The 142,707-nt window shown below is 47.6% G+C and overlaps 3 protein-coding genes and 1 pseudogene across 5 annotated transcripts; 2 read left to right on the forward strand and 2 right to left on the reverse strand.

The window, feature by feature from the left end:
• Positions 1-802: 802 nt before the first annotated feature.
• Tmem50b (transmembrane protein 50B) lies at positions 803-37,157 on the forward strand. Of its 3 annotated transcripts, XM_038346640.1 has the most exons (8): positions 803-932; positions 17,475-17,590; positions 19,515-19,663; positions 22,866-22,978; positions 24,405-24,472; positions 30,851-30,943; positions 32,657-32,714; positions 35,469-37,157. In XM_038346640.1, exons 3-8 carry the CDS (start codon positions 19,556-19,558, stop codon positions 35,512-35,514), a joined length of 486 nt encoding a protein of 161 aa, XP_038202568.1. In that variant the 5' UTR covers positions 803-932; positions 17,475-17,590; positions 19,515-19,555; the 3' UTR covers positions 35,515-37,157. The 3 variants fall into 3 exon arrangements, with proteins under 3 accessions (XP_038202568.1, XP_038202567.1, XP_038202569.1); XM_038346639.1 differs by lacking the exon at positions 17,475-17,590; XM_038346641.1 differs by lacking the exon at positions 17,475-17,590 and having other exon boundaries at positions 19,515-19,654.
• A 7,892-nt stretch (positions 37,158-45,049) lies between these two features.
• Ifngr2 (interferon gamma receptor 2) lies at positions 45,050-68,302 on the reverse strand. Its single transcript, XM_038346246.1, has 7 exons — positions 68,154-68,302; positions 60,136-60,268; positions 53,875-54,068; positions 50,370-50,512; positions 48,725-48,887; positions 47,225-47,379; positions 45,050-45,748 (listed from the first exon to the last, which is right to left on the reverse strand). The coding sequence occupies exons 1-7, from the start codon at positions 68,221-68,223 to the stop codon at positions 45,614-45,616; spliced, it is 993 nt and encodes a 330-aa protein (XP_038202174.1). The 5' UTR covers positions 68,224-68,302; the 3' UTR covers positions 45,050-45,613.
• A 6,739-nt stretch (positions 68,303-75,041) lies between these two features.
• On the forward strand, positions 75,042-75,185 carry LOC119825859 (annotated as a pseudogene).
• Positions 75,186-100,977: 25,792 nt separating this feature from the next.
• Ifnar1 (interferon alpha and beta receptor subunit 1) lies at positions 100,978-128,568 on the reverse strand. Its single transcript, XM_038346349.1, has 11 exons — positions 128,406-128,568; positions 121,823-121,946; positions 113,783-113,961; positions 112,006-112,160; positions 111,770-111,911; positions 110,957-111,071; positions 108,593-108,792; positions 108,209-108,357; positions 105,530-105,677; positions 104,365-104,504; positions 100,978-102,748 (listed from the first exon to the last, which is right to left on the reverse strand). The coding sequence occupies exons 1-11, from the start codon at positions 128,476-128,478 to the stop codon at positions 102,530-102,532; spliced, it is 1,644 nt and encodes a 547-aa protein (XP_038202277.1). The 5' UTR covers positions 128,479-128,568; the 3' UTR covers positions 100,978-102,529.
• Between the last annotated feature and the right edge of the window lie 14,139 nt (positions 128,569-142,707).

Genomic DNA, 142,707 nt, shown 5'->3' on the forward strand with positions numbered 1-142,707 from the left:
AAGCATCTAAATTCCAGATTACATACAAGAACCACGGGAGTAACACAATCCAGGATAATATTTGTGACGATAATATGACAAAAAATCTTTTGCTTTATTCTCTCTAGGTAAACCGTGTTTGCATCCAATTTAGTAATAACTTGGACTTCGTATCTTTCCTCAACTTTATTTGATTAAATTCTGTAGGAAATGTGGCCTTTGAAGTCATATTGAAAACCCAGAAGCAGTATCTTTAAGAGATCAGTAGAGATTTGCTCCTAAAAAAGCCAAAAATATGGTTGGATGGATGGGAAAAGAATCATCAGGCTGAAATAGCAGTTTGGCTTTATTTCGCGGGTACCGACGGGAACCAGTACCGGCTGGACGTGTAACTTCGTCTCTTCAGGTTTGGGTTTCTGAATATCTTGAAGCACGTGCTCGACTCTCGGCAGCTGGTGAACAATGCTCACCCGCCGATATGCAAAGTGATCTTGCAGAATAGGCTTGGGTTCCCCACAAAAGTGTTCTCGCCAACTCTGAGGTGCTTGTGTTGACACCGCCAGAAACCGCAGCCAGCGAGGTCCAGACTTCAGCTCCTGGACAACAAGCAGAGTACCGCGCCAGCCCCGCCCTCAAGAATCAAGCCCCGCCCCTGCCTCTCCAGTGTCACTCTGATTGGTCGCGGCGATGAGCACGGCTCTCGCCCCGCCCCGCCTACGAGGCCCCCGCCCCGCCTCCCGGCGTTATGGCCCGCCCACGCAGGCCACTTGCTGCAAGCCCATTGGTCGCTGCGGTGCGCACGGCGCCTCGCTCCCGCCCCACCGGCGCCTTGGCCTCGCGCCCGCCGCCGGCTGCCGGGCTGAGGTTGAGCGGGCCGCAGCTGCCCCGGCCGACGCGCACCCTCGACGTCCCTGCGCCCGCCTGGGTACGGTGTGGACGTCGCAGGTAGCCGGGTGAGTGAAGCTGGCAGGTCTCGGGCTTCCGCCATCCGCCGATCGAGCTTGGGGCGCCGGCCCAGCACCGCCTGAGGTGTTGTGGCGCCGCCCGAGTCGGTGCGGAGGAGCGCGCGGGCGACCCGCCGGGCCCGGCCTGCGCCCGCGTCCGCTCGGCCGCCCGTGGCTCTGACGCGGCCGAGACAGGCCGCTCCTCCGCGCATCTCTTCCGGAGGCTGGGAGGTTAGGTTGCTATCTCGTTCTCTGGAGCGTCCCAGGGCGACCGGTAAGGATGCACGACCTGCGGGGCGCCGCCGCCGCAGCCGCCTCGGCCCCACGAGGGTCTGGGGACGAGCGACCCTCCCGTTTGCTCGAAGCCATAGCTGGGAACTGTCCGTGCTGTCTTGACTTTCCCGTCCGCCCTCCGCCCCTGTAAGCGCAAGGATGAGAGGGAAGTCTTTGGGAATTCATCCTGAGTGGCGAGTGGCCTTTGCAGGGAAGTAGCGCGGATGGTAGTCTCGGTGGCGGTGGTTGTTGTGGGCTAGGCCGGTTGGGGTTTTCAGTCGGTGAGTTGGTTTCCGAGTTCGCCACTGGAAGGGACTTCAGCCCGAAAGGCAGATACTTGACCTTTCCAGCAGTAGCGGCGGAGGGGCGGGCTCGCGTCCACAGTGCTGCCGCGATGGGAGGAGGGGGCGTGAGAACTCGAGCCTCTCTCGGGAGTCGATTTGCTCAGTCTCAAAATCAGCCTCCTTTTCCCTCGCTCGCAAACTCTTCACCCTGCTGGGACCACAAGTCTCATTTCTAGATAATTCCAGAGGCGCCTATTCCTTAGCTTGCCAGTCTTTCTCATCATCCTCGCTCCTTAGGTTTCCAACGAGCAGAGCCAAGCGATTTTACACTTTAACCGAGCGTAGTGTAGAAGGACTTCCTGCTCCTGAATGGAAACCCAGAGGTTAATCTGCATAGTGATGCTGCAAGAAAAGCCGGTTGAATTAGAACGGGGTGAGAATGTAGTTTTTCTTCTTCAGGAGACACGCCCTTTTGACCTCCCTTTCTTCCCGTGTCAGCTGGCAGCCTTCAAAGCTGTGTTTTGTTGGTTTTCGTTTTCTAAATTCACTTCTGGGGTCCAGAGGTAAAGAATTAATCTTGTATAATCCTTATTTGCCTTTTAGCGTAATAAAACTAAAATGATGAGTAAACACAATTTCAACAATACAGAAGGATATCAGATAGAGCATTCAGACAAAACAGAAATGAAAACAGAAAAAGTGAAACCCTCAAAATTCTCAGACCTTCACTCTCCACTCTTTATGCCCCCAGTTGTACTCCTAAGGAGGCCGTCATAGCAGAATGTTTTTTGGCAAGAGATGATGAAGACACATTTAATCTTTAAAAAGTTGGGGGGGGGGCGGCGGATGCACGGAGGACCGGAGAGATGGCTTAGAGGTTGAGAGTGCTGCTTTCTGCTCTCTGAAAGGAATATGCATCAGACTCACAACCCAGCTGCCAAACTCCAGGGAATCCAGTGCTTCTGGCCGCTGTGGGCCTCTCCACTCACATGCATGTGCGCTCCTCACATACATGAGGTCTACATAGCCTTACTATTGGAGAATGTAGACCTTCCTGGCTTGCGGTTATTTACATTGTTTTATAATCTTAAATTCAAACTTGGCCTTAAGGAAAGGACACTTTCAGGAAGAGGTGAACCGACAGAATGGCTTCAGCTTGCCTGGCTTCCATGAGGGCCCTTTGTGAGGGCATTATGGCTACACCATGCAGGAGAGAGCCCTGATAATCAGAGTTCAATCAGGGACTCCTGGGACTCTGTACCTAGGACTGGAAGAACAGCAGATACGGTCATTTCTGCCTCTGCATTCACCCAGAGCCTCTCTGCAATTGCCAGGGCCGTCAAAGTCAAACCTCTCTGGGAGGCAAGTGCCTGGGACATGGACCTCAGGGCTTGCAGGAGAAACACCATCAGCATATGCTCATGATGAAGCCAGCCCTGCCAAGTGGCGGCAGGAATCTGGGCCAGGTTCCAGGCAGCTCAGGTTGAAGGCTGCCAGAGCAGCTGGGACATTGTGCTGCTTCCATTTGGCCTGGTATCCTCTGCATCAGGGACATAGCTGGCTTTCTTAGCTTTCCTGTGCTCGTCTCTCCTGTATCCTGTGTTCTTTTTGAGTGGTTTACCTTCCCTAGTGGGGCTCCAAGTCTGGGAGGGTTTTGATGAGAAGTTAGAGTTTGGGATCTCTTGCAAGTTGGATGCTTTGGGTCTGTCCTCGTGCTTAATTGATACTTTAACTAACAGAATTTTGACTGAAGTCATTTTCCTTTGGAGTTTTGAAGTTATTGCTCCATCCTGACCTGCTCCTGGTGCCACTGTTGAGCATTGCTCGGTCCTTCTGCCAGATTTCCTCTGTCAGCAGAGAAGCTTCACCTTGTGAGTGCTGGAGTGCAGGTCTGATTTCATCCGTGAGCTTGAGTCTTAGAACCCTTTAAACACAAACAGTAGAGGAGCTGGAGAATGTGCTCTGCTTCTCTGTAGCCTCCTGTCACTGTGTGAACTTTCACTTGTGGTTTTCCTAACAGCTCTCCCCTCACATACGCTGCTCTTGTGTGCAGTTTCTCATGCTGTAGCCCAGGCTGGCCAGGAACTCATTATGTAGCCTAGGTTTTCATGAACCCACAGCTGTCCTACCTGATTCTCCCCAGCACCGACAGTATAAGGAGGACTACTGTTGCCTGGCTGGCCTTTTGTTTATTTTATTTTATTTTCCCTAGATCATGCTTTGTAACCCAGGTTAATCTAAAACTTGCTCTAAAGTTCAGTCTATACTTAAGTTACAGCTTTCCTGCCAAAGTCTTCTCGATGCTAAGGATTCAGATGGATATTTTACTTTCTTTAGAACTTTTTAAAGTTTATTTTTTATTTTCTGTGTGTTGGTGTTTTGCCTGCCCTTACATGTGTATCACATGTGTGCCTGGTGGCTGGGAAGACAAGAGGGCCTTCCCATCTCCCAGACCAGAACTGTAGTTACAGACAGTTGTGAGCGGCCATGTGGGTGCTGGGAGTCATACCAAGATCCTCTGTGTGACAGCGGATGCCCTTCACCCCTGAGCCATCTCCTCAGCTCCTATCTTATTTTCTTGACTCTTTATTTCTCAGTTTTTCTATTTGGAGATTGTGTAGCCTAGGCTGTCCTCAAACTTCTGTCCTGCCTGGGCCTCTGAAGTACTGAGATTAGAAGTTGGTGCTTTTTTTTTTTTTTTTTTTTTTTTTTGTTCTTCGAGACAGGGTTTCTCTGTGGTTTTGGGGCCTGTCCTAGAACTGGCTCTTATAGACCAGGATGGCCTCGAACTCACAGAGATTCCCCCTGCCTTCCGAGTGCTGGGATTAAAGGTGTGCTCCACCACCGCCTGGCTAAATTTGTGCTCTTAATTCATTTTTTCAAACCATATTTATTTGTGTGTGTGTGTGTGTGTGTGTGTGCGTGTGCCACAATTCATGTGTGGAGGTCAGAGGACAACTTGGGGGAGAAATTTCATTCCACCACAGGGGGTCCAGAGAATTGAACTCAGGCTGTCAAGCTTGGGTGCAGCAGCAGGCGCCTTTGGACAGCTGAGCTGTCCCCATGGTCACAAAGTCTCCACTGTGATGCTTTAAATCCTAAGACTGTTTTCTAGTCTTGGTGTTCGTTAGCATAGCATTCCTTCTTAACACTTATTTATGTATTTGTGTGTGTGTGTGTGTGTGTGTGAGAGAGAGAGAGAGAGAGAGAGAGAGAGAGAGAGAGAGAGAGAGAGAGAGAGAGCACATTTGTGCTTATATCCAGAGGACATAACAGGAGGAGTAGTTTTCTCCGAGTGTGGAGATCAGCTCAGGTGCCAGGTGCTCACATGTCTGGAATGGTGCCAGAGCCATCTCCCTGATCCTATGATAGCATCCTTTTCTTGTTTTCTAGGGTTGGAGTATTTTTTTCTTCTCCGTGTCCGTGTGGTTTGTTGTGCCAAGCTGCTTTTTCAATCCTTTCTTGATGTCTTTCATGTTCAAAGGTTCTTCATGCACATAGTACTCTTTGAGTCTGCTTAGCATTTTTAGGGGACTAGGGTGCTCCGAGGGTGTGGACGGGACCTTTGAACCACTCGTTGCTGGAGGCCATTAGTTACTGCCAATCTGCTTTGGAGCTTCTACGCTTTCAGTGGTTTTAGCTCCTATTGTGTCCTTCCTAGCAATGGAGTTGTTGCTCATTGCTTTGGTTTTTGAGACAGAGTCTTACTGTGTAGCCCAGGCTGGCTTGGAACTCACAGAGGTCCGCCTGCCTCTGCCTCCCAAGTGCTGAGATTGAAGGTGTGTGCCCCCACCATCACCCTTTTACTGTAGTGTTAGCGAGGTTGCAGGATCACCCAGGAGTACTCATAGTTGCGCTCAACCCCAGAGTCGTGGTGCTTAGTCAGGAGCGGCACACCCTCAGAGCAGCGTGTGTCTGTGAGACCTGTTGTCTGAGTGCTAACAGGAGCACTCTGCCGTGATTATTTCATTTCTCATTTTTCTTTGTGTGTGTGTGTGTTGTATGTTTGTGTTCATAAGGAAGCCAGAGGTAGACCCTGGATTTTACTCTTAAATTGCTCTTCTCTTTATTTTTTGAGACATGATCTCTCATTGAATTGGAGCTTGCCAGCTGGCTAGACTATCTGGTCGGTCAGCCCAGGGGATCCACTTGTGTGGTTTGAATGAGAACGGCACCATCGGCTCATATATTTGAATGCTTGTGCTGCAGTTGGTGGAACTGTTTGGGAAGGATTAGGAGGTGTGGCCTTGTTGGGGGAGGTATGTCACTGGATGGTGGGCTTTGAGGTTTCAGAAGCACACACCATCCCCAGCTAGCTCTCTGCCTCATGCTTGTGGGTCAGATGTAAGCCCTCAGCTTCTGCTCCAGTGTCATGCCGGCCGGCTTGCTATCACGCTTCCACCACGATGAGCACGGACTCTAGCCCTCTGCAGCTGTGAGTCCCCAGATTAAATGCTTTTAAACATAAATTGCCTTGGTCATGTGTCTCTTCACAACAGTAGAGAAGTGACTGTCCCTGCTCTCCCTAGCACTAAGAGTTACAGGCCGGCTGTCCCCAGGTTTTCCACCAGGTCCTCATGCTTGTGCAGCAGGCACTGTCCCCATGGAGACACCTTGTTATGGGGTCTGCTTGAACCCAACACAAACACCAAGTCAATGCAGAAAAGACATGCCTGTTGTAATCAAGCCGCCACCTATCCACAGGTGCAGAGCAGACTCGGGAGTTGAACTGCGCCCCCCCCCCCCCAAGCCAGAATGCTACAGAGCTTTAAGCACAAAACTCACTAATATCTGTGCCAGGTTACAGGTACATTTTCCACCAGTCAGGATTCGGGGTTAGGGGACTCTCCTAGAAACATCTCTTTGTGGTATGCGTCCCCTGTCCCCCTTGTTTTACTCAGCTATGGCAGGGTGGCTTGCCCACACTCATGTCAGTCACCCAGGAAGGTCTTGGAACTTAACTTTGTTTGGCCCTTATTCAAAATGGAAGTTTTACTCAAAATGGCTTCAGTTTGGTCCCCTCTTACAACCTCTCCAGTCTTGACTTTTTTGGGGACATGTCACCATTACCCCAACTCATTTACCAGAAGACTGTAGCTTATGGAGGCCTAAAACTCAAACAGTTCCTGGCACATAGCTAGTCCAGGAAGATGCGAGTAAGTACCTGAACCTGTCCAGGTAGGCGCCCTAGTGACCCCAGGTCAGTGCACATGCCAGCTAGTGCTGGAAGATGCTCCTTGACACTCAGTGTCCATTTCCTTCGAGCCCTTTAGAGATGCTTTTACTATTGCTCTTTCTTAGTTTGTCCTAATGCCTCAGTTGTCTTAGTGCTACCCCAGCAGAGTTCCCCTCGGCCTGTGCAAGCTGACAGCAGTGGCCCTGTAGGCTGGGCAATTCCAGAGGATGTCCACTTAGATTCCTAAGCCGGGGTCCTGGTGGGAAAGGATGCTACAGCTGGATTGGCTCGTGGGTTGGAGCAGTCATTTGCATTCATGTGGCAGTTCCTGGTGGTGTGTTTTCTATTTTCTTTTTATTTTTTTTCTTTTTATTTTTTTTGGTTTTTCGAGACAGGGTTTCCCTGTAGTTTCTAGAGCCTGTCCTGGAACTAGCTCTTGTAGACCAGGCTGGCCTCGAACTCAGAGATCCGCCTGCCTCTGCCTCCCGAGTGCTGGGATTAAAGGTGTGCGCCACCACCGCCCGGCTTCTAGTTTTTTTTAAACAAACAGAAAGGTCCTGGGAATGGAGATGGCTCAGTGGTTCGGAGCACAGGCTTCTCTCCCAGTGGACCTGGGTTTGATTCCCAGCACCTACATGGTAGCTCACAATTGTCTGTAACTCCAGTTCCAGGATCTGATGCCTTCTGACTTTCTAGGGCACTAGGCACTGCAAACAAACACCCATATACATAAAATAAAATACGTTTTGCAAAAAATTAAAATTTATCTTTTTTAAAAAATACAGAAAAGTTTAAAGAACAATAGAGTCAACACTTAGTATTTGCCACATTTGATTTATTATCATTTGTGTTATTATTACTTTTTTTTTCTTTTTTGAGTAAGAGACTCTTATTATCTTGTAGCTCAGACTTTCCTTGATCTCACCATACAGCTCAGGGTGGCCTGACCTGCAGTGGTCCTCCTTCCTCGCCCTTCCAGAGTCTAGGATGGTAACGTGAGTGACCGCACCCAACTGTTTTGTTAGTATTACTAATAATTTTTAAAGCTTTAGTTTATTTTTATTTTATTTTTTTTAAATTTTTTTATTTTTTGAGACAGGGTTTCTCTGCAGCTTTAGAGCCTGTCCTGGAACTAGCTCTCGTAGACCAGGCTGGTCTCGAACTCACAGAGATCCGCCTGCCTCTGCCTCCCGAGTGCTGGGATTAAAGGCGTGTGCCACCACCGCCCAGCTGCTTTAGTTTATTTTTAATTATGTGTATGTGCATAGTTATGCATATGTGTGAGTGAAGGGAACTGTGGAATCCAGAAGAGGCCACTGCATCTCCTGGAGCTGGAGTTACAACAGGATGTTGTAGGTGCTGGGAACTGAGCTCGGGTTCACTGCAAGAGCAATATATGCTCTTACCCACTAAGCCATCTCTCAAGCCCCCATTAGTTGTTATTATTTTGCTAAATTATAATATGCTGCCAGCATTGACGTTTGACCTGCAAACACACCAGCTTGCATGTTTTAGGGCTGCTGCACCCCAGGCCCGTGGTGTGGTAATAGTAGTCCTGATGACCTCTGATCTTTTCTTCCATTATCTCAAAGCATGTAACACCTGGCTTCTGCAGAGTGCACTGGCCCACACCAGTCTCCTTTGTCAGAAGGGCATATGCTCAGGCCTCCGTTCTGTCCTATGCAAGCATCCCCCCCCCCCCCCCCCCGATATGAGCAGGCTCAGAAAATATCCCACATTTTTAAGTTCTGCTTCTCTTTTGGTTAACGGTTCCACATTTAAGTCATGCCTGTCTTCTTACATTGTAGAAGGACTCATGAGTGGACAAGGTGCACATTTCCAACCCTGCTGTGCAGTTACCTTGGCCAGCATGTAGTTGTAGTACCAACTACTTGGGACACTGCAGCAGGAGGACAGCTTGAGCCCAGGAGTTCCTGGGAGCCCGGATAATACAACAGACTCTGTCTCAAACAAAACAACAGTGCTGGGCAGTGCCCTTTAATCCCAGTACTTGGGAGGCAGAGATAGGTGGATCTCTGGAAGTTTGAGGCCAGCCTGGTCTACAGAGTGAGTTCTAGAACAGCCTATTCCACAGAGAGACCCTGTCTTGGAAAAACAAAACAAAACAAACAAAAAGACCAACACCTAGAAAATGTCCTTTGCCAACTTTGAATTTTGACACATTACAAGTTCTGTCTTCTACAAAACACTAAAACATAAACCCAAAATTATGTTCTTTGGTCCTTTAAAACGATTATCACTTTTCTACACAGGTCTCATGACATCTTCATCCTGCTTGGAACAGGGAGAGACACACAGATGTCCCATTCAGGTTCTTGGTTAAATGGAAACCTAAGGCCAGTTTATCATGGTGGACTATGCCAGAGAGGCAGGGCGGGGCAGACTTTGCCCTGTTCTCAGCATCTAGGAAGAGATGGTGGAAAGATTGAATTTCTACAGGACACAGCAGTGAGTGCCTGTGAGCTGTGCCCCCAGGGGTGAGGCCATGGGTGCTCCTAGCTCTCTAGACTCCCTTCCCATCTCTTTCTATCCTCTCTCCTTCTCTCCCCTCATTCTGTGGCCCTGGCTGGCCTGGAAATTTCCTTATAAACCAGGCTGGCTTCAAGGAGATCGCCTTCTTCCTCCCAAGTGCTGGCATTAAAGGTGTGTGCCACCACATCCAGCTTGCAGGAGACTCCTTTTTGCTTCCGTCCTGCCTGTTCCCTCTCAATTCCTGCCTGAGAGGTCAGTGGTTTGTCCCTTATAATTTTTTTTTTTTTGCCAACAGTCTCTTCACAATTGGAGCTCTGTCTTCCCTTCTCTTTATCCTGAGCTCTCCAGAGTCAGACACAATGGTCTGTGCTTCCTCTTTTTGTCTTGTTTTTAGCTCTGTCTTCCCTTCTCTTTATCCTGAGCTCTCCAGAGTCAGACACAATGGTCTGTGCTTCCTCTTTTTGTCTTGTTTTTAGCGTGCACCAGTCGTTTTCACCCACTCCCCATGGCCATTGCAAATATGCACCCGCATTTTTAGCTGTTACAGCCTCTCTCCATGGCCATTGCAAAGGTGCACCTGCATTTTTAACCATTACAGCCTCTCCCCATGACCATTGCAAAGGTGCACCCACATTTTTAGCTGTTACAGCCTCTCTCCATGGCCATTGCAAAGGTGCACCTGCATTTTTAACCATTACAGCCTCTCCCCATGACCATTGCAAAGGTGTGCCCACATTTTTAGCTGTTACAACATCTCCCCATGGCCATTGCAAAGGTGCACCCGCATTTTTAACTGTTATAGCATCCCCCCATGGCCATTGCAAAGGTGCGCCCACATTTTTAACTGTTACAGGAGCTCCCCTTCTTCCAGTTTTCTCTCAATCAACTTGGGCTTCTGGAACACAATATCATAAATTAAGTATCTTATAAACAAAAATACATTTTTCACAGTGCTGGAGGTTGGGAAGACCAAGTTCAGAGTGCTGGCAGATTTGGTGGCCGGTGACATCACCAGAATCCTAAGCTGGAGACCTGACCCTAGGGGTTCCTGGTGTGGGAGGTCCTTCTGTCTGTCTATGTGTTGCTTTTATTGGTTAATGAATAAAAGGAACTGCTTTGGGCCTATAGCAGAGCTATAGTGGAACAGAGCTAGGTGGTGAAAACTAAACAGAATGCTTGGAGGAAGAAGCCAGAGTCAGAGAGAAGCCATGGATCCGCCACGGGAGCTAGACGTGCTGAAACTTTGCTGGTAAGCCATGAACTCGTTCGTGGTGATACACAGATTAATGGAGATGGGTTAGTTTAGGATATGAGCTTAGCCAGAAATATGCTTAAGCTATTGGCCATCAGTATTGCAAATAATATGGTTTTCTGAGTGGTTATTTTGTGTCTGGGCAGCCGGACTAACAAGTAACCCTTTCCCCAACAGGTTCCAGTGGACCAGACTGAGCCAATTGCCCCAGTCAAACAGGAGACAAATGTTGGTGACTCTAGGAAAGAAATTCATCCCAAAGCTTCCCCACTGGGAAGGCAGAACTAAGGCTACTGTAAGGTGGTAACACCTTGCATAGGGAGGGGACAACGGCAGGACTGCAGGATCTCTGCATGCTTGCTGGTCCTGTTCAGATTGTAATCTAGTGTTCATTCTCCCAGCGCTGGTTCCACAGTCTCACCTGTGCCAAGGAGATTGCTGTCTTTGGAGAGATTGTTTCCATTTCCTTGGGGGATGTTTATCTTATAAACCTGTCTGGAATTTAAGGTAACTGAGAAAAGAATGGGCTACAGTGCACACAATGGCACAAACCTGAAATGCCAGCTCTGTGGCCGTGGAGGCAGGTAGAGTTCAGTTTGGCAGAAGCCTGGCCTATATAGCAGGTTCCAAGCATGCCACTTTGTGACTCTGTCTTACAGGACAAGATGAGAAAGGAGTGATCAGATGGAATTTGTTAGGCCCGTGATTGAGTTCTGCCCAGGAGGGCTGGCTGGCTCAATGAGCACATTTTGCCTTGACGCTGTGGGAAGGGTAATGGATCTCTACCAGGCTTCTTTAATCAGGTTGCTAATGCCATTTATGAGGGTCCCATCATCATGACCTAATCTAATCCATAGCCATCTGTTCCAAAACCTATCAACTTGACTGGGAATTAGGGTTTTAACATTTGAATTTTGGGGTACACAAACATTAGCAGTGGATCTCCTAAAAATAAGCAGTTTTCTTTATAGTTCTGCCTCTCTCACAGGCAAGGGATAGGTATGTGATGCCCGGGATGTGGGACCTGTGTTTGGGTTTCTCTCACTGGCCCAGGGTGCCTGTAAAACGTTATTTGAAACAGTTTCCAGTAAAGCTTTTGGTGTTTAACTCGGCGTGTTAATAGCAGTGCTGACCTAAAATGAAGGACGAGGTCCTTTGAAGCATCTGCCCTCCGGGGCCCTTGAAGACTGTCGTGTGACTACAGTCTGGCGGTTCTTGGAGCCTCTGGGGGCCCTGGAGGTGATTCCGTACAGTGACCACCAAACTTCACTGATCACGAAGGAGGGACATTTTCTAATCTGGAGAGTTTCCAAGCGTGTTTCTTTCTGACTTTCTGACTCTAAAGGGTGGGTTCCAGTGATGCCTTCACCTTCCCACCAAACTCCTCAGCACAGGAGTTTATGCCAGTGAGTCACTGTTGGCTCTCCAGCACTCTGGCTAGGTTCTCCAGGACACAGCCTCAGGGGACAAGACTTACTTGGCTCACAGTGCTGCCTGTTGCAATAGGCTCTGTCACCTTCAGGGACGAGGACGAGGAAGAAATGCAATGGCGAGGATCAAAGCTGCTCATCCCATGGTGGCCGGACTCCAGGGCAGAGCAGAAAGGGGCCAGGAGCAAGATGCCCCCTTCTGCTCTCTGATGCCTTTCATGGGCCTTGTTTCTTAGTTCCTCCCCTTCCCAACAGTGCATCAGACTAGGAGGGCTTTGGGACGGGCTGCTATAGCAGCTGTGGAGCATAAAAGGGAAGCCAGTGCTTGGCAGACGCAGAGGCTGGATCTGCAGGGGAAGAGGGGCTGTTCGGTAGGGTCTGTTCTTAGCCAAATGAGAAGGCAACTCAGTCTTTTCAGCAGGAGGAAAAACACCAGATTTGCATTATTTTGTATAAAATCCTCCCATCTGCAGTATATAGTACATACTGGTGAGGGCGGGGGTGATGTGGCTGGGTCTGCCAGGAGGCTGTCATGATGAGGCAGGGGAGGGCACACCACCAGCGCTTAGGTCAGGGTGGAGGGAGAGGGGACCAGCCGACTCAGAGTGTGGCAGGGGAGTGCACACCAGCACTCGGGTCAGGGTGGAGGGAAGTGGCAAGGTGACCTGGGTGACCCTGGGATCTGGCTTTTAAAACTGCCTGGGTGATGAGTCATTCATTTAGGGACTTTCAGAACCTGTGACTGTATGGGATCAGCTTGGGAAGACTCAGGTCAGACGTGTTGATGCCAAGGCGGCTTTGTAGACTGAGCCCCAGGAAGGTAGCTCTGTGAGTCTGGGACCAGATGTTTGCGTTTGTAAATCACTCATTGAGAAGCAGAAGAGAAGATTTATCAAACAATCTGCACTGAATACTCATTGTTAACAGGGAATCACAAAGCTATGGACTTGAATTCGCTTTAAAAATTCGTACCCTCTAGCTTTTACTCTATTTTTAGATTTAATCTTTCCCCCAAGCTAGAAGTACTTACCAGGTTTTCTTTTTCTTTTTTTTTATTTATTTATTTATTTATTTATTTATTATATATACAATATTCTGTCTGTGTGTATGCCTGAAGGCCAGAAGAGAGCACCAGACCTCATTGCAGATGGTTGTGAGCCACCATGTGGTTGCTGGGAATTGAACTCAGGACCTTTGGAAGAGCAGCCAGTGCTCTTAAACCTCTGAGCCATCTCTCCAGCTCCAGGTTTTCTTTTTCTTATATGTGACTTAGAGTCCAGAGGGTAAGAAAGTGTTCCCTGGTATTAAATATGTAAAATGTTTTCCCCCAAATACTTAGCTCTCTGAGTAACTCATGTTGCCAGATTTTACGGCCTGTAACACGTCCACACAGTGAGTACCTAGAAGCCAGACTTACGGCTACCTCGAAAGCTGATCTCCTTACCCCTTTGTCGCTACCCAGTGTGCTGGCCACGCCATTGCAGCCCTCACTGGACTGCCTCCTTTCCCAGGGACCTGCAGTGTCCTCTAAGCTGGGCCCACCCTGCATCTCTTGTTCTTGTTGTCTTCCATGGCAAGCAGATAACCCTCTCCCCATGGTATCTGAACTGAGGACCCCTGCAAAGGTCTCCATCGTGTGTGTCACAGTGGACAGCAGCGTAGTGTCATTGTCCCCTGCACAGGCTGTGGAACCAGACATGATCTTCAGGGAGAAGCCTGGTTTTCCTCCTTATGTGACCTTGAACTGTTCTCTAGAAGTTTAATGTTCTTCAGTAATGTGAGTGGTGTAGGAGGGTCTTCTTTCTATGTGTTGCTTTCATTGGTTGAATAAAGAAGCTGCCTTGGCCTTTTATAGGGCAGCACTTAGGTGGGCGGAGTAGACAGAACAGGATGCTGGTAGGAAGAGAGCAGAGGCAGGGAGAGACGCCGTGGAGCCAGCCGCCAGGTCAGACATGCTGAATCTTTTCCGGTAAGCCACGAGCTCGTGGTTCTACACAGATCATTAGAAATGGGTTGAATCGGGCTGGAGAGATAGCTCAGTGGTTAAGAGCATTGCCTGCTCTTCCAAAGGTTCTGAGTTCAATTCCCAGCAACCACATGGTGGTTCACAACCATCTGAAATGAGATATGATGCCCTCTTCTGGCCTGCAGGCAGACACACAGACAGAATATTGTATACATAATAAATAAACAAACAAACAAACAAACAAATATTTTTTAAAAAAGAAATGGGTTGAGTCAAGATGTGAGAGTTAGCCAATAAGAGGCCAGAGCTAATGAGCCAGGCAGCAATTCAATTAATACAGATCTCTGTGTGATTATTTCGGGCATAAGCTAGCTGGGCAGCCAGGAGCTGGGCAGTATGAAAAGCAGCCCGCACCCTCAACACGTGAGCATACATAGTGTGTGTGTAAGACTGATTGTAATAGTAAAGAATTCTTGCCGGGCAGTGGTGGTGCACAGCTTTAATCCCAGGACTTGGGAGGCAGAGGCTCCAAAGCTACACAAGAGGAACCCTGTCTCAAAAAACCAGAGGGGGGGGGAGAGGGGAGAGAGAGGGAAGATGGGAGACAGAGAGGGGAGAGGGGAGAGGGAGAGAGAGAGAGAGGAGAGGGGGAGGGGAGAGAGAGAGAGAGAGAGAGAGAGAGAGAGAGAGAGAGAGAGAGAGAGAGAGAGAGAGAGAGAGGAGAAATCTCACAGAAACCAGGCATGCCTCATGGCAGAATCCTGGCATCAAGTTCCAGTCCAGTCTGGACTACATGTGGGTTCTGGATCAGCCTGAGTTCACAGTTAAACCTTGTATCAAAGATTTAAAATCAAAACAAAAAGAATTAGAGTTTGTGAGTACTGAGCGGAATCGGTTATAATGAGTGTCTGTAAGCAGCCTGTGCCGAGTAGCCAGCACTGCTGGTGGCCACAGCGACAGGAAAGGCACAGGTTCTACTTCTCTGTCACTTGAGTCAGTTTGCGCTGCTCTGGCTCTACTCTAGTTCAAGACCCTAATCCTTCATGGTGCTTGTATTCTTGTCGGTGTTAACCGGTTCCTTATATTTTTTTTCTGTGTACATCACTGAAGATTGAACCCAGGTCCTCACAGATCTCGCAGTGCTTGACAACTGCTCTGTATTGAGCTCCGTTCCCAGCTCTGTAACGGAGTTTAAAGATATGTGACCCATGCCCCCCCTCCCCCGTGTGTGTGTGTGTGTGTGTGTGTTTATGGCAGAGGTCCATGTTGGTGTCTTCCTCTGTCACTTCTACTGTAGTGTTCTGAGGGGGTCTCTCACTGAACCTGGAGCGCTGGGATCCACTTGTCTCCCCTCCAAGTGTTAGGATTACAGACAGTCTTAGGGTTTCTGTTGCTGTGAAGAGACACCATGACCATGGCAGCTCTTATAAGAAGAACATTTAATTGGGGTGGCTTAGGTTTTCAGAGGTTTAGTCCATTATCATTAGGCAGGGACACGGCAGCTTGCAGGCAGATATGGTGCTGGAGAAGGAGCTGAGAGTTCTTCATCTTGATCCACAGGTAACAGGAAGTGAACTGAGACACTAGGCGGGGCTTGAGCATATACAAGCCCTCAATGCCCGCATCTACAGACACACTTCCTCTAACAAGGCCACACCTACTCCAAGAAAATCTCACCTCCTAACAGTGTCACTCCCTTTGAGCATATGGGGCGAATTACATTCAAAGTAGCACACAGACTCTACCTGTCACAACTGACTCTCACACCTGTGTGACAGGTACTTTACTGACTGCCCCGCCTCCCTAGCCCCAGAGGTTTTAATGACACAAGCTATAATTAGCCATGTGTTGATGGCACCTGTAATCCCAGCACTTGGGAGGTAGAGGTGGAGGGATTGGGCTTCCAAGGCCAGCCTCTGCTGTATAGTGAATGTGAGCTTGGATTGGGCTGCACGAAACTGTCTCAAACAACAATAACAAAAAGAGAATTAAGCATTTAGAAGGGCTAATTGAGTCTACCCTGGCAGTGGGCACTCTAATGATGGAGGTCAAATCTTACTGAGCATCCCCTCCCCTCTTTGCCTCCTCCCCCCCAGGAGCCCTTTTGTAAATATCTAGAGAATGCTCCAGAGGAGGAGTTGTGTGCTAGTCCACACCATTGTGTGAACACACCTGCTGTGGATGGTGGTAACCCAGGGAAGACAGCAAATGGGAGAAGACCCATCTGTCACATGACCAGTCAGCCTCCTTTCTAGACTGTTTCCACCTGCTCATCCTGCAGCTAGTGGCATTCACATTTACTCTCAGTTTTTCCTGTCAGCAGCCCCAGGTTTGATCAGTGGTCTCTCACTCGGCACTCAGCCAGGACACCTGATAGCATTCTTGCCTGTTGCTAATACAGTGTGGCTCAGTATCCATTTTATCCTCTTCCCTTTGACATATGCAAATACTTTGTTTATGTTCCTCTTCAGCTCCTCCTGCAGCTGACAGCCACTACCAGGAGTTACCTCCTTGCTTGCAAACCTCTTGTGGTTTCCTGTTGCTTAGAGCAAAGACCTGCAGGGTAATCTCTGGGCTGCACTGGCTGTTCCTCTGGGGTTTTGTTTTAAGGTTTATTTGGTGGTAGGAGATGGTTTAGAGGTTAGGAGTACTCACTACTCATACAGAAGACCTGGGTTCAGTTCCCAGCACCCACAATAGCCGCTCACAACCACCTGTAACTCCAGCTCCAGGGATCTGATGTTCCCTTCCTACCTCTGCGGCTCCTTCCTGCATGTGCACTCGGGCACATACACATGCAGAAAATACTATTTAAAAATTGTAAAGGTTTGTTTATTTTTATCTTCTGTATGTGAGCACTTGTGTGTATGAATGTATACCACATGTGTGCACGATGCCTGAGGCCGGAGAGGACGTTAGAGCCCTAGAACTGGAGTTCTGGGTACGAGGGTCGGCAATAGAGGCATCATGAAGGTCGAACGTCCCAGTTAGAGCATTAGCTCTCGTTGTGACACTGTCCCTCCCATGCTCACCATGCTTCTGGCATCTTGGTATTTTGAGCCCTTTTCTCCCGAGAGATCTTCAGTTGGTTTCCCCCTTAGAGCCAGCAAAACCCCAGATCTTTATTGAGGTCCTTACTAGTCCTTATGGGAGGGAGCTCTTAGCTGCCTTCCTCCATTGTGACTCCAAACCCCTTGCCCCAATTCATTACTTGCTGAATGCCTTTGGTACCAGTGAACTCTTTATTGTTGAGACCCAAGGGTTGTTTGGATATACTTTCTCTTATTTTTGCTATACTCTTTTTGCCCGTCCTTAATCTCATTAATTCTTCTATCCTATGCCATCCCTGGACACAGGAGGGTCACAAATCAGGGTGTGGACATAGGTGTGGATTTTCTGCTTCTAGGCCGACTTCCAGCAGGTCGTATGGGGTGAGCTTTCGAGGGCAGTGAAGGTCCCCATGTAACCTTCAGGTGCTGTTCCACAATGATGATGACCTTCCTGACGCCCGGCTTTTCACTGGTTAATCTTCAATCTTTTGCTAACAGTCTGATAACATGTCTGCAGAATATCTTGCTCACAGGTGCCAGTATTGCTCTTTGTTGTATGAGGTAGCTGAGATATCGGCTGGCCGGTCACCTTGGTCACACTGTGAGACTAGGTTTGTTCCTTGTTAGGATGTGCCTGGAAATCCCTCCGACTTGGTGGACTGAGCCGCACCCTGTTTCCCATGCAGGGACAGCAGTTAGACTCCTCTCCAGTCTCCAGCTGACCTGACATCTCTAACCAGCAAGTAAGGTTGAGTCGCTTCAGATTCTTGCTACTTTTGAAAAGCATTATCCAGTGTTTTAAAACAAAGCCTTTTCTTGTCCTTTTTGGAAGCTCTGATGTTCTGAGCCTCCTGCTGGGCAGTCTTTGTTTTTATTATAGTATGCTGTGGTGCACTGCTCTCACATGTATTTATTGTAGTATAATGTGCACTGCTCTCACATGTATTTATTGTAGTATATTGTGCACTGCTCTCACATGTATTTATTATAGTATACTGTGCACTGCTCTCACATGTATTTATTATAGTATACTGTGCACTGCTCTCACATGTATTTATTATAGTGTACTGTGCACTGCTCTACATGTATTTATTATAGTATACTGTGCACTGCTCTCACATGTATTTATTATAGTATACTGTGCACTGCTCTCACATGTATTTATTATAGTATACTGTGCACTGCTCTCACATGTATTATAGTATACTGTGCACTGCTCTCACATGTATTTATTATAATGTGCACTGCTCTCACAATGTATTTGTTTGTTTACTTTGGTTGCTGTTTTGAGACGTCACACTCTGTCCCCGACTGTCCTGTAATTCACAGTGATCTGGCTGCCCCGGCTGCTGGGTACTGGGGTCAAGGGTGTGCGCTCCTGCGGGCTCGTGTGCCACACTTCTAACAATCTTCATTCACTCCGTTCTCTCCCTCACTACTGTTGCTGCCTTATAGATCAACCTCGAAGGCTTGGTTCTGTGCTAAGGACTTTGGAAAGGGCCCCGCTGAGACATTGTTTCTCTGCTGGGTATACTGGGCACCTTCCCCGGGAAGGCTCACAGCGTGGCTGACACTAAGTCCAGGACATTAGTCTCCTGTTTTACATACACGTCTGCTGCTTGAGGCTCTCGGCAGGGACTCAGCTGGAACTGTGTCTCCTCACAGCCCGGAAGCTTTGGGGATTTTCCATGCTCGTTTTGTAGTTCTCCTTCTGTTATGGTTGATTATCTATCTGTATTGTGTCAAATTCAAGAGGGGAGAAATTATAGTATAGTTTCCATTATTTTGGTCCTGACCGTTGACTCAAATTTAAGGGTAGGACACACATTCTTCTCTGAATGAAAGACTTGTCAAAGGATTTGCAGACAGCCTTTTTGTTTTTGCTTCACCTTATGGTGCTTGTGGTGAAAATATGGTCCCCTGCTTTCCTATTCTCTCCTGCTGGGTGCTGCTCCAACACCTGTGGGTGCGAAAATCATTAATGACCATTTAAAGAATGGTAGCGCCCCCTGGTGTCCAAGTGCAGCTACACACCTCAATAGGTTTTGTGGTTTTGTTTTGTTTTTGTTTCCAAGACAGGGTTTCTCTGTGTAGCTCTGTCTTGGAACTCGCTCTGTGGCTCAGGCTGTCCTGGAACTCACAGAGATCCGCCTGCCTCTGCCTCTCAAGTGCTTGGATTAAACGTGTGTGCCACCACTGCCAGGCCAATAGGTACTTCTTGAAGTGTGTTTTTTCATAACTGTAGGAGATAAGAACTTAAGTCATTTAGGATTACAACTCTAATAAAGGAATAAGATACTTTATTTAGTTAGTTATTTGAGACAAAGTCTACAACTTGCTGTGTAGACTAAGCTGGCCTAGCACTCACAGAGAGCTGCCTGCTCTGGGACCTACGGTGCACCAGCACACCTGCTGATGTTTATTCTCAGATGCATTTCCTCGGGCTGGAGAGGCGCTCAGTGATGAAGGCCTTGCTCTTCCGAAGGACCCCATGTCAGGTGGCAGACCTCCGTAATTCCAGCTCCAGAGGACCCTACCTCCTCTTCTGGCACCTGTGGGCACCCCACCTCCCTCAACACACACACACACACACACACACACACAAAAGTAAATCGTTTTTAGAAAGCGTTTCTTGAATTTGATTTATTTTTCTGTCTTGTCCTTTAGGAAACGTTATTTAATGAGAAGTTGGTGCTTGCGGAGTGAGCATGGCGGGCTTCCTAGACAACTTCCGCTGGCCAGAGTGTGAGTGTGCCGACTGGAGCGAGAGGAGAAACGCCGTGGCCTCGGTGGTGGCAGGCGTATTGGTAAGTGAGGTAGGCGCCCTGGGGACACGAAGCCGTGGCGGCCATCTTCCAAATGAGTGTCCGTGTCCTTAGATGACAGCCCTTCCAGGGCTGCTTCACCTCACTGCTGCTGAGGGTAGGTCGTGGTAGCGCGTCGCCTGCTGGGCTTTCATTTTGTTTATGGGGGGGTATTATGTAGTCCAGGCTCGCCTTGCGTGTCTATCCTCCTCTGCCTCGCAGCTGTTGGGGTTGCAGGGTTTGGTGCAGTGCTGGGGTTAGTGTTGCTAGGCAGGCACCTTTTCAGCTGAGCTGCAGCCCCAGCCCACCATGCATGGGCCCGTTTGATCTGAGGATGGTTTAGATTTGGTGTCTTTTCTTCAGCTGCAGCGTCTGTCACAGCCTCAGAACCCGGTGTCGCAGAGTCACTGTGACTGTTAGGCAGCGGGGACACCTTACGCTTTGTACGCACTGGCACCTCCGCACTGCAGACTCAGAAAGAAGTCTTCTCTTTTGTTTTGTTTTGAGACAGGGTCTCACGTGGCCCAGGCTGGCCTCAAACTCACTGTGCATCCTAGGCTGGCCTTAAGTACTAGGATCGAAGGTGTGAACAACAGTGTGGGCTTGCTTACCTTTCTTTCTGTTTTGCTTTAGTTTTTTTTTATTATTATTATAGAAAATGTCAAGACTTTAGAAGTGGTTGAGGAGGGAGGGGAGGTGGGGAGGAGCTGGGAGGAGAGGAGGGAGGGGAGGTGGGGAGGAGCTGGGAGGAGAGGAGGGAGGGGAATGTTGGTCAGAATTTAAAACAAGACATAAACAGCAGCAGAGTAGAGGCGCCAGCGCCTCTCACTTCACGCCTGCGGTCGAGCGTCCCAGCCGACCTGCGTCCTTTGTGTCTCTTGCTCATCTCAGGCTGAGGGCTCACACCGCTCCTGGGCCTGCCTCCGCTCCCTGAATACCTGACTTGTTTATTCTGTTGTTTTCTAAATTATGACCCGAACAGTCTTACTTTACATCTGCGAATCATTTCCTGCCTCTGAGGTAGAGTAAATAGAAAAGACCAAGTACTAGACACTGACTTATCGATTTATTCAGTGATTAAATGTTGGGAGCAGTGAGACCCCAGATCCTGAATTTCTTTTTATTTTTTTTATTTTTTGGTTTTTCGAGACAGGGTTTCTATGTAGCTTTGGAGCCTGTCCTGGAACTAGCTCTTGTAGACCAGGCTGTCCTCGAACTCACAGAGATCTGCCTGCCTCTGCCTCCCGAGTGCTGGGATTAAAGGCGTGCACCACCACCGCCCGGCCAGATCCTGAATTTCTTGTAATCCCCTGATTTGAGTGCCTACAGCTGCTCTGAGCACGAGACCTTCAGGAGTTCCTGATGGCAGGAGAGTGGTTTCTGGTGGGTTTGGCTGGGGCGTGGCTATCTCTATATAATCTGCCCCTGAACACAATAAAGGGGGCATTCTTGGGGAATTCAAGGATGACCGCTGTCTCTGTCTTTCTGTCTGTGTGTGTCTGTGTATTTTAACCTCCTGCCCCTTGCCTGAATCTCATGAACTGGGTGCCAGTGCACCGAATGCAGACACGGGGGCGTGGTGCGTGGCAATTAAAGCTCCGCTTGTACTGCCTATTTGCCAAGCATGACTTCATTTGCTACCTGGAACAGAACGACCTGGAGAAGAGCTGAAAAATGGGTCGTTGCCCCTAACAACCTCCCGACTGGCTTGTAGACTTCTGTAAAATCTCGCTTGCTCACCCACCCACCCTGTGGTTTAGAGCATAAAGTAAGAGTGCCAACAGGACCTGGACCAAGGCCTTCCTGGAGCTGTCCTGGCTTCCATCCGTGCGGACATCTCCCCTTCCACCCCCATTGTGTCGGAGTGCTTATTCAAGAAAGTCTCCTGTAACACCTACAGATGTTTATCCCCTTCCTCTGCTTGCTTTGGAGGCAGGGTCTTGGTATATAGATAGCTGAGGCTGGTGTCAAATTTGAGGTCTTCCTGCCTTTACCTCCCAAGGGTTGGAATTACAAGCATGTACCACCTTGCCTAGCTTTTCTTTCTCTCTCTTTTTTCCTCTTTCACTTCCTTCCTTTTTTTTTCTTTTTTTTTTTTTTTGACCAGGTCTCACCGGGGCCCTGCTCCTCTGGAACTCACCAAAGCCCAGGCTGGCCTTGAACTTGAAATGAAGTTTCTGTGTGCTGGGATGTGCTGCATGAGCCACCAAGCCCAGTCTTTCTCTTTTCTTTTGCTTTAGCTTTTTTTCATCATATGTATTTATTTGTGTGGGAGGAATTGGTGGGGAACTGTGGTGCTTGTGTGCAGGTCAGAGGATAACTTTGGGAACTGGCTCTCTCCTCGTACCGTGTATCCCTGGGGTGGGCCTCAGGGCCAAAGGCACATGTTTACCTGTTGAGCCATTGGCCTCTTTTCTCCATTCTTTCTCACACAAGATCTCATATGTCCCATATGCATGCATGAGCTCTGCCCGCTGAGCCGCATCCCAGGCAGGAGAGCCTATATTTAACTGTTATTTTACTTAATAAGTTTGGAGCATTTCTATAAATGTTCTAAAATGAATTTTGAACTCTTTTAAACATTGAGATTATGTAATTCTCTTATTTTGTTGTTTGAGACAAGGGCTCTCACACCTGTCCTTCATTTCTCTGGGCAGTCTTTGCACCTGTCTGTTCAGGGTGCTCAGCTTGGCTGACATTTTATATACTCATGTCCAGTCAGCTACAGGGTGCTTAATTAAACCACATAAACTGAAACAATAGCTGGCTTTTATAGTCCGGGAGCTGTGGCAACTGGGTGCTGGTCAGTGAGCAGCTGAGCAGAGCAGCCTGCTGTGGGGCAGAACTGCATGGGAGCCAGGGAGCGCCTGCTGGTTAGGAGGCTGCCGGCTGGTTAAGGAGGCTCCTGTCTGGTTAAGGAGGCTGCCGGCTGGTTAAGGTGGCTGCCGGCTGGTTAAGGAGGCTCCCGGCTGGTTAAGGAGGCTCCCGGCTGGTTAAGGAGGCTAGTCATGAGGTGGAGGGAGGAGACAAGCCATTCCTGATGAGACTTCTCACACCGTCAGAGGTAAAGAGCAGGTAGACCAAGGGTGCTCACCTTTGTAACCTGGCATCCCAAACACAAAAGCAGCACTTGCTCCACTTGTACTTGGGGAGGTAGGCCGCTACAGAGCGATGCTGTGAGCTTCATGCCCTGCCTTCTGGGGCTCTTTCTCAGTTTTTTACAGGTTGGTGGATAATGATCGATGCTGCGGTGGTCTATCCTAAGCCTGAGCAGTTGAACCACGCTTTTCACACATGTGGTGTGTTTTCCACACTGGCTTTCTTCATGTAAGTGTGAAATGATTCTCAATTCAGCATTGCCTTTTGAAAAAAAGTCTTCCTAACCTTTAATGGTTTTAAAAACAACTTCTGGACTTTATTGATGCATTCTTCTTTTTTTCTACTTTTTTTGAAGTTTTTATTTTTAATTTTTTAATTTATTTTTATGTATGCGTGTTCTGACTGCATGTGCACTTTCATACTAGAAGAGGGCATCGGATCCCATTACAGATGGGTGGTTCATTTCCCTGTGGGTGCTGGAAATGAACTCAGGACCTCTGGAAGGGCGGCCCGTGCTCTTCAGCGCTGCTGACCCATCTCCCCAGCCCTGATAGATTCTTTAGCATGATGGATTTATCCCCCCCCCCAATCTCCCTTACTTTTCAAGGCAGGGTTCCTCTGTGTAACCATCCTGACTGTTCTGGAACTCCCAGAGATCCACCTGCTTCTGCCTCCCAAGTGCTGGGATTAAATGTGTGCTCTGCCACACTTGGCCTAACAGTTTTATTTTATTTATGTATTTATCTAGTTACTGATTCATTTATTTTGAGATAGGATCTTTCTATGTAACCTTATTGGAAATTGCTATGTAGACTCGAAAGTTTATATTATGAAGGCTAAAGCTGCTTACTCTCCATAAAGCAGCTGTAAGTAGCCCTTATGTTAGCATACCCGTCCTTCCTCCTCGCCCTCTCTCTGTTTAACCCGCAGCCTTATCATACTAAACATACGCTCTGACACTAAGCTATACCCAGCTCCTATTGGTCTTTTCAATATTTTTAAAAATTATTTTTATTTTATGTGTACAGGTGTTTTGCATACATGTATGTAGGTATGCCGCATACATGCAGTATCCATAGAGGCCAGCAGAGGGCACTGGCTCCTCTGGAGCTCATGTGTGGGTATTGGGAATCGAACCTGGTGTTTTAGCCAGTGCTCTCAACTACTGAGCCATCTCCAGCCCACCTGTTTAGTTCTTCCTTATAATGAAAACTTGAAAATGGATAACGAACCCGAGTCATCTATCTATACTTGTGTGAAGTAGGTAATAAAATGAGAAGCTAAGTGTGGAGCTCACACCTTTAATCCCAGTATTTGGGAGACAAAGCAGGTGGATGGATCTCTGTGAATTGGAGGCCAGCTTGGTCTATATTAACAGGGCTGCAATAGTGGGACCCGTCTCAAAAGAGAGAAGAAAGAGAAGGAGGGAGGAGGTTAGCTGCCGTTTCCTAGTCTCTGGGACAGGTGATAAGCTAAGTGTATTTCTGGGTGTGCTTTAGGGGAAACAAAACTTGCGTTTCTGTTTTGTTAACTACCTAGCTGTCAAATATTGTCCCTATTTAGGAAATAGTCATTTTTTCTTCTAAATGATGTGCAATCCCAGTGTATGTTGTACTGACATGAGAGCTCATTGGCTGGTTTTGTGTTGTTTTAGGATAAACGCCGTATCCAACGCGCAGGTGAGAGGTGACAGCTATGAGAGCGGCTGTTTGGGACGGACAGGTACGGCGCACCTCTGGAAGGGAGGAATGCTCACCGAACGTGGACGATCCGGAGAGATGTCAGAGCCTCCTCAGGAGTCTTTTCTGTTTTTAGTTTTATGTGTGTGAGTGCTTTGCCCGAATGTCTGTAAGTGCCCTGTGTGCAGTAGCTGGTGGTAAGCAGGCCAGGAAAGGATGTCAGATCCCTGAAACTGAGGTAGGGACGGTTGTGAGCCACATGGGTGCTGGGAATGGAACCTGGTCTTCTGCAAGAGCAGCAGTCTGCTCAGCAGCCACTCCATCTCCTCAGCCCTACACCTTCATTTTTAAGACAGGATCGTGGCACTCATCAATGTGGTTGGCAGTGGGCTCCAAGGGTCTGCCTGTTTCCTTGTACCCTGTGCTGGGGTGCACTCAGTACTGCTGCACTTGGGGTTTATTACTGTGTGGGTGCTGGAGGTCTTGTCCACAAGTCCTTGTGCCTGTGCAGCAAGCCGTCCACTGAGCCCTTGTTTAGAACCCATGGAGCGGTACCACCACTCAGGGCGAGCTTCTCATCTCAGCCGTCTAGAAACTCCTTGACTACTGGCAGTCAGGATTGGCCATCACTCCTGCCTTCTAAAAATGGGTTGAATCCACTTGAGCGTCCAGAACCCTGGACTGAAGAGACACGTGCCCTTGAACTCAGCAAGAGCGTGTAGTGCAGGGCATCTTCCTTATAGCCATAGTGCAGTCGGACTGTCCCTAAAGACAGCTGCTGTGTGAAGGTTCAGGTGTGCTGTTAGAAGCAGACTGACTCAAGGGACCCTGGTCTAAAACCACCCCTGTTTGCCGGAGGTGGCCATCTGATACAGCAATTATTTGATTATGTGTACAGCAAGTGACCTTTCTTTTTTATTTTTTATTTTATTTTATTGATATTTATTGAGCTCTACATTTTTCTCTGCTCCCCTCCCTGCCTCCCTCCTCTCCCCTTCAGTCCTCCCCCAACGTCCCCATGCTTCCAATTTACTCAGATCTTGTATTTTTCTACTTTCTACTTCCCATGTAGATTAGATCTATGTAAGTCTCTGTAGTGGGAAGCGGCGGGGCTACGTCCCGCCACCCGCCGCTGGCTAGCTTTACACCCGAAATAATTACACGGAAACTGTATTCTTTTAAAACACTGCCTGGCCCATAGTTTCAGCCTCTTAATAGTTAATTCTCACATCTTCCTTTAACCCATATTTAGTAATCTGGGTAGCACCACGAGTTGTGGCTTACCAGGAGAGATCTTAACCTGCGTCCATCTCGGAGAGGAGCAGCATGGAGACTCTAATGGCGAATGCCTGAAGCGTCTCCCCCTAACTCTACTTCCTTGTTCCCACAATTCTGTTCTGTCTACTCCACCTACCTAATTTTCTGTTCTCTTAAAGGGCCAAGGCAGTTTTCTTTATTAATTAACCAATGAAAGAAACATAGACAGATAACTCTCCTCCATCATTTCCCCTTTTTCTGTTTAAACAAAAAAGAAAGGCTTCAACTTTAACATAGCAAAATTACATATAACAAAACAGTTATCAAGCAAGTATTACAGTTACAATATTTATATCTATTTTATCTTTTATCATAACTAAGGAAAGCTATAACTATCTATTTATTCTTCAACTCCATCAAAGACTCCAGAAGGATATAATGCTACCTAAGTAAATAAGAAATAAGTAACTTATAAAACTCTAGAAATGACAGAGACAACTCGCTGCCTGGACAGTCACCCAAAGTTCCTCTGTACTGTTGGGGCATCCATCTTCAGCCTACAGGCCCATAAGTATCCAGCAGACATTTTCATGAAGCAGGAAATTCCAAAGACAGTTCAGTCACTTTCTGCTGTGTCCTGCAGAACGTCTCGCAGACTCTTTCACGAATCAGGAACCCTGAGAGACCATCTCACCTTTAGGCAAGTTTAGCAGTCCTCTTTCTGTGGGTTCCTTGTGTCCAGTTTATGCAACAGTCCAGGCAAGAGCAGTTTCTTGCCCAAATGGCTAACAAACTCCATAAGTAGCCTCTTCGATGCCCATCTTCCTCTTGAAGTAGATTGGTGCTGCCAGGAGCAGACGTGTCTCATTGTCATGAAAAACCCTAAGTTATTAAAACATTAAATGCCATATTCTGCAGTCTTTGAAAGATATGAAGAATGTCTATCTAACTGAAATATATCTCTACATATCTAGAAAATCTAATAACATGACTACAAGCTTAACTATTATCAATGATTATCCATTAACAACCTATATTTCCTAATTATACATTACAGTTTTTAAAATGAACTACAATCACAATAGCTTAATCAAGATCAGAAATACATATACATATAACAAAATTGACCTTAAAATCTATACCAATGCAAATTCATATCTATATCATCTCCCCCTTTAAATGTAAAAGAACATTTATAAGCAATATTTGGGAAAATGGGCTCAGTTTTTTCTCTCCAAACTGCTTCCTGCTGAATGGGGGCGCTGTTATTTAGGTCTTTCATGGTATAACCTGTCTGCTAGGTTCATCCCAGTCGGCAGTTGAGCGAAGTAATTTTTTGAGGGTGTTCACAGCAACCTTTCAGGAGGGCGTGGTCTATCATACCATATTGGGATAGAAGCAATCCACAGAGTCTCGTCCTCTATGAAAACAAAAGAAGAAACTCTTTTCCAAAGCATCATGTTCTTAGATCCAAATCCTGAAGTCATACCGTTAAGATGTCCATTCTGGTCTAGCCTGGCAGCCCATATAATGAAATGTCTCTCTGTACTTAGCTCCTTTACAGTCAAAAAAATCAAAGAAAACACAACAAAATACATAATCCAGACTCTCTGTGAATTTTCCATTTTTACGTGGCTTATTTTTACTCTATCACTTTACTTCTTTTAATCTATAACTATCTATATTCTGTCTCTTTAAAGACTTTAACCTTTTTTTTTAAGGCATTAACTTTATTTTTTATATTTTCTTCTCTCTCTCTCAAGCCTACATACATTCATCCAACACTGTGACTCATTTAAAAGTCTTTTATGTCTGAATCTGTCCTATTGTGAATCTGTAATTTTTTACTATCCAGGAGCATTTCTTAAAAGGTTAACCACTTCTTAAAATAATACGGTACTGCCTGTTTACAGCCAAGTCTAAACCTTAACTGCGCTGTTATCATGGTAATTACGATAGATCCTGCCTGAGATCAGTACAGTTCAGCATGGCGGAGCAGAGCCAAAGCCGCTCCTGCCTCAGTCATTTGGTGCCCCTGAGCCGCACACAGTTCCAGGCACACAGCAGTCGACATTGGAGCCGCACTCAGCAGTTTAATTCTGAGACTGAGCGTGCAGCACAGAAACTCTTTTAATCCAAGTCACAGCCGAATCTGAGGCGCAGAGCACCGCGCAGTTTGAAAACACCTCTCTCTCTATGGCGGCAGGAATCCGCAAATGCTGTCCGGCTCGCCTAAGCCTGATTCCGCCATCTGCCCAGGTGCAGGAAGGGAGCAGTGAGCCATTGGCATGGTCTCAGAGAACTTTCTTTCCGATCCCAAGCGGGCAAGGTTTTTAAGTGGATTTAGCCACCACGTTGGAGCGCCATTTGGAAATCATTGTCTTCATTTTTTGCACAGTCGTCTATTCTATTAGTCATACAGTTACATAAGTGTTGAGAATTATATGTTGGTCATATTTATGACAATCAGGTTTTTTAGACACATAGAGGTTGTATTTAGTATAGATAGCATAATCTTCAACCTCTTTGAAGAACTGTAGAACATGGCCTTTAATCTAACCTACAGTTTTGTATTTTTGAGACACAATCACTCCTGGCAACAATGCTCTACTCCCGAGAGAACGTTGAGCACCAAAGACACTCCACTGGGAGTTTGTCTTCTACTTGGCAGAACTGGCCTTGGGGCAAAGAAAAGCCCATACCTCCATTACTGACTAAAGTACAAAATATCCATAAGTGGATAAAACAGAATTGTCTTATCTTGCCAAGACAGGATAGGATAGTTCTACTAAAGGTTCCTTGCCATTGTATAATGGTATGTCAGGTTTTTTCAGGCCTCAGCCAAAGTTGGTTGCCTCAACATTGCTATCAAGACTTCGTGTGGTTGCCCAGGTAGTCAATTGTCTCTGTCTTCTATTGCACATTTTGGAAGTTTCTCGTTTGTGCTTCCTGGTTGCTTTGGTAATTTTACTCTCCTTCTCAGATCTTTGATGGGGTTGAAGATTAGATAATGGTAGCTACCTTCTAGATTATTTAGACTTCTCAAAGTAGAGTGATTAGAAAAATTCTTCGTTATATACTTCTCGCCTGATATTGTTTACTTTTTGTAATTTTATATGATCAGTTCCCATTGTATATAGTTGTATTTGGTTTCTGAATCTGTCTTATTTAGACAAAAAAGGGGAGATGTTGGGGCAGCTGGCCCAATCCCTGCATTCAGGGGCGTGGCTGCTCCAGCGGGGTAGCCATGCCCCTTAAATAGGATTGGGGAGCCGGAAGGCGCCCGTTCGTTTGCCCCGCGCTCACTCCGCTGGACCCTTGGTTCTGTAAGTTCCCTTATCTCCCTTTGTATTAAACTTGAATAATTATAAAAGGACTATTTTTGGTTATTTCCAATCTTCGCCGCATCAAGTCTCTCTTAGTGTCCACATTGTTGTCTAAGTTCTCTGGGATTGTGGTTTGTAGGCTGGCTTTCTTTGCTTTATGTTTAAAAACCACCTATGAGTGAGTACATGTGATAATTGTCTATTTCTGTGTCTGGGTTACCTCACTCAAAATAATGTTTTCTAGCTCCATCCATTTTCCTGCAAAATTCAAGATGTCATTATTTTTTTCTGCTGTGTAGTACTCCATTGTGTAAATGTACCACAATTTTCTTATACATTCTTCGATTGAGGGGCATTTAAGTTGTTTCCAGGTTCTGGCTATGACAAACAAAGTTGCTATGAACATAGTTGAGCACATGTCCTTGTGGCATGATTGAGCATCCTTTGGATATATAATACCTTTGGATATATAATACCAAAAGTGGTATTACTGGGTCTTGAGGAAGGTTGTTTCCTAATTTTCTGAGAAATCGCCACACTGACATCCAAAGGGGTTGTACCAGCTTGCATTCCCACCAGCATTGCAGAAGTGTTCCCTTTACCCCACAACCTCTCCAGCATAAGTTGTCATCAGTGTTTTTGATCTTGGCCATTCTTATAGGTGCAAGATGGAATCTCAGAGTTGTTTTGATTTGCATTTCTCTGATGACTAAGGATGTTGAACATTTCCTTAAGTGTCTTTCAGCCATTTTAGATTCCTCTGTTGAGAGTTCTCTGTTTAGGTCTGTACTCCATTTTTTAAATTGCATTATGTGATCTTTTGGTGTCCAGTTTTTTGAGTTCTTTGTATATTTTGGAGATCAGACCTCTGTCTGATGTGGGGTTAATGAAGATCTTTTCCCATTCTGTAAGCTGTCGTTTTGTCTTGTTGACCGTGTCCTTTGCTTTACAGAAGCTTTTCAGTTTCAGGAGGTCCCATTTATTAATTGTTTCTCTCAGTGTCTGTGCTGTTGGGGTTATATTTAGGAAGTAGTTCCCTGTGCCAATGCGTTCAAGTATATTTCCCACTTTCTCTTCTATAAGGTTCAGTGTGGCTGGCTTTATGTTGAGGTCTTTGATCCATTTGGACTTGAGTTTTATGCATGGTGATAGATATGGGTCTATTTTCATTTTTCTACATGTTGATATCCAGTTATGCCAGCACCACTTGTTAAATATGCTTTCTTTTTTCCATTTGATATTTTTTGCTTCTTTATCAAAGATCAGGTGTTCAAAGATGTGTGAATTGATATCCAGGTCTTCTATTTGGTTCCATTGGTCCTCCTGTCTGTTCTTATGCCAATTCCAGGCTGTTTTCAGTACTGTAGCTCTGTAGTAGAGTTTGAAGTCATGGATTATGTTGCCTCCAGAAGTTCTTTTATTGCACAGGATTATTTTGGCTAGCCTGGGTTTTTTGCTTTTCCAAATTAAGTTGAGTACCATTCTTTCGTGGTTTTTGAAGAATTTTGCTGGGACTTTGATGGGCAGCAAGTGACCTTTCAATTATGGTTTAATAAATCAGTTTAGTGAAATTCTTGTAAGAGCCTGACTGCTCAGATAGTGTTTTCTCTAGAAGTAAAGAGGTAACTTCTCTTCTTTTCCTCTTTCTAAGATGTCTAACCCTTTTTAGTTTCTTTGTTTTGGTGTGTGTGTGAGTGTGTGCTTTAAATCTTCATGAAGTCAAGCGCTCCAGCAGGAAAACACGTGATGCACCTAGGTAGCCCTTTGCATCACTGCACATTTGTAAGATGTTGCAGAGCTGCGAGGGGAACGGGTCCTGAAGCCTCCTCTTCCCACAGGTGCCCGCGTCTGGCTCTTCATCGGCTTCATGCTGATGTTCGGCTCGCTCATCGCCTCCATGTGGATCCTCTTTGGTGCATACGTCACTCAGAGTAAGTGCGCGTCCCTCCTTCATATCACGGGAGGACTTAACATAAATTCTTCCTCTGTGTGAAGACCCATCCCCTTGTGCCCAAAACACTAAAAATCAGGTTTCCCTTGACTCGTTTGCACTGAAACCTGACCTGAATGGACATGTGGCTCATGTGGTCCTTACCACGTTGACTCTAAGGTTCAAGGTGTATTACTGCAGGAGTGGACTTGAGTCAGGTGTACTTGGCTGTGAGGTGCCGGGGGTGCTGCATAATATCCATCAGCTTTTGTGTCCAGACTAAGTTAGAACTCGGAGTACAAAGACAGTGCCGGGCAGCGGTTTCTGTTGGTTTGCTCCGAGAACAGACAAACTGTTTCCTGTTTCTCTAGTGAAAATGGGAATAAGCCAGCATTCCCGTGCAGGGCTGGGAACTTTGTAAAGTTGTGTTCATTCCTGTGTCTTCATCTTAAAACAGCTCACAGTGAGAAGCACCTCAGTTACGGTCTCTTCTGATTCTGTCAGTGGTGCTCATTCCGTAAACTCCTCTGCTTAGAAAGTGAGTGGAGTATTTCAGGGGTCATTTCTGACATATTTCAAAGTTCATCAAATAGCCTTTCTTGGGACTATTGATATTTATAATAGCAGCCACCATTTAGTGTACATTGAACATCTCTAATCTGAAAATTTGAAATCCAAAAATGCTCCAAAATTGGAAGCAGGGCGTGACAGCACCCATGTTCCAGTGTGTCCCTGACCTTGTGTGGTGGGTTGCAGTCCGAACAGGGGCCTAAGCCTGGTGTGGTGGTGCACACCTTTAATCCCAACACTCGGGAGGCAGAGGTAGGTGGATCACTGTGAGTTCAAGGCAGTCTGGTCTACCAAGTGAGTTCCAGGACAGTTAGGACTACACAGAGAAACTCTGTCTCAAAAAATAAAACCAAACCAAAACTAAACTAAAACAGGCAACATAATTGAACTTCATGTTGGGTCCCAACTGAACACTTGGTCCCATTCCCGAGCTATGCATATACAGGTGTCCCCAAATCTAAAAGCTGAAATCCAATCCCAAGCATTTTAGATAAGGTGTCAGATAAGGTGTACACATCTGGTATCGCTCAGTGGTCCAAGTACTGTTGCAAACATTACAAGGGCCCCCCTCCCCCTGTGTTGTGGGCATTGTTAGAATGCCCACGCTACAGAAAAGGAAGTTGAGACACTGAGGTTTGGTAACCTGCTCAAGGTGGTGCATGTAGTCAGTAACAGAGCTAGGGTTCAGCACCAAGAACTCAGCTCAGACTGGGAGCGCTCCAGCTGACCTGCTGTTTCGTTTTCCTGTGCTCTCAAAAGCTTGAAGTGTAAGCATGGGCAGGGGTCAGTCAGTGAATGTAATATCAGGAATAGCTAATGCCCCTTTAAGAGTCTGTGCTGGCTCTGCCAGGCGCAGGTGGTTTGCTTTCTTGGCACTGTTTTTTTTTTTTTTTCTGAACTCAGCCTCCTGCACTCCAGCGTCCCGCAGCACTAGAACCATGGTGCCCAGTCATAGCAGCTGTGATATGGCCTGAGCCCTGTGAGTTAGACAGCGAGAGCCTCATGAGGTCACTGACATTTATCTAAAGTAATCTTTTAGGGAATGAAATTATTTGTTTCCTTGTGGACGCACAGAACGCGTCACTCTGAATGGCATGGGCCCTGCGGCTGTGTTCCCTCTAATCTCTTTCATTCCTGTTTGCAGATATTGATGTTTATCCCGGACTAGCTGTGTTCTTTCAAAATGCTCTTATATTTTTTAGGTAAGTTGTCTAATTTCCTTTGCTCTTTTATTTTTTAAGAAAGATTTATTTTTATCTGTGTGCATGCATGAGTGCCTGCATGAGGTGGCCTCAAGAGGGCGCCAGATCCCCAGCAACTGGAAATTGCAGCCCAGAAACTGGAAATTGCAGGTGGTTGTGCTGCCACCTGTGTGGGTGCTGGGAACTGAATCCTGGTGCTCTGCAGGAGCAGCCAGTGCTCCAGCTGCTGAGCTGTCCTCCCAACTCCAAGTCGCCTGATTTCTCACCTGCACTTAAACATTTACAGAAATGTCCACAGCGTTGTAAGAGTGGCGTGGCCATGGGACATCAGTGAGATCCTTTTAGTGAGGGTCCTGCCACCAAGACCTCATCATCATATAAGGATATGTTGCCTTTAAGTTGCGGCCACTGCTTAAATGAGTACCAGCTGTACTCTCATTCATAGGCGAGGCATACTCAGAGGAGTAAATGCAGAGAAGGAACTTAAATCCAGACTGTAGATTTAGTCCATAGCCTGTTCTTTGCTTAGCAAAAATCATGCAGATTTATAAGAAAGAGAAAAATTCAGGGCTTGAGGTGTACGCCTTTAATCCTAGCACTCAGGAGGCAGAGGCAGGAGAACCTGTGAGTTCGAGGTCAGCCTGGTCTATAGAGTGAGTTCCACACTTTGTTATTGGCCAGTAAATGAGGCAATATGGCTATGGTGTGGTGCAGTTTCTTCATGTTCCTTATGCTTGGGGCCCATTGCATTTTTAAAAGTATCAGTTCATAGATGTCATGAAATTCAGACTTTTAAGCTAATATTTCTTTGAATGTTTTTCTGTCCATCCTGTCTTTCTTAGGTTCTAGATATATTAACACTAGTTGGTGATGACTGCTGCTCTTCCTCCCCTCCCTCCTCCTCCTGCTCCTCCCCACTTCGTCTTTTCCTCCTCTTCCCCTCCTCTGCCTCTCCTTCCTAGTTTTCCCCCTCTTCCTCTTTCTCCTCCCTTCCCCCTACTTCACCTTCTCACTTCTCCCCCTTCCTCCTTTCCCCTCCTTTTCGTCTATCCCCTGTAGAAGAACGGCGGAGGGCTGCTTTCCGCCACCCAGCTAGCTTTACCCAAAATAATTACACGGAAACTGTATTCTTTTAAACACTGCCTGGCCCATTAGTTTCAGTCTCTTATTGGCTAATTCTCATATCTTGCTTAACCCATTTCTATTAATGTGTGTATCACCACGGTAAGAGGAGGCTGTTTGTTCATTTCCCAGCTGCCCAGACTCTCGAAATAATCACACAGAAACTATATTTAAATCACTGCTTGGCCCATTAGCTCTAGCTTCTTATTGACTAACTTTACGTATTAATTTAACCCATTTCTATTAATCTGTGTATTGCTGCGAGGCTGTGGCTTACCCAGTAAAGTTCCACTTCAGTCTCAGGTGGGGCTACATGGCTTCTCCTTGACTCCGCCTCCTTTCTCCCAGCACTCAGTTTACTTTTCCCCACCTAGCTCTGCTCTACCCTATCAGGCCAAGCCAGTTTCTTTATTCATTAACCAATGAAAGCAACACATAGACAGAAGGACTTCCTATATCACCCGCCTCCCCATAATACAGGGTCTTTTTGTGTTGCCAAGACTGGCCTTAAACTCCAGGTTCCCATAATCCTCCTGCCTCGGCCTGGGCAGCTGGGACTAGAGGCGCCATCACGCCCATTCAGCTCTTCCATGATACTTGTAGAAGTCAGTACAGCTCGGTGGCTCCCTGCCCTGTGCCTGGCTTTCCCGTTGTCCTCTCTCCACGCCCGTGTGGCTAGTTTCTGACGTTCTGTCTTGAGGCTCACTGAGCTGAGCTTCTTCAGTGTCCAGGATGCTCATTCCAGCTGCTGTGTTTTTAGCCCTAGAAGCTCAGTTTAGGTCTTGTGGTGTCTTCCTTGTCTCTCTGAGCATGCTGTGTTTCTGTTCGTGTGAGTACACCTGACCATGTAAACCTTTTTTAATGGCCTGCTCTGTTTTCATTCATTGATTATTTCTATTTATTTTTCAGTTTGGGGCTTTTTTTTTCCATTTGCAGTTTTCTATGCAGTTTGTTGGGGTTCTGTTCTGATACAGTGTTTTTGAGCCCAAGTTTCACGTATCCCAGCTGGCCTCAAGCTCACCATAGCTGAGGTTGACTCTGTACTCCCTCCTAGGATGGGCTGACGGGATCAGATTTTCCTCTGTTAGGAGCGACACCACACGCCGTCCTTCACAGCATGTTTCCATGGCTGGACTTGGACATGTACCCGTTGTCTCCCACATTAGACAGTTTGTTCCACAGGGAGCAAATTTGTTCATTCTGAGTCAGCCATAACCCATCTCTTAGCCAGAGGCTCTGTGCAGTCCAGTGTTTAACCCACAGTAATTGCTGAGGAGCGGAGAATTACAGTCTGGTCTGTTTTAGGTGCTTCTGTGACCAAGCACGGATAGAGATGCCCTTAGAGCTGTAAAGTGGCCTTGGACCCACACCTACCACAGGCTGCCCCTCTCTCCAGCATATTTCCTATGTGGTAGCTGCCTAGGCATTGTGGGGTGCTCTTCACCCCCAGACACCACGGTGCAGCTACTTCACGAAACAAGGGCATCCCTCATAGCACGCTGGTCTTGCATTTGGTTTTAGATGTTGATAAACAGTCAGTGACGTCACTGGGCATGTCTGTCAGAACCATGTAGGTACGGACTCTGTGCTGCTTGTTCATGTCACCTCACAGCTCTGTCCGTCCCTTTCTAGCACTCTGATCTACAAATTCGGAAGAACTGAAGAGCTCTGGACTTGAGATCGCCTCTCAAATTGTACCCTCCTCTTGTTCTGTTCTGTTCTTAGATAACTTTATCTCTGGTATAATTTACACATTGCCAAATGGAACAGATTGTACACTGAGTGTTTGATTTCTTCACAGTTTTATGCTCTGAGATTAGAATTGCTCTTGCAAAATGTCTGTCTTGGTTTTTCATTGGCGGACAAGTTAATATGTACATAATCCACGACCACACAATACATAACACGTGATGCTGGATGTCAGGGTTTATCCCGAGGCTCTCAGATTAGTGTGTGTCCCAAGCCAGGGTCCTATTGTCTTGGTGTTTAGAGGTAAATACTCTGTCTTGGTGTCTGATGTTGGACAGTGAACAAAATGCACAGCTCTGCGACTCTGCAGAGGCCTGAGCTGTCAGAGAAGGCGTGTGTATCTGCCAGCTGTAATTTATTTTGGCTTGGAAATGAGACTTTTTTTAAAAGGAAAAATGTTTGTGTGTATGTATCTATTGGAGAACTGGACTTTTTATATGAAGACTTTAAAATGCTCAAAGGCCTAGTTTGAAGCCCCCTTTAAAAAGAATTCCTCACCCGAGACTTTTATTTGAGAAGGGATAACACTCTCAGGAAAGCTCCATTTGTTGGAGTTGATGGAAAAGGACCGCAGGTGGCTGAGCAGTGAGCTCCAATTGTCTCCTCCGGCTCAACACCGTCCGGCATCACACACTCAAGCAGTGACCTGAGACCGGGGTAGTTCAGACACACGTCACAAAAAGTGGAATAACTAGCTAAAGATAGACTTCTTCCTGAAGGGTGACAGCCACTGATTCTCCTAGCCCTTGACTCCCATGCTCTAGCCTCAGGCTTCAGGTGACCAGATGCTGCACAACGTAAGCTCCTGTACTGAAAGCCACACTCCACTCTGGAAGCCCCTCCGCCATATGGGGTGCTGTGCTTGCCCCGTGTGTCTTCCTGCGGGCTCTCCTTTGTTGTGAAGATTCTGTGTTGCACTCCTAACCCCAGAGGGTTTTATAAAACCTTTTGCTGAAAACAATAATACCGGTGGTAGCACATGCAGCTTCCAATGTGCAGGCCTTCCGTTTCTTAGCTTGCCTCCCCAGAGAGAGGCCTCACCAAGCAGAGCGCGTGAAGTGGCTGCGGATTGCTGCACCTTCATCTAGATGTGTCTTGCTTCATTACTCCCGTCAGCCCTTCAAAATGCTGGCTTTGTCTGGCTTCCGGAACATGGCAAAGCTAATCACACATTTCCATTCTTAGAATCTAATGCAATAAATATTCCTCGTACCCGCACTGTGCAGCTAGGTGTGCTGGGGAAAATGATCCGCAACCCCTCTCTCTGTTACTCTCCATTGTCCGAGTCAACCCTATTTAAGAAGCATTCATACGCCAGGAGACGACACATGACTTCAGCACGCCAGTGTGGAGGTTTATGAAGGGCAGCCCTGAGGACCGACTGACAGTGCTGCTGCCTTCTTTTCTGTTCGTGAATTTTGTTTTAGTTGTGAGCATTCTGTTGATTTTCTGTTATCTCAATAAATGAGAGACGCTGTTAGCGCCCTCTCACAGGTGTTGTGAGTCAGTAGAAGCCTCTGTGATCCTCTAAATGCACATGATTCTCCTAATAAAGGTCTCCTTTATTTGTTACTCAAGGCTATTGAATCTGGGTTTGTGTGTGTGTGTGTGTGTGTGTGTGTGTGTGTGCCGGAGTATTCTGTAGGCCATTCTGAGATCCTCACCGTGTTATTTTTTGGTTGTTTTGAGGGAGGGTCTCACTATGTAACCCTGGCTCCCCTGGAACACAAAATGTAGACCAGGCTGGCCTTGAACTCAGAGATCTGCCTCCTGTGCCTCCCAAGTGATAGGATTAAAGACATGGGCCACCACACACAGCCTGTGTTACTGTGTACGTGTGCATATGTATACATGTGTGTGCATGTGTGTGGAGGCCAGAGGTCTCCATCTTGTTTGAGACATTCCCTCACTGGGAGCTGGGGGATTGCAAATGAGACTAGGCTGGCTGCTCAGTAAGAGCCCAGCTGCCTCTACCTCCCCATACTAGGATTGCCAACATGTGCCATCATGCCTGGGTTTACTTGGGTTCTGTGGATCAAACTCAGGTCCTCATGCTGGTCTGGCAGACTATCAACTGCTCTGTCTCCTTGGCCCCCTTGCTGCAATAACTTTCCTGTTGCCACTGATGAAGACACAGATTTCCCCCTCTGAGATACTAGTCTGCATGAACATGCCAGGCTTTGAAGATTGAACGATGGAGACCACATAGCTTGGTCTCTTGAGTAGGAAACTCTGCAGTGTTTGCAGTGGACAGGTTGAATTTATGTTCTCCGTGTTTCTCCCTCATGGAAGAACTATTACAGTCATGGTGTCAATTTGGGATCGCTTAAAATATATATATTTATTATTACTTGATTTTATGTGTATGTGTTTCTGTGAATGGATGCATATGAGCCACATGAGCATCTGGTGTCAGAAGAGGCCAGAAAATAGTGTCGGGTCCCCAGAGCCGGAGCTGCAGGTGATTGTGAGCAGCTGTGAGCATGTAAGGACAATAGTGTCGGGTCCCCAGAGCCGGAGCTGCAGGTGATTGTGAGCAGCTGTGAGCGTGTAAGGACAATAGTGTCGGGTCCCCAGAGCCGGAGCTGCAGGTGATTGTGAGCAGCTGTGTATATGTTACGAGCCCAACTTAACTCCTTTGCAAGAGCAGCCAGTGCCCTTAGCTGCTGAGCCGTCTCTCCAAACCCAGCCCCTTGGATCGCTCATTTGATCGATCATTCCGTAGGAAACAGTCTTTGCCACCCTCACAAGTTTATCCCAGTTTTTCCATGTACTCTCCCGAGTACTCGATTATTCTGATCAAAATTGTGAAGGCTTGGGCTTCATTTAGAATTATTTATGTGTATGTGTTTATGTGTCTCTTGTCATTCTGTATATCCGTGTGAATGTGTGTGTGTGCCTGCCTAACTGTATATATATCTGTGTCTCTGTGTATGTGTTGTCCTTCTGTGTCTGTATGTCTGTCTGTGTATGTAGGGGTGTCTGTTTGTGCAGGCCAGAGGATCACCTGGGACAGTTAGTTCTGCTCAGTACAGCCTGGCTCACAGAACAGGATTCATGGGCACCACTTTTAGCTCTTTTCCTTCTGTGAGGAAATTGATAGTTGCTGTGATTGACAGGCCCAGTGGAAGGAAACTGGACACTGATTTCATTGCAGAATCCTTCCTTACCTTTAGGAAATTGTGACATGGGTTTTCTTTTCCTATCTCATCCCTAGTTTCTTAGAAATGATTTTTTATTATGTTTTTATTTTCTTATAAATTAGTTTTGGGTTGGAGATATGGAACAAATGTTAAGAGCATACTGACTGCTCTTCCAGAGGTCCTAAGTTCAAATCCCAGCAACATGGTGGCTCACAACCATCTGTAATGAGATCTGGTGCCCTCTTCTGGTCTTCAGTCATACATACAGACAGAACACTATACATGATAAATAAATCTAAAAAAATGATTTATTTGCACAGGCTGATATTTAAAGAGTTTACCTTTTTGTTTGTTTGTTTGTTTGTTTTTCGAGACAGGGCTTCTCTGTAATTTTGGAGCCTGTCCTGAAACTAGCTCTTATAGACCAGGCTGGCCTGGAGCTCACAGAGATCCTCCTGCCTCTGCCTCCTGAATGCTGTCATTAAAGGGTTGTGCCACTATACCCAGCTGTATTTTTATTCCTTTCTCCCTCCCTTCCTTCCTTTTCATTATGTAGACCAGGCTGTTTTGAAGCTCACAGAGCTTTTCTCCCGAAGTGCTGTAATTGCAGGTGTGTGCCACTACACAAGGCTGTAGTTTCTTAACAACAACAACAACAACAACAAAACACTGAAAGGGTTAAAATAAGCTAACTAACATGTCACCATGGCCACTCCAGGTGTCCTCCACCTGTCACCATGGCCACTCCAGGTGTCCTCCACCTGTCACCATGGCCACTCCAGGTGTCCTCCACCTGTCACCATGGCCACTCCAGGTGTCCTCCACCTGTCACCATGGCCACTCCAGGTGTCCTCCACCTCTCACCATGACCACTCCAGGTGTCCTCCACCTCTCACCATGACCACTCCAGGTGTCCTCCACCTCTGTCACCATGGCCACTCCAGGTGTCCTCCACCTGTCACCATGACCACTCCAGGTGTCCTCCACCTCTGTCACCATGGCCACTCCAGGTGTCCTCCACCTCTCACCATGACCACTCCAGGTGTCCTCCACCTCTCACCATAGCCACTCCAGGTGTCCTCCACCTCTTTCTTCCCCTTAAGAAACAAACCCTCCAAGAACCCTCCATTTTCTCCCTAGGTTGTGCTCAGTCCCAGTGGACACTGGTTTAAAGAGTACTAAACAGTTGTCCCTAGGGCAAGGGCACGACTAGGTTCCTGAGAGGCACTAGTCACAACATTGTCCTTAAGTGATCAGCTTTGTGGGTGTTTCACTTTAATAGATACTGTTGCCAGGTGGTGGTGGCCCACGCTTTAATCCAAGCACTTGGGAGCCAAAAGCAGGGGTATATCAATGAGTCCAAGGCCAGCGAGTTCCAGGACAACCAGCACTGTTACACAGAGAAACCCTATCTCAGAAAAAAAAAAGATAGTGTTGATGTGACACAGAGAAACCTGGTCTCAAAAATCAAAATAGATAGTGTTGACATGTTACATCGGACCCACCACCACCACCTTCTTGTAGCTATAAGCTCTAGACAGCACTTGAACTCAGCCCTCAGAGGCCCTGCTAAACACCAGCAAGAGCAAAAGCTTAAAGGACACGTTCCCAGAGAGACCAGACACCTGTTTCCACCACAGAGCCGAAAGAGTTGTCCCCCCGGCCTTGTGAGGCACACCTCAGATCACTTTGCACATATCCTTAAAGGATCAGGAAATCGCCCCAAATAATGACTATGGGGTCACAAGTACATTTCAGCAAGTAGACTGTTGGCCATCGTGTGTCCGAGTAACAGGGTGTGTAGTGATGGCGTGCATGCACACCGGCACGCACACACACCCCACTGGCCTTTGTCCCTCTCACACTGTTTGTTCTCAGCATTCCTGTGCTGGGCCATCATCCCTCCCGCTTTTTATGGCTGCCAGTTTAATCACCTGGCTTCTGGCAGCCTGAGTCATTTCTGCTGCACACAGATAGCTGGGGGAACAGTGTGTCCTATATTCTCTCCTCTGTAGTTCTGTCTTGGGTTCAGAGAGGTCAAGGCATTCGTTAGTGACTCAGACTTTTTCCGTGACCCCAGTGCCCTGCTCTTCATTCAGAACACTGAGGACCGTTCAGGGACCCAGGGAGAAGGGTGAAGTCAGAGAAGTCCGGACTGGATGAGCTCAGGCGTCTTCCTCACACCCCGTGAAATGTTTTCTGATTACAACTCTATGAAGTGTGTATTGTGGGCTTGGAGCCAGCTCACCAGTTACGTGCTTGCCTTGAAACACAAAGACCTGACTTCCATCTCCACAGCATTAAAGTTTAAAGCTCCCCCTTTTTTTGTGAAATTTTTGCTGGGGCTATGGATACGGGTGGATCCCTAGAGCTCCCTGGCTGGACTGCCTAGCCTAATTGGCGAGCAGTGGATCAGTGAGAGACCCTGTCTGAAAAACACGGTGAGTGGTTTCTCTAAGAGATCGGCCTTGGCTTAGCACCCCAAGACCGAGGGCTCAGCACAAAGGAGGTTCGTATGCCCCAGAAGGACAGAGGGTAGGGGGTAGAGGATGAGGGAGAAGGGGAAGGAGCAGGGGCATTTGTCCTGGTGGGACAAAGGACCGCCTCTGTATGGAGCCGTGGCCCATAGGAAAATGGCCATTAGGCAAAAGGAGAACCCTGTGTTAGGGTGAGGTGTTTAAATTTTTTTATATAATTTATTTAACTTTATGTGCATTGGTGTGAAGGTGTCAGATCCCTGGGAACTGTAGTTACAGACAGTTGTAAGCTGTCTGCTGGTGCTTGGAACTGAACCTGGGTCCTTCGGAAGAACAACCGATGCTCTTAACCACTGAGCCATATCTCCAGCCCAGAGGTATTTAACTGGGCATGTTAGTTAGGTGAACAAACCAAAGGGGGCTTTTGATTGCTGAACTTCAATACTTTGATAGCTGGACCTTGGTGGTCAGCCTCCGGAGGAGGAAGTGGCCAAATAATGGAAGAGACCTTGGGGGTCAGGAATGCAATCTAACAGTTTTTAGCCAGGCAGAGGGGATGGGGGAGACAGGCAAGGCCTGCGGGAGTCACATGCTCTCCTGGGCCAGTGTCCCTCCAGTTTCTTAGGAATGACACCCGAAGTGGGTCTCTGGGCCTATGCACATGCACACACACACACACACACGTGCCCCAAGTGGACACAGTTCACATGTATGCTGTAAAGAGGGCTGGTTATAGTGGCTCCCACACTTTATTCTCAAGGAGTATTTTAAAATTGTATTTCTTGGGGCTTAGATTTTTGGTTGCTACACCAGAAGTCCGGGGTTCATGTCCCAGCAACCCACATGTGGCTCACAAACATCTGTAAATTCTTCCCCTGGGAATCAGATCCCTCTTCTGACCTCCAGAAATAACTGCCTACACATGGTGAGCAGAAATATTCAGGCAAAACAGCCATACACAGAAAATAAAAATAAATCTCTAAAAATTATGTTTTTGGGTAGCTTACAAAAATGTTTTTTTAATATTTATTTCTTTGTTTATTATGTATACAGTATTCTTCCTGCAGGCCTCATTACAGATGGTTGTGAGCCACCATGTGGTTGCTGGAAATTGAACTCAGGACCTTTGGAAGAGCAGGCAATGCTCTTAACATCTGAGCCATCTCTCCAGCCCACAAAAATGTGTTTTATTGTGACTATTTTTGTGCATAAATATACTTTGTTCTTTTAAAAGTTTCTTTTATTTGCGTGTATTGTGTATGGATGTACACGTGTGTGTGTGTGTGTGTGTGTGTGGCTCAGGCTGACCTAGAACTGGAGACCTTGCCTCTTCAGCTTCCCGAGTGCTGGGATCACGATGGCTCGGTCCACGCTGGGCTGTGCTCTCTGTTCTGTTCTGAGCAGGCCAGCCCTGTTGTTCTTCTGAGGCAGCCTTATCACAGTTGAAATGTCCTGGGGGTTTCAGATAAAGGCCCAGGCCTCTTCAGTTCCTGTAGCAGCACACAAGAATCTCACATCCCTGGAGTAAGTGTGCAGGCTGCAGGCTGCTGGCTGCTCCAGACAGGGATGTTATGTGGGCCTAGGGATCATGGGAGTTTTCTTTTGGAGAAAGAAACTGGAAAGCCCTTTGACCTCCCACCCCTGCCTCCTACCAAAAGTAACCCCACCCTGCCAAAGGCCACACCCCACCCCCTGCAAAGCCACTCCACTCCTGCCCCCTGCCAAAGGCCACCTGCCTCGTGCCCCTCTTCCCCGCCAAAGGACATAGAGTGCAGTTACCTAGACGATCCATGTTCCTTGAGCCGGATTTCCCTCCTGCTATTAACAGTGTGAATTTTCAGATTAACATTTTATTTTGAAAAACTAAAGTCTTACGGAGAAGTAGCCACAACAACAAAATTCCATGTGACCTTGTTTTTGTGAGAAGTGTTTGACACTATGTTGCAGACTGATGTCTGAAATGCTTCTGTGTACATCCCTAACAATACAAGGCACAGACAGTGTGTCAGTTATTTAAGCAGGACATCTGTTGGTGACTCGGAGAGAGCTGTCTGTATCTCATCAACCCATAGGCTAATGCTGGTTAGTGCTTGGTCCAGCCAGCGATCGGCAGGGGCTGAGCAACCCTGCCTTCTCCCAAATTGTGCCCAGCCCTCCCTGACTCGTATGCTTTAGAGCATGCGCCCAAGAATGCAATACCCCCCCCCTTTAACATTTGTGACCCCTGACCTCTGTAGCATAAACCTTGATGATGGGAGTGGCTCTCTTTGTGGCAATACAGGGACCACTTTATTAACTAGGCCAGCAAGCTCTCCACAAAGGGCCAGGTGTGGTACATATCAGACTTTGTGAGCCATGCATTCTGTTGCAACTTCTCGGGTCTGCCTGGCAGTGCAAAAGTAGCCCGGAAGGAGTGAGCCGAGCCCGGAAGGGGTGAGTGCACCTCCCCAGCTTCCCGTAGCGCTCCATGGACACCGTGGACATTCTTTTTTATCTGTGCCTACTGTTTGTCCCCATATGTGTGCAGGTACCCTCAGAGGTTAAAGGAGGGTGTCAGATGGAACTGGAACTATGGGTGCTTAAGTCACCCAGTGTGGGTGCTGGGAACCAAACCCAGGTCCTCTGGAAGAGCAGCAAGCCCTCAACTGCAGAGCCCTTGGGCTCTGTGTTCCCTTTGACTTCACTGCCACCTTTAGCCAATTGTGCTACCCTGGGGGCTCAGGACAATAGACTAATTCCACCCTAAAACCAGTTTATAGTGGCTGTTCTTGGTTTTCAATGTGACCACATTGGGAACTGAAACTGAAAACCGGAGGGAGGGCGTGTGATGGGGGTGCCTCCTTTATCCTTTTCTTCTTTGCAGTGCTGGGACTGGAACTCAGGGCCCTGAGCATGCAAGGCAAGCACTCTACTACTGAGCCATATTTCCTGCCCTGTTCTCCTAACCATTAGCGCCCCCACCCCACCACCAAGGTGGCTAGTTCACAAGCCTAGTCAGAGATGCAGCCCAACAGGAGGAGGAGGAGGCCCTGTCAACATGTGTACAAGGTGCCGCCAGCCTAAGGCTGAGTGTCTCTCACTTCCGGCAAAGGCTATTGGCAGAGCTTCTCAGAGCAACTGCATGGGTGCTGTGCCACCGTGGGTGGCAGAGGGGAGAGCTGCACATCCTTCCCTAAACATTAAATCATACAGAAGGGTTTCAAATATGCCTTTGGGAAGCCGAGTGAGACTGGCAGTCATCTCGTGTGTGCTCGTGGGTGGCGTGGTTGGTGGAAGCTGAGCGAGACTGGCAGTCAGCTCATGTGTGCTTGTGGGTGGCGTGGTTGGTGGAAGCTGAGCGAGACTGGCAGTCAGCTCATGTGTGCTCGTGGTGGTGTGGTTTGTGGAAGCTGAGCAAGAGTGGCCGTCAGCTTGTGTGCTCGTGGGAGGCGTGGTTGGTGGCCATCTCCCTTTCCTGGGTTCATACAGTGTGACTCATGTGACCAGCATGCTGGTGGCCCCTCTGGAAATACCCTCAGACTCTGAAGAATTAGGAGGTGACTTCTTCCTTGCTGGAGTCTCCCGAGGGCTCATCAGCTCTGCTGGATGTAACTTAAGAAAACTCAAGTTTTAGATTCAATTGGGTTTTGTTCTGACACAGGGTCTCTGCATAATTTATTATGTAGATCACGCTGGCCTCAAACTCAACAGAGATTTGCCTGACTCTGCCTCCTAGGCGCTGGGATGAAAGACATGTGCCACCATGCCTTGCTAAAACTTCTCAAAAGTCAAAACTTTGTACAAAAATAGCCAAAGCAACAAAGGTAAAGTGGGGGAAGGATGAAGAAGAAAAACTCACATAGACTTTTTACAAAGTTCAATATACAGTCCTTTATTTCTAGCTTTAAAAATCCTAACTTAAATTATCACGACTTTATTTACAGAATTGATCATCTCTACATGTGTGAGGTGCAGGGTAGGCCATATCCATGCTGGGCAAACACTGGGCCTAGCGATAATCACATTTAGACCATTACACTGGACTTGAAGGGGACACTAAGGGCCCCTCTTTGTGACAGGCACAAATGGCTGGGACAACTCATGCCCAGTCTCTTGGCATCCAGGGCAGCGAACAGCAGAGAGAGCATCAGAATTTGGCAGCCCTACTGCCAGGAAAAGACTATGCCTTTTAGTGTTTAAGTGAAACGTCTTATCCCCTGAGATATTTTTCTGTGGAATCCTTTTAGATGCTATCTAAAAACTCATATGATCCAGAAAACTCAAAGAATCAACAGTCCACCATCTTCCCCCTGAAAGGCCTTCCTGAGGCGGAAGTCTGTGGGGGCGCTGTGGTCTCTGCAGAGTCGGGGCAGAATGGCAGCAGCATCTCACATCGTCCTCCTGGGCAAGCAGGGACTGGTGCCCTGGCTCATAGTGTTTGGAGCACACGATCTTGCTCCTTTTCCAGAGAGGAAATGATCGACACAGAGTCCCAGGCATCATCCTTTGGGGAACTGTCCTTGTCCAAGACTTCTAAGATGGGTTGGTCTGGGTCCTTTAAATACTAGGAAAGGTTACCAAACAAAACTGTTACAGTTTCATCAGCCAGGCCTCCGCGTCTCTACTTGCAGTTGGTGGAGTCGGCTACATGATATTCCTGTGTAACAGTATGTCATCAACCAATGCATACCGCCACCGACAATACTGTTGTTACTATGGTGATGCCTGGGGTCAAGCCCAGGGCCTGGTACATGGTAAGCACACAGTCTGCCACTGGCACACTCCCAGCCCGCCCTGATTCCCAGCATGCACCTGTCTTTACCCCTCATCTCAGTAATAACTGTAACGGGGCTCCAGAGGCAGGACTGGGGTGTAGCTCCGTGTGGCAAGTACAGGGGCCTGGGTTCCATCCCCAGAATTGTAAAAAACCAAAATCAAATCAAACCACATGAAAATTAAGGGCCAACCATATTCATCTGATGATAACCGTGAAGGGTGGAAATCAGAAAAAGTAGGACTTCTGGCTGTCCTCAGTGTACACTTTGTGGATGATAGACTTTAAAACATTTCAGAAATGTAACATTTGATGGGGAGATGACCCCTTAGGTAAGGGTGCTTGCTGCCAAGCCTGGCCACCTGCGTTTGATCCCCAGGACCCCCGTGATGAAAGGAGAGAACCGGCTCCTGAAGACTGTCCTCCGACTTTTATACCCAGCATGCATCTCTCACCCACCGGCTAAAACAGAAAAGTAACCTTCAGCTGTGACAGGGCGGAGCAGGGAACGTCTCTAAGCGCCCTGCGAGCCCCTCTTTCCACTTGCACACAGCCCTGGGGTATGCTGGGGTGGGGTGGGGGTACTACAGCAAGAGAGGTCTCACAGCCCTCAACTTTTCCTTTGGTCCTTGGCTATAGACTCGCCCTGTTTCTCAGGCTCTGCCTGCAGCCTTTAGAAGTGCTGAAAGAGACACCAAATGCTAAGGACCAACAGAAAGAGGAACGGGGTCACACCCACTCGTGACACCCCAGAAACAGAAGCAAAACCGTTCTCTGTTCTCAGGGAACATCAGTGACCTTTGGCAGTTTTTCATTCTTTCCCAAAAGAGTGCATCGAAACCATAGATTCCTGCCCCAGAGAAACAGCTGGGGTGAACCCAGACTCAGCTCCTCTGAGGGTTGTACCTGAGAGGCAGGACGAGCCCAGTAAAACCCCAGGGGCCATTAGGACCCTACTCTCTGACACTGTCGAGCAAGGAGCCTTTAAGCCCATCTCCACGGTGCCACGTGTTCATACGGACTTGGATGTTACCCGACATTCATTGTATCACATCTTTATTGTGTGGATTTACGTGTGTGGGCCAGTGCCCACCTATGGAGAGCAGAGGACAACTTTCGGGAGTCAGTGCCTCCTACCACGTGGGTGCTGGGATCTCAGGTGTGTGCCACCCTGCCCAGCTTTCAGCTCCACCAACTGCAAATTGAGTCTCTGCGCTTGGGCGCCCGAGCCCTGCTGGGTCACCTGCTTCCAATCTGCACACTCACCTCCTTTATTTGTTCCGGGATGTTTGGGGGAGCTTGAAACAAGTATTTCACCTGGCTCTGGTATTTGAGGAACAGGAAGAAGCAGGCCCCTGTGAGCCCCAGCAACGACAGAAATATCCCCACAGGGATCAGGGTGACTTGCAGCCTGGTGTAGGCTAAAAAAAAAAAAAAAATGGCATAAACGTGAGCAGGGCGAACTGTAGTCCATGGGCCACCTGCCACTGCTTGCCATATTCGTGTCCCAGTAAAACCGACAGGAACCCTCTCCTGCCCTTGCCCTATGCACTTAAATTAATAATTTCAATCTGAAAATGTAAAGTCTGAAAAATTCTATTTCAAAATAGAAACCTGCTCTGTCATGATATCACACGTGGAAAGCTCCTCACCCAGATTCATATGATGGCTCACAGTTCACGCATGACTGCACGTGGGGCAGTGGGATGGCTCAGTAAGTAAAGGCACTGGTGCCTACCCATGACAGAGCTCAGTGCAATCCTGGAAACCCATGTGGTGACAGGAGAGAGCTGCTCTCTGACCTCTCTCAGCTGGACACACACACATGCAATAAAAATTCCCAATAAAAATAAAAAACACTAGTGTACTAAAATATCATATAAAACCTCCTTCAGGCTATCTAAGGTATCTATGAAACATAAGGGAATTTTCTGTTCAGACTTGGGACTCATTCCTAAGACTCTTCATTATATATATGCAAATATCCCAAAATCTGAAACAAGAAAACCTCAAATCAGACATACTTCTGGGTCCTGTGTGTTGTGGAGGCTACTCAGCCTAGTCACATGATCAGACTTCCAGGTAAGCACTTCTGGGTCTCTTTGCTCCTACCGCCTGCCGCCCTGCACAGTTTGCCCACCTGCTGCCCCGCACAGCCTGCCTGCCTGCAGCCCCGCACAGCCTACCCGCCTGCAGCCCCGCACAGCCTGCCCGCCTGCAGCTGCCCCGCACAGCCTGCCCGCCTGCAGCCCCGCACAGCCTGCCCGCCTGCCACCCTGCAGCCTGCCTGCCTGCAGCCCCGCACAGCCTGCCCGCCTGCAGCCCCGCACAGCCTGCCCGCCTGCCACCCTGCAGCCTGCCCACCTGCAGCTGCCCCGCACAGCCTGCCCACCTGCACCCTGCAGCCTGCCCACTTGCAGCCCCGCACAGCCTGCCCACCTGCAGCCTGCCCACCTGCAGCCCCGCACAGCCTTCCCGCTTGCAGCCCCGCACAGTCTGCCCACCTGCAGCCCTACAGCCTGCCCACCTGCAGCCGCCCCCACAGCCTGCCCACCTGCCACCCTGCAGCCTGCCCGCCTGCAGTCCCGCACAGCCTTCCCACCAGCAGCTGCCCCGCACAGCCTGCCCGCCTGCCGCCCTGCAGCCTGCCCACCTGCAGCCGCCCCGCACAGCCTGCCCGCCTGCCGCCCTGCAGCCTGCCCATCTTCACCGTTTCAGGAGAAGCATTTTCACAACACATGACAGATAAATGAAGGTATGCCTTACCGTTCCCTGTTGTTTCATGGCAAGATACCTTGCTGAATGAAGACCTAGGTGGACAGGTATTTCCATCATTCACAATGAGCTGCGTCTCAATTTGTAAACAGTAAACTCCAAACGGCTTCAAATCATTCAACACAATGGAGTTCTTCGTGAAAGGGCCGCTCACCTGGGTAGACAGCATCACAGCCACACAGGTGAGCCAGCCAGCCAGGGCCAGTGGCTTCTAGCTTTTCTAGTACCCCCTCAAATCCACAGGGAGCACGGTCGACCGGTAACAAGACCGCAGGGCCGGAAGCTCTCATCAGCCTTGTGCAGCAACCAGAACTTAACAAATCCTAATTTCTAGAGTAAGAATTCTCTGGGCTAGAGAGATGGCTCAGCCATTAAAGGCTAGGCTCACAACCAAAAATATAACAGTTCAGTTCCCAGCACCCACGGCTGCCTCTGCAGACACACACACACACACACACACACACACTTCTCCTAGAAAATTAATACATTAGGCTGGGGCGATGCTTTGGTGGGCACAATGTTCACTGTGCAATCAGTAACAAGCAGCTGAGTTCAGATCATCACCACCCATGTAAAAATCATGCAGGCTGACATTCGGCCGAATCCCCAGAACCGGGGGAGCAGAGACAGGCGGATCCTTGGAGCCCAGTGGCCATCCAGTCACTGAATGGTGAACTCCAGGTGCAAAGAGAGACCCTGTCTCAAAAACAAAATAAGGTAGAGAACGACAGAAGAGGTCACTTGACATTGACCTCTGTCCTCCGCACACATAAGCGTGGATAGGTATACCTGTGCACACACACATGTGCATACACACCCTCAACAATAAAATAAACATCTGTGTCGTAACAGAGAAAAAACATCCTACGATGCTTTTCCTTTAATTCCAAAACAGCCTCTGGTTTGAGGTAAAACTTGCTGATCCCTGGCCAAAGTGACCATGGGTATTTATGTCCTCAGAAGATAGCTGGACCCAATGGTCTCAGGCTGACAAGGTCCCTTGGATCTGATGTCCCTGTCAGCCTTCTTTTTGACCACATCTGTCTCACGGCTTACACTGATCAAAACATCTACCATGTCCCATGTGTGCCCTCTCATCCGTGATCCTTGGATATTCTTTCTCCTTCCAGGTGATTCCCACCTAGTCATGCATGGGGCCTTTTTGCAAACCATTCAAACCACTTGCATGACATTGCAGATCATGTAGTCTGTGTAAAAAGTGGTCCCATCAAGGGGGGAAGGGAGCCTCATGTCAAGGAGGCCTTGTCCTGGCATTGCTCCCATGGTTTCTGTGGCCTGACCGTAGCTGAAATGACATCACACATCTCTGGCCGTCTGCAAGTCCTAACTATCTAACTGGTTTGGAGGGAAACAGGGTCACTGTACCTCTCCAGAGTCCAGACACAGCAAACCCATTATAGGCAAGGAACCAGCAAAGCCTAAAATGGAACCAGACAGCAGGAACGCATGACACCAAAGATGGGTCAGACTCTCACAGAGAAGGACTCAGTATACAGCAAGGAGGATTAAAACGGGCTCAGGGTCAAGCTCCAGGAGACACAGGGGATCCTGGTCTTTCTTCTGAGTCAGAAACTCCACAGAAAAGAAACCCTAAACAAAGGAGAAAAGTTCTTGCCTGTTGGGTTCCTGTTTTTTCCCAGTAATGGACATGATACTTAAAACTTGCGTCTGTCGTCACATCAAAGGGAGGGGAGAACTGGATGATGAGGGAGCCTTTTCCTGGGGTCACCGAGATGTTTCTTGGAGGCCCAACAGTAACTGAAATAGAATTTACAAACAAAAAACTCACATGAATGACATACACTCGATATACATACCCACACAGATCGTGCATGTGCATACTGTGTATCTACAGTCTGCATGATATACTTCCGTATGTGTGTACACACACGTTTATACTTAGATAAGCAACGGCTTGCACTCATTTGAGTGCCTGCTCTGAATGTGCTGTTTACTGAGAAGCCAACATCCAAGTGAAAGGAACACCCCTGGGATCCCACATGTAGCCCCAAACCAGCCTCTGGCAGGTGCAGGATTTACTCCCCGCTGATGCCCTCTGAGCTGCTTCTATTAGTACTACACGGAAGCCGTTTCCTGGCTCCCACTAGGGAGGGAGAGGCCAAGCTACAAGAATCTGCACATGGCACATCTCAGGGCTGAGGCCTTGCACAGTCCTTCAGGACGACGGTAGCTGAGGTGCTGACTCTCAGTAGGAAGTCATCTGAGAGTAAGCAAAGCTTCCAGAATCATGGCTGGCATCAGAATCCCAGACAAATAGGACAGAAAGGCAAGTCAGAGTGGGAAAAGCTGTGTAAGACTTGAAGTCTGCAGAGAAACGGGTGGATCTGGAAAGCACAACACTAAGTGAAGGACCCAAATGCAGAAAGAAAAAGCATGCACATTCTCCCTCACATGAAGATATTAGTCTATAGTGTTCGTGTGCGTGTGTAAGTAAAAAGGATTATCGCATGAAGATCCTAGTCTACAGTGTTCGTGTGTACATGAGTAAGCAGAAAAGACTGAGTGTGGGTGTAGTATAACATTGCTATATCACTGGGTTCTCTTTTACTGTTGGCTTTTGAGAGAGGGTTTCTTTGTGCAGCCCTGGCTGTCCTGGAACTCATTATATAGACCAGGCTGGCCCAGAACTCAGAGATCCGCCTGCCTCTGCCTCCCAAGTGCTGGGATTAAAGGCATGAGCCACCCTTATCCCAGGTCACTTTTTAATAAACTGACAGTTTAATGGTTCTGGATTTTTTTGGGGGAATTTTTATTTAGTTAGTTGAATTTATTTACTTATTTTCACTTAAAATTTTTTATTATATTTTTGTGTTGTAATGGTAGTAGCAATAAAATATGCCATGCTACCCAGGATCTTTAAAAAAACCTAGCCCAGCTGGATGGTGGTGACACACGCCTTTAGTCCTAGCACTCAGAAAGCAGAAGCAGGTGGATCTCTGAGTTCAAGGCCAGCCTGGTCAGACCAGCCTTGTCTACAGTGTGAGTTCCAAAATGGCCAGGGCGGTTACACAGAGAAACCCTGTCTTGAAAACCAAAAGAACAAAACAACAATAAAAAGCTAGCCCAAATAAATAACTCCGTTTAATACAGCATCAACTATCTAGACAGTGGTCACATAGCTAATTGCCTTATACCTGGATTTTGTGTGTGTGCATGCGTGTGTGCACGTGTGTGCACACTCAAGTGTGTAAGTATGCACATATGCCAGTTTGTCTGTGCCTGTGGCAGCAGGAAGTTGATAGCAGGACTCATGCTTGATCACCCCTTCTTCACTGTTAGCTTCCTCTGAGGACCCCACCTGGGGATCCCACCTCCACCTTCAGAGGCTGGAATTACAAGCAGAGGTGGACCCATGCCCTCAGCGACTGTATAGGTGTCTCGTGATCTGAACTCCGTCCTCATGCTTCTGTGGCAAGAGCTTTAGCCACTGAGCCAGTTCCCCAGTTGCTGGGATTTACTTGTTAGGATACAATTGAGCCTCTTTGTGTGTGAACCAGCCACAGACCCTGAGTACCCGAGATGCACTGGTTCATTCTGCAGTTCAACATTCACAGACACCTTACGTGAGAGGCCCTGTTCAGGTCTGAGTGAAAATCTTTCTCTCGTAAAGTCAGTGTGCTGGATCAGGAAGGGTGACGAGAACCGACACACACACAGGCGGGTGCCCTCTCAGAAGGGTGGGTGGGGACTGTCGTTCAGCACCTGTCCAGCAGGCATCAGGCCCCTGCTCTCCAGACCCACAACAAAGAGAACAAAAAAGGGGTGCAGCTGCCTCCGAGGGAAACAGTATTTACAGTAGCCAAAAGCCTGGTGCGGCAAATCACCTCCCTTTAGCATCAGCCTCCAGGGCCGGCAGTCTCTCATGACCCTATTTGCCTTCCGCTTACTTAGGATGAGGGCCAGAACCAAGGCCTAGGGCAGATTCATCATTGCTCACTGAAGAGGCATGAAAAGAAAACCTGGGCACCACAGAGCATTTCTTTTAAAGATATAATTATTTAATTTTTTCCCCTGGTTTTTTTTTTTGTTTGTTTGTTTGGTTTTTTTTTTTTGTTTTTTGTTTTTCGAGACAGGGTTTCTCTGTGGCTTTAGAGCCTGTCCTGGAACTAGCTCTTGTAGACCAGGCTGGTCTCGAACTCACAGAGCTCCGCCTGCCTCTGCCTCCCGAGTGCTGGGGTTAAAGGCATGCGCCACCATTGCCCGGCTTTCCCCTGTTTTTTATTTCTGTGTAGGTGCATGGGTGCCCAAGGAGGACAGAAAAGGGTGCTGGATGCCCTGGAGCTGGAGTTTAAGGCAGTTGTGAGCTCTCCAATGTGGGTGCTATAAACTTAGCTCCGGTCTTCTGCAGGAGCATCTCTCTAGAAACCGAACTCCGGTCCTCTGTAGGAGCATCTCTCTAGAAACTGAGCTCCGGTCCTCTGCATCTCTAGAAACTGAACTCCGACCTCTGCATCTCTAGAAACTGAAATCAGGTCCTCTGCAGGAGCATCTCTCTAGAAATTGAGCTCCGGTCCTCTGCATCTCTAAAAACTGAACTCCGGTTCTCTGCAGGAGCATCTCTCTAGAAATTGAGCTCCGGTCCTCTGCATCTCTAGAAACTGAGCTCCGGTCCTCTGCAGGAGCATCTCTCTAGAAATTGAGCTCCGGTCCTCTGCATCTCTAGAAACTGAGCTCCGGTCCTCTGCATCTCTAGAAACTGAGCTCCGGCCTCTGCAGGAGCATCTCTCTAGAAATTGAGCTCCGGTCCTCTGCATCTCTAGAAACTGAGCTCCGGTCCTCTGCAGGAGCATCTCTCTAGAAATTGAGCTCCGGTCCTCTGCATCTCTAGAAACTGAGCTCCGGTCCTCTGCAGGAGCATCTCTCTAGAAATTGAGCTCCGGTCCTCTGCATCTCTAGAAACTGAGCTCCGGTCCTCTGCATCTCTAGAAACTGAGCTCCGGCCTCTGCAGGCGCATCTCTCTAGAAACTGAGCTCCGGTCCTCTGCATCTCTAGAAACTGAGCTCCGGCCTCTGCAGGCGCATCTCTCTAGAAACTGAACTCTGGTTCTCTGCATGAACATCACTCTAGCCCCTTAAGGTGTCTCCCCATGTCCTCTCACCATTGCAATAGTGCTCGAACTTGCTCAAGGTGACCCACTCAGAAGTGAGGCTTCCTTGCTTGGCTCGAACTCGCAAGGAAACTTGGCGTAAACCTGTGAAACTGTTCAAGCCGCCACCTCTTGTGAAGTCACACTTCGTCTCTGTGATGTCCGTACAATTCACATCCTTGACCTTATTCCAAGAACCTTTAATGCTGGGAAAGAAAACAAGATTTCAATTCACCGTTCTTCAGAAACATTGTTTTCCACAAAATAGGCGCAATTGTTTCTCCTTTTGGCATAGGTCAAGTATACTGTTTACTAAGGATTAAGGATTAGTTCCTATGCCATCCCTACTTAGATGTAGTCAACACAATGGTTTTAGGGTAGTCAGCTACCACTATGGCCATTTTTAAAAATATGTTGCTATCCCCCACACCAAAAAAAAAAAAAAAAAAAAAACCACCCCACCTGGTATCCATTGATAAGAATTCTTCATTTTTCCTCAACCTGGTGCCCCAGTCACAGGCAACAACTGATGTACTTTCTGTTTCCAAAGGTTCCCTCATTCTGAATGAAACCATATCATATGGCTACCCATGACAGGCCTATTCACGCTATAGAATGTATCTTTTTTTTAAGCTTTGGTTTTTTTTTTTTTAATTTCTGTTTTATTTTTATGTGAATGTGTATGTGCTTTTGAGTATTCATGTATTCCATCTGCATCCAGGTGCCCGAGGAGGGACAGAAAAAGGTATTGGATCCCCTGGAACTGGAGTTACGGTCAGTTGTGAGCTGCCATTTGGGTGTTAGGAAATGAAAGTACACACTCTTAACCACCGAGCCATCTCTCTGGCCCCATGTATAAGTTCTGTACATTTTACATCTCTTTCTGTGTGTGTGTGGACCACAGCACACATGGAAGTCAGAGGACATGTGTGGAACAGGTCTCAGTTTCACTCTGTAGGTCCCGGGGACTCAAACCCAGGTTCTCAGGCTTGGCAGGAAGTGCCCTTTCCCTAAGCTATTTCTCTGGTCCATGTATCAGTTCTTTATTTCTCCCCCAACCCCAACCCCCACTGAAGCCTGGTATGTTGGCATACACCAGGAGTTCTAGTTTCTCTTTTCTTTCCTTCCTTCCTTCCTCTTCTGTATTTTGTTGTTGTTGTTGTTGTTTTGTTTTTCAAGACAGGGTTTCTCTGTAGCTTTGGGCCTGTCCTGGAACTTGCTCTGTTGACATTGAACTCACAGAGATCCACCTGCCTCTGCCACTTGAGTACTGGGATTAAAGGCGTGCGCCACCACCAACTGGCAGGAATTCTAGTTTTCTAGAGGCCATGACACACGGATTATGAACTTGAGGTCAGCCTGGGTTACATGAGTTTCAGACCAGTCTGCAACACATAGGGAGACCCTGTCTTCAAAAGTAGGATGAGGAAGGGGAGGAAGAAGCAAGAAAAAAGGGAGAAAGGAAAAAAAAGGGTCCCTTTATATGGGGGAACACACTTTGTCTATACGTCCGTGAGCTGGTAGGCATGTTGTTGTCTATACGTCTGCCATTTTGAATTGTCTGACCAGGGTCCCCAAGGGAGCTTCTCATCATGTACACATAGGATCCAATCCCAGGGCCTCAGAGCTGAGGAAGAGAAGGACCGTGAACAACAAGAACCCCCACTCAGAACAAGCACTTTCCAGCCTCCAGTCTGCCAATCCCATTCCACCAGCAGCTGAATTTGGAGGAGCAGGCCCTATCTCTCACACTCCCTGACTCACCAGGGGATTAGGAACTCCTCCTGCTCTCCCCCGGCCACCCACGGTCTTCTAACCTTGTCCCCATCTCAGAACAACTTTTAAAAAATGTTTCTTGGGGGCTGGAGAGATGGCTCAGCGGTTAAGAGCATTGCCTGCTCTTCCAAAGGTCCTGAGTTCAATTCCCAGCAACCACATGGTGGCTCACAACCATCTGTAATGAGATCTGGTGCCCTCTTCTGGCCTTCAGGCATACACACAGACAGAATAGTGTATACATAATAAACAAACAAACAAATAAATAAATAAATGTCAAAAAATGTTTCTTGGAAGAGAGCCTTATGGGGGAATAGGAGCTCTGAGGGAAGGAACCCCTTTCCTTGGGGAAGGTAACACTTGTTTCATTTAAGTGACTAACACACCCTCAAGTACACCAGTCCTCACCAGACCCCATCAAATCGGCCTGAGCTTTATTAGCCAGATGACTCATTCCAGCTTCTGGGCTCTGACCCATCTTGACTTCTGTTTCAGAAATTACCTAGCATTTTGTGTGTGAGCTTGCTGGGCATCTGTGATGGTTAATTTTAATCGACAACCTGCACAGTCTAGACTTTCCTGGGAAGTCTCAACGAGGGCACTGTCTGTATCAGGCTGGCCTGCGCACGTGACTGCGAGGATCGTCCAGCACACTGTGGGCAGCACCGCTCCGAGTTTGGTCCTGGACGTGTAAGATGGAGATGTGAGGCAAGTGCCAGCAGCGAGCATCCATCCCTCTGCTCCGGACTGTGGATGTCATGTGCACGCCACCCCCTCTGCCGCTCTGACAGACAGTACCGCTGATTTCACGAAGGTCCTTTAGTCAGGATATTTTTATCACACCAACAGAAATAAAATGGGGGCAGCCTCAAGCCCTGGGCCTTATATAAGTGAGACATATGCCCTACCAGCATTAACAGCCTAGAAAGACATGCTTCTGCATTTGCCCTTTATTTAATGGATTTACTTTGTTTGAAGCACAGTGCTGCTGTGGAGCCCAGGCTGACTTGAAGCGTGCAGTTCATCTGCACAGTGCTGCTCTGCAGCCCAGGCTGACTTGAAGCGTGCAGTTCATCTGCACAGTGCTGCTGTGGAGCCCAGGCTGACTTGAAGCGTGCAGTTCATCTGCACAGTGCTGCTGTGGAGCCCAGGCTGACTTGAAGCGTGCAGTTCATCTGCACAGTGCTGCTCTGCAGCCCAGGCTGACTTGAAGCGTGCAGTTCATCTGCCTCCAAGTGCGAGCACCGCAGTTACATGTCACTGTGCCTGGCTAGAAAACTTGGTTTTTAATTATTATTTTAAAATTTCACATGTATTTACTTATTTACCGGTGTCTGATGTGTGTGGACACACATGTGGCAGAGTGTGTGGAGGTCAGAAGACACCTTGAAGTAGCTTAGTGGGTCCTGGGGGGTCAAACCTGGCAGAAGTGTTTACCAGCTGAGCCATTTTGCCAGCCCCTAGAAATTTTTTTTTTTAAAGCAACGGTATTTATGAAAATGTGCATTACATTGTAGTTTAATGCTTAGCACCAGGATACAAATTCTAGTATCTATTTTCTTTCTTTTTTCTTTTTTTTTCAAGACAGGGTTTCTCTGTATGGCGGTGGCTGTCCTGAAACTCACAAAGATCTACCTTCCTCAACCATCCAAGTGCTGTATTAAAGGCGTGCACTGCCACCACCCACCTAAATTCTAGTGGAACTCTTAACACAGTTCCTCAGTCTCTTATCTCAAAGAGAAGAATCAGGCCAGAGACAGCTTGGTGGGGGAAAGCGCTTGCTGCCAAGTAGTCTGTTAGCTTGAGTCCACTCCCCAGGATCCACATGGTGGAGAAGGAGAACCAACTCTGGCGAGCTGTCCTGACTTCCACACATCGGCTGTGGCATCCGTGCCTTCCCAGTGCACACAAAAAATTAAATAATAAAAACGTGTTTGTATGTGTGCATGCACATGTATATATATTATCTTTCTTTCTTTTTTTGGGGGGGGGGGAAGCTCAACTATAGCATCTGCTTCCTGGACTTAGGAGGAAGACTGAGATATAAGAAAAGCACTCGAACAAGTACCCGTGCTCAACAAGCAAATGTCTGTCAGAACTGCTTCTACCACTTAGGGCATCCCGAGTCAGCGTTCCTCAAGTCTTTAACACCACCCTCTTCCTTGTCTCACACACAGGACACTCCTCCCTTGCTGACCCTCTCTCAGCTTTCAGGCCTTTGAGGGCCTGAAGTGGCATGTTGGAGACTGGAAGTGCCTGGGGAGGCTTCCTCCTGAGAAGAGGGCGGATGAATACTTCGCTGTCCATGTTTTCTCTGGTACCGCCCACACAGCTGAAGCTCTCTCCCCACATCCCAGGCTAGGTGTGGGTATGCATGTTCACCATGCGTGGAGACCAGCAGGCTGTGATGCTCGCTGTGCTTCTGCGTGTCCTACAGAGAGCATGCGCTGCTAGAGCACTCAGAGAAACAAACGTTCTGAGTGGGCGGTGGCAGGGCAGGTCTCCGTGAGCCAGGCAGCAAGCTGTGACCAGGCCTCCAAGACCAGCGGAGGACCACATGCTTTTGTTGTTGATACAGCAAAACCCTCCAGATTCTATAACGTTGGCTACTAATGTTTGCTCGCTTTTTAAGGATTAAACACTAGGGCCATACAGCCTGGTGGCTGCTATCTGTGACCTACTATTTAAACTTTACAATCCCCCACTGTGTTTCCTATAGATTTTGTCATAAAAGCGACCAATGCTTCTTTTCTTTTTAATAAAACCAACCTCAACCCCTGATGAAAGGTTACAAAATGTTTATCAGAAAGAAAGGAAGACTGGGGACTGGGGAAATGGCTACCATTAAATGACAGCTCACAGACATGGGTTTAGACCTGAGCACGCAAGGGAACCTGTAGGCCGCCAGTGTAGCAGGCAAGAGAGCCAGACACAGACACAGGCAGATCCCTGGCCAGCCCATCTAGCTGAACAGGAGAGCTCCAGGTTCAATGAGAGACTCAAACAATAAGGGGGGCAGAGGCAGGCGGATCTCTGTGAGTTTGAAGCTAGCCTGGTCTACAAGAGCCAGTTCCAGGACAGGCTCCAAAGCTACAGAGGAACCCTGTCTCAAAAAACCACTAAGGTGGGGGGGAAGCAGAACTAAGGAAGGCACTTGGACATGCTCTCTGCCTCCAGATGCCTACACACACACAAACACACACACACACACTCACACACACACACGCACACACACACACAGGCAATGCACATGCACAAGCATGTATACACGACTTAGAGTCAAACAAGCTACTCTAGACTATGAAGCTACACACACATACACATGCACACGCACTCATACACATACACGCACGACTTAAGAGTAAAATGAGCTACTCTAGACTATGAAGCTACACACACATGCACAAGCACACGCACACATACACACACAACTTAAGAGTCAAACAAGCTACTCTAGACTATGAAGCTATGCACACACACATACGCACACACGCGCACACACACAGACACACACGACTTAGAGTCAAACACGCTACTCTAGACTATGAAGCTACACACACATGCACACATATGCACACACGCAGACATACACAACTTAAGAGTCAAACAAGCTACTCTAGACTATGAAGCTACGCACACACGCACACATACACACGCACACACACAGACACACACGACTTAGAGTCAAACAAGCTACTCTAGACTATGAAGCTACACACACACGCACACACACAGACACACATGACCTAAGAGTCAAACAAGCTACTCTAGACTATGAAGCTCCACGGAAACATTTTCCACGAAGTTCAATAGACTGAGCACAGTGGCATTGGCCTAGAATCTCGGTTACTCAGGAGGCTGAGGCAGGAGAATCTAATAGTTCCAGGGCTACATGAGCAAAATGAATGCTTGTCTCAAAATATACAAACAGACAGGTTTGTTCATGTGATACGTGTGCAGTGACTTCGCTGTGATCTCAACCAAACCATTTAACTGAGCACACTCTCCCAGTGCACAGCTCTTAGGTAGCACAGCAAGTGCCAGCCAACAACGGAGAGACAGGCAAAGGAGGTGAGAGGCAGAACAAAGGGCGAGAACAATACATCATTCAAAACAGAAAAACCAGGTGAGAAACCGAGAATTCATTGTAGTCTGCAGAGTAAATTCCTTCGTAGGCTCAATTTGGACTTTGAGGTTTTTAAAGCTGAAAGCCGCCCCTTCCTTTTCCTAGGCGGAAGTCAGTGAAGAGAGTGAAGGGGTTAACTTTCACCAGGAAGGGAGGGTACACAGCAGCCAGTGTTCTCAGCTGGGCAGCCAGACACACTTGAACGGACCTATGGTGGGTAGGTGGGAGGTTAGAGCTTGGTCCTTGGAGCTTTTAAATGCACGAGAGAAATACCTGCCATCCACAGGTCTGTCTATAGTCCTGCTGACTCCATTGCTCCGTCTGACTCCCCACCAGGTCCCAGCAAGGATACCCATAGAACATCAACTTACAATTTATACTCCACCTGGTAAACCACTGGTCTCGTGTCATTGGTGGGGGGTGATGGCGCCCAACTCAGAATCTGCTCGTCATTGTACAGGTGAAGGTTCAGGTGCTGAGGAGCAGCAAGCTGGGAAAAAGAGTCTTGAGAGGAACCGGAAATGGGGGGGGGATGGGGGCAGATAGGGAATAAGGGAAGATGGGGCAGATAGGGAATGAGGGGGGAATGGGGCAGATAGGGAATGGGGGGATGGGGCAGATAGCGAATGGGGGGGAAATGGGGCAAACGGAATTAGGAGGGGGATGAGGGCGGGTAGGGAAGGAGAGGGGAGAAGAAGAGTTGAACAAGAGATGAGGGGGAATGGGCAGGGAGAGAAGAGGAAGATTGCATAAGAGAACGCTCAATTACAAAACATTTCAGGGCATGTCATCAAAGCATTTATTCAGTACAGCCCTCATCACAGTTCAGGAACGGGGGCGCCTGTTCTCCTGGCACACCCTCTGGGTCTGATGGTGAGGACACTAGGGACAGTGGGAGAAGTGTTTGAGGCCACCCTTCACCTGTGGGCTCCAGCTGGTAGAGCAGGTGGGGACCACAGCCTGGCTCCACTGGGATCTGAGATCTACCATTTGTGACTGTGCTTGACTCTGGGCTGCCCAAGCCTCCATTTTCCTACAGGAATAACCCTAACCCCGACCAATAGTGGAACGCCCATAGAGCTTGGGTAAAGATTCTGTCGGTGAGCATCTAACAGGCGCAGGCAGGGTACCAAGATGACCCTGCATGTATGTGGAGATGCAGAGGCTCCACATCAGGCAGGCGACCGCCAAAGGCACGCGACATCACCTGCTCCTCCGAGACCCCTCAACACTCTCACCGAGATCTGGGATAGGTTCCATGTCACGGATGAGGAGATGCGCTCCTAGCTCGCCTCCCAGCTTTTGAGAGACCCAGATAACAAAATAAGGCATTCCCTCGAGGTAGCAGATTCCCCCTCCTGGGGTGACAAACTAGTTCCAGCCTATCCTGTCAGACAGATACTCCCTCTGCAGGCGGGGCTAGAGTCTGAGAACGCAGGAACCTTCTCTCCAAAGAGATCATAACACTTTCTCTGATCGAGAAAGATTAATGAGAAATATTCAGAAGGTGGAAAGAAAAACATACCGCTCCACAATTCAAAGCCGGAAACTCAAACCACATGTTTTCCGAAAGCACTTCCAGACTCGGCTCCCCACCCCCACCCCACCCACCCCCGCGCCCGCCGCGGCACACCGCACCGCACGCCACCCAGCTGCAGCCCCTGTCTAGTTACGGAGTGTCAAGCGCCTCCACCTCTGCGAGCTCCGCTGCCCTCGGCCAGGCTCTTCTTTCAAACACTGCTGCCCATTCACGCGGGGCCGCAGGAGAACCTGCACCAGAGCCAGCCAGAAGAAGTTGGTGGCAGAGGACAGACCGGTTCAGCTCACCGAGGCCAGGCGCCCAGCGAGGAATCTCAGGGACGCGCTTTGCCTGCCTGCACCGGAGTTTGTCGCTGCTGTGCCTATTACCCCAATTGCGAGAGCTTTAAACAACCCAGGTGCCATCTATCATTTATCATCCTATCACATGCATCGTTTATCATCATTCTGGTCAGATGTTTGAAACAGGCCCATTACCCTGCCTGCCATACCTCCCCCTCACCATCTCACACATTTGCAGGTCCCTGCCTGAGACCGGATCTTCCCAATCTAAACACCCATCTAAGAAAAGGAACACCAAGGAACCCAAGTTATGGTGAACTCCCTCTGCCCACACAGGTGCTCTCAGGTTCAAAAGCAACTCAGGACAAAGGGCTAACTGTGGTGCCTATTAGCACACGGAAGTGTCTGCTGGCCTCCAGGCTCACTCCTCTCAGCTCTTCTCACTCCGCTGGTGTGCTTCCCTTCCTCCAGCTCCTCATTCCCATATTACCTGCCATTCCATCCATGCGCTTTCTGGGCTCCTCTGTTGTCTTCCCTTCTCCCTCTCCCCCTTCCTTACACATCTCATAGCCTGGTCCAATCTGCTGGCCATGTTTACTGCTTTCTCTCCCTGCTCTGGACTACTCCAGATGTCTCTAGCTGTATTCTTTCTCACATCTACAACAGAAGCCCACGCCTACCCCACAGCTGGGAGCAGGCGGTCCTTGCTTTATACACTTGTTAGGGCTGGGGGTGGAGCTCACGGTACAGCATCTGCCTAGCAAGCCCAAAGCCCTGAGTCTGATGTCCAGAAACTCAAAAAAGAAAACAAAACAAAAACCAGCAACAAAAAGATAATCTCCGGGCAAGAGGGAGTTTTCAGACTAGGCTTACGAAAGGTCACCCAGCACAGCTGTGTCTCCACGAGGGCCATCTTGGAAATCCTTATCTTGTTATAGTCACTGAAGAAATGAGTCTGAGGACTGTGGACTCCACCAGGAAGTGCCAGAGATTAATTCGCATATCATAAGCTACTTTACCAAACAGCCCTCTTCACAGCCTGGAGGGCCCATCCTTGAACTTCATCCTCTCCACTCCAGCCCGGTTTGCCCCTGGGAAACGCTTAGCACACTGTCCTTGGGACGGAGTTCTGCCCTTCCCTCTCCAGCAAGTCTCCTGGTCTGCTCAGTCATGGCCTCAGCACAGTGACCACCTGGAACATGTCGACTTGCAAACCTGCCCCAGGTGCAATTCGCACCTGAGTCCCTCACACCAGGGAGGTCAGAAGCATAGACTTTAGGGCTAGATTGCCTGGACTTCTTTGTCATTGTCTCAGGCTGGGCTCAACTCTGCCTCCCTTTGCCTCCCAGTGCCACCATGCCCGACTTCACAGTGCATTCTTAATCCAGCCCTCTTGAGGCAGGAGGGAGTTCATTTGATGTGTAGGTGTGTCCCACCAGCGGCACCCAAGTCTTCAGTGACCCCTCAACACTAGAGCATGCACTTTGAAAAGGTGAGATGTTGCTGGGTTTGGGGGTGTTTTCTCCTGGGGTCTGGAACAGCAGACACAGAAGATGTGGGAATGAACGTTGCGCCCTTCAGCTTGGAAGCCATGCCAGGCCCAGACTCTCCCTTGCTTGCTTTGTGTCTGAGCCCATGGTTTTGTCTCATCTCACAGGCCAGGGTGAGGGTGCTAACGATTTCGGGTGAGAGACTTCTCCAGATGGTTCCAAAGATCTGTGTTAGTCACTTTTATGTCACTATAACCAAACTATCTGACAGAGTCTGGCTCCAGGTTGAGGGGATTTCAGTCCATCCTAGTGGGGAAGCCCGTGAGAACGGCTGCCACTGGCAGCTGGACTGGGTGGCTGCGTGTGGACTGTGTGTGCCCGGCTAACCTATTTCTTAAGTATATGTGAAGTCTCAAGTGTTTGGATCCCAGGCCCATCACAGGGGTGGGGCAGGGAGGCAGGCTGGAAGGACCTGTGACCAAGGTGCAGAGGGCACGCTCAAGCAGACTCCACCCAACTTATCTCTTCTTGCCACGGTGCCACGGGTGCCACGGGTGCCAAGGGCACACGGAGAAGGAAGGCAGAGTGGAGCTCTGCTCCCCTCCCAGGGTCTGGGCGCTTTCCAGGTAGGAGCTCCCTGTCTTTGAAGCCCCTGCACCCACCCATGGGCACCACATTGGTTACCTATTGTTGCTGCAGCAAATGACCACCAAGGTGGCAGCGTGAAACAATAAACATTATCTTACAGTTCTGTAGGTCAGAGTGCAGCGGGTGTTTCAGGGGCAAAGGTCATGGGCCTAGGAGCTGCAAGTAGAAGAATTTGTTCCCTTACCCTGGCTAGACTCTGCTGAAACAGTCTCCCGGGGTGATTATACTGGGCATAACCAGATATGCCAGAATCATACTGGGCATAACCGGATATGCCAAAATCATACAGGACATAACCAGATATGCCAAAATCATACTGGACATAACCAGATACTCCAAAATCGTACCAGACATAACCAGATATGCCAAAATCATCTCTGTTCTAAAATCCTGTGTCTAAGGACCTGCCACTTCTCATGCAGCCTAACAGTCACAGGACACTGGCAACTTGGGTAAGAAGGTATAATAATCTGGCCTGTGACAGAGCAGAGCCATTGAATATTGTACCAGCCTGAGGCCACTTACTGCTGGTCACTGCAAGTGTGTCTCAGGAACCAGCTCACTACCTGCAGAGGCAGGCGTGGGGAGCCAGAGACCAGGAACCAGCCTGTTCTTAAAATCTTAAAAATGGCATCATTTTCAATTATTCATTATTAGCCAATCGCTTGTGAGACCGAGAGAGAGAGAGAGAGAGAGAGAGAGAGAGAGAGAGAGAGAGAGAGAGAGAGAGAAAGTGCAACCTGTGGAAGCTGGCTCTCCTGCTACCATGTAGGTCCTAGATGTCACAGTTAAGTCACTAGACTTGGCAGCAAGCAGCAGCTATGTCACTGTCCAAAAAATGACATCTTAAACCTGAAAATAATCACTTCCTTAAAATAATGACAGACTGCTGTCTGCTCTTGCCTTTCACTTATTTTTTTTAAAGGTTTATTTATCATTTTTATTTCTGTGTTTGTGAGTGGGCCCGTCTGTGGCTATGTGTACCACGTGTTTGCAGGTGCCCATGGAGGGAACTGGTGGCTGTGAACTACCTGACATGGGTGCTGGGAACCGAACCCGGGTCCTCTGCAGGACAGTAAGTGCTCTTAACAGGGTGGCTGAGCCGTCTCTTCAGCTCCCACTTTCACTGATGATTCCATGCCTCTGACAACTCTGTGGGAGGAGCTTCATCGTTTGTAAGGAGGCTTAGGTGCAGAACAACAGGATTCTGTGGCTCTAGCCCCTTCATCCCTGCGCTGTATCCTGTGGCCTTGTCAGAACCACTAAGAAAGTGTGTGTAGGGTTGAGATGCCCCACAGGCTCATGCTTTGAGTATGGGGGCTCCAGCCCTGTGGTGCCCTCACAGGGCTGTGTAACCTGTAATGAGGGGCTGACTAGGGGGAGTAGGCCAACAGAGACCAGCTTTTGAAAGTTACACCCACTCCCTGGCTCTAGTCCTGCTCTCTCTGCCTCCTGGTCAGCCTCATGTGAATCATGACTAAGCCATGATCTTACCTCCAGCACCTTAAAAGTAACAATAAAGAAACCAGGAAGTTACCCTTTTTAGTAAACCCCCAAGAACAAGTTTTTTTTGTTTGTTTGTTTCGTCTGGTTGGTTCCCCTCCCCCAACCTCCCAGATAATTTGAAGATTACCTACTTCAAAAGAACAGTTGAAAACAAAGAGAAAATGTACACAAAGTTTAGCAGCTTGCAGGTATTATCATTTATCTAGCTACAATGTAGACAGTTTCCCCTCAGAGATAACACCCGGACAGGAGACTCCCTAAAACCCATTCCTTTCCAATGGCTTTTAGGTTGTCTGGGACTTACTGTCCTTGTCAGTGGTTAATGTAGACACTAGATATTCCTCCAAGCTTGGAAACGATGGCAATGAAGTCCTTATACTCTCACAAGCCCGACACCCCCCCCACCCCCCCCCACACACGCGCACACACACAGTACTAGTGGAAGCCTCGATTCTTCAGGGCAGGTGATTAAGTAACTAAAGGGTTTCATGCTGTTATTTTTTTTTTTGTCTTTTGTTTTGTTTTTCTGATCTACATCAAAGGGCTGCCAATTAACAAAGCAACAGAGAGCAATCATGGACTGTTTTGGGTCCAATATTTTTATGCTACCCTTGAACTCACTGGAAGGGCTTGATATTATAAACTTTCCTTTCAAAGCCTTATTTCTGGGGGCTGGAGAGATGGCTCAGCATTTCAGTTGCTACTCTATCAGGGCCCCAGCACCTACTCCGCAGCTCACAACTGTTTATAACTCCAGTTCTGGGAGATCTGGCGCCCCCTTTTGGCCTCTACAGGCACCATCCACTCCAGTGGTGCACATACACACATGCAGGTAAAACACCCATATATCATTAAAAGCAACTTAAGAAAGCCGTCCATAACCTATGGAACAGTATGGGACTCTTCCTTCCCATTACCTGATGTGTGCTTCAGGATCACCGTTAATATTTTCACTTTGTATTGTGACTAAAAGTTTCCAGACAGTGTTTCTCTGTGTAGCACTGGCTATCCTGGAACTCGCTCTGTAGACCAGGCTAGCTTTGAACTCAGACACCCACCTGCCTCTGCCTCCTGGGTGCTGGGAGTAAAGGTGTGAGCCACCCCTGATCTGCATGGGGTTTTGTTTTTGTTTTTAATATCTGTCCCAGTAAGTCTTTTTCATAAAAAGTATGCAAATTTCAAATTGTTACTTGTTAAAATCCTTGTATGAGAGCCTAAGAGATTTTCACAAAGGGCTCCCATGTTCAAAAGACCTAAGGATCCAGTTTGTTGTCAAGAAGCTTCAGACCTGGCGCACGCCTTTAATCCCAGCACTCGGGAGGCAGAGGCAGGCGGATCTCTGTGAGTTCGAGGCCAGCCTGGTCTACAAGAGCTAGTTCCAGGACAGGCTCTAAAAAAGCTTCAGAGAAACCCTGTCTCGAAAAACCAAAAAAAAAAAAAAAAAAAAAAAAAAAAAAAAAAAAAAAAAAAAAAAAAGAAGCTACAGACCAAAACTTTTATGGAATATAATAAAAGTTAACCATTAGAAAATGCTAATGTTCCACGATGTCAGTTGTACAGTTTTTAAATATGTCTACCAACCTGTGAGCTCACAGCACAGGAGTTACAAACAGTTCAGACACCCTCTGTGGCCCCGAGCCCACACCGCACTTGTGCATCACACACAACTTGGACAATCACAGGCTCTCTTGCAAAGGAGACCTAGGGAGGGGCGGCCAGAGACTGCTCAAGGCAAAATTGGGGAACATCAGAGTCTGGGTTTAAACCATTTGTCTGACTCCATGAGAAGAAGAAGTTAACCATGTCACCAGGGTGCATCCCTCTGTGAGAATCTCTGCCTTTAGGAAGACAGGGAACTTAAGGCTCAGGGATGCAATGAGAAGGTCTGACCCCTCCCAGAGCTACCTTCAAATGGTAGGAGCTTCCTAATTCATGAGATTATTTAACTAATGGCCAAACTTTTTTTAAAAAAAGCAAATCAAAGAACAAAATAGGGAATGTTAAAAAGTGGGGGAGGGCACTGGAGAGGTTAAGAGCTCTGGCTGCTCTTCCAGAGGTCCCAAGTTCAATTCCAAACACCACATAGCAGCTCACAACTGTCTATGACTCCACTCCCAGGGGATCTGACACCCCCACACCAATGCACATAAAATAAAATTAAATTATTTAAAACAAACAAACAAACAAACAAACAAAAACAACAAAAGCAGGGCTGGCTGCGAGTAGCCTACACTGGCCCGGAACTTCAGGACCCTCCTTTCTCATCCTGAGATCTGTGGGGGTTTTTTGTTTGTTTGTTTCCACAGACATGCACCGTGCACTCGCTGTAGACTCCAGCTACCCGGGCTTTGATATGATCTCTGCATGGGAAAGAACCCAGCAGAGCATATACAAGTACACAGAATGGTTTTGGTCAGTGAGGTCTTCTTTCATTGATTTTGATTCCTGGATCATAAATATAGTGAGACAGTGACCGAGGCAGGAGGTTGAGTTTAGGTAAAGGGCTATGTGGGTGGGATAGGGCAGAGTTGGAATTCAAAGTCAGGCTCAGCGGGATCCCCTGTCCTCATACACTGCAGGGGACTCCGAGAAACTGAGTACCAGGATTTTATAGGCCGCCCAAAGCCAATGTTGGTCCTTGCCCTTCAGCTGCTCTCCCCGGCACCCAGCAGCCAACAGAGACGGAGACCTCGGGCTTCAGCTCCAGGCCTGGAATTCCCCGTGGTCCCCGATACACTCACGGCGGCTCCCTCCCGCAGACTCCTCGGGGTCGGTCCCCCCGCCCAACCGCGGACGCCCGCAGATCCGGACCCGCTGCAGACCCCTCCACCCTGCGCCCTCCCGGTGCAAGCTCCCGGTGTCACCCACGCGTGGACGCGACACCCGCCGAGTCCTCGGGGGCCGGGGTCCAGGGCCGCGCTTACCTAGCGGAGGCGCAGTGGCGCCGAGGCCACAGAGCAGCAGCCACAGCAGCCACAGCGGCGGAGGCCGCATGGCCCGGGCGGCCCGGGACCGCGGGGTGGACGCCGCTCAGACCGGTACCGCGGCGGCCATGGCGAGCCGAGCGCCCGCCTCTTCCCAGCCGGGCCGCAGAGCCGCCCAGCCCCGCCCGCGCCCCGCCTCCGCCCTGCCCGCGGGACTTTCCCGGGTGTTCCCGGGAACCACGGTCCCCCGCTCCAGCCCAGCACCCCCCATTTCCAGCTTACCACCCTGCAGCGGGGGCCCCGGCCGCACCCCGCCGAGCCGACCTCCAGGCTTAGCCAGGGACCTCCGGGACCATCCTTCTGGGGGCCTGGGAACACCCAAGCCCCACCTACCCCGCTTCCTGACTCCCACTACCCAAAATTGGAGGATCTGTCCATTTATTTTGAATTCTGTTCTCTTTAATGGCCCCAAAGTGCATGCTAACCTTTGAACCTTTTTAGCAGAAAGTTACTTAGGGGTATAGTAGAGAGGACCCGTTAGGACATCGTATCACAGAGAAGGAGGAAGAAAAGCTAGAGGAACTTGACTCTTTGCTTCAGAATCTGTGGGTTTGGCCCTGTGTGGCTGTGAAGCTTAGGAGGAAGTGACCCGGAATGGGACAAGCAGAGGCTCCCAACCTGAGCCCTCTCAGTGGCAAGCCTGTTAGTAGAGAAGTTTGCACCTGCTTCCCTCGGTCCTCCAGCTCAGCCACAAGGAAGGGGCAGTAAAACGGGTGGGAAGATGGAGACTGAGTCAAAGACCTGGGTCCTCCCACCCGGGATCAGCTGCACTTAGCCCCTGGGTCCTCCCCACTCCCTTCACTGTGTTTTGAAATAAGGTCTCAGGTAGCCCTGGCTGACTTCTGACGGGCTGTCAGCGAGTTGGCCTTAAACTTCACCTGTCACTTCCTCTAGGGGCCCAGACACCTTCCTTTTCTGTGTGTGCAACTCTTGAAGTTGGTCTGTGTTCTGGCTGGTTTTGTGTGGCAACTTGACAGAATCTAGAGTTATCAGAGAGGAAGGTGCTTCAGTTGAGCAAATGCCTCCCTGAGATCAGCTGGAAGGCATTTATTTTCTCATTTAGTGGTAGGGAGGTACCCATGGTGGTTGATGCCATCTCTGGGCTGGAAGTCCTGGGTTCTATAAGAAAGCAGGCTGAGTAAGCCGTGGGAAGCAAGCCAGTAGCAGCAGCTCCCCTCCAGGGCCCCTGCAGCAGCTCCTGCCTCCAGGTCCCTGCTCTGCTTGAGTTCTTATCCTGACCACCTTCAGTGAAGAACAGCAATGTGGTGTGTAAGCTGGGTAATCCTTTCCTCTCCAGTTTGCATTCTGGTCATGGTGTTTTGTCACAGCAATAGGAACCCTAACTCAGACAGCCTGTTATAAAAACATGTGGTGAAATACCTAGCAAGAATTCAAACTATGCCTTTATTATTTCAAGACACAAAAATGTACTTATAGGCCAGTGAGAACAGCAGGGTTTGTCGGGATCTTTTCAACATGATGTGTTGAAAATGGCAAAGGAGGTAAAGTCTAACCCAGAGGCTGTGGATTAGGAATGAGAAGTGGTTTTCTCTCTCCTTTCCCCTCCCCCCATTAATCATGTTTTTTGTTTTTTGTTTTGTTTTTAATGCAGGGTGTCAGGTTATGGAAAAGGGAATGTGTGTCTTAGCTGAGGCCATAAGGGGCTTGTGACCGCTGAGCCTTTTAGACAGGAAATCTTAGGAAACACTGCCATCCCGCCCGGCCCCACCCCTTCTGGAATCTCCCTCCTGAGCTCTTCTCTGCAGAAACCAAGAGGATTTGTTTTCCCTGCAGAAGTCATAAGCACTGTGCAAAGGGGTGTTCCTCAGACTGGCCTGTGCCTCAAGGATACAGTACCCCAAATGCAAGTGATTTTCTCCTTGCCCCAGGGCAAAGCCAACTCAGTGCTGGCTTGCACTCCCCTGCCCTTCCTCTCTAAACTTCTACTGAGATCTGGCCGCTGAGATAACAGGAACCCAGTTTTACTGGCATTTCCTGTGAAAGCGCATGGCACTCTTGGCTCTGTCTTTCCTTCTGTGCACCTGTATAGCACTGAGTCATGTGTCTCCTTCCTGGGTATTCTCTATGTTCCCAGCTCCTTCTCCCCTTTGGAGGCAAGTTTACTGTGGCCACAGTAAAAAGGCTAAACCACAGTATTCGCATCTCCCATGACTGAGAGGAAGAGCTGTTCTTGGCACTGTGTGCACACAGTTACATAATCTTAAAATATTTATTTTATGTGTACATGCATGTGTGTGTGTGCCTGTTTGTGTACCACATGTGTGCAAGAGCCTGTGAGATCAAAAAGACATCACATTCCCTGGAACTGAAGTTATAGATGGTTGTGAGCTACCATGTGGGTGCTGGGAATTGAACCCTGGTCCTCTGGTGTGGGCGGTCCTTCTGTCTATGTGTTCCTCTTATTGGTTAATAAATAAAGAAACTGGCTTGGCCTATAGGAAGGTAGAAGGAAGGCGGAGTCAGAGAGAAGCCACGTAGCCCTGCTGGAGCCAGATGGAACTTTACCGGGTAAGCCATAGCCACGTGATGATACACAGATTAATGGAGATGGGTTAAATTAAACCAATAGAAAGCTATTGCTGCCGGGCCGTGGTGGCGCACGCCTTTAATCCCAGCACTCGGGAGGCAGAGGCAGAAGGATCTCTGTGAGTTCAAGGCCAGCCTGGTCTAAAAGAGCTAGTTCCAGGACAGGCTCCAAAGCCACAGAGAAACTCTGTCTCGAAAAAAAAACCAAAAAAAAAAAAAAAAAAAGAAAGCTATTGCTAATGGGCCAAGCAGTGTATTAAATAATATAGTTTCTGTGTGATTATTTTGGGCTAAGAGGCCCGGAACTAACTAGCGGCCTTCCTTCAACAGCCCTCTGCAAGAGTAGCCAGCACTCTTCACTTTTGAGCCATCTTTCCAGCCCCTTGTCATGTGCTTTTGTGAAATCTGCAAAGTCAGAAGGAGATTTGAACCGCTTTGGTAAGAGCTCTGTGTCTTTCCTCTTCGAGTTTCTTTCTGACACCCTTGCCATGTAGGGAAGTGTTGAGGTCGCCGCGTCTTGAGAACCGCCATGGTATTTAATATGTAGATGCCGATCGAGAGTAGCTGTAGCTGTGAAATTGAAAAGGAAACTAAGTCAACAATAACAAAAAACCAATGTTGGGGCTGGAGATTTGGCTCAGCAGGAAGAGCACTGGCTGCTCTTGCAGAGGACCCAAGTCCAGTTCTCCGCACCATGGCCGCAGCCCTCAGTCTCACGCAACTCCTGCTCCAGGGGATCCAGCACCTCTTTAGGACTCTGGGCCCTGCACTCATGTTGCACATATGCACGACACACACACTGTGAAATAAAATATTTTTAAAAAGCAAATTCCGGCTAATCATGCCAGAGGAAAGACGAAGTTTATTGTGTGTAAATACACATACATGTGAACATGTTCACATACATAGAGATCAGCTCCTGGCATTTTGTGTCACACTTACACACATCTCAACTAACTGTGATGTTAAAGTGACTTTTCTAACTTATAATTTATAAGTCATGCCTCAGAAGGGACTCAAGCACCTTCCTGTCTCCAAATGATCTTGTGCAAGGTTGGCACAGAGGCAAGAGAAACGTAGTAAGAGCAGGTAAAGGGACTTACTGAGTGTGGTGGGCGGTCACACATTTCCTTATGTTTTCTAGGTTTTGTGAAGCTGGTGTACTTGGCAGCCTTAATGCTAGTGTCTTTAGGAGCCTTAAAATGGTTATCTGTTGTTTATTTTCCCATTCTAAATTAATATTTACCATCATGCCTAAGTTTATATTCTTTATTGTATATTATTTTATATGAAGAGAGCTCACATGATATTGTATGACTTTGGTTCTAAGATCTGAATCTGTCCCACCTTTCCCAAAGATTTCCTACTGTTGGGTCCCTCAGTGTGCCAGGTTCTGACTCCGTCGCACAGACTTGGAAGCCATCAGAGCTAGGTATTGTTCCCAGGAGTGGATCTGTATTGTGTCATCTTTGTGACCTGTGACCCCACTTCCTAGAGCTCCTCTGCCGGCCTGAGTCAGAATGGGGGAACAAGTGTTCCTACACAGGGCTCACCGGGTAGCAGGGAGTGCGCAGCCGTAATCCTCATTCTTGGGAGGTTGGGTTGAGTGGAACCGGGTCACAGCTCACAGAATATGGCTTACCTGTTGGCGTCCTGGATGGCAGGAACGAGCCCCTGCCGGATATTCCACCCCAGCTGCTTCATCTCTGCAGGATACCTGCATGAATATATCAAGGAGGCCTGATAGTGGAGAGACACCTGGGGACTGGATTCTAGACAGTCTTAGGTGTTAGCTTCCACTACTTCCTGCTCACTTCCTCCCAGTTTCCTGCCTAAGCACTTCTTCCTCAGACGTGGGAAAGACAAGGCCACATAGACTGTGCTCAACTCCTATAGTGGTATCAGATCAAATCTTTATAATATCCTATTTACATACACACATGCATAATGGCTCAGCTCCTCTCATCAAAGCCTGGCTTGTTGAACTTGCTGCCGATCACATGACCCATAAATGATGGGGTTGGCTCCCTTACTCTTATCTGATTTCAAAGCCTACTGCAGCTCATGTCTAACTTCTGCGGCTGCTCTTCTCCCATAGCCAGCCCTGTTCTGAGGCCCAGTTCACCCTCCCGTAACCAGCCCTGTTCTGAGGCCCAATTCATTCTCTGGTAACCAGCCCTGTTCTGAGGCCCAGTTCACCCTCCCGTAACCAGCTCTCTTCTGAGGCCCATTCGCCCTCCTGTACCCAGCCCTGTTCTGAGGCCCAGTTCACCCTCCCGTAAACAACCCTGTTCTGAGGCCCAGTTCACCCTCCCGTAACCAGCCCTGTTCTGAGGCCCATTCGCCCTCTGCTCCTTGCTCTACCAGCGAGTCTCTGCAACTGTATTTCTTGAAGGCCACCTCTGCCTGCTTCTCTGCTTCCGCTGTTGTGGATTTACCAGTTGACTCCTCTTCCTGTCTTCCCCTGGGCCCCTGTTCCTATGCCTAAATTCAGAGTTCAGTCTCCCATCTAGGCTCATCTCTGCTCACAGAGAACTTTGGGGCCTGCCCTCGCTACCATCTCTTATTGCTTGAGACCACATTGTTTCTCTCTGTGGGGGGGATACCTCCATAACAGGCCCACTGACTTCTGTGTGTGTTTGCAGTTGCGTGGCCTCTGGGAACATAAACTGAGCCTCGTGTTTGAGTTGAGACCAAAGTGGGACCCTGATGATCGCTGAGTGAAGGTTTGGTTTGTTGCTGGGGACTCAGGATCATCAGGCTCAGAAGCATTGATACAATGCTAATGACTTTTGCAGTCTGAACTTCCTTATGGAAGGACTTATTTCGGCTCCCTGTTTCAGAGCCTTCCCGTCCATCGCAGCAGGGACAGCATGGCTGCAGGAGCGCATGGTGGAGGCTGCTCACAGCACAGAAGACCTGAGAGCAAGGAAGGAACCAGGGACAGGGGAAACACTCAAACACCCACCCCTGGCAAGCTACTTCTGCTGGCCTGGCCCCATCTCCTAAAGGTTCCACAGCCTCCTGACTTAGCACCACTAGCTGGTGGCTAAGATTCAGAATGTGAGCTTGTGGTGGGACGTTCAAATCCAAATGAAATCCTCAGGAAAGACCATATTCCCTCGGGTCTCCAGAACCAGGCACTTTTCTTACTGGAAGCTCCCAGTGGGAGCTGGAAGGGAAAGACGCGAGCTTTGGTTTGCTAGGACTCTCAGGACAGGACATGTGTCACGAAATCTCTTGGGTTTTGTTAGTTCGGAGAACCTCAGATTGATCTGTTTTCTAGAAAGATTAAGATCATATCCTCTTTGTGTGTGTGTGTGTCTGTGTGTGTCTCTGTGTGTGATATAAAAGTTACTCTCTGGTATTCTGGAAGGTTCCAGGAAGAGCTTGGCAGTTGAGCAAGTGAGAGCTGTTCCAGACAGACTCGGGGCTGGCTCAGAGCAGTGGTGGTTGCTGTCAGTCACAGGGAGGAACAGTGAGGCGTCAGACTAATGTGTGTGAATGACTGCAGGTGTTATCAACAGACCTGGAGTTATGTCCAACCCCCGCCCCCGCCCTGGTGCCACAGTCCTGAGCTGTGAGAGTGCTCCTCTGGGCCTCCCGCAAAGCATGATAGAAAGCAGTGGTCGCGGGGCTTTCTTTCACACTGTCCAGAAGCTTGCCGACTGTGGGGGAGTTTTCAGTCTTATGAATGCACCTGTCCTTCAAGAAAATCCAGATCTCCAGCACACACACACACACACACACACACACACACACACGAGCACACAGTCCTTTTGTCCAGTTCTGTCAACACTGTCCTCCATGGGACTTGACACTGCAAATCTCCACTGGCCTCAAAACACACAAAGTCACTTCCGGTCACCACCGGGCATATCTCATAGATGTCTGATTCTTCAACATATCTTTTATGCAAAAATTATTTTCTTTTATGTGTATTTTACCTGCATGTATGTCTGTGAGCTATGTGTGTGCCTGGTGATGCCTATAGATCAGAAGAGGTCATCAGATCCATGGCTGTGAGCTACCAGAGTGGGTGCTGGACATGGAACCGGGATACTTGCAAGAGCATCAGTGCCCTTAAAGGCTGAGCCATTTCTCCAGCCCTCTTCAACAATTCTTCGTCAACCCCATAAAACCCCAAGAATTTTACCTTATCTACTCTGTTGGCTAAAAACGATTATCCCAGCTCTCTTTGCAAACAACTATTCAAATACCCTTTCTATTATTTCCCCCACCGTGACCATTGTGATTCCCTTTGTTTCAAGAATATATTTAGTACTAACATGGAGGTACCATGACCATGAAGGTGGCTTTCCAGGGCAAGCCGTATCCGGTGCACCCAAGATGTGCTGCCCCCAACGGGGGACACCCGACTGCATGCTTTATGGTAGTGGGGGATTGCATTCCCACTCTTCCCTAAGAAGTGTCAAGAAATTGAAAAACTATTTGAGTCTTTCCCCGCAAGTGTGCACTTTGGCGTGACTGTTACTATTTGGAAGGGTGCACTGATCTGGTCGTGGAATATTTGTTTATTTAGACGTGTTGCATTTGTTCTTGTTACCCGTCTAAAGATGTGTTGCGTCTGTGTTAAATAAAATTAACCTGGCTTCAGAGAGGCGGGCTTAGCAACTGGTTGACAGGAAGTAGCAGGAAGGAGCTTAGTGTGTGTGTGTGTGTGTGTGTGTGTGTGTGTGTTTGGGGGGGTGATGTGGAAGGGAGTGGTTACCGGGGACACTAGTTAGCGAAGAGAGAAAGTTACTCGGTTGTTGCTGTAACTCTCTGAGCTCTTTGAATTTCGAGTCTTATTAGAACTATAGAGATTTAGTTAGAACTACCTTTAGAGGCAGCGAATGGGGGGGGGAGAACTCCCCCAGGCTATGGCCTTAGCTGCCCGCTGCCCATATAGTAGTTTAAAGCCATTGTAACGAAGGCAAAACTACACGAAGCTCTTGTGAATCTTGTTTTTTGTGCTTTGTTCATTTGTGAGCCAGGAGTCTTTCTCCTGTGTGCACATGTGTGTGTGTGTGTGTGGGTGTGCATTTGTGAGCACATGTGTAGGTATGTGTGTGTGCATACACATGTGTGTTTGTGGTGTGTATACATGTGTGTATGTTTTAAGCAGTTCTTGGGCTTTGACTGCCAGCATGTGAAGAAACCCACAGAACAGAGAGGCTGGGAATGAACGGCTTCTTCAGTCCTAGCTTCTGTTGGTCATGTGTAGCTTGTTTAGGAAGTGACAGTAGCTGCTTGTGTTGCTGCAACGTAAAAGTGCTGCATGACTTGAGTCTAACTCACTTCCTGTTACAACCCCTAGGGAGCTGCCCCTCCATGTTTCCGGAGGCAGAGTGGGTTGCCACACTCGGGAGGGGCTGTAATCCAAGCCACGGGTAGGAAGACTTGCTGCTTTAGAATACCCCTGAGGCCTTCCTAGGAAAAGCAGTGCAGTCCACAGGGCTTCTGGACCCTTGAAACCCGTGCTCCCCATCTGGAATGCCCAGCAAGGCAGGGAGTCAGCTGCGGAACTCCCAGGATATGAGCAAAGCATGTCCCTCAACAGCGGATACTGTGAGGCCTGCCTGGGCTTCTGTCCCAGAGTCTTCATTGGTTCCATATTGCAGGTCACCACAAACTTGATGGCTTAAGACAAAAATGACAGGAATCCGCAAAGAGCTGGCACGGTTGTGGCTTTGGCGAGGTTCTTGGGGAAGAGAGAGATGCATTTCTTTGCTTTTACCAACTTCTAGAGTCAACAGCGCAGATTTCCTCTGTTATTTAGCTCTCTCTCTCTCTCTCTCTCTCTCTCTCTCTCTCTCTCTCTCTCTCTCTCAATCTGATATCCTCTCCCTCTCTTACATATAGGGAAACTTATGCCCTTCCACCAAGGCCCATTGGTCAAAGGCTGGTCCCAACCTGTGTGTTGACAGCAGGTGGTGGAACCTTCATTTAAGATGTAGGGCCTGACCAGGGGAAGCTAGGTCATGGGGCAAGGGGGCCGTTGAAGGCTCCAGCGAACTCTAGGGTTGCTTCCCTCTGTCTCCTCTGCCAGGAACTTCTGCCATGAAGTTCTGTGTCACCAGTGATCTAACAGAGCAAGGCTGGGCAGCCTCGGATGGCAATCTTTGAAACTGTGAGCCAAACGAGCTATCCCTCTTTGAAGCTGATTAGTTTCAGGTGTTCTGCCACAGCCCCGGACGCCAGCTAATGTATTTCCACGCCGGAGGCTGGACTGTGGATGGAACCATTGAGCGTCCCCCTGCCGGGGCCGCAGACTGCCTGGCGTGGAGGGCGGCTGTGCTCAGCACATCTTCCTTGGGTGTTTCACTTCCGTGTGTGACTGTTCCTTCTGCACCCAAATACCAGACCTGGCTGGCCACTGAGCCGCCTTCCCTATCTCAACTCTAAAGGCAGCGACCTGCCAAGGATATGCATCTTGGACTGGCATCGATTTTTCCCTTGCTAAATGAACTTAGTAAAACCCTGGCTTAACTAAAGAGGGAAGTCCTGGGAAGTCCTGGGGTGGGGTTCAGTGGTAAAGCATTTGCCTCCTACGCCCTGGGTTCTCCAGGACTGAAGTGGGGGGTGGTAAGAGAGAAAGAAATTAAAACAAAATCAACAGAAAAATCTAAGCGGGTGTAGAAGGATCAGAACTTTCTTCTGGCCTGGAGTATTACAGCAATGGATGGCGGGAAGGATTTGCTTCACTTCTTAATCCTTACGCATTAATCAGGGGACAGGACTTTTTGGAGACCAACACCTGGGCAGAGCTGGTCAGTCATGAGGTGTTGTCAGAGAAACAGTTTACTGAGTAAACTCTCTCCTCCCTTCCTCCCTCCCTTCTCCTTCCTTCCTTCCTTCCTTCCTTCCTTCCTTCCTTCCCTTCCCTTCTCCTTCCTTTTCTCCTTCCTTTTTCCTTTCCTTCCTTCCTCCCTCCCTCCCTCCCTTCACTTCCCTCCCGTCCCTCCCTCCCTCCCTCCCTCCCTCTCTCCCTCCCTCCCTCCCTCCCTTCTTTCCTTTCTTTCTTCTTTCTTTCTTTCTTTCTTTCTTTCTTTCTTTCTTTCTTTCCTTCTTTCTTTCTTTCCTTTATATTTTTTTTCAAGACAGGGTTTCTCTGTGTAGCCCTGACTGTCCTGGAACTCACTCTGTAGACCAGGCTGGCCTTGAACTCACAGAGATCCGCCTGCCTCTGCCTCCCGAGTGCTGGGATTACACCTCTGCCCAGCTGAAACAGCGGCTTTCTTTATTGAATCCTTTTAACTATTCCACTGATAAGTCCTGGGACATACTCTTCCTGTATAGGCTCAGGCTAGAATTGAGGCTTCTGGGGAAAGTTAAAGGGAGTAGCCCAAACACCCTCCTGCATTAGCTTGGTTACCATGTATGGAAGTCAGCTAGACTCTGGCCCCCAAGTGATAACAGTGCATTAATGCTGTGCCCCATTAATGCTGCACCCCCTTCCCTGATTTAGAGTTCATTGGAAAGCAGTTCGGAAAAATGAACACACTATACAGCCGTTTGTGCCCTGTGCACACACAGGAGCCTACCCTTCACTCTTCGCTCGCGATTTGACTTCTGTGTTATTAGTAGGAAGCAATTCACACGCTTCAATATGCAGGATATTCTGAGCAGTGGGATAAACACTTCGGAGACCCATCTCTGTTCATCCACCCTTTATCCAGTGTGCCCACGCTGCAGGCGCTACACACTCTCTGTCACTCAGCAGCTTCTCGGGTTGCCCAGTTAACTGTTGCAGTATGGGTCACACAGTGCTGTGTCAAGTAACCCTAGATGGTAATCTACCATTACATCACCTTGCTACAACCATCACCTCACGCCATCTTCCCGTTTAGGCATTGTTGTCTCATGTCACCAGGAGAGTGGGTACAGTTCGACAGGATATTTTGAGAACAAAAGACTACACTTGAAGAACAGCCTAGTATATCGCTGTAATTGTGCTGTCTTAGCATAGTTATTGTTCTTAATGTATACTATATAAGTTTGTTAAACATGTATTTTATCTGTATAAATACAAATATTTTTTTTTTTTTTGGTTTTTCGAGACAGGGTTTCTCTGCAGCTTTTTTAGAGCCTGTCCTGGAACTAGCTCTTGTAGACCAGGCTGGCCTCGAACTCACAGAGATCCGCCTGCCTCTGCCTCCCGAGTGCTGGGATTAAAGGCGTGCGCCACCACCGCCCGGCTTAAATACAAATATTTACTCTAGGTTAAGATAGTATGTTATATAGCTGGTGATATCCAGGGTTTCAGGTATCCACTGGGGGTTTGGCAGTCCCCCTCCAGAGGTAGGGAGAACCGCTGTGTTGTTTATTTTGCGTGTGTTCTGTGCATGCTTCTGTGGACACACATACATGTGAGCGTGGGGGCCAGAGGCACGCTTTGGGTGTTGTGCTTCAAAGAATGCCATCAATTTTTTTTAGATAGAATCATTTTCAGAAAAGGATTATGGATCTTATGTATATATATATATATATATGTGCATGCCCACACGAATGTACACGCACCACATGGGCTGGGTTGGCGGTAGAAGCAGATGCTCCTTATCCAGGCTCTGGACTAGATCTTAGAGCAGGTGGCCTCGCCACCAGTAATGGCACTAGCTAGTTCCCTTTGGACCGGCAGGGACACAGCGTGAGTCACAATACTTGGAAGAGCTCCGTCTCCTGGAGGGGAAGAGCCCTTGGAAGGGGTGATGCACAGCACTAGATAGATGATATACTATACTGGATGTAGCTAAGGATCAGTTTCACGATCCATCACGGTCAAGAATGGTCTTGGACCCCTGTTAGGGACTGCCACGGTGCCCTGGCTGGGAGGTGGAGTCAGGGAGTTGAAGAGACAACTCCTAGATGAGGAGGAAGTTAAGCTGGTGGCTGAGGACATGGTGGCTTGCTCAGCAGAGTCTCCCCGCTGGGGCCAGACAAAGAGACAGTGAGTTCCCAGTCCCTAAGAACATCTCAGACCCAGAAGGGGTCTTAAGGAAGAAGGAACTTTGAAGATGGGGCAGCTCTTGAACTGTTTTTGGAGAGGCAAGGGGGTGTCCTCTATACTCTAGAGGATTAGATTCTAGAACACTCCCCGTGAAGTAGCCTGCTTCCTGAATAATCAATGAGGGTGACCAGACCTTACCTGGGGAAGGCCAGGCCTCCTAAAGCAGATTCATTAAGCAAAGGAAGGCGGGGGTCATAGCTCAGAACGGCCCAGTGTGCTCCGCAGAACACGGCGTACACCACACACTATGCTGTGTGCAGAACCGGGGAGGTTTACTTAGAACTAATGGCCATCTAGTAGGGATAGGAAGGAGATGGCGCTTCTGGGAACCACATCTGTGGGCTAGCCCATGCTCCACTCAGCCCAGGTAACCCTGCAGTCAGTGTGTAATTTGGACCCAACCCCCTCGGGGAGAACAGTGCTGCTGTGTGGTTGATGTGAGAAGACACTTCTGTCGGCGGTGAAAGTCCTGCAGACAGAGACGTGGTTAGCAGACTATAACCACACAGTATCAAAGGTGACTTTGCTAAGTGAGAAAGCAACAGTGACTTCTACGAACATCAGGGAGGCTTGGCAAGCCTTCTTTGAAGCTTTCTGATGGCAGCCAGAACCACGTCAAAATCACACCATTTCCTCTGAGGCCAAAGTCGTGTTCTTTCTCCTTTGCCCAAGGCCTCTCCAGGTACCAGGAAACCAGAGCCTGCTAAATGAATCTTGGTATGTTCCAGGGTCACGTTGATGAGCAAGGAGAGGGGCAGAGAGATGGCTTCTCGGTTATGAGCGCTGGTTGTTCTTCCAGAGGACCTGGGTTCAATTCTCAGCACCCACATAGCAGCTCACAATTGTCTGTAACTCCAATTCCAGGGGATCTGACACACAACATGCATGTAAAATGATAATTTAATAATAATAATAGTAAATTTTATGCTCTTGATCTCTTACCAAAAGGACTGAGTCTGTGTGCCTATGACAACCAACAGGGCAGGTGTTCCTGGCAAGGACTCTGCTTCCAGGATCTCCCAACCAAGTAAGAAACAGAGCCGGGAACACATGTTTTGCCAGGCTGAGGCGGGGGAGGAAGGAGGCAAAGAGCATACTCTGGAGGGAGGGGCCGGTTAGCATGTCAAACGCCGACTGGGAGAAGGATGTAGGAGGTTGGACCAGTGTGTGGGCATGGCTCCTGCAGACAGCAGTGACTTTAGAGAATGGTGATAAAGCAGCAGCCAGGGAAGCCAGCCTAGTGATGATTAACCACTGAGTGGGCGTGCGGAAGCAGAGAAAGGTGCGGCAGTCAAGTGCAGAGGTGAGCTGGGGAAATGGTGGAGAAAGAAGCTGGGGAGCCTGGGCATCCTTGCAGGCAGGAGGAAGATAGTGGCGAAGGTGGGAATAAAGATTTGGAGCTGTGGCTAGAAGACCCCACAAAGTCCCACATGTTTAGGTCCTGGCTCTGAGGGGGGTGCTGTTGGGAGCTGATGTCCTTTGGGGGACAGGCCAGGGGAGATCTTTAGGACATTGGGGGTGTGCTCTCAGTAGGAACTGTAATCCTCCCCTCCTTTCTCTTCCCCTTCTCTCAATTTTGGTTTTTCTTTACTTTTTTTTTTAAGGTAGTTTAATTGCTTTTTAAAGGTTACTTCAGTCTGGGGCTTTGCCAAGAAAGTGGGAGGGGAGGGCCCTCTCTCCCCCCCACCCACCCATCTCCTTGCTTTAGGCTGAAAATGTGACCATTGGCTCCTGTGCGTACTGGAGATGTGACCATTGGCTCCTGTGTGTACTGGAGGAGATGTGACCGTTGGCTCCTGTGTGTAATGGAGATGTGACCATTGGCTCCTGTGTGTACTCTTGGCATAAGAGTTGCCTTTGTCAGAATATTTTAACACAGCCGCAGAAATGAAGCTAACAGTTTATATTGATATTTTATCTGTGAGGTTAAAGACAACAGCAAGAACAACCTTGTTCCTGCAGCTTCTCAGAGTGAGTTGGAGCTCAGCTCAAACCTCCCAAAAAAAGAAATTGCCACAGGGAGGGGACAGGCAAGCTCAGTGTCTAAGCATTTACTTATCATATATGCACAGGGCCTGAGTTCTATCCCAGTACCACAGAAAATAGACAAACAAAATGTGGTCTACCCTGCAATAGACTAGTACTAGCCATGGAAGGCACAAAGTACTGATGCTGAGCGGGAACAAACTGGAAAGCCTGGAGATGCTAGCCACACAAGAGTGGTCCCCTTGTCCTCGTGTCCTTCCCATTGCTGTGACGAAATACCCTGCAATAAAGTGCCCGGAAGGGAGCGAGCTGGCTTGGCTCACAATTCTGCGTTGCGGTCTGTCGCTGTGGTGGGGCCAAGGCGGGAACCTACAGCAGCTGTTCACACCCACCGTCAGGAATAGGAAGAATAGATGCAGGCCAGCTTATAACCAAGTTTCATTCTTCTCTTTTCATACGGTTCAGGACCCAAACCCAAGAATGGTGTCACCCACCTTTAGATTGGGTCTTCCCATAGCAATTATTTAGAATAAAAATTTATTTTATTCTATGAATGTGAGTGGTTTATCTGTATGTTTACGTGTACATCATGCATCAAGTGCCATGATCAGGAGAGGGTGTGAGGTTCCAGAGCATTCCAGATGGTTGTGAGCCACCATGCGGGTGCTGGGAACCGCACCTGAGGCTCTGCCAGTACAGCCAGTGCTCTTGGCTGAGCCAACTTTCCAACCCCTTCCCTCTCCCCATAAGATGTGCACAAGGCTAACCTTGTCTGGACAGTCCCTCATTAGGACTGACCCCCCAGCTGACTGTGTCCAGGGGAACTCACTAGCAAACCCACTTCTATGAAATGCCCAGAAAAGGTCAATTCACAGAGGCAGAACTCAGACTGGTGTTTCCCAGAGGCTGGAGGGAGACTGCAGGGAGGGTGGGACCGACTTCACGGGCGTGAGAGTTCTATTTGAAATGATGACTGTGTGCGGGTTAGGATTCTCAGCCTTTCCATCAAGAGATGGCCGTTGTTGGACTATCAGCACCATGTCCTTAGCCCCTGGGATAGACAGCTCAGCCTGAACACTTGCATTCTGAGCACCAGGGATGCTGCTAGCCTGAGGGAGGACAAGATCACTTTCTCTAAGTCCTTTGGCACCAAACATTTTTCTGTTAGTTCACAGCATCTTGGATCCTCTCTGGGTCTCTGGGAGAAGAAAACGAAACTACAGATTATAGGCTTAGGCAGACAGCTGTTTGAAGGTCTGCAAAGAGCAGGCAGGAGAGATGGCTCAGTCGTTAAGGGCTCTTCTAGATGACCTGGTTTCAGTTCTCAGCACCCACAAAGCAGTTCACAGTCACCTGTAACCCTAGTCCCAGAGGATCGGATGCCAGGCAGGTGCAGGGTGCACAGACACATGCAGACAAAACACCCATCTACATAACATAAAATATGAATAAACCTATCAGAGAAAGAGCAGAGTGTAGCAGGCAGGACAGCCTGTGAGCCCCCTCAGTCTCTGCAAAGAAATGAGGTCCATGGTGCTTCCTCCCCCTTCACTCCAAGAACCTGAGGGTAGTGGATGACACCGCTTTGCTGAGCGTGGATGTGGGGTTCCCAGAAGGCTGCATCTCAGATATCTGCCAGGGCAACCAGACATCCTGGAGCTTCATTCTAATTTGTACCTTGAATTGCAAACCCTTCGTGGCAAGCTAACCATTGCCATGGCCAAGCCCAAAAGAACCATAAAGGGTATGAAAAGGGGTGGCTGCCAAGCTCCCAGGAAATGTCTGCCCGTTTCCAGGAAAGAGGACTGCTCTTCCACCATTGTCTTCCTCCCTTCTTCCTTTATCTAGGACCTCCAGGCTCCCAACAGTTGAGAGGTAGATCTGTCTCCTACATCTGTATTAGCCAATGATAAAACTCTCCTTCACCACACACACACACACACACACACACACACACACACACACACACACACGAAAACCACAAACGAACAAACACTACCAGCAAACTTGCAGGGGAGGATTATTTATCTTGACTCATGGTTTCAGAGATTTCAGCTCTTAGTCTTTAGCTCTGTTAATTTTGGGCGCATGGGGAGAGGGATCATGACGGAGGAGAAGCGTGTGGTAGAGGCCGCTCACCCCATTACAGACAGGAAGCTAAGAGAAAGACAGTTACAGCCCCCCACTGACCTCGGCTAGGTCCCACCACCTACTTCCTATCACTTACTCAGGATGCTAATTACAAATCCATAGTTATGATAAGAATATTCACAGTCTAATCATTTTTGGAAAATCCCTCAAGGACACACCTGCAGCCGTGTTTTTGCAAATCTGCTAGGTGTTTCTCAATCCACATTGGTGAGGTGAACCATCACACAGCAATAATTAAAACAAGGCAGGGGTGTACCTCAGTTGGAAGAGTGCTTGTCTAGCATGAGGGGATGTCCTAGGTCCCATTCCAACACAGAGGGATGTCCTAGGTCCCATCCCAACACAGAGGGATGTCCTAGGTCCCATCCCAACACAGAGGGATGTCCTAGGTCCCATTCCAACACAGAGGGATGTCCTAGGTCCCATCCCAACACAGAGGGATGTCCTAGGTCCCATTCCAAGACAGAGGGATGTCCTAGGTCCTGCCCCCAACACAGGGATGTCCTACGTCCTGCCCACAATATTGCTGCAGGTCTACGTTCCCAGCACTTGGGAAGGGCAGGCAGGACAACCACAAGTTCAAGGTCATCTTTGTCTACAAAGTGAGTTTGAAGCCAGCCTGGGTTGACCCAGGGGTTCATATAACCCTTTTAAATGACAAACAATACCAGGCACTTCCCTTTCCTGGATGCTGCATCTTTCGTGCCAAGGACTTATTACTTGTTGGCTTTGAAACTGTGGGTGGGGACGCCACCACAGTCACTGAATACTTGTCTGGTGGATTAGTCACAGCACAATAAATATAAGAGTTGCTTTCCCATAGGCTTTCCCCATCTAGGGCCACGTGGCACTTTGTAGAGCATAGCTCTATCTCAATCTTTTCTTTCCCCTGGACTGGAACGCTTTATATAGTCCAGGTTGGCCTTGAACTCATGACCCTCTGGCCTCGCCTCCAAGAGTTCCAGGATGCGTGCACACTACCACACCTGGCCTTGCGTCGCTATCATCAACCAAGCCGTAGCTAAGCCTGCCGTGCTTTGCATGGTGACTATCGGCCCTGCTTCGTCAGAGACCAAGGAGTTTCCCCTAATGAGGGAATTTTGTTACAGAACCGGGAAAGTCCCGGGTCAAACATGATGAGCTGGCTATGTCGGGGGGGGTGTGCAGAAGTCAAAGCTATGGCCTCCCTCGGCCCAGTGGCCGGTCCCAGGATCTCTCGCCCGAGGTTTTCTTTCTCCCGTCAGTGCCGTCAGGGATGTGCAGGATTTCCATGAGTTAGCGAGGAAGCTGGATTTAAGGTCAAGAGTGTAGGATAATTCTAAAGCCGTGGCTGCCAGTTTGTCCCTTTGGAGTTCATCTTGAGGTCAAGGGTTAGCACAATGAGAGGCCTCTTCAGTCACATGGATGCAGGGAGCTTTGGTGTGGTGAGATGGCACCTGGGAGATGCCAACAGTCTGGCTAATTTATAAGAGTGGCAGGGGCTCTGCTTCTCTGTTTCAGGGTTCAAGTTACCGCAGCCCATCTGACGAGTTGGGGCCGGGGAAAGCTTGACAGGGGCCAATCCGAAAAGAGGGCAGAGATTCTCCTTCTCCCCGGGGCCAGCTGTCTCACTGCTGTGAGCAAACACTTGGCAAAAGCAGCTTCCAGAAGGGAGATCTTATTTTATAGGTTACAGGGAACACAGGGCACGGTGGCAAGTAAGGGGTGGTGGTGGCAAAGTGTGAAGTGGCTGGTCATGTTTCTGTCGCTGGGAGGCAGAGGCAGAGGCAGAGGCAGAGGCAGAGGCAGAGGCAGAGGCAGAGGCAGAGGCAGAGGCAGAGGCAGAGGCAGAGGCAGAGGCAGAGGCAGAGGCAGAGGCAGACAATGCTGTCCCCCCCTCCCCACAGGCTTTTCCCCTTTGCCCCTTTCCTTATTTCCAGTCTGCCAGCCCGTGGGGGTGGTGCTGTCTGCACTCAGTGGGTCTCCCTTCTCAGTGACAACTCACTGAGAACACATTCACGGACTTACCAGAGGGTGCCTTCCAGGGGATTCTAAAGCTAATGACGTTGACAGGGAGGTTAATCGCTACAAGGGGTGAGGGTGAGAGAGAGCCTGAGCTGTGGTTCTGGAGTGTGACCCACTTGTGAGAAGAGCAGTCTGGGATAGACTGCTAGACACATGGCTGCCAGCATTTTACGGGGTGTATTTAGGGGCAGTGGCTGTCCATGAATCAAATGTGGGCAGCTAAGTACTGTGTGTATCAGTCTCAAAGTGAACAGCCCAAGCATCTGTCCACTTATGAATGGATAAATAAAATGTGGTATATTGTGGAAATTATTTGGAAATTTTTTTTAAAAAGTTGGTTCAGTTGGCAGAGGGGCTTGCCACCAAGCCTGGTGGCTGGAACTTGATCCCTGGGACCCCGGTGGTGGAAAGAGAAAGTCGAGTCCTCTAAGCTGTCCTCTGATTTCCACGAAAGCACCATGGCACTCACAAGCCCGTACACACACATCCATACACTAATAAATAAATGTAAGAAACAAACTCTTGGGCAGCACTGATGATGGGGTTGTGGAATTCAACCCCCGGGCCCTCCCTCTGTGATCTTGTTTATGCTTTAATAGGCTCTTGATATTTAATTCTCTTTATTCAAAATTTATAATCTTTAATTATGCAATTGTGAATATATATATACATTGTGAACAGAATTTTGTATTTTTTAAATAAAAGTGTGTATAAGTGTTTTGCACACGTGTACATATGTACCATATATGCGTAGTGCCCACACAGTCTGAAAGGGGGCACTGGATCCCCTGGAACTGGAGCTACTGATGGCTGTGAGCCACTGTGTGGGTGCTGGGAACCGAACCTGGGTCCTCTGCAAGCACAGAGGGTGCTCTCAACTACCGAGGCATCTCTCCAGCCTCATGTATCCTCTCTTCTCTCTCTTTCTCCTTCCTTCCCTCCTTCCTTTTTATTACACATATGCAGAGTGTCATTCTTGCCATGTTCTTGCTTGCTTGCTTGCTTGCTACTGGAGATTAAACTGCCAACTCCTGTCTCCTTTTAAAATTTTTAAAGGGATTAGTTTATCTTTTTAATCTTTGACAATTTCATGCAACGTGTTTGGTCATTTCCCGTGTCCTCTCTGATGCCCCATCCACTTCTGCTGAGCCCTTTCCTTTCCTGAAAAGTCCCCCCACTTTCATGTCCTGTTTCATTCTGTGTATGTGAGCCATTGAGTTTAATCTGGGCTGTTTGTGGGTACACGACAGGTGCAAACTGGGGCATGTACAGCAAGTGGCCACAGCACTGAAGAAAACAATTCCCCCAGCAACTACTAACTACCTTTGGCTCCTCAGGGGTGAGGGTGGGGCTCAAAAGCCCCCTCCATCCATGGCAGAACGCTGATGAGCTGGAGTTACAGATGGTTGTGAACCACCACGCGGGTTCTGAGTATTGAACCCAGGTCTCCTGGAAGAACAGTCAGTGTTCCCAACAGCCTAACTATCTCTCCAGCCCCTTCTTCTCCTTTTTTTTTATGGATTTTTGGTCACATCCATCCTCTTCCCCAACTCCTGCCAGACCCGCCCACCCTTCCCTGCGCACTCCTAAAAAAGACAAAACGAAAAACCAAAACAAGTCCAACTTGTTCTGGTCAGATACAAATGCATGGCCTCCCCCTGGAGCCTGGCCAACACCACTCAAGAAATTGGACTCTTCTCTCCCAGTGGTCAGCAGTTGCCAGTATCTCCCCACCTGGGGAGACCTGCCGTGTTGGGATTCTGTATGGTTTGATGTTCTAAAGTTCTTGTGCCTACTATGCAGGTGTAGGGAGTTTATATGTGCAGTTCCCATGCTGTGTAGCTGTGGAGAGTTCATATGTGCATCTTGTACACTGTCCAGCTGTGGAGAGTTCATATGTGCATCTTGTACACTGTCCAGCTGTGGAGAGTTCATATTTGCAGCTCGCATGCTGTGCAGCTGTAGAGAGTTCATATGTGCAGCTCCCATGCTGTGTAGCTGTGGAAAGTTCATATGTGCAGCTCGCATGATGTCCAGCTGTAGAGAGTTCATATGTGCCGCTACCATGCTGTGCAGCTGTGGAGAGTTCATGTGTGCAGCTCCCATGCTGTGCAGCTGTGGAGAGTTCATATGTGCAGTTCCCATGCTGTGCAGCTGTGGAGAGTTCATATGTGCAGCTCCCTGTTGTGTTCAGGGGACACCGCTACCTTGTAGCCATCCCACATCTGCTGTCTCTGGCTCTTACAGTGTTTGCACCCCTTCTCATGCAACAACCCCCGAGTCTTTGGAGGGGAAGGTATATGATACAGACGTTCTGTTTGGGGCTAAGCGTTCTGCAGCCTCTGAGTCCCTTCACTTGGTCGGTTGTAGGTCTCATCTCAGTGCCGGTCGCCATCAACTGCAAACAGATGCTTCTCTGACGAGGGCTGAGGGCTGCACCAACCTGTGTGTAGTGCTAAGTCATCAGGAGTTGGTTTGATACTAGGAGCATTCAGTAAAACAATAACAATAGATTCTCTTCGAGGGCCTATGACCTGTGATTATTCCAGGTAGGAGTTTCACCTTGTGGAATAATCCTTAAATCCAATCAGAAAGGAGTTGTGATGTGGGAGTCCCCTCTGTGTGCTGTGATTACCATTAATTAATAAAGAAAACTGCCTTGGCCTGTTGACAGGGCAGAACTTAGGTAGGCAGGGAAAACTAAGCTGAATGCTGGGAGAAAGAAGGGCGGAATCAGAGAGACGCCATGGAGCCACTGTCAGAGATAGATGTGCTGAAACTTTGCTGGTAGGCCATGACCTTGTTGTGGTTATATACAGGTTAATAGAAAAGGATTAAATTAATATGTAAGAGTTAGCCAATAAGAAGCTAGAGCTAATGGGCCAAGCAGTGATTTAATTAATACAGTTTCTGTGTGATTATTTCAGGGCTAAGCAGTTGGGAACTAACTAGCAGCCTCCTCCAACAGAGTTGGTTACACCCATGATGTTTGAGCAACTATTGCACCGTTGACCATGTTCTGCCAGGTGTGTTGCTGCAGCAAGCAGGGTTCACAGCTGGGTAGGACCAATGACTGTTGCTTCTCCTCCTGCAGCATGCATGGCAGCTTCCAGCACTATGAGAGCTGTCCGCAGTCTCTTAGCAGGAATGAAGACTTCAGGTCAGAACCAGCTTGATTTTCCACGTTCTATGGATCAAGCATGTGGTGTCTTCAACAACCTGGACTTTAGCCTCAAGTTCTGGATAGTAACTAATAGCACTGACAACCATCTGTAGTTTTGGGGGAGTCTATGGGACCTCATTGGTTAACAATGTGGCGCTGGGTTCTTATTTGTTAGCCTGTGGCGTCTAGTGTGGGTGTTGTTGCTCTGTTAAAGGATAACTACATTTTAACTCTTTGTGTCTGTGTGTTTTAAGAAGTTTCTTCAGTAGTGGGCTTTCAGATGATTTTTTTTAAAAGTGTGTGTGTGTGTGTGTGTGTGTGTTTGTGTGCATGTGTGTACACACGAGTGAGCTAGTGCAGAAGAGGCCAAAAGAAATAATCAGATTCCCTGGAGCTGGAGTTACAGGAAGTTATGAGTTACAGGATGTGGGTGCTGGAAACCAAACTCAGGTCACTGCAAGAGCAATACGTGCTTTTAACAGCTGAGCCATCTCTCCAGCTCCCATGAAAATATTCTTAAATCATTGCATTTTTTCTCTCAATGACAATAGCTTAAATGAAACCAGTTGGACAATGTGAGTGGATCCATAGCTGCCCATCTTTTGTCAAGCATCCTGCAATGGTTAATGTGTATGTGCGTGGCGCTACCCAGATGCCTGCTTAAACACTATTCTAGATCTTTCTGGGGTGGTTTGTGTCAGTGTATTAGCCATGCATGTGGTGATGGTGGTGGTTAGATCTGAGACAGAGATGACCCTGGCAGGATTTCCTGAGAGAATGTAGGGCACAGAGGAACTGGGAAGTCATGACTCGCACACGCCTTTAAGCAGAAGTCAGGAACTAACCTAATTTTGATGGGAAATTATTGAGCAACGAGACAGTTTGACTTGGCTTCAAACCAGCACACTCATCCCTCCTTTGTTTGTCTTATTTGAAACAAGGTCTATGATAGACCAGGCTGGCCTTTAACACGCTTATCCTGCCTTAGATCTAGAGCGCAGAGGTAATAGCATTATATGTACTGTTACGTCTGGCTGGTGCTCTTTATTTTGTAATGGAAGACTAAACCTCAAGGCACTTGGGCCTAATTGCAGAACTGTACATTGGGTCTGCTGTCTCAAAAACACATGCATGACAATTACTTTGAGCTATCTGTTCATACGCTTCAGGTAACTAAAGGCAGTGTGTATATCTTTTGGGTCATTCAGTACTTGTTTTTTAAATTCTATGCATGGAAAAAAAAACCAAAAAACCTTCCCTGCATTGATGAGGAAGTGTAACTAGACACAGCACGCTTAGTCAAGGGGGGAAAATTTCAACATAAAAAAAAAGCCCATACATTTGAGGAAGTGGCTCCACAGGCCAGCAGACCAGTAAAGAATCAGACATCTGTACGCATGTTCATAACAAAATTATGTAAAATGGAAGGAATAACACTAGCGAGATACCGGTATTGTAGTTGGTTCAGGACAGCTTTCCATGAGCTGGTTAATGGAAGGTTGTGGGCAGGTATTCAGTGTAGGTCTGTGAGATCAAAGGAGGCTGTGTTCCGAGATGACCCATGGCTTGGGTGAGTTTGTTTATTCCTGACGGTGACTGGCCTAGAGGTGACAGCCAGGCTAAGGCTGCAGCTCAGTGGTAGAGAGCCTGCCTAGCACGCATGGCCCCTCTGTGTCCGGTCTTCAGTGCCACAAAACAGAACAAGACAGAAAAAGGAGCCCAGTGTACAGGAAGCAGGCGCCGCCCAATGCCTATAGCCGGGGCAGAGTAGAGGAAGATTCAGGGTACAACCAGCTGAATTTTAGAGAAAAGCAACTACATAAGACAAAGGCTTCATTCTATCCATTCTGGTTTTGCAAAAGGTAAATCCAAACCCACAGTTTTCCACGCATTGTGATTTCAACAAAAGCAAACATGTTCTTCTTGACTGGGTATATGTATCGTGAATTCATTATGATGAGTTCTTCCTGTTTCTAAACCACAGTTTTTGCTTCTGGACCTAACACACTCCCCACCCTGATCTTGCTGCCACCCTGCCAACCTTCTGTGGGATATGTTTGTCACTTTGGGCTACTGGTTCCATCTGGTGTGGACACAGAGCCCCTCAAGGTCTCCCAAAGAGCCACTAAAGACAAAGTTGCAGGTGTGAGGACTTCCCTGCAGGGCCCAGGGTAAAGGGAGAAAGAGCTCCGGTACACGTGGCCAGTTTTTAAACAGTTTTTAAACACTCAAATCCTACAGGATGTGAAAGCATGTCTTCTCCTCACTCCCAGGCATCCCTACGGGCTGCCTGACTCCAGGCATTTCAGTATCTTAGGCGAATCTCACTTTGGTGGCAGTGACTACATATCTTGAGATTAGGAGGAAGGAGGCAAGGAGACAGGCCTTCCAAAATCCACATTCTGGATCTCCTGTGAGTCTTCCTTCCTGGTTCCCATGGAGGACTCAGGGTTGTTCTTGTTCATTTCAGGTGAAGTCATGCTTCCTCCCCAGGGTGGGGCTCACCCACATACCTGCTTGATGCCAGCTGGACCTCTCCCAAGCTTTGCCAGACAAGTCTCTGGTCCTTGGCATGCAGAGCAGAGCTGCTGGCTTCTATCTGCAGAGACCTCCTGTCTCGAGGCCAAGAGTGTTATATACTGTAGCCACACCACAGGCTGAGATTCATCGTGTTCCCAGTTCTGGGATTATTAAGGGCCTATCTATGTGGGATGGAAATCCTGGGGACCATCTTAGACTTGTCCACTGCGCTCAGCTTGAGGACCGATCAGTCATGGCCAGTCATGTCTTGTTTGGCCACAGGATAGACTTCCTTGTAGGTCCCCGTTGCTGAGGTTGACTTTCGGGAAGTGTAGTAGTTGTGCTCTCTGAGGTGAACTCTGCAAGGAAGGTGGAGAGAAGGGGGAAAGCAAGGCTGGGGAGACAAAGCTCCAGGATGACCTTCAGGGGTGTCCCCATAGAGGCAAAGTCAGGGCTCCTCAGTGAGGCACTTCCGAGGATGCCGAGAGCATCCCTGGCTGCTTCTTGGCAACCCCCATGCAGGTAGGGATCAAGACCTTTGCTTCTGAGCCCTGTGCAACAGCCCAGCTGAAGCAGTGCCCTGCTTTGTGGCCCCTTACTTCTGAGCCCTGTGTGACAGCCGTAGCAGAACGCTACATTGTGGCACCTTACTAAATCCATATCCAAGCAAGCTAACTTGAACACAAGTTTTGGTCACCCATAACTAACTTGCCACTTTCCGACCAGCAGGGCACTGGCTGGTCAGGATACCTGCATAAGGGTCCACAGCTGAGTAAGGCCCTGGGCCCCAGTTCTCCCCACAGCAGCCTACAGAGCAGCTGATGTGCAGAGGGACAGTCTCCAGGGAGGGAACTTGTGACCCAGTTCCAGTTTGATTTTTCTCCTGTGACCAGGGCCTGTGGTAGCTTCAGCACTGGGGTTCTACCATAGAGTTCTGGTGGGCAACCAACAGCAGCAGCCAATTGCCTGTATTGTTTTGGGGTGTCAGGAACCTCCTTGACCAACGACTCATAGGGAGGCTGCTCCCCTGGCACTGAGATTTTCATTTAATAACCTGTGGCTTCTGAGAGCAGCTGTGCCCATTCACAGGGTACATCTGCTCAAACTAATTGGTTTTCACTTTTATTTTTTAATTAGCTTGGCAAGAAGCATGTTTCCTTCTGGATTTTCACACATCCTAAATTTGATTGAACCACCTCCCCCAGCCTTTCTTCTTACCATGTCCCAAATAAGTTTATTTTATTTTTTTTAATTTTTTTTTTTGAGACAGGGTTTCTATGTGGCTTTGGAGCCTGTCCTGGAACTAGCTCTTGTAGACCAGGCTGGTCTCGAACTCACAGAGATCCGCCTGCCTCTGCCTCCCGAGTGCTGGGATTAAAGGCGTTCGCCACCACCGCCCGGCTTATAAGTTTATTTTAAAATGTTACTATTACAACCCACTGGAAAGGACAGCCTTTATAAATACCTGAACTTTTCAGGAGATATTTTAGATGTTAATTAAAGTGTAAAGGATATAAACACAAAATTCTTTTGTAGGGACAGTAAGCACCGTGTTTAGAATGTAACTCTCCCCATCCCCTTTCTTGAGAAAGGGTGTAGCTCAGGTTACTCAAACTCAGGTAGTCAAAGACCTTGAATTGAACCTCCTGTCTCCACTTCCTAAGTTCTGGAATTGCAGGCACATACCACAAGCCTGGTCTATGTCGTGGTCGGAATAGAACCTGGAGCTTTGGGCTTAGTAGGCAAGCTCTCTACTGAGCTATATCCCTCCTCCTTTTAAAAGTTAATCAAGTAATTAATTTGTTATTTTGGTTTTTTTGAGAGAGGGTATTTGTAGTAGGAGGTCACTTGTTTGTTCCCAGCTGCTCAACCCTTAAATAACCACACAGAAACTGTATTAATTAAATCACTGCTTGGCTTATTAGCTCTAGCTTCTTATTGGCTAGCTCTTACATCTTAATTTACCAATTTCTATTAATCTGTGTATTGCCACGTGGCTGTGGCCTATTGGCAAAGTTCCAGTGTCTGTCTTCAGTGGGATCCATGGCTTCTCTGAATTCAGTTTAGTTTTCCCTGCCTAGCTCTTTTCTGCCCTGTTATAGGCCCAAATCAGTTTCTTTATTCATTAACCAATAAAAGCAACACATATACAGAAGAGCTTCCCACACCAGGAATTAACATAGCTGCCACTGACCGTGCACTCCTGATCCTCCTGCCTCTGCCTCCCAAGTGCTGGGATCCGGAGCTTTGCCACCATGCCCAGCATCAACACCCAAAGTGTTTAAAGTCATCATGCATCTGATGTCCTCATCCTGCTTCTCAGTGTAAATACTGCATCTATTTTCTTCTCTGGCTAAGAGCAACAGGAAAATATTTGCTTCATCAGTAAAGGTCTGAGGGACTCTTGCATGCTCATTTTCAAAAATGATGCATGAGGGGCTGGAGAGAGGGCTCAGTGGTTAAAACTACTGACTGTTCTTCCAGAGGTCCTGGGTTCAATTCCTAGCACCCACATGGCAGCTAACAACTGTCCGTAACTCCAAGATCTGACACCCTCACACAAAGATACATGCAGGCAAAATACGAATGAATGTAAAATAAATAAATTATTTAAAAAAAAAAAACCGATGCACTTCAGGACCTGGAGAGGGCTCAGTAAAGTGCTGTCATAGAAACATGAGGATCTGAGTTCAATCCCCCAAAGTCACATAAAAAAGCCTTGTGTGGTGGTGTATGCATGGAATTTCACTGCTGGGGAGATGGAGCCAGGTGGATCTCTGGGGCGTAATTACTGGTCAACCAGCCTGGCTTGGTAAGTTTCAGGCTGGTTGACCTCTCCAGGTCCTGAAGTGCTGTGTTTTTAACAGAAGATACTTATGGCAGCCCCTCCATTACTCACTTTGTCTCTGGTTCCCAGACATTATTTTCTTCTTGTCTCTCCACAGTTTAGTCTCTTATCAGCCCAGAGAACAGGTAAATTTATTTTATGAATCACACATTGTTGTTTTGCTGTTGCTGATGTTGCTTTTGTTTTATTTGGTTTTGTTTTTGGTTTTTCAAGATAGGGTTTTGCTGTGTAGCTTTGGTGCCTGTCCTGGAACTTAATCTGTAGACCAGGTTAGCCTCGAACTCACAGAGATCTGTCTGCCTTTGCCTCTGCCTCTGCCTCTCAAGTACTGGGATTAAAGGCGTGTGCCACCACTGCCCGGATCATGCATCAGTTTTGCTTTGCAGGATCCATTCATCCATTGCAGGATCCGTTCATCATTGCAGGATCCGTTCATCATTGCAGGATCTGTTCATCATTGCAGGATCCGTTCATCATTGCAGGATCCGTTCATCATTGCAGGATCTGTTCATCATTGCAGGATCCGTTCATCATTGCAGGATCCGTTCATCATTGCAGGATCCGTTCATCATTGCAGGATCCGTTCATCATTGCAGGATCTGTTCATCATTGCAGGATCCGTTCATCATTGCAGGATCCGTTCATCATTGCAGGATCCGTTCATCATTGCAGGATTCATTCATCCATTGCAGGATCCATTCATCCATTGCAGGATCCGCTCATCATTGCAGGATCCGTTCATCATTGCAGGATCCGTTCATCATTGCAGGATCCATTCATCCATTGCAGGATCCGCTCATCATTGCAGGATCCGCTCATCATTGCAGGATCCGCTCATCATTGCAGGATCCGTTCATCCATTGCAGGATCCGTTCATCATTGCAGGATCCGTTCATCCATTGCAGGATCCGTTCATCATTGCAGGATCCGTTCATCCATTGCAGGATCCGTTCATCATTGCAGGATCCGTTCATCCATTGCAGGATCCGTTCATCATTGTAGGATCCGTTCATCCATTGCAGGATCCGTTCATCATTGTAGGATCCGTTCATCCATTGCAGGATCCGTTCATCATTGCAGGATCCATTCATCCATTGGTACTGATCTGACTTTTAAAAGGCCAAATATCCTTTTGCATTCTAAGTTGGCATTTTCAAAAGCCAGAGATTCAATAAGTACTTGTCTAGCTTCTGGGTCTGTTACTCTTACTTGTACGGCCTTAGTTAATCTTTGTAAAAAAAAAAAAAGCCACTAAAGGGTTCTTTCTGATCCTGTTTAACGCTGGCATATGATTCAATTCTTCTTCTTGATTCCTGAAAATCTGTCCTAAGCATTTAAGGCTGCTGTGTGGCATAAGGACAAGCTGTGTTTATCACATAGAGCCTGGTCCTATGGGTCTGAGTAATAGCCCTAGCTAAGAATTTGATCTTGGGAAGCCTCAAATCCTTTTATTTTCCCTGTTTTTCTAAAAGTTTTGCCTCTTCTCGCTAATAGCGCTTTCATAGCAACTGTGGTCTGTCTTCAAGGACCACTGAGGCTAACTGAAGCCAAACGTGTGGGGTAGTCTTATTGCGTGAAGTCCAAATTCTCACCATTTCCCTAACAAATGGTGAGTGAAAGCCATACTATTGTTTGCTTAATTTCCTTTAGATCATTCATACGTGTAGGTTGCCATTTACATTCTTTGACTGCCTTAGGGTACTTTATACCAGATGGCTTCTCAGAGGAGACTGCCAGATAAGCAGCTAAAACTCTGGGTAGGTCATCCCAGACTCTGGCATGTACGACGAGACTAGATCCTGTTCTCGTACCTTCTCTCCCTGTTCATCAGTCCTGATCATTTCCTCAATCATTTCAAATATTTTTACCTCTGCCTTTTGTAAAATTTAAATCTCATGTCCAGCATACAGTTACAGTGCCCTTATTCATTCATTTAGTTTTTGGTCCTTACTCTGCACATATGATTCCTGGGTATGAAAAATTTCCAGTCAAGATAACATCTCATCCTTGGACATTATTTGGATGGTGTGTATATTGCCTCCCTGGAGAGATACCATATCCGGTAACCCATCATAACTTTTCAATAGATTCCGATTGTTAAATTCAACAATATAAATTTTTTTCATATAATTTCTCAGCACCCTTTGACCTGGAGAGAATTTTGTCTGTCAAATTAATGTTATCCTTTTCAATGGTATTAATTTTTTCAGCTAACAGTTCATTATTAGTCTATAAAGACTATATCATTTCTACAAGTGCCTCATTCTTGGCTCTGTTATCAAAATATTTCTTTAGGATATAATTTGAAAAAATAAATTAATTCCCAAAATCAAATAAATGGATGTATAAGGAAAACCACATAAGCCTTGCAGAAGACCATCCATATTGTAAGCAAAATGGTTATTAAATTTCTGAATGTGTATTCAGAGCTCAGGGTAAGGCTAGCCCACCCATATCCAGGCTAAATGCTGTGTACTCAGCTCGGGGTGAGGCTAGACCATCCATATCCAGGCTGTGTATTCAGAGCTCAGGGTGAGGCTAGACCATGCATATCCAGTCTAAATGCTGTGTATTCAGAGCTCAGGGTGAGGCTAGACCATCCATATCCAGGCTAAATGCCATGTATGCAGAGCTCAGGGTAAGGCTAGCCGCTACAAGCCGCAACATTATACAGCAATTGTTCAGCCATCTTTTCATGAGTGACGTATCAGAGCCAAGGGATCTGGTAAAGGCTAAACCAAAAGGCAAGGCTTTTTGGCATTACTGCTTTGCCAATAAAGTGACCTCCCTTTGCTGTAGAATTTTCGCTGTAGCTGACTTCCCTTCTGCTATGTATTTGGGAATTAATTCCCACAGTTCAGATCTGTTTCCCACTGCCAGGCCTTGCTCCCCCCTTCTAGGTGAACACAGAGATTTGCCTTCCTGCAATTAATTATCTTTATCAGCAGCATTTGCTCAGTGCCAGGCCTTGTTCCTCTCTCCAAGGTAAGCACAGAGATCTGCCTTCCTGCAGTTATCTCTATCAGCAGCATTTGCTCAGTGCTTAGGGTCCAGGAAAGAACATTCCCCACCCAAGCTGCTGCTCTGGTTCTACCTCACTCGAAAGGTTCCTGACCCCTTACGTTCTCGTGCACTCCAGCTTACTGACAGCTTTAATTCAGGACTCTCAAGGACAGCAGAAGGGATGATTAACTGTGACCAGAGAAAGACTCACAACACCCACAATCAGAACGGCTAACAGCACAGCACCGAACTGAGAATCGAGAGGCCTGGGTCTCAGGGCAGCAAGTCTAACTCCAGACCTAGATCTGCAGAAACTGCAGCGTCCAGTGTCTGTGCCCTCTGAGCAGGAGCCATGGCTTCTCCCTGACTGTTTATGTAGGTTGCCTAGTTACCTGGTAGTCTCTATGCATACTGGGAGAAAAGAAGCTGCATGCTGATTTAAAATGCAATTTGTGCCCTATTCATAATTTTGCTGAAAATAAATCTTTTAACCTTTTATCTATCACCTAAAAATGTGGAATTCCTTGGTGAGTTAATAATAGAATCCCCTGATGATTTAATTCCATTCTTAACTAACTTTCTCCATTAAGGAGTTCTCTAGATGTGTACTAGCCACTCTAGTGGCACTCCCTCCCTCCCTCCCTCCCTCCCTCCCTCCCTCCCTCCCTCCCTCTCTCCCTCCCTCCGTTTCCCTCCCCCCCCCCCCGTGTGTGTGTGTGTGTGTGTGTGAACATCCTTATCTGATTTTCTATGGAGCAAAAGATTTCTGGCCCTGGAAGCTGCTAGGGCTGGAAACTGCTGGATTTAAGGGTATATGTGACCAGGAACATTTGTAATGGGGAACTAAGAACAATGCAGAACAAGAACAAGTAATGGGTGGAACAATGAGGGACAATGGACTGGAGAGAGAATAAGGAAACATGGACAGATGATTTCTGTTGGGTAGATTTTGTACCCTTCAGATCTTTGCCCTCAGATTTCCAGACCCCCTTTAGCTATTACTGTCATCCTCAACTGAATCCTGGAGTCTGAAAGGCAAAAACTTTCAAGGCTCTCTAAAGCTAGCCCACCCATATCCAGGCCAAATGCTGTGTATCCAGAGCTCAGTGTAAGGCTAGCCCACCCATATCCAGACTAAACTTACATGAAATTTAAGTGAAATTCAGTTGGGTGGGTGCTCTATTTTTACTTACTACATCTGACAACTTTGCATGGTGCCTACTGCCTTCAATCATGACAGCCATTGAAGAATCTCTTCCCTAAGCAAGGCTTGGTGTAGCATGCCTTTAATCCTAGCACTCAGGGTAAAGAGGATCTCTGAGTTCCAGACCAGTATGGTCCACACAGTCAATTCTGGGCCAGCCAAGACTGCACAGTGAGACTTTATTGCCACCAAAGAAATAAATACACGACAGACAGTGGTGGCTCACTCCTTTATCCCAGCACTCAAGAGGCAGAGTTTGAGGACAGCCTGGTCTACATAGTAAGTTCCAGGACAGTCAGGCCTACAGAGAAACCCTGCCTCAAAACAAACAAACAAACAAACAAACAAACATGCAAACAAATAGGCCTACAGAGAAACCCTGTCCACAACCAACCAACCCTTTTCTTATACAGCAGCCAGTTGGGCCCAAGCAGGTGACTTGTCTCCCTCTAGTGGCGAATGCCGTCAATGCATGGACTTTCCATGACCACGCATTAACACTCGCCGCCAAAAGCCAGCATTGAAATCTCCCACAGGAGCCGTGAAAATACGGGGAGAAGAAAAGGATCTTTATTCCCTAGGCCCACCATGGAAGAAGACGTCCTGTGCAATGCTATGGACGCTCTTTCCAGGAAGCACGCTACACAAAACTGCAGGTCAGACGCGTGCAAAACTGACTTCGACATGCGAACGGGGAGCAGTTCTTAGGAAGATCGCACAGAGGATGCTGGGCCTGCATAACAAAACCAGCGCTGTCTCTGTGTACGTCAGATCCTTGAATACTAAAAAGCACTATGGGACTGGGGAGGGCGTATAGTAACAACGTCTTCACTTTCTGTCAGGAGCACACAATTGCTCTCTCCTCTCTTCTTCCATGATGGAGCCAGAAAACCTAGGGTGTGTGTGTGTGTGTGTGTGTGTGTGTGTGTGTGGTGTGTTCACCGTAAGTAACGTCTAACTTCTAGCAGCCACGGGGCAGTGTTTTCAGCTCCCTTCCTCTTCCCAATTTGCCCTCCCCCACCAAAGCCAGGGTATCAACCCTGCCAATGTCCTTTTTCATTTCCATCATTAGCTCCTTGCAGAATGTCCTCCGCAGACGCAGGCTGAGGGGGCGGGGCGGGGGCGGGGGCGGGGGACACTGGCAGGGCTCTCTCAGATGGAAGGGATACTGTTCTCCTGTTAACATAACCAGTCCATCACCCACACGCACATGTATTTATGCTGCCCTCAGGACTGGTAATTGTGCGGTCATCCTAAGACCGGGAAAAGCTCTAAGAAAAGCTGAAAGTGGTCTGGGAGCCGGCTCACTGGGCGAGGGCTTGGTCGGCATGAGCACTGGGCGCACACCGCGAACACCTAACAGAAAAGCGGGGCTTTGTTGTTTATACTCAACCCTAGCACTGGGGCAGACAGACGGATCTCCGGAGCTCACTGCTCAACCACCCCAGCCGGAACCCTGAGCTTCCTCTTCACAGGGAGATCCTATCTCAAGTTCCACTCAGACCTCCACACTTGTGACACTTGCGTGTTCTACTCATGCACAAGTGTGTGCTCACCTGCAGCACAGACACGGAGGAGAGGGGAGGGCTGGGATATCTCTGTGTAGTCCTGGCTGCCCTGGGACTCACTCTGTAGACCAGGCTGGCCTGGAATTCAAGAGATCCGCCTGCCTTTTGAGTGCTGTGATTAAAGGCGTGTGCCACCACTGCCCAGGGTGAGTTTTGGATGTAATGAATTGAAACATTCCCTACTGGAGAGATGAGGGAAGCTTCCAAAATTTAGGAAGCGAGGAACTCTTCCAAGGCTCAGGAAGTCATGGGATCAGAGAGCCCTTGCTGAGGTGATGAAAGCAGGAACTGTTGCTCAGGAAGTGGGGACCCCAGCAGAGCTGCCTGCAAGTCCGACAGGGGCCTGAGCTACAGCTTTCCAGTCCTCACCTGAGCTGCAGGCACTGGTTCTCCACCTTCCTAACGCTGGGACCCCTTGATACAGTTCCTCGTGCGTGGTGACCCCAACCATAACATTACTCCACTGCTGTTTCATAACTATAATTTTGCTACGTTATGAATTACAGTTAAACATCTGATACCCAGGGTACCCGATATGAAAGTGCTGACTGAAAAGGGGCTGCGACCCACAGGTTGAGAACCGCGGACTTGGGCGGCACCGTCTCTTTGCCTGACCTTGGGCGGTGACGTTTCTTCATGTTCACCTAGGAAGAGTCTGGCCACAGCCAGTGATCTGAGCACTTGGGAGCTGAGGCAGGAGCACCGTCAATCAAAGCCTGGAGGCAATAGGATCTGTCACTACCACTAAGTAACAGGGCACTTAGGAATAAAGATAAATTTATTATTTCCTCCACTGCGAGGAAGGAAACTGACAAACACAAGTTGTGTTCACCCTCCGAGGCTCCCGAGTTGGAGCAGAAGGGATCTCAGGACACGTGGATGGAGGGAGCAGTGACAGACACTGGCGAGGGAGCAGTCTGGGTCCCAGAAGCCAGAGGGCAACAGTCCTACACAGCTCACCTCAGGACGCCATGTGCAGGGCTGCTGGCCACAGGACACCGTCCGCGTGCCCTACTGCTGGGAATGTCTTTGGAGGGTACCGTCTCAGCACCCCTGGCACACAGAAGCCAAGTTCAAAGTAGCACCCGCCCAAACCCCAAGTTTTGGCTCCAGTGTTTGTTCTGTGAAACCATGGCAGCAGACCCTCCGGCAGACAGACAAAAGGACAGACGTCTGTGCCGAGTACTGCACTATGATGGGGCTGGGGCACATCGGGGAACTTGGTCCCTATGCGAAGCTTCTGCACTAGAGGGGAGACAGACACAGAAGGAACGATGCAGGCCAGGTACAGGAGGCTACACTGGGGGTGGGGGCTTCGGCAACACCTGCCCCCAGGGCCCAAGAGAAATACGAGGTTGTCTGAAGTATCATAGCCTGCTGGGCTCTGTACTTTATATACACATCTACATACATGTATCCACACCTGTAAATACTCATACAGCGGGCAGGCCCCGCATTCGTAGGCAGCTGGGAAAGGAACATAACAGGGACCGTTAGATGACCTGCCTACAACAGACACTCATGAGCAGCAATGTAAAGTTAGTTACAGGAACCTACAGACGGCGGTACACAATCAACTCTTCCTTCGCCTTAGTATTTGACACTGTTTCTTTAGGTACACGGATGCTGAGACGGGGTCCCTGAGTACTGCGGGATGGGAGAGGTCAGCCTGGGTTACAAAGGAAGACAGAAAAGCTACATACAGAAACCGGCACGGGCTGTCAATGGTGCTCCAGCTTCCTCTTTACGGAATTATTCCACTTCTGTCTGCTGCTGGCATCTTCTGCTCCTACAGCGCCAGACTGCCTACCCACTATGTAACACCAACTCCTCAGCTTGGAGAGTTCCCCTCTCCACTGCTTCAGCCACTTCTGAGTTCTAACCTGGCCACTGCTGTGCCAAGTTAGGGGTTAGGAAGTGCCAGTGCAGACAACAGCACCTTTGAGACACCTTAGGGCTACGGCAGTATTAAAAAGCCGAATGTTCTGGAATTCTTCTAGAAATTGAACAGTGGGAGGAGAACACCAGATGGCATACACAGTAACAGGCCACCGCTGTGGCACAAGACAGCACCCCGGGACTTCAGCTGGCAGCAGAAACGGGTGGTCTCCTCACAGACGAAGGTCCATCACTCCAGACCATGCCCTCCACATCAGCGGTGGAGAGCTGCGCATATGCAGGCCTGCACTCTGAAGATGCCCCTCCTTTCCAGAGGAGCAGCTGCCCTCTCTCAGGCCCCAGGAGGACAGATGCGTGTTCCTCGGCCTTCCTACATGGAACTCTGAAAGAGCCCACTGCGGGCAGACGCAGTCCTACGGCCTGAGCCCTTGGCTGCTCTCACTCCCGGTACTTTCCTCTTCGTTAGAGTAGTTCCCCGAGTCCTGGCTGGTCTGGAAACTGTACTTTCTGTGATCTTCCTCAGGCGCACGGTTTTCTTCTGCTACAGTAACGCTCTCGATGATGAAGCACCTCTCGGTGTGCTCCTCAGGAGTCAAAAGCAGAAGGTTTTTCGAAGGTGGCTCAGAGAAAAGCTAAGGATGAAGAAGGAAGGGAACACAGGTTGTTTAAAACAAAGACTGATATTCTAGCTCTAATGTCTTTGCTTTCCTATGCCTGACGTTAGCAGACCTACCTTTTGGTGTGTGCATTCCAACAGATTAGCTAAACCCAGCCATGCGGGTATGGCATTTTTTGGGCAAGTCTGAGAAAGCTTAGACAGACACTGTGCTGTCAAAGGCTGGGGCAGGGGCGGGCATTGGGATCACGGACATTTTGAAGGAGCAGCATCCAGCTCACTGGCACTCAAAAGCACAAGGGAGACGTGAACATCTTCCGGTGGTCTGGCTGGTAAGGAGCCACTTCCACTTATGAAATTGCTGCCTCTAGCAGAGCACCAAGTGGGATTTAAAATGCCAGCACGCAGAAGGCTGGGTGCCGAGCTCTGAGGGCATCATGCCAACTCAGGCACTGGGGAATCCTGGTACAGACTTGCAAGGTCCCAGGAGCTCTTTATCCAAAGCCTGACCTCACAAGGCCAGCCTGCCCTGCCTTGAGCAAATGGCTCATCTTCTGGGTCCCAGGGTCTAGGACGAGCCCTTCCTCACTCAGTGCCGTGACTGCAGGTGCTAACCTCACAGGAGTCCTGAGCCACTCAGTGGTTTCGGTTTCACCTGTGACCTCACCCAGGGGACCAGGTGAAGACAGATGGATAACAGGGTAACAGTTTCTCATATGGTGTGGAAAACCACACAGAGGGGAAGTGGAAAGACAAACCCAGGGACAAGTCATTATTCCGACTATACCATACGTTTCACTAGCAAATGGTCAGGTGCCACTGATGGCTGACTATGGGACTAAGGTAGCCTCGCACATGCTGGCTCATCTCCAGTGTCACAGGACTGACTGTCGTGCAGCAAGTTAGTCCCTCACCCCATGACAAGGACTTAGGAGAAGAGCAAGAAGGCACACCAAGGTCACCAGTGTCCTCCTCTGGCATCAGGTGGCTGTGCTGGAACAGGAAGTCGGAAACCTCACTCACAGAGAGAACGTCCTGTCCCGACTCCGGGAGGACTGTGAGGGTGTGATTTCTCGGGGATGCCGTTAGTGCCAACCTGATGATTCCGCTATCATCTGCTGTGCATGTTCGCTTTTGTTGCTACACACTTACACATACTCATTTGGAACCAGAATGCAGCAGAACAACAAGTACACAGTAAGCCATTGTTTCTAAACATTTTCCTTTCCTTTCTTTCTTCCTTTTTCTTTCTTTCTTTCTTTTTTTTTTTTTTGAGACAGGGTTCACTGTATGGCCCTGCCTGACCCTGAATTCAGAGATCCACCTGCCTCCCAAGTGCCGAGGTTAAAGCTGATGACAGCACGCTTGGTTTGTGCCGGGGTCTCTCTGTAGCTCTAGCTGGCCTGGAGCTTCTGAAAACCTCTTGTCCTGTGTCTTGTTTTTGGAGATAGAATCTGACTACTTGGCTCACGCTGGCCTCAAACTCATTGCAATCCTCCTGTCTTAGCTTCCTGAGTTTTACAGGCATGTACTACCATACCACATTAGCCCAGATTACTTTCTGGACAGATCATCTGCTGAACCCAAATGCTTGTTCCCAACTCCTAGCTGGTGACAAGAAGAGAAACTTACCTCATGGATACTTGGGGGAGGCTTGGGTGATGCAAAGGCATGGCTGAGGTCTTTCAGGAGGCTCCTCCCAGCATAAAAGACCAGGGCACAAAAAAACAGAATGCCAAGTCCAGCCATGGCCCAGATTATAGGAGAGTTTCCTAAAACACACGAGGACGTGCACGTAAGCACATGGGACAGTCAGAGGAGAGGAGCGAGTGCCCTGAGAACCTTTGGGTGGCACTCAACACACCGCTGTGGGCAGTGGTAGTCACACTTGACGACCGCCCTCAGAAACAACGTTGGGATCAAGAGGAGAACCGCATGAACAGAGCGGTCTCATCAGCTGGGGTCCCCAGCACCCGCAGTCACAGCCTTCGGTGGCTAAGCCAGTTGCCTCCAGGAACTAGAGTACAAAGGAGACTGTGGCCCGGACACATGAAAACCTTCACAAAAACGTCCATTTTCACAGGTTATTAAAGACTAGAAAATGGAAGCACTACCAGTGAGTGTCTGGCTGTTTGTCAGCAAGCAAGGACTGAAGGCGGTGATCACCGTGTGAGCACTGCTGTGTGAGCTAAGACGAGCAGTTACTGTCTGGGTGCTGAGTGAAAGAGAGCGACAGGAAACACGAACTGCAAGACAGAGTGTCCCTGGCCCCAGAGGACTCGCTGGGTTCACTTTTGATTGCTGTGTCTGAGGAAGGACATTTATCAGCCCGTGATGTAGGTGTGTCTTCTATCTATCTGATGATTTCATTGGTTAATTAATAAAGAAACTGCTTGGCCTGATAGGTTAGAACATAGGTGGGTGGAGTAGACAGAACAGAATGCTGGGAAGAGGGAAGTGAAGCAGATGCCTCAGGCAATTGCCATGCCTCTCCTCTCTGAACCGGAGGCGATGAAGCTCCAGCCAAAGATGGACATACGCTAGAACCTTCCCGGGTAAGGCACCACTTTGTGGTGCTACACAGATTATTAGATATGGGTTAATCAAGATGTAAGAGGCTGAAACTAATGGGCCAGGCAGTGTTTAAAAGAATACAGTTTGTGTGTTGTTATTTCGGGTGTAAAGCTAGCCGTGCGGGATCCAGGTGGCCGGGAGCCGGGTGGGAGGAAAAGCAGGCCTGCCCACAGCTCAACACTACAAGCCCGAGCTCCATTAAAAACGTCTAGAAGATGCTCACCTGCCCTTGTTTTCTCACACACCCTGTTACTGAAGCTGCTGCTCTCGTTCCACGAGGCAAAGGAGTGTACTCTCGCTTCCACGCAATATATAGTCAGCGGCTGCAGGTTCATAATGGTGAACTTTGGGCTTTTCTGCACCATTTTTCTCTATAAGAATAATAAAATCAGTGATGAAAGTCAGTTGCTTCGTAAAATCTGATGGGGAATATGCATTTTCTGGATTCTTTTCTATTCATGATTGGTCTCTTCCAAACACCTAGCTGTTATGTAGCTAAGCAATATAAATGCTTTAAGTCACCCATTATACCAAATCAGAGTTAAAAATCTGTTGCCAAAAAAAAAGCAAATGATGCCTCCCTCAGGCAATTTTCATTTTTCCGCATACGGTGGGGACAGTTAGGAGTAAGGGCTCCAGCTGCCACTGTCCCCAGTAAATCACCACGTGAGCTGCACTGCCTGCTGACGTCCTCTCACTGGGACCTAATTTCCCGATCCTTGAGCGAGAACCTGTCATTGCTGTTTGCAATGGTCAGCCAATGCTACAACCGTGCTGGGTAACAAAGCCATTTCAACACTTGGCAGCTCAAAATGCGTTTTCTCACTAGGCCACAAACTGGCTGGGGTAGTTCCCTCTAAGGCCTGATCCACCAGCCTCATCCTCTGTGTCCCAGAGACCGTGCGGCACACACATCTCTCCTGGCACACAGGTCAAGCACAAAGGCCAGACCACGTCATCAGGCACACTTGGGCTTCTGTTCTGAGCATGTGCACTCAGCCTTCAGCACCAGCGAGCAGAGCTCACCAGGATCTGATGCGCAAACTAACTGCAAATACTGTTTTTGGAAGAAAGACGGGGCAGGTCATATAAAACCTTAGCACAAGTCAGGCAACGAGCTGCTGCGTGGGTCAGCACAGCCACTAAGGCGGCCCGAGTCTGTGCCAGGTGTTTCAGATGCCGCCTCATTTCAAACCTCACAAACACCTGCGGACACCAAGTTGCTAGGGCTACCAGTGCTTCAGAGAAGAACAGACCTACATAAAAGCTCAGTATAACGTCTGCCAGACTGGTGAACGCTGAGGCTAATTCTCGGAGTTAAATGACGCTACAGTTAGCGTAGGCAGATGGCTGGAGGGGAAGCAGACAGAGCTTTGGGATTTGTTTACATTTCCAACCAAACATGAAGAGACAACGTTTACTGTCCCAGATTGTTATGCTTGCTCCTTTGACTGGAATTCCACTGGGGCTCATGGCATGGGCTGGGCGGGCTCTGCCGAATGACTGGCTCAGAGCAGCACTGAAGTCCTGTGGAGCCCACAAAACTCTTCATGCACAAAGCTCTCTGTCTCCACTGAGCTGCCAGCTGAGGACATGTGACAACATCTGGAAATATTTGGTTGACATAGCTCTGGGGGAGCGCTACGGACACCCGGTAGAAACCCTGACGTTCCGTATCCACTGAAGTAAGGGCGGCTTTACCACAAGGAATTCCCGGGCACAAATGTCATTCTTATAAAGGAACCTTAGTTTAAGACAGTGCTGGGAATCATGGTAAAATGGTTCTAATGCCATAGCAATAGACTCAAGCTATATTTCAAATGCAAACTAGAGGGCTGGCGAGAGGGCCCAGTGGGTAAAGGGGCTTCCTGAGAAGCCTGATAACCAGTTTAACCCGTGGGAGGTATAAGGTGGGATCACTTCCACAACCTGTCCTAGAAGTTCACGTGTACCCTAAGATACACACACAATAAACAGGCAATTGTAACCATGTGCGCGCACACACACCCACACCCACGCATATGCATGTTGTGGAATAGAATATTTGTTTAATTAGGTAAAGAGGTGTTACATTTGTTTATGCAGCATTTGCTGAACTATGTAGAGATGTGTGGCTCTCTCACCTTGCCTGCCCAGGGCACCTGACTGGGCTAATAAAAGGCACAATGGCCAATAGCTAGGCAGGGCTGGCAGGCAGAGGGAAAAGGGGGGCCAGGCAGCCTGGGGCCAGCTGTCCAGACACAGAGGAAGCAGGAAGCAGGATGGACAGTACACAGATGAGGGAAACGAGCCTTGGGGCAGCACACAGATGAACTGAAATGGGTTAAGTTAAAAAAAAAAAAAAAGCTAGCTAGAAACAAGCTGAAGCTAAGGCTGAGCATGCATAGTTCATAGTAAGTCTCCTGTCATGATTTAGGGGCTGGTGGTCCAAGAAAGCCTGCTACACACGCACATACACATGCACTCATACACATGCTCACATGCACATGCGCACACACACGTGCTCACACACACACAATACACACACACATGCTCACATGCACACGAACATGCTCACACACATGCACACACATACACACATGCACTCATACAATGCTCACACACATGCACACACATGCACTCACACACACGCACACACATACACACACGCACACATACACACTCACACACAACTAAGTAGGACGCAGATGCAGGCAGCCCATAACTGTCCTGCAGGAACATGGAAAGGCTGACACTGACTCTACCGCACACAGTGCAGTCATAAATGTCTACAAGACCCCCACATGCACACATCTTAAAGCTACTACGTACGTCTCAGTCTCTCTCTCCCTCCCTGCTCGGTTTCTTTCCCAAGCCACAGTTATGAGGCTTAAGTCACAAAGTTTACTGTGTAGGCTTTTACCTTAGTGTTTGAAGAGATTTCCCAAAAAATTATTTCGTAAGTTAGTGTCTGACACTTGCTGGAACTGTCCTGACAGCTCACATCGACAAGCAGAGACTCCCCAGTGGGAGTGACGGCGATGGTCGGAGGAGGAATGGCAGCTGAGAAGACTACAGAAAAACAAAGAATTAGACACCTCAGAACAATTCTTACAAAGTTAAACTAAATGAGGAAATTACAGTGAAAAAACTGAGGTAAGGAATGCACGAACCACACCCATAACCTCAGCTCTCAGGAGCTCAGGCAGGAGAATTGCCATGAGTTTGAAGCCAGCCTGGGCTACACTGAGTCCCAGGCCAGCCTGGGCTATAGTGTCAGATGTCGTCTCAGAAAAACATGGCTTACTGTATTTTCGGGAATCAATAAGTTTATCTTCAGACCAGAAAGATGTGTTGTTTCCATCTGAGGCTTGTACCCGGAGAAAGAACGTAACTGTGTGGATGGTGTTTTGAGGAAAGACACAGTGTGGAGTCTGGACATTTGTACAGGCAGGCACTGGTCTCCATTGATCTGAATATCCTCCGGGAATACTTTTAAAATAGTGCCTTTGAAGGAACAAAACAGAAGGCTAAAGTCAATCATGAACTCAGTAAACACGTACTGAGGATGTACAATACGTCAGACACTGCAGTCAGCGCTATGGTCCCAGGGACAGCTTCCCCATTTAGGAAACTCGTGGGACAATGGAGGAGATTGGTCCCAACAAAGGAGAGTCGAGGATGCTCCAGAGTGTGCGTGGACTTCTCGGTAATGTGCAAGCTGTTCCTCTGTGTGCGTGTGTGTATGTGTGTGCATGTGAGTGCGTGTGTGAAGGTACACGTGTGTGTGTGGGGGGGGCAACGTGTGTTTATGTAGGCCTTAAACTGACGCAGGGTGTCTTGGTTGCTCTCCACTTTCCTGAGGCAGGATATTTCACCCAGCTTGCAACATGCTGATCTGGAAGGTCCAGTTAGCCAGCTTGCCCCAGAACCCCGTCTAACTCCCAGGGGCTACCACATCTGTACCTCAACTCTGGTTCATGCTTTCTCGGCTAAGTCATGGCTTCCAAGTACATGTCTTTTAAACAAATTATTATTAAAAGGCTGATATAAAATTCAGAAATAAAAAAATTACTAAAAATATTCAAAGTGCTGGCTAGTCTTATGTGAACTTGGTACAAGCTATAGTCATCTGTGAGAAGGGAATCTCAACTGAGCAGAGGCCTCCAGAATACACAGGCTGTAAGTAGGCAAGCCTGTAGGGCATTTTATTAGTTACTGATATAGGGGGGAGGGCCCAGCCTATTGTGGGTATGGACACCCCTGGCTGGTGGTCATAGGTTTGATAGGAAAGCCCCGAGGAGCAAGCCAGCAAGCAGCACCCCTCCATGGCCTCAGCATCAGCTCCTGCCTCCAGGCTCCTGCCCTGACTTCCCTAGTGGTGGACTATGATATAGAAGAGTGAGCTAAGTAAATAAACCCTTTTCTTCTCCAACTGCTTTTGCTCAGTGATGCATCACCATAGTTACCATAAGAAAGAGAGCCCAGTTATCTTTTCTTGAAGCTACTTCTGACTCTCACATGCTAAACCACACTATTTAGCCAAGCATCTGCATGCGTGTCTTCCCAGGTCCACATTAAAAGACTTCAAGCTGGTAGCTTCAAAGTGGCCATGATGGGAACATTTCTGTCACAAAGTTCTGCCAACACTATAAATAGGGCCTTTCCCTTCTGGACAACACCCCAGCAAAAGTGCCACAACTTTCCATGGCATCCCTTACGGAGCTCATCGCACCAAGGGGGAGCCCCTCCCTGGGGCTGGAGAAGAGAATCTACTGGCCAAGAGACTAGAGCTCGAAGCATCTCAACTGAAGGCCAGAACTGCAAACCTCCTAGGTGGCTTCCTCAGGCTTTCTGCCACCTGAGCACAGGGCCCCACATATAGCCAAACAGACCCCAGGCCACCTCCCCTCCCAGCACAAAATTGCCAATGGCCCAAAGATTTCTGAGATAGGCGGCCAGTGCCACTTCTCCTTGTCCAGTGTCTGTTCTGCTCCTCTAGGACACCTCAAGGCTTCTGCCCCCCATACTGAACACTTCCTACAATCCCTCCACAGTGTGGGCAAGAGCTGAAAAGACTGTGGCTGCTTGGCTTTCCTGTCAGGCTATACTGTTTGGCAGGAGGAGGGCTTCTGAAGATTTAGCTTAAGGGTCCAATCCGCCATTCCAAGGTAAAGGAACAGAACATCTCCTTTGTGGACATGACCTTTGAGATGAACCCTTAACACAGATGTAAAGGTCACAGTCCCCTCCTAATGGCCTCTGAGATGTGGCCTTGAGTTCTACAGCTTCAAGACAGGGGCTTCTGTCCACAATCACAGGAACAAGGCGAGTTTCGGATGAAGCCACCCTCCTTGGCGACATTACTTCTCTTTCCTTTGTGTGTGAGCCAATGTGTGCGCACACGTGGATGAGTATGGTGTACGCATCTGTATATGTGCTATGTATATATGTGTATATGTGTACGGGGCCAGGCCTGGCCACCGGGGGTCCTGCTCTATCACGGCCACCACTTCCCCTTGACACAGGGAACCTACAGTAAGACTTGTGGCTCCCCAGAGCACCTCACTCACTCTCAGTCAGTCACTCTGTGGCCGTCAGTGGCACACACAGGCAGCGTGAATGGACATCAAAGCACACTGGGTAAAAAACATGTAGGAAAGGGACTTACGGGAGCCACTGTGCTCTGAAGCTCACGTTTGGAGACGCATAGTCCCAGCTGAGAACATAGCTCTTACCCTGGGCATCCACGTCTACGTTTTCTGGCACAGGCAATCTATTTGCCTCTAGAAGTCAAAGAATCCATTAAACATACATTTTTTATAACACTTTTTTTTTTTAAATATTATGTTCTGCCTGCATGTAAGTATGTACACCAGAAGAGGGCACCAGATCTCACTGTAGATGGCTGTGAGCCACCATGTGGTTGCTGGGAATTGAACTCAGGACCTCTGGAAGAGCAGCCAGTGCTCTTAACCTCTGAGCCATCTCTCCAGCCTTTAAACTAGTGCAACAGAACCGTATTTATCCTGTCTGATTTAAAGAGACATACTAAATTTACAGTTAAAACCACGAACAAGCCCAGTTCCCACCTGACCTAATTACTGGTAAGCTTGGCAGTGCTAACACTGCGGACATTTCATCCGTAGAGGCTTTGGGTACCAACTATTCTGCTAGCAACTGCATCAGGGATTACAGGCAAGTAAAAAGCATTTATGATACTATAAAATTTTAACTTTTAAGTAGAATTAATTTTTATTATTATTGAGACAAAAATGACTAAGTAAATGACTTGATTCTGTAAGTGCTATTATCCTCCCTTCCTTCTGTGTGCGTGGGCTAGACAAATGTTCAGTCACACACCCCTACCCAATGCTCTGTTTTAATAATTATTAAACCTTCATTAAACTCCATCATGTAAGATGTGCAAATTCCATGCTGTCCGTAGTGGGTTACTGACCTGAGGTCAAGAGTTCGCACTTACCTGTGGTGTTTATACACTGCACCTCACTGAACTTGCTCTGCTTCCTGAGGTGCAGATGTATTGCTTCAACTTTTAAACAGTAAGTAGTCTCTGGTAACAGTTTTAAAATCTTTTCTATGCAATAATTAGTTGTAACATTTTGCTACAAAAAAGATAAAAAAAATAAAGAGTCAAATTTTAGAATTCACTCAGCGCCTTCTCTCTCACGTGTAATCGGGGTCAGAAGAGACACTTACAGGCACACCCGAAGACTTCCGCCAGAACACTATCTGGTAGCTGAAGCTGAAACTCTCCTTTGCCCACATCTTCCCACCTTCTCCGGGTTGAGAGATGTGGACTAATATAGCTTTGTCTTCAGCTTCCAAACGTACTCCTGGGGGCCCAATGTGAGCTGTTGACAGTAGAGAACAATTACAGAACTTCAGGAGACCCCTCTAAAATGTTCACGACAAACATCTACCTGGAGCGGGAAGACAGAGGAAAGCCCTCATGGGTCTGATGCTTTGGGAGGACACGGCAAGAACAACCATAAACCAAGGTCTGCACGCAGGCACTGCAGACAAACACGTGAAGAGCGGGAAGGCCACAAATAGGAAAGCCAGCTGCTCCGAAACCTCCGAGCAGAAGCCGGAACAAAGCACCGAGCTGTGCAGACGGCAGAACGGCAGCCCAGGTCCCCGGGGACCACATGTGAACTCTCTAAGACGGGACAGTGAAGGGCACGGAGTGCATGAGAGAGCTCAGGAGGAGTCAGACATGTGGTTGGAGGCCGCACAGAAGGAAGTGGTAACAATTTAAGAAGACACTGGGAGGCTGAGGATGGCCAAGAGCCAAATCCCATTCAGGTTTTGGAATGATCAGCCTGGCCAAGGGATAGGAGGAAGCAGCGAGGTCAAAGAAATCAAGAGAAGACGACAAGGGCCTCGGTAAAAAAGGCAAAAAGGGATGTTTCAGACATCCTCACGTGACATTTGTGAGATGTAAAATGTAGAAAAGGATCAAAATGAGTCTAGGGTAGAGCAAATTACCAGCCGATGTAATTCCCTGAGATGGCGAGGGCTGCAGGAAGGGCTTTGGGCAAGACTGAGAGCTTTGCTTGGCCATTTTCACCGTGAGATGCCTTTGCCATCTCAGCAGACACTGGATGGAGAAGGGGACACCAGTCTAACGCTCAGAGGGAGCATGGGGCAGGGAATGGAATGCCGGGAGTCAAAAGCAGGGCCAATGACTTAGGCTGGCTGCAACCCAAGCTTAACATCTCCTAGAGAGAACAACAGGAAAAGAAACTCAGGAGTGAGCAGTTCCAGGGGAGCCGGAAGAGAGCTTCGAGGGAGTGGAGCCCTATGCACGCTGTGCTCAGATGCACCCAGCCTGAGGACTGGGAATGCACCCGTGAGAAGAGGTGGCCGCTGCCATCTGCAGAAGTGACAACATGTGAGAAGCAAGGAAATGGGAGGAAATGACAGTGGACACAGGCCAGGCCTTAAGACGGGGTCAGGGCAGTGTGTCTTGAATTCTGGTCTCTAGATCTCTTTGTGCTGCCATAGAAATCATGGAAGCTGTTGAAGATCTGTTTACACCGGCTATGGACTCTGACACTCAGCATACTGCCCATGAAAGTAGACAAAATTACAAAATGTGGATTCACAAAGATAAAATTATCAGACACATTGTTACAAAAGTAATTTCCAAAAACAAGAACTTAAAGGCATGAATTTAAAAAAACCTTCATTAAAAACATCTCATTACCCTGTGAACTAACCAACACAGACCCACATGCGCAGCCAGTAAGTTCACGCCGTGTGTCTAGCATCCTTTCAAAATTCTCTTTATACAGACAATCAAAATATCAAAATAAATGAGGCAATAAAATCTCTGGATTACTAGGGAGCGTTGACTTTAGGGACTCCTAAAAGGCTCTTGGTGACCACACCCAGAGAGCCACTAACACCAGGAAAAAGGGCCTTAGTGGAAAGGGGCGGGGAGGCAGCCAGCGATGCGATGCGTTCTCACCTCTCTGAAATGGAATGAACGGCTCGACCTCATTCCACGAAGAAGTGCGCTTTCCTTTCTCAGCTCTTACACGAAATGTCATGTGGATGTAAATATCTGCATCCGGTAAAGAGAATTCGCATTCGGTCCCCGTAATATGTTGACACTCAGGCATCTTTAACCAGTTCTCCATCTCTTCTCTTTTAATTGAGAAAAAAAGACTGAATGAGCTCATGTCCTCACAGAAGTTGCAGAGACATGTCCTGTGCATGTCGTAGTTCGCTTAAGAACTTACTTCCCATGCTGAGCGTCACCGTGTGCCGAGCATGTGAGCAGAAGGGAATGATGGAGGATTCTCATTGCCTAATAAACAAACTGCCTTGGCCAGCCCTTAGGTAGGTGGAGTAGACAGAACAGGAAGAAGGAAGTGAGGTAGATGGCTCAGTCAGATGCCACGCCTCTCTTAAGTTAGGCAGACTGCCGTGCCTCTCCTCAGGGAGAGAGATGCGATGAAGCCAGCCGCCAGTTCAGACATGTTGAATCTTTCCCGGTAAGACACCACTTCGTGGTGCTACACAGATTATTAGTTATGGGTTAAAGCAACATGTGAGAATTAGACAATAAGAGGCTAGAAATAATGGGCCAGGCAGTGTTTAAAATAATACAATTTGTGTGTTGTTATTTCGGGGCATAAGCTAGTCAGGCAGTTGGGAGCCGGGTGGGTCGAAAAGCAGGCCTGCCTGCAGCTCCTCACTACAGAATGGCGCCCACGTGGATAACTGAATCCACAGAAAGCTTGAGAAAGAATAGAGTAAAACTCTATTTTTCGGGTCTGGCAAGCAAGCGCTCTCATCTAAGAGAGGCTTCCTGACTCAGCTTCAGCTGCAAAACACTGCAGCTCTTTTAAGAGGTTCAGCTACGAAACACTTAAATGCTGTTGATGAAAATTAACTGCATGCTTTTCAGTTTTCAGCCGTAGCAGGAAAAAAGCTGTGTCGTTTTAAAATGCCGGCTTTCTGGGCCGTCCTGCCAGGGCAAAATCTGACTCTTTGAGGCAGGAGGGCCGGCTACAGAGAGAGGACTTGAGTTTTGCTGTCAGGGACCTTGAAACGCCATAGAGTTGTGGCAATAAAAATGGCTACAGTGGGTACCTCTGCCACGAGGTTGGAAAGCTAAGGAATGGGTTGGATCTAGCCGGCAAAGCTGCGGCTTGAATTCTACTCATATTGCTCAGTAATTTAAAGGCTCATAGTCAGAAAAAGAGAGAGATACAGTAAAGAGAGATTCAAAAACAAAGAAAACGTCTAAATGATTTACACTGTGTTGAAAATATATGCAGGCTAAAGGTTAAAGTTCTTAAAAGTAAAAAGAAAAAAGGAAGTAGTTTGTTGTGGTGGTACACACCTTTAATCCCAATGCCTAGGAGGCAGAGACAGACAGATCTCTGTGAGTTCAAGGTGTTGTAGCATACACCTTTAATCCCAGCACTTGGGAAGTAGAGGCAAGTGGATCTCTCTGAGTTCAAGGACAGCCTGGTCTACAGAGTTATTCCAGGACAAAGATATACAGAGAACCTGTCTCAAAAAGTAAAAGTAAAAATAAAAGAAATAGAGGTTAAAACAAAACTGCACAAAGATGGAAAATACACAGAAAATCTTGATACTGTATGCTATTATGCTCTCTTTGAATTGTTTGAATGCTGAGGAAGGAGCAACAGATGCTAAAAGATATTTGTTTATAAATGCTGTAACTAATCCAACATAGATATTTTGAAAATACCTTGACTTCAGAATTTGGATCTGAGGATATAATACTTTGGAAAAGAGTTTCTTCTTTTGTTTTTACAGAAAATGAGACCCTGTGGATTGCTTCTATCCCAATATGGTATGATAGACCACGCCCTCCTGAAAGGTTGCTATGAACATCTTCAGAAAATTACTTCACCCAACTAATGACTGAGATGAACCTGGCACACAGGTTACACCATGAAAGATCTGATTAACAGCGTCCCCATTCAGCAGGAAGCAGTTCGGAGAGAAATAACTGTGCCCATGTTCCCAAATATTGTTTATAAATGTTCTTTTACATTTAAAGGGGGATATGATATAGATATGAATAATTTGCATTGATATGGATTTTGCTTTAGTGATTTAAATTTAAGGTCAATTTTATTATATGTAGATGTATTTCTGATACTGATTACAGTATTGTGATTGTATAGTTCATTTTAAAAATGTAATGTATAATTAAGAAATATAGGTTGTTAATGGATAATCATCGATAATAGTAAAGCTTATAGTCATGTTAGTTAGATTTTCTAGATATATATAGAGATATTTCAGTTAGATAGGCATACTTCATATCTTCCAAAGACTACAGAATATGGCATTTAAATGTTTTAATAACTTAGGACTTATCATGACAATGAGACACGTCTGCTCCTGGCAGCACAAAGCTACTTCAAGAGGAAGATGGGCATCGAAGAGGCTTCTAATGGAGTTTGATAGCTATTTGGGCAATAAACTGCTCTTGCCTGGACTATTGCATAAACTGGACACAGAGAACCCTCAGAGAGAGGACTGCTGAACTTGCCTAAAGGTAAGATGATCTTTCGGTGTTCCTGATTCATGAAAGAGTCTGCGAGACATTCTGCAGGACACAGCAGATACTGACTGAACTGCCTTTGAAATTTTCTGCTTCATGGAAATGTCTGCTGGAAACTATGGGCCTGAAGGCCGAAGATGGATGCCCCAACGATACAGAAGAACTTTGGGTGACTGTCCAGGCAGTGAGATGTCTCTGTCATTTCTAGAGTTTTATAAGTTGCTTACTTCTCATTTACTTAGGTAATATTATATCCTTCTGGAGTCTTTGATGGAGTTAAAGAATAGATAGATAGTTATAGTTTCCTTAGTTATGATAAAAGATAAAGTAGATATAAATAACGTAACTGTAATTTTTACTTGATAACTGTTGTTATATGTAATTTTACTATGTTAAAGCCTTTCTTTTTTGTTTAAACAGAAAAAGGGGAAATGATGGAGGATTATCATTGGCTAATAAACAAACTGCCTTGGCTTTTTGATAGGGCAAGATTTAGATAGGTGGAGTAGACAGAACAGGAAAAAGGAAGTGAGGTAGATGGCTCAGACAATTGCCCCGCCTCTCCTAAGTGAGACAGACCGCCATGCCTCTCCTCAGGGAGAGAGATGCGATGAAGCTAGCCGCCAGGTCAGACATGCTGAATCTTTCCCAGTAAGACACCTCTTGTGGTGTTACACAGATTATTGATATGGGTTAGTCAAGATGTGAATAAGAGGCTGGAACTAATGAGCCAGGCAGTGTTTAAAAGAATACAGTTTCCGTGTAATTATTTCGGGTGTAAAGCTAGCTGTGTAGGAGCCGGGCGGCCAAGAGCCAGCGGGACGAAAAGCAGGCCTGCCTGCAGTGCCTCACTACAAGAAAAGGGTCAGAAACAATACCAACAGATTAACAACAGCTGTAGAAAAAGGCCACGGGCAAAGTGCAGGCAATTCCCCGCACACGTGCATCCAGGAGGTGCCCAAGGACAAGCCCATTAAGAAGCTTGTCATTTTTAACAGCAGAGGCTGCTGCCGTCAGGGTGTTTCTAAAGCAGATGCCTTCAAAGGTCATGTGCTTTCTAAGCTGTGTTCCTAGTGAGCTGTGCCACAGAGCGAGGTGGTCGCATCTACTTGGGAAGCCTGGACACAGGCCTCTTGGTGCTGACCTATGACCTCTACCAAAGTGGTGGCTTCATAACGACAGAAGAAAAACATCTGGGGAAAATAAAATGGAAGTTACACTTAAAACAATATTTTCTTTGAGATAATGTCCTGCTAACATTTACCTGGTTACCCTTTGATACCTTTCTGATACATTTGAGCTACATCACTACTTGGAATAAGTCAGATATTTAATTTTTGTTATTGCTGTTTTCTTGAGACAGGTTTCTCTATGTGGCTCTGGCTGTCCTGGACCTCACTCTGTAGACCAGGCTGGCCTCAAACCTGGAGATCTCTCTGCCTCTGCCTCCAGAATGCCACCATCACCTGACCATTTGGTCAATTCTCTGAGTGGTTACATTAGCATTTCAGGGAACCAGAAACGAACGATCCATGAGACAGAGCAGATGTGGCTGGCCCAAGACAGCTGTGTGACTCTGAACCTGTGTCCTGGACTTCAGCTTCCAATTGGTCTGATGACCGACGTGGGATTCCCTTCCGTATGCTATGGCTATGTTTTATTATTATTGGTTAATAAAGAAGCTGTTTTGGCCAATGGCTTAGTAGAATAAAGCCAGGAGGAAAATCCAAACAGAGATATATAGAGAGAGTAGGCGGAGGCAAGCAGATGCCAGGCAGTCACGGAGGAAACAAGACATGTAGAAAATGAGGTAATGCCATGGCCACGTGGCAATACACAAACTAATAGAAATGGGTTAACTTAAGATGCAAGAGCTAGCTAGAATACACCTGAGCCACTGGCCAAGCAGTGTTGTAATGAATATCGTTTCTGTCTGATTATTCGGGTCTGGGTGGCTGGGAAAAGAAGTGTGGTCCTCCCTTTACAGATGATGACTGCCTTCTGACCCTCTACAAATAGACTGCCTATCCTAGGATAGACCTCAGTACTGTGTGGCGTGATTCTCCTCAGCCCAATCTCAAACCAATCACTCTGTTTCCTGGGGTCTTTAATGCTTCAAAGATTTCTTCTAGAATTATGTGCACATGTGTCTATGTGTGGGCATGTGTACGTTATTGTGGGGAACAGCTAGAGCTGGGGTTCCAGGTGGTGTGAGCCGTCTGCCCCGTGCTGAGCACCTGGGTTGGGTCCTCTGCAAGGCCAGACAGCTGCCACACCCTCTCTAATTCTATTACAACACCAGAAACAAAACCTTGGTATGTCAATGTAAACAAATGGATTCCAGCAGAAATGTCCAATCAGAAAATTTTAGGTGACTTGTATTAATAGTCTTAAAAAGGGGCATGGCTGGGAATGGTGATCCATGTTTAGAATCCTAGCACTGGGAAGGCTGAGACAGGGGGATTGAACCTTTGATGCCAGCCTGGGCTACACAGTAAGTTTGAAATCATTCTAGGCTATATAGTAAGACTCCGCAAATAAACATCTAAACGAACAAACAAAAATAAGAAAAATTAAACAATAAAAAATCTGGTGAGGGTGTCGGTCAGTGGTCAGTGCTGGCCCAGTGCGTGCAACACCCTGAGCTTAGCATGACTGCGTGAATGTGAAACTCGCCCCACTGTCCTCTTAACCCACCACGGCTCGTTATCCGTGTCGTTCCGTGTCGGAGACGGAGCTCATCCGTCAGTGGATGGCTACTGCTTTCAAGGGCGCTCCTTACAGTGGGAGCGAGTTTCATATTTTCTTAAAAAACACTTTATCAAACTATAGCAGAATACAATTTGAAACGTGGCTATTTAACCGATATAAGACTCATTCATAAGCTTAGTCTCAAGAAGAAACTTCACGTCCTTTATCGTTCCTGACTACGGAGGCATTTTTGCATTCAGGAAAATACGTGACACAACGGGCTTCCAATATCTGTTAAATAAAGAGTGACTATCACACATATGGAGATCACAGTCTTTCTGATTGGTTTCCCTAGAGACAGTGTCTCTCTTGGTATCCCAGGGTGGCTCAGAACACACAGCATGACCCAGGATGGCCTGTCATTGCTATCCTCCCACCTCTGCCTCGTGGGTGCTGGGATCATAGGCGGGAGCCACTCTGCCTGCAGATAGGTCATTTGAGGCACAGTGACAGTGACGTTTAGGCAGCGTGTATGCTAGATGCAGAGACTGAGCGGCTCACTCGTTCCGTCTATGGTCAGCGCTGCCTGTCCACACAGTGAGGAAAACACAGTAGATACCGAGCAGGCCAGGTCTGCTCACACCCCAGCTCACCACTCCCATCACCCTCTGGGCACTTCAGTTTTTTGCTTAAATAAATATTTTTATTTTATTTAAAACTTTTTTTTTTTTTTTTAAATTTAAGTATGTGGGTATGTTCGTGAGAATACAGGACCTACAGACATCGCCTGCAGACCGTTGTGAGCAGCCTGACCTGGCGACGGGTCCCCAGGAGAGCAGTGGGTGCCCCGAACTGCCGAGGCATCTCCCCAGCACCACAGAGTACTTTATATAAACCACTCACTCTGTGCTCAGACAGACTTTAGAGCTGAACTCCTCCTTTTCCCCAGCATACCTGGGCAGCTCCTTTCACTCTCAGAGCTGCCCTGACTCAGATGATAAATTACTCACTGCCACAGCTGTCACCTCCATTAACACCACAGGGACAACGCAGACACAGACAGCAGTGGAGGGCAGACTCAGTCTGCACAACTCCGCACCCCTGCTGTTAGTGCGCAGGTCTCTGCAAGGGGACTGCTTGCAAGGCCAGCAATGCTACAGGGTGAGGACGATGCACCTGTGATGCTCCTGACAGGACAGAGGGCACAGATGACCATGAACTGGGTCTGGGATAATAGTGTCTGCATGAGACTCTGGCTGTCTGCTCTTTCTTATGGGTAACTTTAAAGGCGTCTGGAAAGATCCCCACTATACCTAAGCCAGCTGCTGGGTGAAGAACCCAACGTAAGGCAAAGAACAAATGGCATCAAAACTCAAAACGGAATGTACGGAGAACCTGCTAGAGATACAACGTGCCTGTGCACACAGACAGTTAGGAATCTCTGGGTTACTCTGTCTTAGTAACACGTGGAAACACAGTGCAGTGGCGGGGGAAGCACTGGGGTCCTGACACCTTCCTTCACTGCTGACTCCATCCTACACAGGGACAAAGGGGTGCAGTCAGGGACCCCACACTGAGCAGGATATGGAGGGCAGCACCTCCTGAGCTGGACCCTCCTTAGGCCTGCCTTAGAAGCCCTCTGCTGATCGCCCTGGCAAATGGGAGGCAGAAAGTCAGTGCTGAGAAAGAGGCACTGACGAAAGCATTCAGTCTATGGAAATGCAGGGTCTGAAACACAATGCGTGTGCACTGTGTCTAAGAGGAAAATCTAGGGCTGGAGAGATGGCTCAGTGGGTAGCAGCATTTACTGCTCTTGCAGAGGACCTGTCAGATCCCCAGCACACACATGGTTCACAACCTTCCCTAACTACAGTTCCTGGGAGTCCAGTGCTCTCTTCTGGCCTCCACAGGCACTAGGCATGCACATGGTACACACACACACACACACACACACACACACACACACACACACACACAGAGGCAAAATAGTCATGCACATAAATTACCTAATTTTTAAAAAGTGAAACCTTTGTGTATGATGGGAATGAAAGGAAAACTGACTGAAGTGAGGGGCTGTTCCAGGACCCAGCATGCCTTCCGGGGTCTCTGCACATGTCAAGACAGTTCAGACACCATAACACATTTGATGAATATGTGACATCCATGTAGAGAAGAGATGGGAGAGGCTGTGTACTACTCTCAACCACAGACCACAAGAAACGTCTTCTTTATTTTGTATATGCGTGCGTACGTGCGTGTGCATGTGTCTGTGCAAACACACCACGGCACACGAGTGGGGGTCAGAGTGGGGATCAGAGGACAATTTGCAGGAACTGGTTCTTTCCTTCCACGCAGGTCCTGGAAATCCACTTAATCTATCAAGCTTGGCGGCATGCACTTCTGCCCGCTGAGCCATCTTACCAGCCCTTCAGCTCAGCTCAGCCTCCACTGAGATAGTCACAAATGTGATGGGAAGTAGAATCTCTTATGATGGAAATGAATGCTTCCCACATTAAAAAGAAATCATGGAGCCAGGCGGTGGTGGTGCACGCCTTTAATCCCAGCACTCGGGAGGCAGAGGCAGGCGGATCTCTGTGGGTTCGAGGCCAGCCTGGTCTACAAGAGCTAGCTCCAGGACAGGCTCCAAAGATACAGAAAAACCCTGTCTCGAAAAACCAAAACAAAAACCAAACCAAAACACAACACAACAACAAAAGAATTACAAAAATGCCCCGTATCATTCCAGCAGGCCAGTTAGTCACCTACGTTTGATATTCTGCTGAAAAAGTCACATTGTGCACTGACTCTTCGTTGCTGCTCCACTTTAGGGTAAAGCTGTCATCTATAATATAGACATCTATGTTCCCAGGAGGTTCCAGATCTTCTCTACCTATAAAGCCAACAAACAACAAAATGATTATTTATGCTATAAAAATATTTTATAAATTGTTATTATTCACATCAATAACACGACTGATTGCACTCATTTAAATTTTTTTTAAGCTATGATGTCTAAGAACCACCACCACACCAGCATGTATACTAACCCTCTGGGTGCAATAGGGGCACAAACACACTGGCTCACCAATTGATCTTCAGATCTGCCAAACAAGACAGAAATCCTTCCTGGCACTGGAAACTTTGTCAGCTGCCCAGGCCTAGTGAAGTCATGGATCTTGGCAGAGAACCTACAAATGTCACTCTAAACCATCATAATCCCTAACTCTGTTTTAAATGTTTGTCCTTACACCCCCAGAGAAATGTAGTTCTCTGTGCAACAGAGGGAGAGCATAACAGAAAAATACAGCTGATCAAAATGCAAAGTCATGGAGCCCAGTCCCAAGTTGTACCTAAGGCTCAGGGACCGCTGGGAAAGAGGGAGCATTATGAGCCAGGGAAACAGGGAATTGACCATGTCTCCTAGAAATGCCAGAGGCTACATCCATGACGGCTCCCCAACATCACTGCCTAACATGACCTAACCAGGCACGTCACCATCAGACATGCTAATGTGGAAGGGAAAAGCTCAGGAGGCTTCCGTCCTAGAGAAACAAAATGAAGAAGTATGGGCAACTGGGAATGCAGTGAGCAGGAGAAATAGTCTCTGTCAGAAAAAGCACGTCAATCATTTGATACTGGATATCCAGTATCAAATGGTCAGCCTGAAGACACATACGCAGGAAACATTATACAGATTTAGAAGGTTGTTAATTACACATTTAGGAATACGTATGAACACACACATGGTTAAAGGACAAGAGACCGTGAATTTGAAAAAGTGAGGAGATGGGAGTGGTGGTCCGTGAGAGAGTATGGAAGGAGAAGAGGGGCGGGGAAAAATGGTGGAACTGTATTTTAACCTCAGGAAATATCAAAAGTATTTAAAAATCTTAAATTCAATTTATGTATGCTATTTTACATGAGAATATTTGGCCCACATGTACATATGTATTCCATGTAGGCTGGAAGAGGGCATCATATCCCTGGAACTGGAGCTACAGATGGCTGTGAACCACCAAGTGGGTGTTGGGAATTGAACCCAGGTCCTTTGTAAGTGCAAGTGCAGTTAGGTACTGAATGACAAAGCCATCTCTCCAGCCCCAGGACAGAACTGACTCATATACAGCAATCTTCGCTGATGCCTGGGAGCTGTAGCCCAAGCCCAGCAGATGCCTCATACTGCAGTTAGAACCAGCTCTATCCAGATTCTTTCCTGTAGAAGTATCTACACAGTTAGGATAAAGTTAGATAATAAAAATAGATACGACACAGAATGACTACCGTGGGGTTGAGGACCGGGTCACTATGAGGTAAATAAGGGAGTTCCTTGGACACAGTCTCTGTACTGCTTCACTGATTATTAGGATATCCTGGACAAAGGGAAGATTTCCACCCTAGGAAGGATGGAGAGATTTTGTTCACAATCTAAACATGAGGTATGCATACCTTTATAACTGCCATATCAAGCCTTAATGGACAATGCCTTGTCTCTTATAGCCTTACTTGTGTGAATTAGAAACTTCCAAAGAAACTCGATAATGATAAACCACTCTAGGAAGGACGAGATTTAGACCATGTCTTCCTCCAAAAAGAGTTATAGCACAGGCCCGTCTGCCGCCTCAAGCACTGGGAGGTTGGGATAACGGCTGCTCCAGAATCTTTGGAAACAAGCATCACTCCTGACCTAACACATGCAGGACGAGTAGGTACACGAGTAGACCTCTGATGTAGACACTCTTCTAAGGACAAAGTAGCTATCATTTCCTTCTGTGGCTAGAGCCCCTCACTCCTTTAACTTGTCTATATGATTCCCCCATCCTCACAGTCACTGAATGTTCTAGGATTGTTTGCTCTGTGGGTACAGAAAAAAAGATGATGGTAACCCTTGAATATATCTTCCTGGGTTTTGGTCACTCATATTTGTTTGAGAATAAAGTATTTCGTTTCCCTTGAAAGCAGAGTCACTCTTTTGGGTCGATGACTTCAGGTCCTTCTGTCTGTGACTGGCACAGCCACCTGCTCATCAAGTCTGCCCTGGAAGATGCAGGCATGCCTTCCGCATGCTCCAGAGAAGTTCCAAACAGTGCCGACAGCAGCCAAGTGCTGTCTAGGTCGAGACTGACTCGCGCTGCCCACTCCATCACATTTCTAGAGTCCTTAAAAAGACATGTTTTTAAAATAAGCTTTTGTGTGTGTGTCTCCGTGTGGGTATGCACAGGAGAGAAGATGCTGGCATTTCCTGGAGATGGAGACAACTGTGAGCCATCTCTCCAGTCCCAATATGCTATTTTTTTTTAAAAATTTACCTTATGAATGTTCTCCCTGCATGCATGTATGTTACCACATGTGCCTCATGATCATGAATTCAGAAGAGGGTATTTATTGAATCCCCTGGAACCGGAGTTAGGGAACGACGTGAGTCACTAGCTGGGTGTTGGGAACCAAACCCAGGTCCTGCTACCCAAGCAGGAAGTGCTCTTACCCGCCGAGCCTTCTCTCCAGTTCCTAGGCTGTAATTTTTAATCTTTTCATATCTGGTTCCACTGTTATTTCTTGTTTTGAAAACATCTGCTGCAAGGCTATCATGTCCTGTCCTGACACGCTTCTACCTCAGAAGTTTACAGATTACAGTTAGATTACATGAGATACTGGAGAAAACATTTTCTGACTCTTTTTTCTCTTTACCTGTCGGGGGGAGGTATCTATCACGTGTCTCCACTCTCAGTATTTACTTCCTCAGTGTTGGGGATTAAAGTCGTGGTCTGGTATTTGCTAGGAACTACATTTCCAAGACCCCATCAGAGCCTTTGAACTTCACCCCTAACCTGCATCCACCCTGCTATCCTTATCTTCTTAACTTGAGCCCCATCCCATTTGTTGGAATTTACAGATTCTGTGCAGGAAGGACGGAAACTGGGCATATAAGATTAACAAAGGATCCAATACCATTTGTAGCAGTTCTAGTATTCTGTTCATAATATTCATTTTCATATTTATATGTAGGAGTACTTTGCCTGCATGTACACCATGTCCTTGTCTGGTCAGAAAAGGCATCAGGTCTACCTAAAGCTGGAGCTACAGGTGTTTGAATGCTACCACATGGGTGCTGGGAACTGAACCTGGGTCCTCTGAAAGAGCAGCCAATGTTCTATACTGCTGAGTCATCTCTCTAGACCCCAGTTCATAATATTTTAATCAAAATGAATGTAAGCCCGAGAGGAAGTGGAGATCTGATGAGGTACAGCCAGGGAGGATGCATCTTCCTAGCGCTAACCGAAGGAGCCCGACGGTAGAGGTATTTTGGTACTTGAGTGAATGGATGGTGTAGGAACTCAGCAGTCACTGAACTGGGTGGCTGTCAGATGAACAGTTGTGGTTTCAGAAGTACTGTGACCTTGAGGAATCCTCGTGGAAAACAGAGGCATCACAGCCATCCCATGACTTTGGTCACAAGACACCTCAGGCACACCTGAGGCTCTGGCATTATTTTGTATTGCAAATGATATATAAGAAAGGACTAGAGTCCTGGGGGCATGCGATGCTCTCCTTTAGGAAGACACGCAAAATTAGATTAGGGACCTTGGTATGATGAAATACTTTGCGTAACAATCAATAAACATGCCATCCTACCTCTGTTCAGGGTTCAGCCCATCAGAAGAGGCCTCAACATTCCATCTTGGAGTGCCCTTCTTCAGCCGACCTGCGCTGTATGGTGCGCCCCAACAAACAGAGATTTGGCAATGAGAGTTAACTGGATTCTTTTTTCACAGATTTTTTTTTGGTGTCGGTAACAATAGTCTAGCCTCCCTTCAGCATGGAGCATACCATTTCTTAATTTGTGTATGTGCCTGTGTGCGGGCACGTTCATGCTAGAGCAAACATGTGGAGGTCTGAGGACAACCTGCTGGAGCTGGCGCTCTCTCTCTCTCTCTCTCTCTCTCTCTCTCTCTCTCTCTCTCCCATATGGGTGGGCCTGAACTCAGGTCCTCAGGCTTGGGGGCAGGTGCCTTTTCCTGCCTGGCCATATTGCTGGTCCAGCATGTAAAATTTATAAAAGAGCATTCATTTGCTTATAATTTCAGTTGGCCCCAGCCTTTGATGTTCATCTCAAAGGCCAGTAGGGTATACTATTTTGTGAAGTGTGATGTAACTATAAAGACATACAGCCATCCAATTATACAATAAAATTTCATTAACATGTTGAACAATTTTCTTGGTCTAAAGTCCGAGATGGCTCTTACTAGGATACAAAGCATGATTTAATTTAATTAAATTTTTTTTGACATTTGGTCTAAGGACCAACATTACAATCTCAAATTTAGAGTAATAATTCATTTATTTTTCAACATTACTATCCCTTTAGGGGGAAGAGAAGATTACCAGAAAGAGAACTAGGAAGGAGACCTTTAACATGTAAATGAATAGTCAACTATTTTATTTGAAATATTTTAAGACAATAGCTCTAGTTGGGTGTGGTAGTACACACTTTTAATCCCAGTACTCTAGAGGCAGAGTGAGAGCCTATCTTAATAAACCAAAACAGAGCGCAGGGAAACGGCTCAGCTGACAAACGTGCTGGCTGCGCAAGCATGAGCGTGGTGAGAATTTATTTGTGATCTAACAAATAAAGCTTGCCTGAAGATCAGAGCGAGCCACTAGTGAGCCACAGAGGCCAGGCACTAGTAGCTCACAGTTTTTATCCCAACACTCAGGAGGCAGAGGCGGATGGATCTCTGAGAGTTCAAGGCCATCCTGGACTACACAAGATCAGTCCAGTCTAAAAGAGAATGAGAGCCAGCCTGTGATAGCTCATACCTTTCATCCCAGTACTTGGGAGACATATGCCTCTAATGCCAGCTCTAGGGAGGTGGAGACAGACAGGGATATGGCTGGGCAGAGAGGAGGATATAAGGCGGGAGGAGACAGGAGCTCACAGCATTCAATCTGAGGACCTGTAGAGATGGGATACCCTTTCCGTCTGAGCACTGGTAGAGGTAAGACCTAGTGGCTGGCTGCTCAGCTTCTCTGATCTTTCAGCTTTCACCCCCTAATATCTGATTCCGAGTTTTTATTATAAAGACCAATCAGAATTCGCGCTACACACAAGGACCTGAGTTCACCTCCAGCTGGGTGTGGCAGCACACGCCAGTCATCCCAGGGCCCAGCAGATGACAGCAGGAGGGTGTTTGGTGCTTGATGAGTGGCCAACGTATTATCCAGCTCCACGTTCAGAGACCCTGTCCAGATAAGGTGGACAGCACCAGAGCAAGGCACCTGACAGTGACCTCTGACCTCCCGTTTCAGGAGCACAAAGCAGCGCACTGTGCACACACGCACACATCAAAACAATAGCCCAGCGGAGTTAAGCCACAAGGCTCCCAGGAATAGACTCACAAGGTACGATTTTCGATTCAGTCAGCAATTGGTCCACAGTGTTAGGCGAGGAATGGCAGCGCTGAAAGTTTAGTTTACCCCTTTAAAACGCTTAGTGGCGAGTCCAGTAAATGCTCCTGTAAATTATGCTTTAGTAACTAGTCCAGTTTGAGGTCAGTTCTTCTGAGACACCTTCTCACCATTATCCTCTCGCCTCCAACCATCCCACCCCCGCCTCAGTCTCTCCAGTACTGGGACAACTGGTTAAAATTAATTTTTTAATGTACACCCTCCTCAATGTCCATTTTACATGAAAATAGGGAGGGGTTCCCTTTTATACTGAAGTAAACACGATCGTGAAGCTTTCCAAGACCAAGGGCTTCAAAACAATCACCTGGGGCTGCATCGGGCCACTTGCACGAATTTCCAGGACTGGGTGCTATCTGCAGGGTGAGACTTGGGGAGTCCCGTACCTCCCAGATCTACTGATTTCTAAAAGGAATCGGGACTTACTAGCAGCCTCACAAAACCCCAGGAGTCCTGGCTGGCATGCCGGGCTGTCTCCCTCGGGTTGCTTAGGCCACTATGAAAAGATCGCTCTTGTCTATCCCCCATAGAGAAGTCACCGCTCTCCTGATGCAACAAACTAGCCCGGCGGTTTCCTGGCTTGCTTGTTATTGTTTTGGTAGCCTGCTGCAACCTCGGCCCGTTAAGATGACTCTCATCTCAGTCATTGCTGCGGCCGGGACAAACAGCGCTATGCTGGGAGAGCGCGTTTCTGCGGCTGTCTGGTCTCCCACCGCCATCCGGCCCGAGGTTTGGGCCCAGGACAGCGTCCCCAGGCTGAGCAGGGGCGCAGGCGTGACGGGGTGAGCGCGCGGGGACTCGGGCCACCCACGCCCAGCTAGCGGCCAAGGCCAGCCGCCCAGGGCTCTCCCAACCAGCCGCCCGGCCCTCGCCCAGGACCCTCGCTCACCTGAGGCTGTAGGCAGCACCCAAGACGCCCCGGCCACCAGCACCAGGGCCGCCGAGCCCAGGAGAGCGAGCATGGTGTCGGGAGGCCAGACCCGTGGCTCGCATCCCCCGGCCTCCTCCAGCGGCGCTGTGGAGCCGGAGAGGATCCCAGAGTAGCTCGGCCCTCTCCGCGACGCCCCACCCCTTCCGCGACGCCCGGCCCCTTCCTCGAAGCCCCGCCCCTCCGCGACGCACCGCCCTCTCCGGGAGCAAGCGGCTTGGAAAGTCCAGGCGGTCTAGCCTTCAACTCGTGACCTCTGATCGTAGACGTCCTTGCCACGCCCCACTCCCACTTCCGTAAAGACCTACTACGATAATTATCGGGGGTGGGGAGGGGGAGAAACGCGGGGTGCAGCCAGTACGCCTGCGCAGATCCTCCCGATAACACCCCGACCCCCTCCACTCCCCACCCCTAGCTTCTCAGCTTCCTGTTTTTGCCCTGGGGTGGAGCTGGTGCGGAGGCTGTGAGGTGTTTTCTCATCCGGGGACGGTGCACTGGCTTGCAGCCTGGTGTGGGCATCCCCGATCGCCCGGGATCCGAGGACCCTGGGAACGGGAAGGCGCGGCCACACATTTACTCTCTCAACTGCACACGATTTTTACGCTTGATTCCTTGACTGAAATCCCACTGGGACTCATGCGATGGTTTGATGGGTTTTGAATTACACAGCATTTGAATCCTTTTCCTAAAAATAGTTTTTAGGTTGGTTTTTCGTGTATAAGTGTTTTGCCTGAGTGTATATATGTGCGCTATACATATGTGCATGCCTGGTACCGATGGAGGCCAGTAGAACGTGCCAGAAACCCTGGCACCGGAGTTACCGATCTTAGGAGCTACCTTGTGGGTCCTTGTATCCGAATTCCGGTCCTCTACAGTGTGCTCTTAGACATCTCTCTAACCCCTTAACTGTTTTCCATAACTACCTCCTAAAGAGATTTTTATTTATTTGTTGTTTAAGTCATTTTTTAAAAGCATGCTTATCCATCAGCAATGATACAATATAGAATTATTACAGTGGGGGAAAAACAATCCCCAAATACCAAGAAATTTTCTGTGTTCTCATATTTCTGACCTTTGAAATTCAAGAACACATCAGTATTCCCAGGTAGTTTCAGGGCTTTGAAAATAACGATACTTTAAACATAGTTGGTACAACTTTGCCTCTATAATCTGGATAGCTAGAATTCCTGCTCAAAGACTCAAGCACACTATATTCAGTAGTACTTAGAACTACATTCTAGGATAGGCAGTGAGGGGCTGGAGAGATGACTCAGTGGTTGGAAGCACTGACTGCTCTTCCTGGAACTCTTGTTCAATTCCCAGCACCCACATGGCAGCTCACAGCTGTCTGTAACAGTTCCAGGGGATCTGACACTCTCACACAGACATGCATACAGACAGACTCCGATGCACATTAACAACAACAACAATAAGAATAGTCAATGAAAATGTAATTTAAAATTCGGTTTTCACAGTAAGATCAACAGCCCTTCATGAAAGCATATGTAGCCAATGCCCAACTAAAGACTTGTGTTTCACAAAGTGTATGCGTGAACTCCTGATAAGCCTGTTAGCTGTCGTAAATTACCTATTCTTGTTCTATAACATATTAATGCCCTCATGTACATGTTTACTTAGATACATGTAGCCATAGGCTAGAACCCACAAATGAAGGGGAACATTTTCCTACCAAGATTGTGGCCTTGCTTAATTATTTATTCTAAGTCCATTCATGTTGTGGAATATCATTTTAACTGGGCAAAGATGTGTTACGTTTGTTAATGCTCCAGAATATTACTTTAGCCTTGTAAAAGTGTGTTACGTTTGTTTATGCTGCATGTGTTTAATGTTGTAAGGATGTGTGTTTAATTATGTAAAGATTTGTTGCATTTGGTTCACCTTGCTCATGTAAGCCTCCCCCCCCCCCCATTGGTCTAATAAAAAACTGAACGGCCAATAGCTAGGCAGGAGAGGGATAGGTGGGGCTGCCGGGGCAGAGAGAATAAATAGAATGAGAGAAAGCCGCAGAGAGAAGAGACCAGGGGAGACAAAAGGGAGAGCCTGGGGCCAGAAACTAGGCCAGCCAGATGTAGAGACAGCAGGAAAGTAAAGAAAAAGAAAAGGAAAAAAAAAAAAAACCCGAGGCAAAACAGAGATAAAGAGAAACAGATTAAAACAAGAACTAAGATAAGGCTGAGCGTTCATAACTGATTTTTAAGTCTCTGTGTCCTGATTTCAGAGCTGGTTGGTAGGCAGAAAGAAAAATCCTGGTACACATTAATTTTTTTCTGACAAATTTTGTGATTTTTTCCCCTTTATAGCTGAATAGCATTTCATTTCTTACATGTACCGGATTCTCGGGATCCACTCATATGCTGATGGACAAGTAGCCTGGGTCCGTTTCCTTCCTATAGTGGCAAAGCAGCAGTCCACAGGAGGGTGCAGGTATCTGTGATGGGGTGTGGAGAGAGTGCACATGAGGGAAATAACTGGGTCATATGGTAGTTCTGGTTTGAGGAACCCCAGAATGGTTTCCACAGTGACTATTGATTTGCATCCATCAGCGGTGAGTAATAGTTTCTTTTTCCCCACATTCTCTCCAACATTTGTCAAACTTCTTAATGACAGTCATTCTGACAGGGATGGGGTGGCATCTCCAACATCTGCTGATGGCTCTGGACATTGAATACTCTAAAAGTAGTTATTGGCCATGTATTCATGTTTTTGAAAACTGCATCCAACCCATTGGTCCATTTGGTGACTGGTAGTTTTATTTCCTTGGTATTTAGCTTCTGTAACTCTCCGTGGGTTTCCGATATCAGAACCTTGTCTGAGGTCTAACGGGTGAAGATTCCCCCATCCTGTGGCCTGTGTGTTCCTCTGATGGTCTCTGTGGATGAACAGAAGCCCTTCAGTGTGTGACATGCCATCAGTTGATGCTGGGGATGAGTTCTGCTCAGAAATTTCTTGCCTCCCCCGTGTGGTGCACAGTGTTCCCTATGTTTTTGTCTAGATATTTCAGGTTTTAAATTAAGGTCTTTGATCCATTTAGAATTGGCTTTTGTGAAAAACATGACTCTAGTTTCATTCTTCTGCGGGTGGACATCCAGTTTGGCCAGCATCATTTGTTGAGTGTCCCCCCGCCCCCGCATGCCTTTTGGTCAGTTTCTGTCCAGGCCTGTGATCTGTTCATTGGTCTGTTTTTATGCCAGACTGTCTTTATCTCTATACCTCTAGAGTATAATATGGAGGTGTGTATAACGTTAGAACTGCTTTGACTGTTAGTCATTGCTTGTGGTTCCATATGAATCCCCGAATTATTTTTATTGCATCTGTGAAATATGACATTGGAATTTTGATGCATATTGCGTTAAATCTATAGAGTAATTTTCACATGTCAGTTCTGCCGATTGGAAAGCCTGTCAGCTCTTTCTATTGTTTAATATTTTCTTGGATTTCCATTTCAGTGTCTTGAGATTTTCATTGCAGAGGTGTTTCTTCTTTAGGTGTATCCCTAGGAACTTTTTTTTTTATTCGTACAGCCCTAGGAAATTTTTGGTTGGGGTTGGGAAGATATTTGAATGGGATAGGCCCCCTAACTTCTTCCTTGGTGACTATGTTGTTGGCATATATGAAAACTATCTTTTAAAGTATTGATTGTGTCCTGTAACTTTTCTATGTTTATTAGCTCCACTTTTCTAGTAGCTTCTATAGCAGTTTTAATTAAAGTATAGAATAATGTTGTCTGCGAGTAGAGATCGTGTGGCTTCTTGGTGTTCCATTTTTAGTCCCTCTATGACCTCCTCTTATTTAACTGCTATAGCTAAGACTATGAGCAATATATCAAATAAGAGAGGGGAGAGTAAGCATCCTTGTCTCATTACTGATTTTTGAAAAAATGCTCGCTCTTCATCTCCATTTAATATTGGCTATAGGTTGTATATATGTATCCTTTACTATTTTGAGGTATGTGCCATATGTTTTTAACAGTTCCAGGACTTTTTTTTCTTGTTTTTCAAGACAGGGTTTCTCTGTGTAGCAGTCGTAGCTGTCCTGGAGCTCACTCTGTAGACCAGGCTGGCCTCGACCTTGCAGAGATCCTCTTGCCTCTGTGTCCCTAGTACTGGAATTAAAGGCATGTGCCACCACTGCCCAGCTGTTTCCAGGACTCTTATCAAGAGGGCATGTTCACCGTTGTCAAATGCCTTTTTGGTATCAGTTGAGTTGGTTATGCATTTTCTGTCCTCAAGTTTGTTTATATAGTGTATTACATTCATTGATTTGCATCTGTTGGACCAAGCTTGCCTTTCTTGGATGAAGCTCACTTGAATATAATATATATTCTTCTCAAGGTGTTCGTGAATTTGGTTTGCAAGTATTTTGCAAAAAAAAAAATTCATCTATACCCACAGTTTCTTTAGTCTGTAGTTTTCTTTGTTGTTTCTTTACCTGGTTTTTGTAGTTGGACTTTCTTTGGACCTCCAGCTCCCAGATAATGACATGGAGACTTATTAATTATGAAAGCTCGGCTTTAGTTTAGGCTTGTTCCCAACTGGCTCTTAAAATGTAAATTAACCTGTTTATATTAATCTACATTCTGCTACATGGCTCATTACTTTTCCTTAGTATTGTGTGTCCCACTTCCTCTGTATCTCGCTGGTGAATCTCTGCTTCTCTGATTCCTTTCCAGAGTTTCTATCTTTGTCTGGAAGTCCTGCCTATCCTCTCCTGCTTAGCTATTGGCCATTCAGATCTTTTAAAAACCAGTAAGAAGGTGTCTTGGCAGAGACACATCTTCACAGTATACAAAAAGATTATCATGCAACAGGTTTTGTTATTATATTAATACCGATTTCCTGGAATGAATTTGAAAGTGTTCCTTCACTTTGTATTTTGTGGAACAAACTAGGAAGTGCTGAGATCTTTCTTGGGGTTTGATAGCATCCCAGTAATCAATCTGGTCCTAGGCTTTTCTTTGAGTGGAGACTTTTTGTTTTTAATTTTAAATTTTGGAAACAGGGTTTCTCTGTGTAGTTCTGGCTGTCCTGATGGTTGCTCTGTGGACCAGGCTGAGCTCAAACTCACATGCTCCTGAGTGCTGATTGAGTGAGCAAGTGCCGGAGGCTGAGAGGAAGCTTTTGATTGCAACATCTTGTGATGCACCTGAGTTATTTATATCTTCTGGCTATAATTTTGGTAGATGATATGCATTCAGAAATTCTATTCCTATGTCTTACAGAATTTTAGAGTATAAGTTTTTGGAGCATACTCTAATAAGGTCCTGTAATTTGTTGGATTCTTTTGGTCTCTTATTTTAATTTGTTTCTCCTCTTTTTATCAGATTGGCTAAAGGTTTGTCAATCTTACAAAAAAGAAAAAAAGAAAAAGAAAATACAAAAAACTTAGAAGCTTTTTTATTGTTTTGCTATATATTACTTTTTCCTAATTTCTTTTGCACCATAAGGAAGAATTCATCATGATATCCAAGATTCTCTGCCTCCTAAGAACTGGTTCTGTATGCCCAGAGTTGCTGTAACAGGCACTGAGACCTTAGTACAATAGATGCCATGTTAGATTCACCATTCTGACCTTAGAACCTAGCTCGCCGGCTCCAACACCTGCCAAAAACAGGAATAAAGACTTCGCCCATCCAAGACCTCATCTGTAGTTCCAGGATCTGGGGAAGTCCCTGTAGGGGTTTGACTTAGAATGACCCCCATTGATTTGAATGCTTGGTGGCCCTAGTTAAAAGGATTAGGACAGGTAGCCTTGTCAAAGGGATGTATCACCAGGCCCAGTCTCTCTCTCTCTCTTCCTGTTGCCCATGGATCTGGATGTAGAACTCTCAGCTACTTATCCAGCTCCATGTCTGCTTGTAGGCAGCCATGCTCCCCACCACAATGGACTAAAGCTCTGAAACTGTAAGGAAGCCCTAATTAAATGCTTTTTTTAAAATAAGAGTTGCTGTGGTCATGGTGTCTCCTCACAGCAATAGAACACTAAGACAGTCCCTAAATGTACTAGCTTTGCTTTTGGCTTCTGTAGTTTTGCTTCTCACTGACTGTTCTAACTGAGGGTGTCCCAACCAGGATTATATTTTTCTGCATAAAAAGCAAAGATCAGTGAGGCTTGGGGGCTGCATGATAGGGGCAAGTTTCCCAGGTAGCCACTGGCTAGCAATATAGACCTTTCATTTGGCTTTAAGAGTGTTTCTGTAAGCCATGTGGTAGTGACACATGCCTTTAATTCCAGCACTTGGGAGGCAGAGGCAGGTGGATCTCTGTGAGTTCAAGGCCAGCTTGGTGTACAGAGCAAGTTCTAGGACAGCCAGGACTACTCAGAGAAACCCTATCTGGGGAGGGGGGGGGGGCGTGCCATGCATTCTCGGAATCACCTTGTGGCACTGCTGCCTGAGGACACGTGACAATGTTGGTTGTTAGTACAGTGAAGGAGTGTGCTACTGACATTTGATAGAGCCAAACGATGTTAAAAATCCCATGAGGCAAGGACAGCTTTCCCACAAGGAATTACCTGGCCCGAATATCACCAGTGCAGAGAAACCCTTGCTTAGGTGACTACGTGGAAATCACGCAAATGAGGGTTCTAATTTAGCAACAGTGGCCTCAAGAATCATACCCGTTTCATTCTGTTGCTGAGAAAAAGTACTCTAGGAGGGAAGGGTTTATTTGACTTACACTTCCAGGTCACAGGCCGTCGTTAAGGGAAGTTGGTACAGGCAGAAACCATGGAAGAATGCTGCTTGCTGGCTCACTCTCAGGCTATTTTTTTTTTTGGTCTTTCGACACAGGGTTATGTTGGAGGAGAGGTGGCCGCTTGTTCTTCCCGGCTGCCCAGCTAGCTTACACCCAAAATAATCACACAGAAACTGTATTAATTAAATCACTGCTTGGCCCACCTCTAACTTATTGACTAGCTCCTACATCTTAATTTAACCCACCTCCATCAATCTGTGTGTTACCACAAGGCCGTGGTCTACCAGCAAAGTTTCAGCACGTCTATCTTAGGTGGCGGCTCCGTGGTGTCTCTCTCTGCCTTTCTTTCTCCCAGAATTCAGTTCCATCTTCCCTGCCTACCTAAGTTCTGCCCTATCAACAGGCCAAGGCAGTTTTTTTATTCATTAATGGTAATCACAGCACACAGAGGGGACTCCCACATCAGGGTTACTGTGTAACTTTGGAGCCTGTCCTGAAACTAACTCTTCTTGTACACCAGGCTGGCCTCGAACTCATAGAGATCATCTGCCTTTGCCTCCTGAGTGCTGGGATTAAAGGCGTGTTAGCTTTCTTATATAGCCCAGGGCCACCAGTCTATGAAATGGCACCATCTACAGAGGACTTTGCCCTCTGACATCAATTAACAATAAAGACAGCCTTCCACAGAAGTACCCAAAGGCCAATCCTATCTACACTATTCCTCAAGCCAGGCTTCCTTCCAGGTGGTTCTAGGCTATGCCAAGTGATCCATCAGTGATCTATTTCAGAATTAAGCTGGGGTTTGGCATGGTTGCTCAGCAGAAGGCACTTAATGAAGGGCAAATGACCCGAGATAAATCTCGGGAACCCTCCTGGTAGGAAGACAGAGAGGACCCCCACAACTGACCTCTGATCCCTACACAAATACAGCATGCATAATCCACAAGTAAATGTAGTAAAAATAAGGATTAGGAAGCATAAAAAGCAAACTGGGCCCCAGAGGCTGGTGCCCCATAACTCTAACACACAGAACACAAAGCTGCAGATACACTTCATAATACTGCACCCAACCGTAAAGCTTCGATTCCCCCATCTCAGGCAAGCTGTCCTTCCCCACAGCACAGTTAGAAGTCAAAGGTGTAGAGTCACACCATGGAGAGTTGTTTTTACTTCAGTATTTGAACTATTTTCCCTAAAAGTGATTTCATAGACCAGTCAATGACACTTGCTCATGGAATCATTTAGATAACCGATACAGACATGCAAATGACTCCCTAGTCGGGGTCATGGTAATACCTGAGGAGGAATGGTAGCTGGAGAAGGTTTATAAAGATGGAATGTGGACTTAGCCACATTAATGTGGAAATAGACATCCATGTTAGTCAGGGTTCATGAACAGAACTGATAAAGCAGATGCATGCTTGCATGTACATATGTATGCATGTATGTGTGGGATTATTAGAGTGGCTAGAGACTGTGGTCCAGCTAGTCTAGCAATGGCTGTGTCCCAGTATCAAGTCCAAGAATGTCTTGGCTGGTCTTCAGTACACATCAGAATCCAGGAGTGGTAGCAGGCTCTAACGCCAGTGAAGGATTGGACTTGTCAGAGAGAGCAAGCAGGCAGAGAAACCTTCCCTCCTCTGTGTCCTGAAGGTGTGACCCAGATCAAAGGTGGATTTTCCCACCCCAGAAGATTGGGATTTGGGGTGGGTCTTTTCCACAGCTGTCTGACTAAGCAAGATATATTTAGGAGTGCACAAGGGATTGGCCAGACGACTGTCTCCCCCGAAGTCGGGCTTTCAGAGGGTAGCCCCACACTGGCTTTTGGTGTCCCTTTTACTGGGAAAGTTTAGGGTTGGTAGAAAGCAGTTGTTGAGATAACTGCTCGTAGCACCTGGACAGAGGAGTAGGGACTCAGGGCTCTAGGCTGCCTGTGGAGGGTAGATAAGGGCAAGAACACGTCATGTGCAAGGGGAGTCATCACAGCCATCAGGACTTTAGCAGGGCAAAGGGGTGGCTGTACATCACGGGGTTACAAGTTCAGCATAGGTTGAGATATATGGTTTCCAGGATACATTAGGCTTAGGAAACAGGAACTTATTCTTGTAAGCTTCAGAGACAGTAACAATGGGTAGCAGTGTAATACAGAGACAGTAACAATGGGTAGCAGTATGGTACAGAGACAGTAACAATGGGTAGCAGTGTGGCTGGTGTTTTGGTTTCACATCTTCCCACTTCAAACAACTCAATCAAGAAAAATCCCTCACAGGTGTACCCAGCCTCTTGGGTGTTAGTTAATTCCAGATGTAGTCAAGTTAACAACCAAGAATAGCCATCACAACATATTAAAACATTTTAAAATAAATTTATTATTATTATTATTATTATTATTATTTGTGCATACTTTAAAGAATTGTACCAAATTGAGGAATTACAGTCCCAAGTGAAAAAATTGAGGTAAGGCATACATGAACCACAATCAGAACTTCAGCTCTCAGGAGCTCAGGCAGGAGAATTGTCATGAGTTTGAAGCCAGCCTGGGCTACAGAGTTTCAGGCCAGCCTGGGGTATAGTGTTAGATGCTGTCTCAAAGAAAGCTTGGTTTATCCTGGATATTGGAAGTAGACAAGATTGCCAGGCAAAAATTGGGAACTTGGGGGTGGGGTGGGATGGGGCTAAGGGGAGATGGGGAGAGAAAAGTGTGAAGGGGAGGATGGGGAGAGCTTGGGGGAATGGGATGGTTGGGATAAAGGAAGGGTGGATATGGGAGCAGGGAAGTATATATCTTAATTAAGGGAGCCTTTTTAGGGTTGGCAAGAGACTTGACTCTAGAGGTGTTCCAAGGTGTCCAGGGAGATGTCCCCAGCTAGTTCCTTGCGTAGCTGAGGAGAGGGAGCCTGAAATGGCCCGATCCTATAGCCATACTGATGAATATCTTGCATATCACCATAGAACCTTCATCTGGCAATGGATGGAGATAGAGACAGAGCCCCATATTGGAGCACTGGACTGAGCTCCCAAGGTCCAAATGAGGAGCAGAAGGAGGGAGAACATGAGCAAGGAAGTCAGGACCACGAGGGGTGCTCCCACCCACCGAGATGGTGGGACTGATCTAATGGGAGCTCACCAAGGCCAGCTGGACTGGGACTGAAAAAGCACGGGATAAAACCGGACTCCCTGAACATGGTGGACACTGAGGGCAGCTGAGAAGCCAAGGACAATGGCACTGGGTTTTGATGCTACTGCATGTACTGGCTGTGGAGGGGCCTAGCCTGTGAGGATGCTCACCTTCCTAGACCTGGATGGAGAAGGGAGGACCATGGACTTCCCAGAGGGCAGGAACCCTTACTGCTCTTCGGACTGGAGAGTGAGGGGTGTGGGGGGAGGGGGAGGGAAATGGGAGGCGGGGAGGAGGCGGGGAAGAGGTGGAAATTTTTAATAAAAAGATAATAATAAAAAGAAAGCTTGGTTTACTGTATTTTGGGAAATTAAATTTCTCTTCAGACCAGAAAGATGTGTTATTTCCATCTGAGGCTTGTACCTGGAGAAAGAACGTTCCCATGTGTAAGGCATTTTGATGAAAAACACAGGGTGGAGTCTGGACATTTGCACAGGTACGCACTGGTCTCCATTTATCTGAATCTCTTCCAGAAACACCTTTTAAATAGCCAATTTGAAAAAACAATGTAGTAATGAGGAGCGGCCAGCTGCGTCCCCGCCACCTGGCTAGTTTATACCTGAAATAACCACACGGAAATTGTATTAATTAAACACTGCCTGGTCCATTAGTTCTAACCTCTTATTGACTAACTCTTACATATTTGTTTAACCCATCTCCATTAATGTGTATCGCCACTTGACTGTGGCTTACGGGCATGAGTCTAACTGTGTCCATCTCAGAGAGGAGAGCCATGGCATCTGCCACACTGCCTTCTTCCTCCCAGAATTCTGTTCTGTCTACTCCACCCACCTGAGTTCGCCCTATCAACTAGGCCAAGGCAGTCTCTTTATTTAACCAATGAATGTAACACATAGACAGAAGACCCTCCTACACCAGAATAAAACAAAACAGAAGGTTAAGTCAATCATGAATTCAGTAAACACGTACTGAGGATGTACAATACGTCAGACACTGTAGTCAGCGCTATGGTCTCAGGGACAGCTTCCCCATTTGGGAAACTCGTGGGACAATGGAGCAGACATTGGTCCCAACAAAGGAGAGCCGAGGATGCTCCACAGTGTGCGCGGACTTCTCGGTAATGTGCAAGCTGTTCCTCTGTGTGCGTGTGTGTATGTGTGTGCCTACGAGTGCGTGTGTGCGTGCCTGACTTGGATGATAAATTACTCACTGCCACAGCTGTCACCTCCATTAACACCACGGGGACAACACAGACAGCAGCGGAGGGCAGACTCTGTCTGCACAACTCCGCACCCCTGCTGTTAGTGCGCAGGTCTCTGCAAGGGGACTGCTTGCAAGGCCAGCAGTGCTACAGGGTGAGGACGATGCATCTGTGATGCTCCTGACAGGACAGAGGGCACAGATGACCATGAACTGGGTCTGGGATAATAGTGTCTGCATGAGACTCTGGCTGTCTGCTCTTTCTTATGGGTAACTTTAAAGGCATCTGGAAAGATCCCCACTATACCTAAGCCAGCTGCTGGGTGGAGAACCCAACGTAAGGCAAAGAACAAATGGCATCAAAACTCAAAACAGAATGTATAGAAAACCTGCTAGAGATACAACGTGCCTGTGCACACAGACAGTTAGGAATCTCTGGGTCACTCTGTCTTAGTAACACGTGGAAACACAGTGCAGTGGCGGGGGAAGCACTGGGGTCCTGACACCTTCCTTCACTGCTGACTCCATCCTACACAGGGACAAAGGGGTGCAGTCGGGGACCCCACACTGAGCAGGAGATGGAGAAGAACTTTGTAAATATTACAAGTTTCTATTTATTAATTTGCTGATGTACCCAGAGGTGTATCTATGTGCATACATACATATATACACATCCATACAACACACACACAGACACTGTGGTACAAATGGTTGATCCCAGGGCCTTGCATGATGGAGACAAGAACTTTACCACTGAGTTATATCTCCAGGCCTGACAATAACTTTTATTTTTTTAATTTTTTTTTTTGGTTTTTTTTTTCGACACAGGGTTTCTCTGTAGCTTTGGAACCTGTCCTGGAGCTAGCTCTTGTAGACCAGGCTGGCCTCGAACTCAGAGATCCTCCTGCCTCTGCCTCCCGAGTGCTGGGATTAAAGGCGTGCGCCACCACCACCTGACTCTGACATAATTTTTAAAGATCAACTTTTGACTTTATTTCTGTTTGTATGGTATTTCTAGTTTTTAAAAGGTATGGTTTAAGACAATCACATCTTAGAGACAATCATGTCTCAAAGACTATCATGTCTTATAATCATGTCTCACGGACTTATGCCTTACATACAGCCATGTCTCATGGACTATCATGCCTTACATACAGTCATGTCTCATGGACTATCATGCCTTACATACAGTCATGTCTCACAGAGGTACCTATCCAGTATCCCCACTTCCTGCTTTCGCCCTTGCACTCTGCCACGGGCTACATTTCCAGGACCTCCATCACTGTCTCTGAACTTTACCCGCAAATAGAATCTTTGTGTTTATCCTTCATCTTTTTTTTTTTTTTTGGTTTTCCGAGACAGGGTTTCTCTGCAGCTTTTTTAGAGCCTGTCCTGGAACTAGCTCTTGTAGACCAGGCTGGCCTCGAACTCACAGAGATCCGCCTGCCTCTGCCTCCCGAGTGCTGGGATTAAAGGCGTGCACCACCACCGCCCGGCTATCCTTCATCTTCTTGATTCCCATCCTCTTTGCTGGAACTTATTCTGTGCAGAAAGGGCAGCAATTCAGTTTACACGATTGACAAAACACCTAATAGCATTTTTAAAAAAGATTTATTTATTTGTTTATTATGTATACAACATTCCCTCCATGTATGCCTGCAGGCCAGAAGAGGGCACCAGATCTCATTATAGATGGCTGTGAACCACCATGTGGTTGCTGGGAATTGAACTCAGGACCTCTGGAAGAGCAGTCGGTGCTCTTAACCTCTGAGCCATCTCTCCAGCCCACCCAATAGCATTTATAAGATACTGTTCACAATATTCTAATTATTCTAACTCTCGTGATTGGGAGCCGGAGAGAGGAAATGGACATCTGATGGTGGATGGCTGGGGACAGCCTCAGGGACACGGCCCTTCGGTTGCTACAAGAAGGGGGGCTGAAGTCAGAAGCATTTGGCATTTGGGTGAGAACAATAAATGAGGAATGAATGGGGATTTGTTAATGAGACTTAACGGCGTTAGTTTTCACGGGTTTTGTTGTGTCTGTAATAATACTTTTAATATTGTTAATAATTCTCTCTTCCTAGCATGTGATACTTATAAAGGGGAATTTTTAAACTTTTGGTTGCTTTCAACTGTTGCGGGATATTTCATCACACTGTGTAAAGATGTGTCACTGTGACTGGTTCAATAAAAAGCTGCCGGTCAACAACCAGACAGGAGAAGTTAGGCAGGACTTCCAGGCAGAGAGAGGACTCAGGGGGATGAGTCTAGATGCAGGGAGACGCCAACAAGACATGGAGCCAGTTGAAAGTACAGAATGGAAGAGAGGTAAAAAGCCATAGATAAAGAGAAACAGGTTAAGTCAGAAGAGCTAGCTGGGAGCAAGCCTAAGCTAAGGGCCAAGCTTTCATAATTAGTAAGATGTCTCCACATCATTATTTGGGGGCTGGTGGTTTGAAGAAAGTCAGGCTACCTTTGGCGCTATCTTGATGGCTAGTGGGGCATTCAAAGTCTGATGTAAATGCAGACACACATCCAGTTGATCACGCCCTAACATGTTCTCCCGTATGTTGGATAATCTTATTGGTCTATGGTCTTAGATACTCCCTAAATTGATTAAAATATGACTATAGACCATCATTCAAACTTCAAGTGTAGATTAGCATTTCATTTAGTTTGGAACATTACTATCCCTTTGAGGGAAACAAAATCGAAAGACAACTGTTAAGCAGGCCCATAACATATATCACTGGATGATCACGGATTTCCACGTTAAATATTTTCCTTTAAGAAAACGTCTCTGACTAGGTGCAGGAGCACATGATGGCAATCCCATCACTCTGCGGGGAGAGGAGATGGCAAATTCAAGGCTAACTGGGCTACCAAATGGGACCGTGTCTTAAAAACCAACACAAGCAGCCTGGGGAAATGGCTCAGGAAATAAAGTGCTTGCTACAGAAGGGTGAGGACCATCTTCAGCCACGTGTAGTCGTGTACTACATGTATGTATGTATGTATGTATAATGTATGCCCAGAGCTGAGCAGTTGGGGACAGGAGGATCCCTGGGGCTCACTGGACAACCAGTTTAGCAGAGAGAGAGAGAGAGAGAGAGAGAGAGAGAGAGAGAGAGAGAGAGAGAGAGAGAGAGAGAGAGAGAGATAGAAAGAGAGAGAGGCTCATGTACTTGGGCACAAAACCAAAACAATA

This window comes from Arvicola amphibius, chromosome 10, assembly GCF_903992535.2.
Source record: "Arvicola amphibius chromosome 10, mArvAmp1.2, whole genome shotgun sequence".
NCBI lineage: Eukaryota > Metazoa > Chordata > Mammalia > Rodentia > Cricetidae > Arvicola > Arvicola amphibius.

Coding starts and splice junctions, on each gene's coding strand:
- Tmem50b (XM_038346640.1), top strand. CDS start 19,556: ATGGCGGGCTTCCTAGACAACTTCCGCTGGCCAGAGTGTGAGTGTGCC. Junction 22,979..24,404: donor TCCACACTGGCTTTCTTCAT/GTAAGTGTGAAA, acceptor GTGTTGTTTTAG/GATAAACGCCGTATCCAACG. Junction 32,715..35,468: donor AATGCTCTTATATTTTTTAG/GTAAGTTGTCTA, acceptor GTCCCTTTCTAG/CACTCTGATCTACAAATTCG.
- Ifngr2 (XM_038346246.1), bottom strand. CDS start 68,223: ATGCGGCCTCCGCCGCTGTGGCTGCTGTGGCTGCTGCTCTGTGGCCTC. Junction 50,513..53,874: donor GTTCGAGCACTATTGCAATG/GTGAGAGGACAT, acceptor ATTCTATTTCAG/TTACTGTTGGGCCTCCAAGA. Junction 47,380..48,724: donor CCATGAAACAACAGGGAACG/GTAAGGCATACC, acceptor TTTTTTTTTTAG/CCTACACCAGGCTGCAAGTC.
- Ifnar1 (XM_038346349.1), bottom strand. CDS start 128,478: ATGCTCGCTCTCCTGGGCTCGGCGGCCCTGGTGCTGGTGGCCGGGGCG. Junction 112,161..113,782: donor GTTCATTCCATTTCAGAGAG/GTGAGAACGCAT, acceptor TACTGTCAACAG/CTCACATTGGGCCCCCAGGA. Junction 108,358..108,592: donor TATTGATTCCCGAAAATACA/GTAAGCCATGTT, acceptor GTTTTTCTGTAG/TCTTCTCAGCTGCCATTCCT.